The sequence below is a fragment of the Callospermophilus lateralis genome, unplaced genomic scaffold (assembly GCF_048772815.1).
Source record: "Callospermophilus lateralis isolate mCalLat2 unplaced genomic scaffold, mCalLat2.hap1 Scaffold_127, whole genome shotgun sequence".
In the NCBI taxonomy this organism is placed as follows: domain Eukaryota; kingdom Metazoa; phylum Chordata; class Mammalia; order Rodentia; family Sciuridae; genus Callospermophilus; species Callospermophilus lateralis.
In genome coordinates this window covers 1,017,012-1,161,190 of record NW_027512450.1, presented here as the reverse complement: position 1 = coordinate 1,161,190, position 144,179 = coordinate 1,017,012, and the positions used below count along the sequence as shown (strand labels likewise).

Below are 144,179 nucleotides of genomic sequence, written 5' to 3'. Positions count from 1 at the left end.
AACAGGCATTACATCTTCAATGAGTCCTGTTCTTTGCACACCAGGGTCACCTTATTGTCCATTTAATGGTCAGAAAAACAGTGTTACAGTGAGTATCCTTTTTAGTAGTAGGACTAAAGTGTTTTGGACTCACATGTTCAGATACTGAAAAGGCTCAGGGAAGTCCACTTGAAAGCTGGTCATTCGATACAGGTGCTGGAGAGGAAAACAAGCTACTCTCATTTGGCAACTTTGAGACAGTGATACAGCTCTGGCCATGTAAGTGTAAATAACAACAGGTCTAATCATGCATGGTGGCCTATGGGCTTGGAACTTGCATGCTTACAAAACCAGTGATGACTTGTGCATCTTCTCCTTCGAACCTCATATGTGACTCATCAACAAGTCAAGTGCTAACGTGGGAGGAAAACAATGTTGGGATGACCTTTTGGTACATCAAGCCATGAACTCGTTGTCTTAACATCAACAATATAATTCACGTTCATGATTTACATCCATTTCAGAGAGTCATATCCATCCTTCTCTTGGCTATATATTTATAAGGACCAGCCAGCTTCCTTAGATGTTTTCAAGCCCAAGAAAAGTCCAAAAAAAAAAAAAAAAAACATCTGAAAGAAGAGTTTCAAGAATTTTCAACAAATACTAGTCTAGAAATGCTGACCTGAAAACCAACTGACGTTTTCAATACCCTCTTTTTGGGAACATTTTCTGTGCCGTGCTTCTCAAAAATGACTTGTCATAACTGATTTGTGCCCATGTTAGCAACTCTTCTGAAATTACTGAAAGTAGACTAATGTGAGAGTTTCTCTTTAGAGATAATTCAAATTACTTGCGTAGGAAGTGGCAGCAGGTCTGGGGATGTTGTAGCTCACTGGCAGTGACCTTGCCTAGCTTGGGGCTGGCCTGCCATGGATTTTCACCGCAAACTCTTGCAAAAAAAAAAAAAAGGGACAGAAGGGAGAAAAAAAGTTGGAAGGGAGGGAGGCAAAGTTGGAGGGATGGAGGGAGGTAGAAAAGAAGGAAGAAGAAAAGGAGAAAAACCAGGAAGGGAGGAAGGAAGCAAGGAAGGAGGAAATAGGGAGAGTACAAGGGCAGGGAAAGGACTGAGTCACTAAAACTAAAGGCCAAAAAAAAAAAAATAAAATAAAATAAAATAAAACAAAAGGCAAGCGACACAAAGACCAATATAGGCCTTGAAAGCTGTTTGAACAGTTTAGACAGCTTTAGAATTTGAGTGACATCAAACTGAATGTTATGATGACTGGATGGAATCTTCCTACTAAGCCCCGCCTTGGCCTGGCCGAAACCAAATCAAGGGGTGTGTGGCATGGGGAGGAATTCTCTCTGGCTGGAGTGGGAGGGACCTAAACCTGTGGCACTTGAGGATGCACTGGGTAGGGAAGGGGACAAGACTCCCCTGATGGGCAGTTGAGCACAACAAGGCTCCTGGGAGCCCTTGATCATGGCTCCCACCAACATACGCCCACCACCTGCCATACGCACACACCCTGAAGGGGATCGCAGTGGTCTGCTCCGTTGCCTGGTGCAGGTTGGAGTTCCTGACCAAACACCTGAGTGTCCACAGCCTGCGTTGGCCTGCCTGGGCAGGCTGTGGTTGTGGTGGCAAGATCCAAAGCCGTCTTGGTGTGATGGAGGAGCCAAGAGCTGCCTCTCAGCCATACTAGTGGGTGGTTCTGGAAGAAGCACCAACGGTTGTGGCAGCATTGTCCGAAGACATGAAGCCAGGCCATCTTCCTTATGGCTTTCCTTGGGAGTTGGTGATGTGTACAGCTCTTAGATTTTTGGCTGTTCTCTTACTTTTCTGGAGATGTTTTCAGTCGGTTAGTAGCAGGCTTTACGTGGGAAGAGAAAAAAAGCTGGCTGTAAATCTTGCGGGACTTATTGAAAAAAAGTGTGGACTTCTTGAAAAAGTGAGCCTTGTTGAAAAAGAACATGAAGGCTTAGCCTCATCTTTAAAGGACTGCAGGTTTGAGAAGGGTTCAAGGGAAGCACAACATCTGGAGGCAACCTACGAAAAGCTGCATTGGTCCGAATCCAGCCATGGCGTTGAAATGCTCTTTCTAGAAGAAGAGCTCAAAGCACAGAAGGCTAAACATGGTCAACAGGATGAAATGAGGGCGCATCTATCAAGAAGGATACAGTCTCTCCAAGGTGAATCTGAAACACTCAGATCACAAATAGCTGAAGCTAAAACAAGCTGGAGACTCTTTCAAGTGAATGAGGAAGAACTGAAGCTGGCAATCAAAGGGGTGCCTTGTTTCCAGTTGACCCAAGGAGTCAGTTCATGAGAAGAGGACCTTTTTTTTTCCTCCACCTCTCCGAGGAAACTTGTATGGGAACCTGGAGATTATTTTCCACCTGGCCCGCCACCCACTCCATTTCCAATGCGAAGTGTCTATGCAGGGAGAGGGTTTTCCTCTCAATCTTCCCCCAAGAGCTGGAATTCAGCCCTCTACACCCGCATTCTGAAAGTACAAGTGATTTCCCTGAAGGGTTCCTTCCACTTGCAAATGAGCCTGTTACTCAACATCCAGAACCAATCAAGAAACGTCATACTGTTGCTCTCTCTTCAAATGTAATTTGACTTTTCTCTCATTTTTAGTTTTTAAGTAACTGCTTTTACTTCAGTAATTGACTATACTTTGGCTCCAATTGAAGCTCAATGAAACTATAATTCTTAAGATAGTATTTTGTAAATAAAGATGGTTTACATAGGAAGCTTATGAGTAAATTATTCCTATTTTGTTTTATTCAAGAGTACAGCATTTAATCTGATGAACTCACTATTACATAAACAAGAATGGGAGTTCTAGGTACTTGTGATCTAGCTGATGGAAATATATTTGAAACTCCCAACAAAGAAGTGTATTTAGCATGACTGTAGCAAATGTGAAGTGACTTTAGGCTTAATGAAAAATTGTCACTGATTTTCAGACTGGTTGGGCATATCAGCTAGTTTTTCCATTTCAGAATAACTAGAGCATGGGAGGACTATAGGAGGGAACACAACTAAACATGTCACGGAAATAGGAGACCTCAACTACAAAGAAAAATGTAGACCTCTTTTTTATATTTGTTGCTGAGAACATTACATAGCTCTTGAGATATCATATTTCCCACATTAGATTCAAGTGAGTTATGAACTCCCATTGTTACCCCATATACAGATTGCACAATCACATTGTTTACACATCCACATTTTTAAAAAATGCCATATTAGTAACTGTTCTATTCTGCTACCTTTTCTATCCTCTACTCTCCCCCCTCTCCTGCCCTCCCATCTTCTCTCTCTTTCCCAGCTGCTGTAATTTAACGTTTGGGAATTGGAAACCACACTTTAAACTCACTCTGCTCCCCATTTTCCCTTCTGTCAAATTACTCAACATCTTCTTCTATTTCTCCTCCTCCTTCTCCTCTTCCTCCTCCTCCTTATACCTTTAATTCATTCATCATACACTCATGCATTGCTTCATTCATTCACATTCATTCAACACATATGGTGTTTTGGATCCTACTCAGGACCTTTGAAAGTGCGAAGCCAGCACTCTAGTGCTGAGCCAAAACCCCAGCACCTGTCTTTTTGATTTTATGACTGTTTATATGAAATTCAGAATTGCATTCTGCCATGGTTCACGGTTATGTGGATTGACCTAGTCCTTGTTTTCTCAGAGACATTTGGAAAATATATATGAATTATTAGGAGATTGAAATGAAGAAAAAAAGTGGAAATTCCCCAATTTCTTATTCTTAGATTCCATACTCTGACGCTGCAAACTTACTATAAAAACTTTTAAACTCTTACTCCCCATTTCTATATCATTGCCAACAAGTGAACATTCACTGCCCTACAACAAACCAGAGAACGCACATTGAACAATGTTTCCCCAGTAGAGACCAAGGCACAATTCTTATTAAAAGAATACCTTAGTCATGAATTAATAGTGAAAGCTTTATTTGAGTGTTAAATGTGCTCTAATTATGTGTTTGTGTTTGTTGATGTGTGTGTGTGTGAGGGGGGGTGTGTGTTTGTGTGTAAAACATGCACTGAGGTGTAAAATAAATGCAGGATTGCAACGGCCTTCTGCAAAAATAAGAAGCAGCTTTATCACATTTGAAGCCCAGGGAAGAATCCGCCTGATACTTGACCTACAATTAATTGAAATGTGAAAAATTCAGGCCTAAAAAAACAAACAAAACAAACAGAATAAATCTAATCAGTCTGTCTCACCTGATTAGATGTCCCCTGCCATGGGCTGTGTAAAATACATGGAGGATCCCGCACTGATTGTTATCTAGAATGACTTCTGCCTGAACTACTATTGGAGAATAGTTGCTGATGTACTGTGGTTCTTATACCAGTAAACTGGAATGAAGGTAACTTCAGGCTGCAAAGGAATCAATTGATTTTACTAACTGGTTTTTGGAAAACACTGCCATGAAAAATTATCAATATGTTCATAAAGGCATCTACATGTCTCTCCACAGGGGTTTTACTTAATGCGGGAGGCTGGGAGGTCTGGATATAACTTAACTGTCCATTAGTAGGTAGAACAATATAATGGGAATCACAGTGCACATACCAATTTGAACTCAACCTAGGTAACATGGATTCATCTCTGTGTTATAGGCCTGCTTCTGAAAAACACAATGTAGTGCTCCAAAAGCAGAACGATACTTTCAGAATACCATGTTATGTTTGTAAATAGAGAGACAGATAGATATACAGAAATCAAAAATCTGAAAACGGTCTGGAAGTGTACATGTCAATAACTTACAATGTCAGTAGTGGGGGATTAATAGCAGACCAAGAAGACTGTATCTGCATGCGAAATGGTTCAATTTTTAAAGAGTTTTTTAAATGACAATGGACAAAATATTCAAAGGGTTACAGTAAGTGTTGAGGAGTGACTTGGTAAAAGGAGCACAGAGGTGAGAAAGGATTAAGTAGAGTTCAATAGAATCAGGTATAATATCTGTACACAGGACTCCATGAACAGGAGCAAAGGGGAAACTTAAAGAAATCATAAGGACTAAGGGGAGATCAGGATTAGGGGGGCTTGTAGGAAGAGCTGGAAAAAAACAAAGCATGCAATGGGCAGAAAATGTGGAAGAAAAGGCCTCACAGGTGGTAAACTGATCCATCTCTCCCTGGTAGTTCAACTGTATGAATAACAGAGAGGCCGGCTAAGTGGGAAAGTACTTGGAAACTCTGTTCATACAGACAACAGAAAGTGCCACCAGAGTGAAAAAAGTAAACCTAGTAAGGCAGCTTAGCCCCTTCCCCTTGGTGTTTTATGCCACCTATATTTCTTGCTGTGCCTCTGTTCATATACACTGATACGTGTTAGGTCCAAAGGCAGTGACAAACATTGTTACATGTATTGAGGAATCCTCCAAGTTCCACAAAGCACAGCCATTTTACTTAGTGTTCTCAATACCTTCTTTTCGACTCTCATCTCGTTTGAAGAAACACTTTCAGAGGAAAGAAGTTCTCCCTAAGCCACATGTGTCCTTAAGTAAACTATGAATTAAGTGGTATTTCAAGGTGTTTGGGCTGATTCCTCCACATGGCCCGTGAAACCTAGAAAAGTGTCATTCACCAACAGGCATTACATCTTCAATGAGTCCTGTTCTTTGCACACCAGGGTCACCTTATTGTCCATTTAATGGTCAGAAAAACAGTGTTACAGTGAGTATCCTTTTTAGTAGTAGGACTAAAGTGTTTTGGACTCGCATGTTCAGATACTGAAAAGGCTCAGGGAAGTCCACTTGAAAGCTGGTCATTCGATACAGGTGCTGGAGAGGAAAACAAGCTACTCTCATTTGGCAACTTTGAGACAGTGATACAGCTCTGGCCATGTAAGTGTAAATAACAACAGGTCTAATCATGCATGGTGGCCTATGGGCTTGGAACTTGCATGCTTACAAAACCAGTGATGACTTGTGCATCTTCTCCTTCGAACCTCATATGTGACTCATCAACAAGTCAAGTGCTAACGTGGGAGGAAAACAATGTTGGGATGACCTTTTGGTACATCAAGCCATGAACTCGTTGTCTTAACATCAACAATATAATTCACGTTCATGATTTACATCCATTTCAGAGAGTCATATCCATCCTTCTCTTGGCTATATATTTATAAGGACCAGCCAGTTTCCTTAGATGTTTTCAAGCCCAAGAAAAGTCCAAAAAAAAAAAAAAACATCTGAAAGAAGAGTTTCAAGAATTTTCAACAAATACTAGTCTAGAAATGCTGACCTGAAAACCAACTGACGTTTTCAATACCCTCTTTTTGGGAACATTTTCTGTGCCGTGCTTCTCAAAAATGACTTGTCATAACTGATTTGTGCCCATGTTAGCAACTCTTCTGAAATTACTGAAAGTAGACTAATGTGAGAGTTTCTCTTTAGAGATAATTCAAATTACTTGCGTAGGAAGTGGCAGCAGGTCTGGGGATGTTGTAGCTCACTGGCAGTGACCTTGCCTAGCTTGGGGCTGGCCTGCCATGGATTTTCACCGCAAACTCTTGCAAAAAAAAAAAAAGGGACAGAAGGGAGAGAAAAAGTTGGAAGGGAGGGAGGCAAAGTTGGAGGGATGGAGGGAGGTAGAAAAGAAGGAAGAAGAAAAGGAGAAAAACCAGGAAGGGAGGAAGGAAGCAAGGAAGGAGGAAATAGGGAGAGTACAAGGGCAGGGAAAGGACTGAGTCACTAAAACTAAAGGCCAAATAAACAAAAATAAAATAAAATAAAATAAAACAAAAGGCAAGCGACACAAAGACCAATATAGGCCTTGAAAGCTGTTTGAACAGTTTAGACAGCTTTAGAATTTGAGTGACATCAAACTGAATGTTATGATGACTGGATGGAATCTTCCTACTAAGCCCCGCCTTGGCCTGGCCGAAACCAAATCAAGGGGTGTGTGGCATGGGGAGGAATTCTCTCTGGCTGGAGTGGGAGGGACCTAAACCTGTGGCACTTGAGGATGCACTGGGTAGGGAAGGGGACAAGACTCCCCTGATGGGCAGTTGAGCACAACAAGGCTCCTGGGAGCCCTTGATCATGGCTCCCACCAACATACGCCCACCACCTGCCATACGCACACACCCTGAAGGGGATCGCAGTGGTCTGCTCCGTTGCCTGGTGCAGGTTGGAGTTCCTGACCAAACACCTGAGTGTCCACAGCCTGCGTTGGCCTGCCTGGGCAGGCTGTGGTTGTGGTGGCAAGATCCAAAGCCGTCTTGGTGTGATGGAGGAGCCAAGAGCTGCCTCTCAGCCATACTAGTGGGTGGTTCTGGAAGAAGCACCAACGGTTGTGGCAGCATTGTCCGAAGACATGAAGCCAGGCCATCTTTCTTATGGCTTTCCTTGGGAGTTGGTGATGTGTACAGCTCTTAGATTTTTGGCTGTTCTCTTACTTTTCTGGAGATGTTTTCAGTCGGTTAGTAGCAGGCTTTACGTGAGAAGAGAAAAAAAGCTGGCTGTAAATCTTGCGGGACTTATTGAAAAAAAGTGTGGACTTCTTGAAAAAGTGAGCCTTGTTGAAAAAGAACATGAAGGCTTAGCCTCATCTTTAAAGGACTGCAGGTTTGAGAAGGGTTCAAGGGAAGCACAACATCTGGAGGCAACCTACGAAAAGCTGCATTGGTCCGAATCCAGCCATGGCGTTGAAATGCTCTCTCTAGAAGAAGAGCTCAAAGCACAGAAGGCTAAACATGGTCAACAGGATGAAATGAGGGCGCATCTATCAAGAAGGATACAGTCTCTCCAAGGTGAATCTGAAACACTCAGATCACAAATAGCTGAAGCTAAAACAAGCTGGAGACTCTTTCAAGTGAATGAGGAAGAACTGAAGCTGGCAATCAAAGGGGTGCCTTGTTTCCAGTTGACCCAAGGAGTCAGTTCATGAGAAGAGGACCTTTTTTTTTCCTCCACCTCTCCGAGGAAACTTGTATGGGAACCTGGAGATTATTTTCCACCTGGCCCGCCACCCACTCCATTTCCAATGCGAAGTGTCTATGCAGGGAGAGGGTTTTCCTCTCAATCTTCCCCCAAGAGCTGGAATTCAGCCCTCTACACCCGCATTCTGAAAGTACAAGTGATTTCCCTGAAGGGTTCCTTCCACTTGCAAATGAGCCTGTTACTCAACATCCAGAACCAATCAAGAAACGTCATACTGTTGCTCTCTCTTCAAATGTAATTTGACTTTTCTCTCATTTTTAGTTTTTAAGTAACTGCTTTTACTTCAGTAATTGACTATACTTTGGCTCCAATTGAAGCTCAATGAAACTATAATTCTTAAGATAGTATTTTGTAAATAAAGATGGTTTACATAGGAAGCTTATGAGTAAATTATTCCTATTTTGTTTTATTCAAGAGTACAGCATTTAATCTGATGAACTCACTATTACATAAACAAGAATGGGAGTTCTAGGTACTTGTGATCTAGCTGATGGAAATATATTTGAAACTCCCAACAAAGAAGTGTATTTAGTATGACTGTAGCAAATGTGAAGTGACTTTAGGCTTAATGAAAAATTGTCACTGATTTTCAGACTGGTTGGGCATATCAGCTAGTTTTTCCATATCAGAATAACTAGAGCATGGGAGGACTATAGGAGGGAACACAACTAAACATGTCACGGAAATAGGAGACCTCAACTACAAAGAAAAATGAAGACCTCTTTTTTATATTCGTTGCTGAGAACATTACATAGCTCTTGAGATATCATATTTCCCACATTAGATTCAAGTGAGTTATGAACTCCCATTGTTACCCCATATACAGATTGCACAATCACATTGTTTACACATCCACATTTTTAAAAAATGCCATATTAGTAACTGTTCTATTCTGCTACCTTTTCTATCCTCTACTCTCCCCCCTCTCCTGCCCTCCCATCTTCTCTCTCTTTCCCAGCTGCTGTAATTTAACGTTTGGGAATTGGAAACCACACTTTAAACTCACTCTGCTCCCCATTTTCCCTTCTGTCAAATTACTCAACATCTTCTTCTATTTCTCCTCCTCCTTCTCCTCTTCCTCCTCCTCCTTATACCTTTAATTCATTCATCATACACTCATGCATTGCTTCATTCATTCACATTCATTCAACACATATGGTGTTTTGGATCCTACTCAGGACCTTTGAAAGTGCGAAGCCAGCACTCTAGTGCTGAGCCAAAACCCCAGCACCTGTCTTTTTGATTTTATGACTGTTTATATGAAATTCAGAATTGCATTCTGCCATGGTTCACGGTTATGTGGATTGACCTAGTCCTTGTTTTCTCAGAGACATTTGGAAAATATATATGAATTATTAGGAGATTGAAATGAAGAAAAAAAGTGGAAATTCCCCAATTTCTTATTCTTAGATTCCATACTCTGACGCTGCCTACCTACTATAAAAACTTTTAAACTCTTACTCCCCATTTCTATATCATTGCCAACAAGTGAACATTCACTGCCCTACAACAAACCAGAGAACGCACATTGAACAATGTTTCCCCAGTAGAGACCAAGGCACAATTCTTATTAAAAGAATACCTTAGTCATGAATTAATAGTGAAAGCTTTATTTGAGTGTTAAATGTGCTCTAATTATGTGTTTGTGTTTGTTGATGTGTGTGTGTGTGAGGGGGGGTGTGTGTTTGTGTGTAAAACATGCACTGAGGTGTAAAATAAATGCAGGATTGCAACGGCCTTCTTAAAAATAAGAAGCAGCTTTATCACATTTGAAGCCCAGGGAAGAATCCGCCTGATACTTGACCTACAATTAATTGAAATGTGAAAAATTCAGGCCTAAAAAAACAAAGAAAACAAACAGAATAAATCTAATCAGTCTGTCTCACCTGATTAGATGTCCCCTGCCATGGGCTGTGTAAAATACATGGAGGATCCCGCACTGGTTGTTATCTAGAATGACTTCTGCATGAACTACTATTGGAGAATAGTTGCTGATGTACTGTGGTTCTTATACCAGTAAACTGGAATGAAGGTAACTTCAGGCTGCAAAGGAATCAATTGATTTTACTAACTGGTTTTTGGAAAACACTGCCATGAAAAATTATCAATATGTTCATAAAGGCATCTACATGTCTCTCCACAGGGGTTTTACTTAATGCGGGAGGCTGGGAGGTCTGGATATAACTTAACTGTCCATTAGTAGGTAGAACAATATAATGGGAATCACAGTGCACATACCAATTTGAACTCAACCTAGGTAACATGGATTCATCTCTGTGTTATAGGCCTGCTTCTGAAAAACACAATGTAGTGCTCCAAAAGCAGAACGATACTTTCAGAATACCATGTTATGTTTGTAAATAGAGAGACAGATAGATATACAGAAATCAAAAATCTGAAAACGGTCTGGAAGTGTACATGTCAATAACTTACAATGTCAGTAGTGGGGGATTAATAGCAGACCAAGAAGACTGTATCTGCATGCGAAATGGTTCAATTTTTAAAGAGTTTTTTAAATGACAATGGACAAAATATTCAAAGGGTTACAGTAAGTGTTGAGGAGTGACTTGGTAAAAGGAGCACAGAGGTGAGAAAGGATTAAGTAGAGTTCAATAGAATCAGGTATAATATCTGTACACAGGACTCCATGAACAGGAGCAAAGGGGAAACTTAAAGAAATCATAAGGACTAAGGGGAGATCAGGATTAGGGGGGCTTGTAGGAAGAGCTGGAAAAAACCAAAGCATCCAATGGGGAGAAAATGTGGAAGAAAAGGCCTCACAGGTGGTAAACTGATCCATCTCTCCCTGGTAGTTCAACTGTATGAATAACAGAGAGGCCGGCTAAGTGGGAAAGTACTTGGAAACTCTGTTCATACAGACAACAGAAAGTGCCACCAGAGTGAAAAAAGTAAACCTAGTAAGGCAGCTTAGCCCCTTCCCCTTGGTGTTTTATGCCACCTATATTTCTTGCTGTGCCTCTGTTCATATACACTGATACGTGTTAGGTCCAAAGGCAGTGACAAACATTGTTACATGTATTGAGGAATCCTCCCAGTTCCACAAAGCACAGCCATTTTACTTAGTGTTCTCAATACCTTCTTTTCGACTCTCATCTCGTTTGAAGAAACACTTTCAGAGGAAAGAAGTTCTCCCTAAGCCACATGTGTCCTTAAGTAAACTATGATTTAAGTGGCATTTCAAGGTGTTTGGGCTGATTCCTCCACATGGCCCGTGAAACCTAGAAAAGTGTCATTCACCAACAGGCATTACATCTTCAATGAGTCCTGTTCTTTGCACACCAGGGTCACCTTATTGTCCATTTAATGGTCAGAAAAACAGTGTTACAGTGAGTATCCTTTTTAGTAGTAGGACTAAAGTGTTTTGGACTCACATGTTCAGATACTGAAAAGGCTCAGGGAAGTCCACTTGAAAGCTGGTCATTCGATACAGGTGCTGGAGAGGAAAACAAGCTACTCTCATTTGGCAACTTTGAGACAGTGATACAGCTCTGGCCATGTAAGTGTAAATAACAACAGGTCTAATCATGCATGGTGGCCTATGGGCTTGGAACTTGCATGCTTACAAAACCAGTGATGACTTGTGCATCTTCTCCTTCGAACCTCATATGTGACTCATCAACAAGTCAAGTGCTAACGTGGGAGGAAAACAATGTTGGGATGACCTTTTGGTACATCAAGCCATGAACTCGTTGTCTTAACATCAACAATATAATTCACGTTCATGATTTACATCCATTTCAGAGAGTCATATCCATCCTTCTCTTGGCTATATATTTATAAGGACCAGCCAGCTTCCTTAGATGTTTTCAAGCCCAAGAAAAGTCCAAAAAAAAAAAAAAAACATCTGAAAGAAGAGTTTCAAGAATTTTCAACAAATACTAGTCTAGAAATGCTGACCTGAAAACCAACTGACGTTTTCAATACCCTCTTTTTGGGAACATTTTCTGTGCCGTGCTTCTCAAAAATGACTTGTCATAACTGATTTGTGCCCATGTTAGCAACTCTTCTGAAATTACTGAAAGTAGACTAATGTGAGAGTTTCTCTTTAGAGATAATTCAAATTACTTGCGTAGGAAGTGGCAGCAGGTCTGGGGATGTTGTAGCTCACTGGCAGTGACCTTGCCTAGCTTGGGGCTGGCCTGCCATGGATTTTCACCGCAAACTCTTGCAAAAAAAAAAAAAAGGGACAGAAGGGAGAAAAAAAGTTGGAAGGGAGGGAGGCAAAGTTGGAGGGATGGAGGGAGGTAGAAAAGAAGGAAGAAGAAAAGGAGAAAAACCAGGAAGGGAGGAAGGAAGCAAGGAAGGAGGAAATAGGGAGAGTACAAGGGCAGGGAAAGGACTGAGTCACTAAAACTAAAGGCCAAAAAAAAAAAAATAAAATAAAATAAAATAAAACAAAAGGCAAGCGACACAAAGACCAATATAGGCCTTGAAAGCTGTTTGAACAGTTTAGACAGCTTTAGAATTTGAGTGACATCAAACTGAATGTTATGATGACTGGATGGAATCTTCCTACTAAGCCCCGCCTTGGCCTGGCCGAAACCAAATCAAGGGGTGTGTGGCATGGGGAGGAATTCTCTCTGGCTGGAGTGGGAGGGACCTAAACCTGTGGCACTTGAGGATGCACTGGGTAGGGAAGGGGACAAGACTCCCCTGATGGGCAGTTGAGCACAACAAGGCTCCTGGGAGCCCTTGATCATGGCTCCCACCAACATACGCCCACCACCTGCCATACGCACACACCCTGAAGGCTATCGCAGTGGTCTGCTCCGTTGCCTGGTGCAGGTTGGAGTTCCTGACCAAACACCTGAGTGTCCACAGCCTGCGTTGGCCTGCCTGGGCAGGCTGTGGTTGTGGTGGCAAGATCCAAAGCCGTCTTGGTGTGATGGAGGAGCCAAGAGCTGCCTCTCAGCCATACTAGTGGGTGGTTCTGGAAGAAGCACCAACGGTTGTGGCAGCATTGTCCGAAGACATGAAGCCAGGCCATCTTCCTTATGGCTTTCCTTGGGAGTTGGTGATGTGTACAGCTCTTAGATTTTTGGCTGTTCTCTTACTTTTCTGGAGATGTTTTCAGTCGGTTAGTAGCAGGCTTTACGTGGGAAGAGAAAAAAAGCTGGCTGTAAATCTTGCGGGACTTATTGAAAAAAAGTGTGGACTTCTTGAAAAAGTGAGCCTTGTTGAAAAAGAACATGAAGGCTTAGCCTCATCTTTAAAGGACTGCAGGTTTGAGAAGGGTTCAAGGGAAGCACAACATCTGGAGGCAACCTACGAAAAGCTGCATTGGTCCGAATCCAGCCATGGCGTTGAAATGCTCTCTCTAGAAGAAGAGCTCAAAGCACAGAAGGCTAAACATGGTCAACAGGATGAAATGAGGGCGCATCTATCAAGAAGGATACAGTCTCTCCAAGGTGAATCTGAAACACTCAGATCACAAATAGCTGAAGCTAAAACAAGCTGGAGACTCTTTCAAGTGAATGAGGAAGAACTGAAGCTGGCAATCAAAGGGGTGCCTTGTTTCCAGTTGACCCAAGGAGTCAGTTCATGAGAAGAGGACCTTTTTTTTTCCTCCACCTCTCCGAGGAAACTTGTATGGGAACCTGGAGATTATTTTCCACCTGGCCCGCCACCCACTCCATTTCCAATGCGAAGTGTCTATGCAGGGAGAGGGTTTTCCTCTCAATCTTCCCCCAAGAGCTGGAATTCAGCCCTCTACACCCGCATTCTGAAAGTACAAGTGATTTCCCTGAAGGGTTCCTTCCACTTGCAAATGAGCCTGTTACTCAACATCCAGAACCAATCAAGAAACGTCATACTGTTGCTCTCTCTTCAAATGTAATTTGACTTTTCTCTCATTTTTAGTTTTTAAGTAACTGCTTTTACTTCAGTAATTGACTATACTTTGGCTCCAATTGAAGCTCAATGAAACTATAATTCTTAAGATAGTATTTTGTAAATAAAGATGGTTTACATAGGAAGCTTATGAGTAAATTATTCCTATTTTGTTTTATTCAAGAGTACAGCATTTAATCTGATGAACTCACTATTACATAAACAAGAATGGGAGTTCTAGGTACTTGTGATCTAGCTGATGGAAATATATTTGAAACTCCCAACAAAGAAGTGTATTTAGCATGACTGTAGCAAATGTGAAGTGACTTTAGGCTTAATGAAAAATTGTCACTGATTTTCAGACTGGTTGGGCATATCAGCTAGTTTTTCCATTTCAGAATAACTAGAGCATGGGAGGACTATAGGAGGGAACACAACTAAACATGTCACGGAAATAGGAGACCTCAACTACAAAGAAAAATGTAGACCTCTTTTTTATATTTGTTGCTGAGAACATTACATAGCTCTTGAGATATCATATTTCCCACATTAGATTCAAGTGAGTTATGAATTCCCATTGTTACCCCATATACAGATTGCACAATCACATTGTTTACACATCCACATTTTTAAAAAATGCCATATTAGTAACTGTTCTATTCTGCTACCTTTTCTATCCTCTACTCTCCCCCCTCTCCTGCCCTCCCATCTTCTCTCTCTTTCCCAGCTGCTGTAATTTAACGTTTGGGAATTGGAAACCACACTTTAAACTCACTCTGCTCCCCATTTTCCCTTCTGTCAAATTACTCAACATCTTCTTCTATTTCTCCTCCTCCTTCTCCTCTTCCTCCTCCTCCTTATACCTTTAATTCATTCATCATACACTCATGCATTGCTTCATTCATTCACATTCATTCAACACATATGGTGTTTTGGATCCTACTCAGGACCTTTGAAAGTGCGAAGCCAGCACTCTAGTGCTGAGCCAAAACCCCAGCACCTGTCTTTTTGATTTTATGACTGTTTATATGAAATTCAGAATTGCATTCTGCCATGGTTCACGGTTATGTGGATTGACCTAGTCCTTGTTTTCTCAGAGACATTTGGAAAATATATATGAATTATTAGGAGATTGAAATGAAGAAAAAAAGTGGAAATTCCCCAATTTCTTATTCTTAGATTCCATACTCTGACGCTGCAAACTTACTATAAAAACTTTTAAACTCTTACTCCCCATTTCTATATCATTGCCAACAAGTGAACATTCACTGCCCTACAACAAACCAGAGAACGCACATTGAACAATGTTTCCCCAGTAGAGACCAAGGCACAATTCTTATTAAAAGAATACCTTAGTCATGAATTAATAGTGAAAGCTTTATTTGAGTGTTAAATGTGCTCTAATTATGTGTTTGTGTTTGTTGATGTGTGTGTGTGTGAGGGGGGGTGTGTGTTTGTGTGTAAAACATGCACTGAGGTGTAAAATAAATGCAGGATTGCAACGGCCTTCTGCAAAAATAAGAAGCAGCTTTATCACATTTGAAGCCCAGGGAAGAATCCGCCTGATACTTGACCTACAATTAATTGAAATGTGAAAAATTCAGGCCTAAAAAAACAAAGAAAACAAACAGAATAAATCTAATCAGTCTGTCTCACCTGATTAGATGTCCCCTGCCATGGGCTGTGTAAAATACATGGAGGATCCCGCACTGATTGTTATCTAGAATGACTTCTGCCTGAACTACTATTGGAGAATAGTTGCTGATGTACTGTGGTTCTTATACCAGTAAACTGGAATGAAGGTAACTTCAGGCTGCAAAGGAATCAATTGATTTTACTAACTGGTTTTTGGAAAACACTGCCATGAAAAATTATCAATATGTTCATAAAGGCATCTACATGTCTCTCCACAGGGGTTTTACTTAATGCGGGAGGCTGGGAGGTCTGGATATAACTTAACTGTCCATTAGTAGGTAGAACAATATAATGGGAATCACAGTGCACATACCAATTTGAACTCAACCTAGGTAACATGGATTCATCTCTGTGTTATAGGCCTGCTTCTGAAAAACACAATGTAGTGCTCCAAAAGCAGAACGATACTTTCAGAATACCATGTTATGTTTGTAAATAGAGAGACAGATAGATATACAGAAATCAAAAATCTGAAAACGGTCTGGAAGTGTACATGTCAATAACTTACAATGTCAGTAGTGGGGGATTAATAGCAGACCAAGAAGACTGTATCTGCATGCGAAATGGTTCAATTTTTAAAGAGTTTTTTAAATGACAATGGACAAAATATTCAAAGGGTTACAGTAAGTGTTGAGGAGTGACTTGGTAAAAGGAGCACAGAGGTGAGAAAGGATTAAGTAGAGTTCAATAGAATCAGGTATAATATCTGTACACAGGACTCCATGAACAGGAGCAAAGGGGAAACTTAAAGAAATCATAAGGACTAAGGGGAGATCAGGATTAGGGGGGCTTGTAGGAAGAGCTGGAAAAAACCAAAGCATCCAATGGGGAGAAAATGTGGAAGAAAAGGCCTCACAGGTGGTAAACTGATCCATCTCTCCCTGGTAGTTCAACTGTATGAATAACAGAGAGGCCGGCTAAGTGGGAAAGTACTTGGAAACTCTGTTCATACAGACAACAGAAAGTGCCACCAGAGTGAAAAAAGTAAACCTAGTAAGGCAGCTTAGCCCCTTCCCCTTGGTGTTTTATGCCACCTATATTTCTTGCTGTGCCTCTGTTCATATACACTGATACGTGTTAGGTCCAAAGGCAGTGACAAACATTGTTACATGTATTGAGGAATCCTCCCAGTTCCACAAAGCACAGCCATTTTACTTAGTGTTCTCAATACCTTCTTTTCGACTCTCATCTCGTTTGAAGAAACACTTTCAGAGGAAAGAAGTTCTCCCTAAGCCACATGTGTCCTTAAGTAAACTATGATTTAAGTGGTATTTCAAGGTGTTTGGGCTGATTCCTCCACATGGCCCGTGAAACCTAGAAAAGTGTCATTCACCAACAGGCATTACATCTTCAATGAGTCCTGTTCTTTGCACACCAGGGTCACCTTATTGTCCATTTAATGGTCAGAAAAACAGTGTTACAGTGAGTATCCTTTTTAGTAGTAGGACTAAAGTGTTTTGGACTCACATGTTCAGATACTGAAAAGGCTCAGGGAAGTCCACTTGAAAGCTGGTCATTCGATACAGGTGCTGGAGAGGAAAACAAGCTACTCTCATTTGGCAACTTTGAGACAGTGATACAGCTCTGGCCATGTAAGTGTAAATAACAACAGGTCTAATCATGCATGGTGGCCTATGGGCTTGGAACTTGCATGCTTACAAAACCAGTGATGACTTGTGCATCTTCTCCTTCGAACCTCATATGTGACTCATCAACAAGTCAAGTGCTAACGTGGGAGGAAAACAATGTTGGGATGACCTTTTGGTACATCAAGCCATGAACTCGTTGTCTTAACATCAACAATATAATTCACGTTCATGATTTACATCCATTTCAGAGAGTCATATCCATCCTTCTCTTGGCTATATATTTATAAGGACCAGCCAGCTTCCTTAGATGTTTTCAAGCCCAAGAAAAGTCCAAAAAAAAAAAAAAAACATCTGAAAGAAGAGTTTCAAGAATTTTCAACAAATACTAGTCTAGAAATGCTGACCTGAAAACCAACTGACGTTTTCAATACCCTCTTTTTGGGAACATTTTCTGTGCCGTGCTTCTCAAAAATGACTTGTCATAACTGATTTGTGCCCATGTTAGCAACTCTTCTGAAATTACTGAAAGTAGACTAATGTGAGAGTTTCTCTTTAGAGATAATTCAAATTACTTGCGTAGGAAGTGGCAGCAGGTCTGGGGATGTTGTAGCTCACTGGCAGTGACCTTGCCTAGCTTGGGGCTGGCCTGCCATGGATTTTCACCGCAAACTCTTGCAAAAAAAAAAAAAAGGGACAGAAGGGAGAAAAAAAGTTGGAAGGGAGGGAGGCAAAGTTGGAGGGATGGAGGGAGGTAGAAAAGAAGGAAGAAGAAAAGGAGAAAAACCAGGAAGGGAGGAAGGAAGCAAGGAAGGAGGAAATAGGGAGAGTACAAGGGCAGGGAAAGGACTGAGTCACTAAAACTAAAGGCCAAAAAAAAAAAAATAAAATAAAATAAAATAAAACAAAAGGCAAGCGACACAAAGACCAATATAGGCCTTGAAAGCTGTTTGAACAGTTTAGACAGCTTTAGAATTTGAGTGACATCAAACTGAATGTTATGATGACTGGATGGAATCTTCCTACTAAGCCCCGCCTTGGCCTGGCCGAAACCAAATCAAGGGGTGTGTGGCATGGGGAGGAATTCTCTCTGGCTGGAGTGGGAGGGACCTAAACCTGTGGCACTTGAGGATGCACTGGGTAGGGAAGGGGACAAGACTCCCCTGATGGGCAGTTGAGCACAACAAGGCTCCTGGGAGCCCTTGATCATGGCTCCCACCAACATACGCCCACCACCTGCCATACGCACACACCCTGAAGGGGATCGCAGTGGTCTGCTCCGTTGCCTGGTGCAGGTTGGAGTTCCTGACCAAACACCTGAGTGTCCACAGCCTGCGTTGGCCTGCCTGGGCAGGCTGTGGTTGTGGTGGCAAGATCCAAAGCCGTCTTGGTGTGATGGAGGAGCCAAGAGCTGCCTCTCAGCCATACTAGTGGGTGGTTCTGGAAGAAGCACCAACGGTTGTGGCAGCATTGTCTGAAGACATGAAGCCAGGCCATCTTCCTTATGGCTTTCCTTGGGAGTTGGTGATGTGTACAGCTCTTAGATTTTTGGCTGTTCTCTTACTTTTCTGGAGATGTTTTCAGTCGGTTAGTAGCAGGCTTTACGTGGGAAGAGAAAAAAAGCTGGCTGTAAATCTTGCGGGACTTATTGAAAAAAAGTGTGGACTTCTTGAAAAAGTGAGCCTTGTTGAAAAAGAACATGAAGGCTTAGCCTCATCTTTAAAGGACTGCAGGTTTGAGAAGGGTTCAAGGGAAGCACAACATCTGGAGGCAACCTACGAAAAGCTGCATTGGTCCGAATCCAGCCATGGCGTTGAAATGCTCTCTCTAGAAGAAGAGCTCAAAGCACAGAAGGCTAAACATGGTCAACAGGATGAAATGAGGGCGCATCTATCAAGAAGGATACAGTCTCTCCAAGGTGAATCTGAAACACTCAGATCACAAATAGCTGAAGCTAAAACAAGCTGGAGACTCTTTCAAGTGAATGAGGAAGAACTGAAGCTGGCAATCAAAGGGGTGCCTTGTTTCCAGTTGACCCAAGGAGTCAGTTCATGAGAAGAGGACCTTTTTTTTTCCTCCACCTCTCCGAGGAAACTTGTATGGGAACCTGGAGATTATTTTCCACCTGGCCCGCCACCCACTCCATTTCCAATGCGAAGTGTCTATGCAGGGAGAGGGTTTTCCTCTCAATCTTCCCCCAAGAGCTGGAATTCAGCCCTCTACACCCGCATTCTGAAAGTACAAGTGATTTCCCTGAAGGGTTCCTTCCACTTGCAAATGAGCCTGTTACTCAACATCCAGAACCAATCAAGAAACGTCATACTGTTGCTCTCTCTTCAAATGTAATTTGACTTTTCTCTCATTTTTAGTTTTTAAGTAACTGCTTTTACTTCAGTAATTGACTATACTTTGGCTCCAATTGAAGCTCAATGAAACTATAATTCTTAAGATAGTATTTTGTAAATAAAGATGGTTTACATAGGAAGCTTATGAGTAAATTATTCCTATTTTGTTTTATTCAAGAGTACAGCATTTAATCTGATGAACTCACTATTACATAAACAAGAATGGGAGTTCTAGGTACTTGTGATCTAGCTGATGGAAATATATTTGAAACTCCCAACAAAGAAGTGTATTTAGCATGACTGTAGCAAATGTGAAGTGACTTTAGGCTTAATGAAAAATTGTCACTGATTTTCAGACTGGTTGGGCATATCAGCTAGTTTTTCCATTTCAGAATAACTAGAGCATGGGAGGACTATAGGAGGGAACACAACTAAACATGTCACGGAAATAGGAGACCTCAACTACAAAGAAAAATGTAGACCTCTTTTTTATATTTGTTGCTGAGAACATTACATAGCTCTTGAGATATCATATTTCCCACATTAGATTCAAGTGAGTTATGAATTCCCATTGTTACCCCATATACAGATTGCACAATCACATTGTTTACACATCCACATTTTTAAAAAATGCCATATTAGTAACTGTTCTATTCTGCTACCTTTTCTATCCTCTACTCTCCCCCCTCTCCTGCCCTCCCATCTTCTCTCTCTTTCCCAGCTGCTGTAATTTAACGTTTGGGAATTGGAAACCACACTTTAAACTCACTCTGCTCCCCATTTTCCCTTCTGTCAAATTACTCAACATCTTCTTCTATTTCTCCTCCTCCTTCTCCTCTTCCTCCTCCTCCTTATACCTTTAATTCATTCATCATACACTCATGCATTGCTTCATTCATTCACATTCATTCAACACATATGGTGTTTTGGATCCTACTCAGGACCTTTGAAAGTGCGAAGCCAGCACTCTAGTGCTGAGCCAAAACCCCAGCACCTGTCTTTTTGATTTTATGACTGTTTATATGAAATTCAGAATTGCATTCTGCCATGGTTCACGGTTATGTGGATTGACCTAGTCCTTGTTTTCTCAGAGACATTTGGAAAATATATATGAATTATTAGGAGATTGAAATGAAGAAAAAAAGTGGAAATTCCCCAATTTCTTATTCTTAGATTCCATACTCTGACGCTGCAAACTTACTATAAAAACTTTTAAACTCTTACTCCCCATTTCTATATCATTGCCAACAAGTGAACATTCACTGCCCTACAACAAACCAGAGAACGCACATTGAACAATGTTTCCCCAGTAGAGACCAAGGCACAATTCTTATTAAAAGAATACCTTAGTCATGAATTAATAGTGAAAGCTTTATTTGAGTGTTAAATGTGCTCTAATTATGTGTTTGTGTTTGTTGATGTGTGTGTGTGTGAGGGGGGGTGTGTGTTTGTGTGAAAAACATGCACTGAGGTGTAAAATAAATGCAGGATTGCAACGGCCTTCTGCAAAAATAAGAAGCAGCTTTATCACATTTGAAGCCCAGGGAAGAATCCGCCTGATACTTGACCTACAATTAATTGAAATGTGAAAAATTCAGGCCTAAAAAAACAAACAAAACAAACAGAATAAATCTAATCAGTCTGTCTCACCTGATTAGATGTCCCCTGCCATGGGCTGTGTAAAATACATGGAGGATCCCGCACTGATTGTTATCTAGAATGACTTCTGCCTGAACTACTATTGGAGAATAGTTGCTGATGTACTGTGGTTCTTATACCAGTAAACTGGAATGAAGGTAACTTCAGGCTGCAAAGGAATCAATTGATTTTACTAACTGGTTTTTGGAAAACACTGCCATGAAAAATTATCAATATGTTCATAAAGGCATCTACATGTCTCTCCACAGGGGTTTTACTTAATGCGGGAGGCTGGGAGGTCTGGATATAACTTAACTGTCCATTAGTAGGTAGAACAATATAATGGGAATCACAGTGCACATACCAATTTGAACTCAACCTAGGTAACATGGATTCATCTCTGTGTTATAGGCCTGCTTCTGAAAAACACAATGTAGTGCTCCAAAAGCAGAACGATACTTTCAGAATACCATGTTATGTTTGTAAATAGAGAGACAGATAGATATACAGAAATCAAAAATCTGAAAACGGTCTGGAAGTGTACATGTCAATAACTTACAATGTCAGTAGTGGGGGATTAATAGCAGACCAAGAAGACTGTATCTGCATGCGAAATGGTTCAATTTTTAAAGAGTTTTTTAAATGACAATGGACAAAATATTCAAAGGGTTACAGTAAGTGTTGAGGAGTGACTTGGTAAAAGGAGCACAGAGGTGAGAAAGGATTAAGTAGAGTTCAATAGAATCAGGTATAATATCTGTACACAGGACTCCATGAACAGGAGCAAAGGGGAAACTTAAAGAAATCATAAGGACTAAGGGGAGATCAGGATTAGGGGGGCTTGTAGGAAGAGCTGGAAAAAACCAAAGCATCCAATGGGGAGAAAATGTGGAAGAAAAGGCCTCACAGGTGGTAAACTGATCCATCTCTCCCTGGTAGTTCAACTGTATGAATAACAGAGAGGCCGGCTAAGTGGGAAAGTACTTGGAAACTCTGTTCATACAGACAACAGAAAGTGCCACCAGAGTGAAAAAAGTAAACCTAGTAAGGCAGCTTAGCCCCTTCCCCTTGGTGTTTTATGCCACCTATATTTCTTGCTGTGCCTCTGTTCATATACACTGATACGTGTTAGGTCCAAAGGCAGTGACAAACATTGTTACATGTATTGAGGAATCCTCCCAGTTCCACAAAGCACAGCCATTTTACTTAGTGTTCTCAATACCTTCTTTTCGACTCTCATCTCGTTTGAAGAAACACTTTCAGAGGAAAGAAGTTCTCCCTAAGCCACATGTGTCCTTAAGTAAACTATGATTTAAGTGGTATTTCAAGGTGTTTGGGCTGATTCCTCCACATGGCCCGTGAAACCTAGAAAAGTGTCATTCACCAACAGGCATTACATCTTCAATGAGTCCTGTTCTTTGCACACCAGGGTCACCTTATTGTCCATTTAATGGTCAGAAAAACAGTGTTACAGTGAGTATCCTTTTTAGTAGTAGGACTAAAGTGTTTTGGACTCACATGTTCAGATACTGAAAAGGCTCAGGGAAGTCCACTTGAAAGCTGGTCATCCGATACAGGTGCTGGAGAGGAAAACAAGCTACTCTCATTTGGCAACTTTGAGACAGTGATACAGCTCTGGCCATGTAAGTGTAAATAACAACAGGTCTAATCATGCATGGTGGCCTATGGGCTTGGAACTTGCATGCTTACAAAACCAGTGATGACTTGTGCATCTTCTCCTTCGAACCTCATATGTGACTCATCAACAAGTCAAGTGCTAACGTGGGAGGAAAACAATGTTGGGATGACCTTTTGGTACATCAAGCCATGAACTCGTTGTCTTAACATCAACAATATAATTCACGTTCATGATTTACATCCATTTCAGAGAGTCATATCCATCCTTCTCTTGGCTATATATTTATAAGGACCAGCCAGCTTCCTTAGATGTTTTCAAGCCCAAGAAAAGTCCAAAAAAAAAAAAAAACATCTGAAAGAAGAGTTTCAAGAATTTTCAACAAATACTAGTCTAGAAATGCTGACCTGAAAACCAACTGACGTTTTCAATACCCTCTTTTTGGGAACATTTTCTGTGCCGTGCTTCTCAAAAATGACTTGTCATAACTGATTTGTGCCCATGTTAGCAACTCTTCTGAAATTACTGAAAGTAGACTAATGTGAGAGTTTCTCTTTAGAGATAATTCAAATTACTTGCGTAGGAAGTGGCAGCAGGTCTGGGGATGTTGTAGCTCACTGGCAGTGACCTTGCCTAGCTTGGGGCTGGCCTGCCATGGATTTTCACCGCAAACTCTTGCAAAAAAAAAAAAAGGGACAGAAGGGAGAAAAAAAGTTGGAAGGGAGGGAGGCAAAGTTGGAGGGATGGAGGGAGGTAGAAAAGAAGGAAGAAGAAAAGGAGAAAAACCAGGAAGGGAGGAAGGAAGCAAGGAAGGAGGAAATAGGGAGAGTACAAGGGCAGGGAAAGGACTGAGTCACTAAAACTAAAGGCCAAAAAAAAAAAATAAAATAAAATAAAATAAAACAAAAGGCAAGCGACACAAAGACCAATATAGGCCTTGAAAGCTGTTTGAACAGTTTAGACAGCTTTAGAATTTGAGTGACATCAAACTGAATGTTATGATGACTGGATGGAATCTTCCTACTAAGCCCCGCCTTGGCCTGGCCGAAACCAAATCAAGGGGTGTGTGGCATGGGGAGGAATTCTCTCTGGCTGGAGTGGGAGGGACCTAAACCTGTGGCACTTGAGGATGCACTGGGTAGGGAAGGGGACAAGACTCCCCTGATGGGCAGTTGAGCACAACAAGGCTCCTGGGAGCCCTTGATCATGGCTCCCACCAACATACGCCCACCACCTGCCATACGCACACACCCTGAAGGGGATCGCAGTGGTCTGCTCCGTTGCCTGGTGCAGGTTGGAGTTCCTGACCAAACACCTGAGTGTCCACAGCCTGCGTTGGCCTGCCTGGGCAGGCTGTGGTTGTGGTGGCAAGATCCAAAGCCGTCTTGGTGTGATGGAGGAGCCAAGAGCTGCCTCTCAGCCATACTAGTGGGTGGTTCTGGAAGAAGCACCAACGGTTGTGGCAGCATTGTCCGAAGACATGAAGCCAGGCCATCTTCCTTATGGCTTTCCTTGGGAGTTGGTGATGTGTACAGCTCTTAGATTTTTGGCTGTTCTCTTACTTTTCTGGAGATGTTTTCAGTCGGTTAGTAGCAGGCTTTACGTGGGAAGAGAAAAAAAGCTGGCTGTAAATCTTGCGGGACTTATTGAAAAAAAGTGTGGACTTCTTGAAAAAGTGAGCCTTGTTGAAAAAGAACATGAAGGCTTAGCCTCATCTTTAAAGGACTGCAGGTTTGAGAAGGGTTCAAGGGAAGCACAACATCTGGAGGCAACCTACGAAAAGCTGCATTGGTCCGAATCCAGCCATGGCGTTGAAATGCTCTCTCTAGAAGAAGAGCTCAAAGCACAGAAGGCTAAACATGGTCAACAGGATGAAATGAGGGCGCATCTATCAAGAAGGATACAGTCTCTCCAAGGTGAATCTGAAACACTCAGATCACAAATAGCTGAAGCTAAAACAAGCTGGAGACTCTTTCAAGTGAATGAGGAAGAACTGAAGCTGGCAATCAAAGGGGTGCCTTGTTTCCAGTTGACCCAAGGAGTCAGTTCATGAGAAGAGGACCTTTTTTTTTCCTCCACCTCTCCGAGGAAACTTGTATGGGAACCTGGAGATTATTTTCCACCTGGCCCGCCACCCACTCCATTTCCAATGCGAAGTGTCTATGCAGGGAGAGGGTTTTCCTCTCAATCTTCCCCCAAGAGCTGGAATTCAGCCCTCTACACCCGCATTCTGAAAGTACAAGTGATTTCCCTGAAGGGTTCCTTCCACTTGCAAATGAGCCTGTTACTCAACATCCAGAACCAATCAAGAAACGTCATACTGTTGCTCTCTCTTCAAATGTAATTTGACTTTTCTCTCATTTTTAGTTTTTAAGTAACTGCTTTTACTTCAGTAATTGACTATACTTTGGCTCCAATTGAAGCTCAATGAAACTATAATTCTTAAGATAGTATTTTGTAAATAAAGATGGTTTACATAGGAAGCTTATGAGTAAATTATTCCTATTTTGTTTTATTCAAGAGTACAGCATTTAATCTGATGAACTCACTATTACATAAACAAGAATGGGAGTTCTAGGTACTTGTGATCTAGCTGATGGAAATATATTTGAAACTCCCAACAAAGAAGTGTATTTAGCATGACTGTAGCAAATGTGAAGTGACTTTAGGCTTAATGAAAAATTGTCACTGATTTTCAGACTGGTTGGGCATATCAGCTAGTTTTTCCATTTCAGAATAACTAGAGCATGGGAGGACTATAGGAGGGAACACAACTAAACATGTCACGGAAATAGGAGACCTCAACTACAAAGAAAAATGAAGACCTCTTTTTTATATTTGTTGCTGAGAACATTACATAGCTCTTGAGATATCATATTTCCCACATTAGATTCAAGTGAGTTATGAACTCCCATTGTTACCCCATATACAGATTGCACAATCACATTGTTTACACATCCACATTTTTAAAAAATGCCATATTAGTAACTGTTCTATTCTGCTACCTTTTCTATCCTCTACTCTCCCCCCTCTCCTGCCCTCCCATCTTCTCTCTCTTTCCCAGCTGCTGTAATTTAACGTTTGGGAATTGGAAACCACACTTTAAACTCACTCTGCTCCCCATTTTCCCTTCTGTCAAATTACTCAACATCTTCTTCTATTTCTCCTCCTCCTTCTCCTCTTCCTCCTCCTCCTTATACCTTTAATTCATTCATCATACACTCATGCATTGCTTCATTCATTCACATTCATTCAACACATATGGTGTTTTGGATCCTACTCAGGACCTTTGAAAGTGCGAAGCCAGCACTCTAGTGCTGAGCCAAAACCCCAGCACCTGTCTTTTTGATTTTATGACTGTTTATATGAAATTCAGAATTGCATTCTGCCATGGTTCACGGTTATGTGGATTGACCTAGTCCTTGTTTTCTCAGAGACATTTGGAAAATATATATGAATTATTAGGAGATTGAAATGAAGAAAAAAAGTGGAAATTCCCCAATTTCTTATTCTTAGATTCCATACTCTGACGCTGCCTACCTACTATAAAAACTTTTAAACTCTTACTCCCCATTTCTATATCATTGCCAACAAGTGAACATTCACTGCCCTACAACAAACCAGAGAACGCACATTGAACAATGTTTCCCCAGTAGAGACCAAGGCACAATTCTTATTAAAAGAATACCTTAGTCATGAATTAATAGTGAAAGCTTTATTTGAGTGTTAAATGTGCTCTAATTATGTGTTTGTGTTTGTTGATGTGTGTGTGTGTGAGGGGGGGTGTGTGTTTGTGTGTAAAACATGCACTGAGGTGTAAAATAAATGCAGGATTGCAACGGCCTTCTTAAAAATAAGAAGCAGCTTTATCACATTTGAAGCTCAGGGAAGAATCCGCCTGATACTTGACCTACAATTAATTGAAATGTGAAAAATTCAGGCCTAAAAAAACAAAGAAAACAAACAGAATAAATCTAATCAGTCTGTCTCACCTGATTAGATGTCCCCTGCCATGGGCTGTGTAAAATACATGGAGGATCCCGCACTGGTTGTTATCTAGAATGACTTCTGCATGAACTACTATTGGAGAATAGTTGCTGATGTACTGTGGTTCTTATACCAGTAAACTGGAATTAAGGTAACTTCAGGCTGCAAAGGAATCAATTGATTTTACTAACTGGTTTTTGGAAAACACTGCCATGAAAAATTATCAATATGTTCATAAAGGCATCTACATGTCTCTCCACAGGGGTTTTACTTAATGCGGGAGGCTGGGAGGTCTGGATATAACTTAACTGTCCATTAGTAGGTAGAACAATATAATGGGAATCACAGTGCACATACCAATTTGAACTCAACCTAGGTAACATGGATTCATCTCTGTGTTATAGGCCTGCTTCTGAAAAACACAATGTAGTGCTCCAAAAGCAGAACGATACTTTCAGAATACCATGTTATGTTTGTAAATAGAGAGACAGATAGATATACAGAAATCAAAAATCTGAAAACGGTCTGGAAGTGTACATGTCAATAACTTACAATGTCAGTAGTGGGGGATTAATAGCAGACGAAGAAGACTGTATCTGCATGCGAAATGGTTCAATTTTTAAAGAGTTTTTTAAATGACAATGGACAAAATATTCAAAGGGTTACAGTAAGTGTTGAGGAGTGACTTGGTAAAAGGAGCACAGAGGTGAGAAAGGATTAAGTAGAGTTCAATAGAATCAGGTATAATATCTGTACACAGGACTCCATGAACAGGAGCAAAGGGGAAACTTAAAGAAATCATAAGGACTAAGGGGAGATCAGGATTAGGGGGGCTTGTAGGAAGAGCTGGAAAAAAACAAAGCATGCAATGGGCAGAAAATGTGGAAGAAAAGGCCTCACAGGTGGTAAACTGATCCATCTCTCCCTGGTAGTTCAACTGTATGAATAACAGAGAGGCCGGCTAAGTGGGAAAGTACTTGGAAACTCTGTTCATACAGACAACAGAAAGTGCCACCAGAGTGAAAAAAGTAAACCTAGTAAGGCAGCTTAGCCCCTTCCCCTTGGTGTTTTATGCCACCTATATTTCTTGCTGTGCCTCTGTTCATATACACTGATACGTGTTAGGTCCAAAGGCAGTGACAAACATTGTTACATGTATTGAGGAATCCTCCCAGTTCCACAAAGCACAGCCATTTTACTTAGTGTTCTCAATACCTTCTTTTCGACTCTCATCTCGTTTGAAGAAACACTTTCAGAGGAAAGAAGTTCTCCCTAAGCCACATGTGTCCTTAAGTAAACTATGAATTAAGTGGTATTTCAAGGTGTTTGGGCTGATTCCTCCACATGGCCCGTGAAACCTAGAAAACTGTCATTCACCAACAGGCATTACATCTTCAATGAGTCCTGTTCTTTGCACACCAGGGTCACCTTATTGTCCATTTAATGGTCAGAAAAACAGTGTTACAGTGAGTATCCTTTTTAGTAGTAGGACTAAAGTGTTTTGGACTCGCATGTTCAGATACTGAAAAGGCTCAGGGAAGTCCACTTGAAAGCTGGTCATTCGATACAGGTGCTGGAGAGGAAAACAAGCTACTCTCATTTGGCAACTTTGAGACAGTGATACAGCTCTGGCCATGTAAGTGTAAATAACAACAGGTCTAATCATGCATGGTGGCCTATGGGCTTGGAACTTGCATGCTTACAAAACCAGTGATGACTTGTGCATCTTCTCCTTCGAACCTCATATGTGACTCATCAACAAGTCAAGTGCTAACTTGGGAGGAAAACAATGTTGGGATGACCTTTTGGTACATCAAGCCATGAACTCGTTGTCTTAACATCAACAATATAATTCACGTTCATGATTTACATCCATTTCAGAGAGTCATATCCATCCTTCTCTTGGCTATATATTTATAAGGACCAGCCAGCTTCCTTAGATGTTTTCAAGCCCAAGAAAAGTCCAAAAAAAAAAAAAATCTGAAAGAAGAGTTTCAAGAATTTTCAACAAATACTAGTCTAGAAATGCTGACCTGAAAACCAACTGACTTTTTCAATACCCTCTTTTTGGGAACATTTTCTGTGCCGTGCTTCTCAAAAATGACTTGTCATAACTGATTTGTGCCCATGTTAGCAACTCTTCTGAAATTACTGAAAGTAGACTAATGTGAGAGTTTCTCTTTAGAGATATTTCAAATTACTTGTGTAGGAAGTGGCAGCAGGTCTGGGGATGTTGTAGCTCACTGGCAGTGACCTTGCCTAGCTTGGGGCTGGCCTGCCATGGATTTTCACCGCAAACTCTTGCAAAAAAAAAAAAGGGACAGAAGGGAGAGAAAAAGTTGGAAGGGAGGGAGGCAAAGTTGGAGGAATGGAGGGAGGTAGAAAAGAAGGAAGAAGAAAAGGAGAAAAACCAGGAAGGGAGGAAGGAAGCAAGGAAGGAGGAAATAGGGAGAGTACAAGGGCAGGGAAAGGACTGAGTCACTAAAACTAAAGGCCAAAAAAAATAAAATAAAATAAAATAAAATAAAATAAAATAAAATAAAACAAAAGGCAAGCGACACAAAGACCAATATAGGCCTTGAAAGCTGTTTGAACAGTTTAGACAGCTTTAGAATTTGAGTGACATCAAACTGAATGTTATGATGACTGTATGGAATCTTCCTACTAAGCCCCGCCTTGGCCTGGCCTAAACCAAATCAAGGGGTGTGTGGCATGGGGAGGAATTCTCCCTGGCTGGAGTGGGAGGGACCTAAACCTGTGGCACTTGAGGATGCACTGGGTAGGGAAGGGGACAAGACTCCCCTGATGGGCAGTTGAGCACAACAAGGCTCCTGGGAGCTCTTGATCATGGCTCCCACCAACATACGCCCACCACCTGCCATACGCACACACCCTGAAGGGGATCGCAGTGGTCTGCTCCGTTGCCTGGTGCAGGTTGGAGTTCCTGACCAAACACCTGAGTGTCCACAGCCTGCGTTGGCCTGCCTGGGCAGGCTGTGGTTGTGGTGGCAAGAGCCAAAGCCGTCTTGGTGTGATGGAGGAGCCAAGAGCTGCCTCTCAGCCATACTAGTGGGTGGTTCTGGAAGAAGCACCAACGGTTGTGGCAGCATTGTCCGAAGACATGAAGCCAGGCCATCTTCCTTATGGCTTTCCTTGGGAGTTGGTGATGTGTACAGCTCTTAGATTTTTGGCTGTTCTCTTACTTTTCTGGAGATGTTTTCAGTCGGTTAGTAGCAGGCTTTACGTGGGAAGAGAAAAAAAGCTGGCTGTAAATCTTGCGGGACTTATTGAAAAAAAGTGTGGACTTCTTGAAAAAGTGAGCCTTGTTGAAAAAGAACATGAAGGCTTAGCCTCATCTTTAAAGGACTGCAGGTTTGAGAAGGGTTCAAGGGAAGCACAACATCTGGAGGCAACCTACGAAAAGCTGCATTGGTCCGAATCCAGCCATGGCGTTGAAATGCTCTCTCTAGAAGAAGAGCTCAAAGCACAGAAGGCTAAACATGGTCAACAGGATGAAATGAGGGCGCATCTATCAAGAAGGATACAGTCTCTCCAAGGTGAATCTGAAACACTCAGATCACAAATAGCTGAAGCTAAAACAAGCTGGAGACTCTTTCAAGTGAATGAGGAAGAACTGAAGCTGGCAATCAAAGGGGTGCCTTGTTTCCAGTTGACCCAAGGAGTCAGTTCATGAGAAGAGGACCTTTTTTTTTCCTCCACCTCTCCGAGGAAACTTGTATGGGAACCTGGAGATTATTTTCCACCTGGCCCGCCACCCACTCCATTTCCAATGCGAAGTGTCTATGCAGGGAGAGGGTTTTCCTCTCAATCTTCCCCCAAGAGCTGGAATTCAGCCCTCTACACCCGCATTCTGAAAGTACAAGTGATTTCCCTGAAGGGTTCCTTCCACTTGCAAATGAGCCTGTTACTCAACATCCAGAACCAATCAAGAAACGTCATACTGTTGCTCTCTCTTCAAATGTAATTTGACTTTTCTCTCATTTTTAGTTTTTAAGTAACTGCTTTTACTTCAGTAATTGACTATACTTTGGCTCCAATTGAAGCTCAATGAAACTATAATTCTTAAGATAGTATTTTGTAAATAAAGATGGTTTACATAGGAAGCTTATGAGTAAATTATTCCTATTTTGTTTTATTCAAGAGTACAGCATTTAATCTGATGAACTCACTATTACATAAACAAGAATGGGAGTTCTAGGTACTTGTGATCTAGCTGATGGAAATATATTTGAAACTCCCAACAAAGAAGTGTATTTAGCATGACTGTAGCAAATGTGAAGTGACTTTAGGCTTAATGAAAAATTGTCACTGATTTTCAGACTGGTTGGGCATATCAGCTAGTTTTTCCATTTCAGAATAACTAGAGCATGGGAGGACTATAGGAGGGAACACAACTAAACATGTCACGGAAATAGGAGACCTCAACTACAAAGAAAAATGAAGACCTCTTTTTTATATTTGTTGCTGAGAACATTACATAGCTCTTGAGATATCATATTTCCCACATTAGATTCAAGTGAGTTATGAACTCCCATTGTTACCCCATATACAGATTGCACAATCACATTGTTTACACATCCACATTTTTAAAAAATGCCATATTAGTAACTGTTCTATTCTGCTACCTTTTCTATCCTCTACTCTCCCCCCTCTCCTGCCCTCCCATCTTCTCTCTCTTTCCCAGCTGCTGTAATTTAACGTTTGGGAATTGGAAACCACACTTTAAACTCACTCTGCTCCCCATTTTCCCTTCTGTCAAATTACTCAACATCTTCTTCTATTTCTCCTCCTCCTTCTCCTCTTCCTCCTCCTCCTTATACCTTTAATTCATTCATCATACACTCATGCATTGCTTCATTCATTCACATTCATTCAACACATATGGTGTTTTGGATCCTACTCAGGACCTTTGAAAGTGCGAAGCCAGCACTCTAGTGCTGAGCCAAAACCCCAGCACCTGTCTTTTTGATTTTATGACTGTTTATATGAAATTCAGAATTGCATTCTGCCATGGTTCACGGTTATGTGGATTGACCTAGTCCTTGTTTTCTCAGAGACATTTGGAAAATATATATGAATTATTAGGAGATTGAAATGAAGAAAAAAAGTGGAAATTCCCCAATTTCTTATTCTTAGATTCCATACTCTGACGCTGCAAACTTACTATAAAAACTTTTAAACTCTTACTCCCCATTTCTATATCATTGCCAACAAGTGAACATTCACTGCCCTACAACAAACCAGAGAACGCACATTGAACAATGTTTCCCCAGTAGAGACCAAGGCACAATTCTTATTAAAAGAATACCTTAGTCATGAATTAATAGTGAAAGCTTTATTTGAGTGTTAAATGTGCTCTAATTATGTGTTTGTGTTTGTTGATGTGTGTGTGTGTGAGGGGGGGTGTGTGTTTGTGTGAAAAACATGCACTGAGGTGTAAAATAAATGCAGGATTGCAACGGCCTTCTGCAAAAATAAGAAGCAGCTTTATCACATTTGAAGCCCAGGGAAGAATCCGCCTGATACTTGACCTACAATTAATTGAAATGTGAAAAATTCAGGCCTAAAAAAACAAACAAAACAAACAGAATAAATCTAATCAGTCTGTCTCACCTGATTAGATGTCCCCTGCCATGGGCTGTGTAAAATACATGGAGGATCCCGCACTGATTGTTATCTAGAATGACTTCTGCCTGAACTACTATTGGAGAATAGTTGCTGATGTACTGTGGTTCTTATACCAGTAAACTGGAATGAAGGTAACTTCAGGCTGCAAAGGAATCAATTGATTTTACTAACTGGTTTTTGGAAAACACTGCCATGAAAAATTATCAATATGTTCATAAAGGCATCTACATGTCTCTCCACAGGGGTTTTACTTAATGCGGGAGGCTGGGAGGTCTGGATATAACTTAACTGTCCATTAGTAGGTAGAACAATATAATGGGAATCACAGTGCACATACCAATTTGAACTCAACCTAGGTAACATGGATTCATCTCTGTGTTATAGGCCTGCTTCTGAAAAACACAATGTAGTGCTCCAAAAGCAGAACGATACTTTCAGAATACCATGTTATGTTTGTAAATAGAGAGACAGATAGATATACAGAAATCAAAAATCTGAAAACGGTCTGGAAGTGTACATGTCAATAACTTACAATGTCAGTAGTGGGGGATTAATAGCAGACCAAGAAGACTGTATCTGCATGCGAAATGGTTCAATTTTTAAAGAGTTTTTTAAATGACAATGGACAAAATATTCAAAGGGTTACAGTAAGTGTTGAGGAGTGACTTGGTAAAAGGAGCACAGAGGTGAGAAAGGATTAAGTAGAGTTCAATAGAATCAGGTATAATATCTGTACACAGGACTCCATGAACAGGAGCAAAGGGGAAACTTAAAGAAATCATAAGGACTAAGGGGAGATCAGGATTAGGGGGGCTTGTAGGAAGAGCTGGAAAAAACCAAAGCATCCAATGGGGAGAAAATGTGGAAGAAAAGGCCTCACAGGTGGTAAACTGATCCATCTCTCCCTGGTAGTTCAACTGTATGAATAACAGAGAGGCCGGCTAAGTGGGAAAGTACTTGGAAACTCTGTTCATACAGACAACAGAAAGTGCCACCAGAGTGAAAAAAGTAAACCTAGTAAGGCAGCTTAGCCCCTTCCCCTTGGTGTTTTATGCCACCTATATTTCTTGCTGTGCCTCTGTTCATATACACTGATACGTGTTAGGTCCAAAGGCAGTGACAAACATTGTTACATGTATTGAGGAATCCTCCCAGTTCCACAAAGCACAGCCATTTTACTTAGTGTTCTCAATACCTTCTTTTCGACTCTCATCTCGTTTGAAGAAACACTTTCAGAGGAAAGAAGTTCTCCCTAAGCCACATGTGTCCTTAAGTAAACTATGATTTAAGTGGTATTTCAAGGTGTTTGGGCTGATTCCTCCACATGGCCCGTGAAACCTAGAAAAGTGTCATTCACCAACAGGCATTACATCTTCAATGAGTCCTGTTCTTTGCACACCAGGGTCACCTTATTGTCCATTTAATGGTCAGAAAAACAGTGTTACAGTGAGTATCCTTTTTAGTAGTAGGACTAAAGTGTTTTGGACTCACATGTTCAGATACTGAAAAGGCTCAGGGAAGTCCACTTGAAAGCTGGTCATTCGATACAGGTGCTGGAGAGGAAAACAAGCTACTCTCATTTGGCAACTTTGAGACAGTGATACAGCTCTGGCCATGTAAGTGTAAATAACAACAGGTCTAATCATGCATGGTGGCCTATGGGCTTGGAACTTGCATGCTTACAAAACCAGTGATGACTTGTGCATCTTCTCCTTCGAACCTCATATGTGACTCATCAACAAGTCAAGTGCTAACGTGGGAGGAAAACAATGTTGGGATGACCTTTTGGTACATCAAGCCATGAACTCGTTGTCTTAACATCAACAATATAATTCACGTTCATGATTTACATCCATTTCAGAGAGTCATATCCATCCTTCTCTTGGCTATATATTTATAAGGACCAGCCAGCTTCCTTAGATGTTTTCAAGCCCAAGAAAAGTCCAAAAAAAAAAAAAAAACATCTGAAAGAAGAGTTTCAAGAATTTTCAACAAATACTAGTCTAGAAATGCTGACCTGAAAACCAACTGACGTTTTCAATACCCTCTTTTTGGGAACATTTTCTGTGCCGTGCTTCTCAAAAATGACTTGTCATAACTGATTTGTGCCCATGTTAGCAACTCTTCTGAAATTACTGAAAGTAGACTAATGTGAGAGTTTCTCTTTAGAGATAATTCAAATTACTTGCGTAGGAAGTGGCAGCAGGTCTGGGGATGTTGTAGCTCACTGGCAGTGACCTTGCCTAGCTTGGGGCTGGCCTGCCATGGATTTTCACCGCAAACTCTTGCAAAAAAAAAAAAAAGGGACAGAAGGGAGAAAAAAAGTTGGAAGGGAGGGAGGCAAAGTTGGAGGGATGGAGGGAGGTAGAAAAGAAGGAAGAAGAAAAGGAGAAAAACCAGGAAGGGAGGAAGGAAGCAAGGAAGGAGGAAATAGGGAGAGTACAAGGGCAGGGAAAGGACTGAGTCACTAAAACTAAAGGCCAAAAAAAAAAAAATAAAATAAAATAAAATAAAACAAAAGGCAAGCGACACAAAGACCAATATAGGCCTTGAAAGCTGTTTGAACAGTTTAGACAGCTTTAGAATTTGAGTGACATCAAACTGAATGTTATGATGACTGGATGGAATCTTCCTACTAAGCCCCGCCTTGGCCTGGCCGAAACCAAATCAAGGGGTGTGTGGCATGGGGAGGAATTCTCTCTGGCTGGAGTGGGAGGGACCTAAACCTGTGGCACTTGAGGATGCACTGGGTAGGGAAGGGGACAAGACTCCCCTGATGGGCAGTTGAGCACAACAAGGCTCCTGGGAGCCCTTGATCATGGCTCCCACCAACATACGCCCACCACCTGCCATACGCACACACCCTGAAGGGGATCGCAGTGGTCTGCTCCGTTGCCTGGTGCAGGTTGGAGTTCCTGACCAAACACCTGAGTGTCCACAGCCTGCGTTGGCCTGCCTGGGCAGGCTGTGGTTGTGGTGGCAAGATCCAAAGCCGTCTTGGTGTGATGGAGGAGCCAAGAGCTGCCTCTCAGCCATACTAGTGGGTGGTTCTGGAAGAAGCACCAACGGTTGTGGCAGCATTGTCCGAAGACATGAAGCCAGGCCATCTTCCTTATGGCTTTCCTTGGGAGTTGGTGATGTGTACAGCTCTTAGATTTTTGGCTGTTCTCTTACTTTTCTGGAGATGTTTTCAGTCGGTTAGTAGCAGGCTTTACGTGGGAAGAGAAAAAAAGCTGGCTGTAAATCTTGCGGGACTTATTGAAAAAAAGTGTGGACTTCTTGAAAAAGTGAGCCTTGTTGAAAAAGAACATGAAGGCTTAGCCTCATCTTTAAAGGACTGCAGGTTTGAGAAGGGTTCAAGGGAAGCACAACATCTGGAGGCAACCTACGAAAAGCTGCATTGGTCCGAATCCAGCCATGGCGTTGAAATGCTCTTTCTAGAAGAAGAGCTCAAAGCACAGAAGGCTAAACATGGTCAACAGGATGAAATGAGGGCGCATCTATCAAGAAGGATACAGTCTCTCCAAGGTGAATCTGAAACACTCAGATCACAAATAGCTGAAGCTAAAACAAGCTGGAGACTCTTTCAAGTGAATGAGGAAGAACTGAAGCTGGCAATCAAAGGGGTGCCTTGTTTCCAGTTGACCCAAGGAGTCAGTTCATGAGAAGAGGACCTTTTTTTTTCCTCCACCTCTCCGAGGAAACTTGTATGGGAACCTGGAGATTATTTTCCACCTGGCCCGCCACCCACTCCATTTCCAATGCGAAGTGTCTATGCAGGGAGAGGGTTTTCCTCTCAATCTTCCCCCAAGAGCTGGAATTCAGCCCTCTACACCCGCATTCTGAAAGTACAAGTGATTTCCCTGAAGGGTTCCTTCCACTTGCAAATGAGCCTGTTACTCAACATCCAGAACCAATCAAGAAACGTCATACTGTTGCTCTCTCTTCAAATGTAATTTGACTTTTCTCTCATTTTTAGTTTTTAAGTAACTGCTTTTACTTCAGTAATTGACTATACTTTGGCTCCAATTGAAGCTCAATGAAACTATAATTCTTAAGATAGTATTTTGTAAATAAAGATGGTTTACATAGGAAGCTTATGAGTAAATTATTCCTATTTTGTTTTATTCAAGAGTACAGCATTTAATCTGATGAACTCACTATTACATAAACAAGAATGGGAGTTCTAGGTACTTGTGATCTAGCTGATGGAAATATATTTGAAACTCCCAACAAAGAAGTGTATTTAGCATGACTGTAGCAAATGTGAAGTGACTTTAGGCTTAATGAAAAATTGTCACTGATTTTCAGACTGGTTGGGCATATCAGCTAGTTTTTCCATTTCAGAATAACTAGAGCATGGGAGGACTATAGGAGGGAACACAACTAAACATGTCACGGAAATAGGAGACCTCAACTACAAAGAAAAATGTAGACCTCTTTTTTATATTTGTTGCTGAGAACATTACATAGCTCTTGAGATATCATATTTCCCACATTAGATTCAAGTGAGTTATGAACTCCCATTGTTACCCCATATACAGATTGCACAATCACATTGTTTACACATCCACATTTTTAAAAAATGCCATATTAGTAACTGTTCTATTCTGCTACCTTTTCTATCCTCTACTCTCCCCCCTCTCCTGCCCTCCCATCTTCTCTCTCTTTCCCAGCTGCTGTAATTTAACGTTTGGGAATTGGAAACCACACTTTAAACTCACTCTGCTCCCCATTTTCCCTTCTGTCAAATTACTCAACATCTTCTTCTATTTCTCCTCCTCCTTCTCCTCTTCCTCCTCCTCCTTATACCTTTAATTCATTCATCATACACTCATGCATTGCTTCATTCATTCACATTCATTCAACACATATGGTGTTTTGGATCCTACTCAGGACCTTTGAAAGTGCGAAGCCAGCACTCTAGTGCTGAGCCAAAACCCCAGCACCTGTCTTTTTGATTTTATGACTGTTTATATGAAATTCAGAATTGCATTCTGCCATGGTTCACGGTTATGTGGATTGACCTAGTCCTTGTTTTCTCAGAGACATTTGGAAAATATATATGAATTATTAGGAGATTGAAATGAAGAAAAAAAGTGGAAATTCCCCAATTTCTTATTCTTAGATTCCATACTCTGACGCTGCAAACTTACTATAAAAACTTTTAAACTCTTACTCCCCATTTCTATATCATTGCCAACAAGTGAACATTCACTGCCCTACAACAAACCAGAGAACGCACATTGAACAATGTTTCCCCAGTAGAGACCAAGGCACAATTCTTATTAAAAGAATACCTTAGTCATGAATTAATAGTGAAAGCTTTATTTGAGTGTTAAATGTGCTCTAATTATGTGTTTGTGTTTGTTGATGTGTGTGTGTGTGAGGGGGGGTGTGTGTTTGTGTGTAAAACATGCACTGAGGTGTAAAATAAATGCAGGATTGCAACGGCCTTCTGCAAAAATAAGAAGCAGCTTTATCACATTTGAAGCCCAGGGAAGAATCCGCCTGATACTTGACCTACAATTAATTGAAATGTGAAAAATTCAGGCCTAAAAAAACAAACAAAACAAACAGAATAAATCTAATCAGTCTGTCTCACCTGATTAGATGTCCCCTGCCATGGGCTGTGTAAAATACATGGAGGATCCCGCACTGATTGTTATCTAGAATGACTTCTGCCTGAACTACTATTGGAGAATAGTTGCTGATGTACTGTGGTTCTTATACCAGTAAACTGGAATGAAGGTAACTTCAGGCTGCAAAGGAATCAATTGATTTTACTAACTGGTTTTTGGAAAACACTGCCATGAAAAATTATCAATATGTTCATAAAGGCATCTACATGTCTCTCCACAGGGGTTTTACTTAATGCGGGAGGCTGGGAGGTCTGGATATAACTTAACTGTCCATTAGTAGGTAGAACAATATAATGGGAATCACAGTGCACATACCAATTTGAACTCAACCTAGGTAACATGGATTCATCTCTGTGTTATAGGCCTGCTTCTGAAAAACACAATGTAGTGCTCCAAAAGCAGAACGATACTTTCAGAATACCATGTTATGTTTGTAAATAGAGAGACAGATAGATATACAGAAATCAAAAATCTGAAAACGGTCTGGAAGTGTACATGTCAATAACTTACAATGTCAGTAGTGGGGGATTAATAGCAGACCAAGAAGACTGTATCTGCATGCGAAATGGTTCAATTTTTAAAGAGTTTTTTAAATGACAATGGACAAAATATTCAAAGGGTTACAGTAAGTGTTGAGGAGTGACTTGGTAAAAGGAGCACAGAGGTGAGAAAGGATTAAGTAGAGTTCAATAGAATCAGGTATAATATCTGTACACAGGACTCCATGAACAGGAGCAAAGGGGAAACTTAAAGAAATCATAAGGACTAAGGGGAGATCAGGATTAGGGGGGCTTGTAGGAAGAGCTGGAAAAAACCAAAGCATCCAATGGGGAGAAAATGTGGAAGAAAAGGCCTCACAGGTGGTAAACTGATCCATCTCTCCCTGGTAGTTCAACTGTATGAATAACAGAGAGGCCGGCTAAGTGGGAAAGTACTTGGAAACTCTGTTCATACAGACAACAGAAAGTGCCACCAGAGTGAAAAAAGTAAACCTAGTAAGGCAGCTTAGCCCCTTCCCCTTGGTGTTTTATGCCACCTATATTTCTTGCTGTGCCTCTGTTCATATACACTGATACGTGTTAGGTCCAAAGGCAGTGACAAACATTGTTACATGTATTGAGGAATCCTCCCAGTTCCACAAAGCACAGCCATTTTACTTAGTGTTCTCAATACCTTCTTTTCGACTCTCATCTCGTTTGAAGAAACACTTTCAGAGGAAAGAAGTTCTCCCTAAGCCACATGTGTCCTTAAGTAAACTATGATTTAAGTGGCATTTCAAGGTGTTTGGGCTGATTCCTCCACATGGCCCGTGAAACCTAGAAAAGTGTCATTCACCAACAGGCATTACATCTTCAATGAGTCCTGTTCTTTGCACACCAGGGTCACCTTATTGTCCATTTAATGGTCAGAAAAACAGTGTTACAGTGAGTATCCTTTTTAGTAGTAGGACTAAAGTGTTTTGGACTCACATGTTCAGATACTGAAAAGGCTCAGGGAAGTCCACTTGAAAGCTGGTCATTCGATACAGGTGCTGGAGAGGAAAACAAGCTACTCTCATTTGGCAACTTTGAGACAGTGATACAGCTCTGGCCATGTAAGTGTAAATAACAACAGGTCTAATCATGCATGGTGGCCTATGGGCTTGGAACTTGCATGCTTACAAAACCAGTGATGACTTGTGCATCTTCTCCTTCGAACCTCATATGTGACTCATCAACAAGTCAAGTGCTAACGTGGGAGGAAAACAATGTTGGGATGACCTTTTGGTACATCAAGCCATGAACTCGTTGTCTTAACATCAACAATATAATTCACGTTCATGATTTACATCCATTTCAGAGAGTCATATCCATCCTTCTCTTGGCTATATATTTATAAGGACCAGCCAGCTTCCTTAGATGTTTTCAAGCCCAAGAAAAGTCCAAAAAAAAAAAAAAAAACATCTGAAAGAAGAGTTTCAAGAATTTTCAACAAATACTAGTCTAGAAATGCTGACCTGAAAACCAACTGACGTTTTCAATACCCTCTTTTTGGGAACATTTTCTGTGCCGTGCTTCTCAAAAATGACTTGTCATAACTGATTTGTGCCCATGTTAGCAACTCTTCTGAAATTACTGAAAGTAGACTAATGTGAGAGTTTCTCTTTAGAGATAATTCAAATTACTTGCGTAGGAAGTGGCAGCAGGTCTGGGGATGTTGTAGCTCACTGGCAGTGACCTTGCCTAGCTTGGGGCTGGCCTGCCATGGATTTTCACCGCAAACTCTTGCAAAAAAAAAAAAAAGGGACAGAAGGGAGAAAAAAAGTTGGAAGGGAGGGAGGCAAAGTTGGAGGGATGGAGGGAGGTAGAAAAGAAGGAAGAAGAAAAGGAGAAAAACCAGGAAGGGAGGAAGGAAGCAAGGAAGGAGGAAATAGGGAGAGTACAAGGGCAGGGAAAGGACTGAGTCACTAAAACTAAAGGCCAAAAAAAAATAAAATAAAATAAAATAAAATAAAACAAAAGGCAAGCGACACAAAGACCAATATAGGCCTTGAAAGCTGTTTGAACAGTTTAGACAGCTTTAGAATTTGAGTGACATCAAACTGAATGTTATGATGACTGGATGGAATCTTCCTACTAAGCCCCGCCTTGGCCTGGCCGAAACCAAATCAAGGGGTGTGTGGCATGGGGAGGAATTCTCTCTGGCTGGAGTGGGAGGGACCTAAACCTGTGGCACTTGAGGATGCACTGGGTAGGGAAGGGGACAAGACTCCCCTGATGGACAGTTGAGCACAACAAGGCTCCTGGGAGCCCTTGATCATGGCTCCCACCAACATACGCCCACCACCTGCCATACGCACACACCCTGAAGGGGATCGCAGTGGTCTGCTCCGTTGCCTGGTGCAGGTTGGAGTTCCTGACCAAACACCTGAGTGTCCACAGCCTGCGTTGGCCTGCCTGGGCAGGCTGTGGTTGTGGTGGCAAGATCCAAAGCCGTCTTGGTGTGATGGAGGAGCCAAGAGCTGCCTCTCAGCCATACTAGTGGGTGGTTCTGGAAGAAGCACCAACGGTTGTGGCAGCATTGTCCGAAGACATGAAGCCAGGCCATCTTCCTTATGGCTTTCCTTGGGAGTTGGTGATGTGTACAGCTCTTAGATTTTTGGCTGTTCTCTTACTTTTCTGGAGATGTTTTCAGTCGGTTAGTAGCAGGCTTTACGTGGGAAGAGAAAAAAAGCTGGCTGTAAATCTTGCGGGACTTATTGAAAAAAAGTGTGGACTTCTTGAAAAAGTGAGCCTTGTTGAAAAAGAACATGAAGGCTTAGCCTCATCTTTAAAGGACTGCAGGTTTGAGAAGGGTTCAAGGGAAGCACAACATCTGGAGGCAACCTACGAAAAGCTGCATTGGTCCGAATCCAGCCATGGCGTTGAAATGCTCTCTCTTGAAGAAGAGCTCAAAGCACAGAAGGCTAAACATGGTCAACAGGATGAAATGAGGGCGCATCTATCAAGAAGGATACAGTCTCTCCAAGGTGAATCTGAAACACTCAGATCACAAATAGCTGAAGCTAAAACAAGCTGGAGACTCTTTCAAGTGAATGAGGAAGAACTGAAGCTGGCAATCAAAGGGGTGCCTTGTTTCCAGTTGACCCAAGGAGTCAGTTCATGAGAAGAGGACCTTTTTTTTTCCTCCACCTCTCCGAGGAAACTTGTATGGGAACCTGGAGATTATTTTCCACCTGGCCCGCCACCCACTCCATTTCCAATGCGAAGTGTCTATGCAGGGAGAGGGTTTTCCTCTCAATCTTCCCCCAAGAGCTGGAATTCAGCCCTCTACACCCGCATTCTGAAAGTACAAGTGATTTCCCTGAAGGGTTCCTTCCACTTGCAAATGAGCCTGTTACTCAACATCCAGAACCAATCAAGAAACGTCATACTGTTGCTCTCTCTTCAAATGTAATTTGACTTTTCTCTCATTTTTAGTTTTTAAGTAACTGCTTTTACTTCAGTAATTGACTATACTTTGGCTCCAATTGAAGCTCAATGAAACTATAATTCTTAAGATAGTATTTTGTAAATAAAGATGGTTTACATAGGAAGCTTATGAGTAAATTATTCCTATTTTGTTTTATTCAAGAGTACAGCATTTAATCTGATGAACTCACTATTACATAAACAAGAATGGGAGTTCTAGGTACTTGTGATCTAGCTGATGGAAATATATTTGAAACTCCCAACAAAGAAGTGTATTTAGCATGACTGTAGCAAATGTGAAGTGACTTTAGGCTTAATGAAAAATTGTCACTGATTTTCAGACTGGTTGGGCATATCAGCTAGTTTTTCCATTTCAGAATAACTAGAGCATGGGAGGACTATAGGAGGGAACACAACTAAACATGTCACGGAAATAGGAGACCTCAACTACAAAGAAAAATGAAGACCTCTTTTTTATATTTGTTGCTGAGAACATTACATAGCTCTTGAGATATCATATTTCCCACATTAGATTCAAGTGAGTTATGAACTCCCATTGTTACCCCATATACAGATTGCACAATCACATTGTTTACACATCCACATTTTTAAAAAATGCCATATTAGTAACTGTTCTATTCTGCTACCTTTTCTATCCTCTACTCTCCCCCCTCTCCTGCCCTCCCATCTTCTCTCTCTTTCCCAGCTGCTGTAATTTAACGTTTGGGAATTGGAAACCACACTTTAAACTCACTCTGCTCCCCATTTTCCCTTCTGTCAAATTACTCAACATCTTCTTCTATTTCTCCTCCTCCTTCTCCTCTTCCTCCTCCTCCTTATACCTTTAATTCATTCATCATACACTCATGCATTGCTTCATTCATTCACATTCATTCAACACATATGGTGTTTTGGATCCTACTCAGGACCTTTGAAAGTGCGAAGCCAGCACTCTAGTGCTGAGCCAAAACCCCAGCACCTGTCTTTTTGATTTTATGACTGTTTATATGAAATTCAGAATTGCATTCTGCCATGGTTCACGGTTATGTGGATTGACCTAGTCCTTGTTTTCTCAGAGACATTTGGAAAATATATATGAATTATTAGGAGATTGAAATGAAGAAAAAAAGTGGAAATTCCCCAATTTCTTATTCTTAGATTCCATACTCTGACGCTGCAAACTTACTATAAAAACTTTTAAACTCTTACTCCCCATTTCTATATCATTGCCAACAAGTGAACATTCACTGCCCTACAACAAACCAGAGAACGCACATTGAACAATGTTTCCCCAGTAGAGACCAAGGCACAATTCTTATTAAAAGAATACCTTAGTCATGAATTAATAGTGAAAGCTTTATTTGAGTGTTAAATGTGCTCTAATTATGTGTTTGTGTTTGTTGATGTGTGTGTGTGTGAGGGGGGGTGTGTGTTTGTGTGTAAAACATGCACTGAGGTGTAAAATAAATGCAGGATTGCAACGGCCTTCTGCAAAAATAAGAAGCAGCTTTATCACATTTGAAGCCCAGGGAAGAATCCGCCTGATACTTGACCTACAATTAATTGAAATGTGAAAAATTCAGGCCTAAAAAAACAAACAAAACAAACAGAATAAATCTAATCAGTCTGTCTCACCTGATTAGATGTCCCCTGCCATGGGCTGTGTAAAATACATGGAGGATCCCGCACTGATTGTTATCTAGAATGACTTCTGCCTGAACTACTATTGGAGAATAGTTGCTGATGTACTGTGGTTCTTATACCAGTAAACTGGAATGAAGGTAACTTCAGGCTGCAAAGGAATCAATTGATTTTACTAACTGGTTTTTGGAAAACACTGCCATGAAAAATTATCAATATGTTCATAAAGGCATCTACATGTCTCTCCACAGGGGTTTTACTTAATGCGGGAGGCTGGGAGGTCTGGATATAACTTAACTGTCCATTAGTAGGTAGAACAATATAATGGGAATCACAGTGCACATACCAATTTGAACTCAACCTAGGTAACATGGATTCATCTCTGTGTTATAGGCCTGCTTCTGAAAAACACAATGTAGTGCTCCAAAAGCAGAACGATACTTTCAGAATACCATGTTATGTTTGTAAATAGAGAGACAGATAGATATACAGAAATCAAAAATCTGAAAACGGTCTGGAAGTGTACATGTCAATAACTTACAATGTCAGTAGTGGGGGATTAATAGCAGACCAAGAAGACTGTATCTGCATGCGAAATGGTTCAATTTTTAAAGAGTTTTTTAAATGACAATGGACAAAATATTCAAAGGGTTACAGTAAGTGTTGAGGAGTGACTTGGTAAAAGGAGCACAGAGGTGAGAAAGGATTAAGTAGAGTTCAATAGAATCAGGTATAATATCTGTACACAGGACTCCATGAACAGGAGCAAAGGGGAAACTTAAAGAAATCATAAGGACTAAGGGGAGATCAGGATTAGGGGGGCTTGTAGGAAGAGCTGGAAAAAACCAAAGCATCCAATGGGGAGAAAATGTGGAAGAAAAGGCCTCACAGGTGGTAAACTGATCCATCTCTCCCTGGTAGTTCAACTGTATGAATAACAGAGAGGCCGGCTAAGTGGGAAAGTACTTGGAAACTCTGTTCATACAGACAACAGAAAGTGCCACCAGAGTGAAAAAAGTAAACCTAGTAAGGCAGCTTAGCCCCTTCCCCTTGGTGTTTTATGCCACCTATATTTCTTGCTGTGCCTCTGTTCATATACACTGATACGTGTTAGGTCCAAAGGCAGTGACAAACATTCTTACATGTATTGAGGAATCCTCCCAGTTCCACAAAGCACAGCCATTTTACTTAGTGTTCTCAATACCTTCTTTTCGACTCTCATCTCGTTTGAAGAAACACTTTCAGAGGAAAGAAGTTCTCCCTAAGCCACATGTGTCCTTAAGTAAACTATGATTTAAGTGGTATTTCAAGGTGTTTGGGCTGATTCCTCCACATGGCCCGTGAAACCTAGAAAAGTGTCATTCACCAACAGGCATTACATCTTCAATGAGTCCTGTTCTTTGCACACCAGGGTCACCTTATTGTCCATTTAATGGTCAGAAAAACAGTGTTACAGTGAGTATCCTTTTTAGTAGTAGGACTAAAGTGTTTTGGACTCACATGTTCAGATACTGAAAAGGCTCAGGGAAGTCCACTTGAAAGCTGGTCATTCGATACAGGTGCTGGAGAGGAAAACAAGCTACTCTCATTTGGCAACTTTGAGACAGTGATACAGCTCTGGCCATGTAAGTGTAAATAACAACAGGTCTAATCATGCATGGTGGCCTATGGGCTTGGAACTTGCATGCTTACAAAACCAGTGATGACTTGTGCATCTTCTCCTTCGAACCTCATATGTGACTCATCAACAAGTCAAGTGCTAACGTGGGAGGAAAACAATGTTGGGATGACCTTTTGGTACATCAAGCCATGAACTCGTTGTCTTAACATCAACAATATAATTCACGTTCATGATTTACATCCATTTCAGAGAGTCATATCCATCCTTCTCTTGGCTATATATTTATAAGGACCAGCCAGCTTCCTTAGATGTTTTCAAGCCCAAGAAAAGTCCAAAAAAAAAAAAAAAAAACATCTGAAAGAAGAGTTTCAAGAATTTTCAACAAATACTAGTCTAGAAATGCTGACCTGAAAACCAACTGACGTTTTCAATACCCTCTTTTTGGGAACATTTTCTGTGCCGTGCTTCTCAAAAATGACTTGTCATAACTGATTTGTGCCCATGTTAGCAACTCTTCTGAAATTACTGAAAGTAGACTAATGTGAGAGTTTCTCTTTAGAGATAATTCAAATTACTTGCGTAGGAAGTGGCAGCAGGTCTGGGGATGTTGTAGCTCACTGGCAGTGACCTTGCCTAGCTTGGGGCTGGCCTGCCATGGATTTTCACCGCAAACTCTTGCAAAAAAAAAAAAAGGGACAGAAGGGAGAAAAAAAGTTGGAAGGGAGGGAGGCAAAGTTGGAGGGATGGAGGGAGGTAGAAAAGAAGGAAGAAGAAAAGGAGAAAAACCAGGAAGGGAGGAAGGAAGCAAGGAAGGAGGAAATAGGGAGAGTACAAGGGCAGGGAAAGGACTGAGTCACTAAAACTAAAGGCCAAAAAAAAAAAAATAAAATAAAATAAAATAAAACAAAAGGCAAGCGACACAAAGACCAATATAGGCCTTGAAAGCTGTTTGAACAGTTTAGACAGCTTTAGAATTTGAGTGACATCAAACTGAATGTTATGATGACTGGATGGAATCTTCCTACTAAGCCCCGCCTTGGCCTGGCCGAAACCAAATCAAGGGGTGTGTGGCATGGGGAGGAATTCTCTCTGGCTGGAGTGGGAGGGACCTAAACCTGTGGCACTTGAGGATGCACTGGGTAGGGAAGGGGACAAGACTCCCCTGATGGGCAGTTGAGCACAACAAGGCTCCTGGGAGCCCTTGATCATGGCTCCCACCAACATACGCCCACCACCTGCCATACGCACACACCCTGAAGGGGATCGCAGTGGTCTGCTCCGTTGCCTGGTGCAGGTTGGAGTTCCTGACCAAACACCTGAGTGTCCACAGCCTGCGTTGGCCTGCCTGGGCAGGCTGTGGTTGTGGTGGCAAGATCCAAAGCCGTCTTGGTGTGATGGAGGAGCCAAGAGCTGCCTCTCAGCCATACTAGTGGGTGGTTCTGGAAGAAGCACCAACGGTTGTGGCAGCATTGTCCGAAGACATGAAGCCAGGCCATCTTCCTTATGGCTTTCCTTGGGAGTTGGTGATGTGTACAGCTCTTAGATTTTTGGCTGTTCTCTTACTTTTCTGGAGATGTTTTCAGTCGGTTAGTAGCAGGCTTTACGTGGGAAGAGAAAAAAAGCTGGCTGTAAATCTTGCGGGACTTATTGAAAAAAAGTGTGGACTTCTTGAAAAAGTGAGCCTTGTTGAAAAAGAACATGAAGGCTTAGCCTCATCTTTAAAGGACTGCAGGTTTGAGAAGGGTTCAAGGGAAGCACAACATCTGGAGGCAACCTACGAAAAGCTGCATTGGTCCGAATCCAGCCATGGCGTTGAAATGCTCTTTCTAGAAGAAGAGCTCAAAGCACAGAAGGCTAAACATGGTCAACAGGATGAAATGAGGGCGCATCTATCAAGAAGGATACAGTCTCTCCAAGGTGAATCTGAAACACTCAGATCACAAATAGCTGAAGCTAAAACAAGCTGGAGACTCTTTCAAGTGAATGAGGAAGAACTGAAGCTGGCAATCAAAGGGGTGCCTTGTTTCCAGTTGACCCAAGGAGTCAGTTCATGAGAAGAGGACCTTTTTTTTTCCTCCACCTCTCCGAGGAAACTTGTATGGGAACCTGGAGATTATTTTCCACCTGGCCCGCCACCCACTCCATTTCCAATGCGAAGTGTCTATGCAGGGAGAGGGTTTTCCTCTCAATCTTCCCCCAAGAGCTGGAATTCAGCCCTCTACACCCGCATTCTGAAAGTACAAGTGATTTCCCTGAAGGGTTCCTTCCACTTGCAAATGAGCCTGTTACTCAACATCCAGAACCAATCAAGAAACGTCATACTGTTGCTCTCTCTTCAAATGTAATTTGACTTTTCTCTCATTTTTAGTTTTTAAGTAACTGCTTTTACTTCAGTAATTGACTATACTTTGGCTCCAATTGAAGCTCAATGAAACTATAATTCTTAAGATAGTATTTTGTAAATAAAGATGGTTTACATAGGAAGCTTATGAGTAAATTATTCCTATTTTGTTTTATTCAAGAGTACAGCATTTAATCTGATGAACTCACTATTACATAAACAAGAATGGGAGTTCTAGGTACTTGTGATCTAGCTGATGGAAATATATTTGAAACTCCCAACAAAGAAGTGTATTTAGCATGACTGTAGCAAATGTGAAGTGACTTTAGGCTTAATGAAAAATTGTCACTGATTTTCAGACTGGTTGGGCATATCAGCTAGTTTTTCCATTTCAGAATAACTAGAGCATGGGAGGACTATAGGAGGGAACACAACTAAACATGTCACGGAAATAGGAGACCTCAACTACAAAGAAAAATGTAGACCTCTTTTTTATATTTGTTGCTGAGAACATTACATAGCTCTTGAGATATCATATTTCCCACATTAGATTCAAGTGAGTTATGAATTCCCATTGTTACCCCATATACAGATTGCACAATCACATTGTTTACACATCCACATTTTTAAAAAATGCCATATTAGTAACTGTTCTATTCTGCTACCTTTTCTATCCTCTACTCTCCCCCCTCTCCTGCCCTCCCATCTTCTCTCTCTTTCCCAGCTGCTGTAATTTAACGTTTGGGAATTGGAAACCACACTTTAAACTCACTCTGCTCCCCATTTTCCCTTCTGTCAAATTACTCAACATCTTCTTCTATTTCTCCTCCTCCTTCTCCTCTTCCTCCTCCTCCTTATACCTTTAATTCATTCATCATACACTCATGCATTGCTTCATTCATTCACATTCATTCAACACATATGGTGTTTTGGATCCTACTCAGGACCTTTGAAAGTGCGAAGCCAGCACTCTAGTGCTGAGCCAAAACCCCAGCACCTGTCTTTTTGATTTTATGACTGTTTATATGAAATTCAGAATTGCATTCTGCCATGGTTCACGGTTATGTGGATTGACCTAGTCCTTGTTTTCTCAGAGACATTTGGAAAATATATATGAATTATTAGGAGATTGAAATGAAGAAAAAAAGTGGAAATTCCCCAATTTCTTATTCTTAGATTCCATACTCTGACGCTGCCTACCTACTATAAAAACTTTTAAACTCTTACTCCCCATTTCTATATCATTGCCAACAAGTGAACATTCACTGCCCTACAACAAACCAGAGAACGCACATTGAACAATGTTTCCCCAGTAGAGACCAAGGCACAATTCTTATTAAAAGAATACCTTAGTCATGAATTAATAGTGAAAGCTTTATTTGAGTGTTAAATGTGCTCTAATTATGTGTTTGTGTTTGTTGATGTGTGTGTGTGTGAGGGGGGGTGTGTGTTTGTGTGAAAAACATGCACTGAGGTGTAAAATAAATGCAGGATTGCAACGGCCTTCTGCAAAAATAAGAAGCAGCTTTATCACATTTGAAGCCCAGGGAAGAATCCGCCTGATACTTGACCTACAATTAATTGAAATGTGAAAAATTCAGGCCTAAAAAAACAAAGAAAACAAACAGAATAAATCTAATCAGTCTGTCTCACCTGATTAGATGTCCCCTGCCATGGGCTGTGTAAAATACATGGAGGATCCCGCACTGATTGTTATCTAGAATGACTTCTGCCTGAACTACTATTGGAGAATAGTTGCTGATGTACTGTGGTTCTTATACCAGTAAACTGGAATGAAGGTAACTTCAGGCTGCAAAGGAATCAATTGATTTTACTAACTGGTTTTTGGAAAACACTGCCATGAAAAATTATCAATATGTTCATAAAGGCATCCACATGTCTCTCCACAGGGGTTTTACTTAATGGGGGACGTGGGGAGGTCTGGATATAACTTAACTGTCCATTAGCAGGTAGAACAATATAATGGGAATCACAGTGCACGTACCAATTTGAACTCAACCTAGGTAACATGGATTCATCTCTGTGTTATAGGCCTGCTTCTGAAAAACACAATGTAGTGCTCCAAAAGCAGAACGATACTTTCAGAATACCATGTTATGTTTGTAAATAGAGAGACAGATAGATATACAGAAATCAAAAATCTGAAAACGGTCTGGAAGTGTACATGTCAATAACTTACAATGTCAGTAGTGGGGGATTAATAGCAGACCAAGAAGACTGTATCTGCATGCGAAATGGTTCAATTTTTAAAGAGTTTTTTAAATGACAATGGACAAAATATTCAAAGGGTTACAGTAAGTGTTGAGGAGTGACTTGGTAAAAGGAGCACAGAGGTGAGAAAGGATTAAGTAGAGTTCAATAGAATCAGGTATAATATCTGTACACAGGACTCCATGAACAGGAGCAAAGGGGAAACTTAAAGAAATCATAAGGACTAAGGGGAGATCAGGATTAGGGGGGCTTGTAGGAAGAGCTGGAAAAAACCAAAGCATCCAATGGGGAGAAAATGTGGAAGAAAAGGCCTCACAGGTGGTAAACTGATCCATCTCTCCCTGGTAGTTCAACTGTATGAATAACAGAGAGGCCGGCTAAGTGGGAAAGTACTTGGAAACTCTGTTCATACAGACAACAGAAAGTGCCACCAGAGTGAAAAAAGTAAACCTAGTAAGGCAGCTTAGCCCCTTCCCCTTGGTGTTTTATGCCACCTATATTTCTTGCTGTGCCTCTGTTCATATACACTGATACGTGTTAGGTCCAAAGGCAGTGACAAACATTGTTACATGTATTGAGGAATCCTCCCAGTTCCACAAAGCACAGCCATTTTACTTAGTGTTCTCAATACCTTCTTTTCGACTCTCATCTCGTTTGAAGAAACACTTTCAGAGGAAAGAAGTTCTCCCTAAGCCACATGTGTCCTTAAGTAAACTATGATTTAAGTGGCATTTCAAGGTGTTTGGGCTGATTCCTCCACATGGCCCGTGAAACCTAGAAAAGTGTCATTCACCAACAGGCATTACATCTTCAATGAGTCCTGTTCTTTGCACACCAGGGTCACCTTATTGTCCATTTAATGGTCAGAAAAACAGTGTTACAGTGAGTATCCTTTTTAGTAGTAGGACTAAAGTGTTTTGGACTCACATGTTCAGATACTGAAAAGGCTCAGGGAAGTCCACTTGAAAGCTGGTCATCCGATACAGGTGCTGGAGAGGAAAACAAGCTACTCTCATTTGGCAACTTTGAGACAGTGATACAGCTCTGGCCATGTAAGTGTAAATAACAACAGGTCTAATCATGCATGGTGGCCTATGGGCTTGGAACTTGCATGCTTACAAAACCAGTGATGACTTGTGCATCTTCTCCTTCGAACCTCATATGTGACTCATCAACAAGTCAAGTGCTAACGTGGGAGGAAAACAATGTTGGGATGACCTTTTGGTACATCAAGCCATGAACTCGTTGTCTTAACATCAACAATATAATTCACGTTCATGATTTACATCCATTTCAGAGAGTCATATCCATCCTTCTCTTGGCTATATATTTATAAGGACCAGCCAGCTTCCTTAGATGTTTTCAAGCCCAAGAAAAGTCCAAAAAAAAAAAAAAAACATCTGAAAGAAGAGTTTCAAGAATTTTCAACAAATACTAGTCTAGAAATGCTGACCTGAAAACCAACTGACGTTTTCAATACCCTCTTTTTGGGAACATTTTCTGTGCCGTGCTTCTCAAAAATGACTTGTCATAACTGATTTGTGCCCATGTTAGCAACTCTTCTGAAATTACTGAAAGTAGACTAATGTGAGAGTTTCTCTTTAGAGATAATTCAAATTACTTGCGTAGGAAGTGGCAGCAGGTCTGGGGATGTTGTAGCTCACTGGCAGTGACCTTGCCTAGCTTGGGGCTGGCCTGCCATGGATTTTCACCGCAAACTCTTGCAAAAAAAAAAAAAAGGGACAGAAGGGAGAAAAAAAGTTGGAAGGGAGGGAGGCAAAGTTGGAGGGATGGAGGGAGGTAGAAAAGAAGGAAGAAGAAAAGGAGAAAAACCAGGAAGGGAGGAAGGAAGCAAGGAAGGAGGAAATAGGGAGAGTACAAGGGCAGGGAAAGGACTGAGTCACTAAAACTAAAGGCCAAAAAAAAATAAAATAAAATAAAATAAAACAAAAGGCAAGCGACACAAAGACCAATATAGGCCTTGAAAGCTGTTTGAACAGTTTAGACAGCTTTAGAATTTGAGTGACATCAAACTGAATGTTATGATGACTGGATGGAATCTTCCTACTAAGCCCCGCCTTGGCCTGGCCGAAACCAAATCAAGGGGTGTGTGGCATGGGGAGGAATTCTCTCTGGCTGGAGTGGGAGGGACCTAAACCTGTGGCACTTGAGGATGCACTGGGTAGGGAAGGGGACAAGACTCCCCTGATGGGCAGTTGAGCACAACAAGGCTCCTGGGAGCCCTTGATCATGGCTCCCACCAACATACGCCCACCACCTGCCATACGCACACACCCTGAAGGGGATCGCAGTGGTCTGCTCCGTTGCCTGGTGCAGGTTGGAGTTCCTGACCAAACACCTGAGTGTCCACAGCCTGCGTTGGCCTGCCTGGGCAGGCTGTGGTTGTGGTGGCAAGATCCAAAGCCGTCTTGGTGTGATGGAGGAGCCAAGAGCTGCCTCTCAGCCATACTAGTGGGTGGTTCTGGAAGAAGCACCAACGGTTGTGGCAGCATTGTCCGAAGACATGAAGCCAGGCCATCTTCCTTATGGCTTTCCTTGGGAGTTGGTGATGTGTACAGCTCTTAGATTTTTGGCTGTTCTCTTACTTTTCTGGAGATGTTTTCAGTCGGTTAGTAGCAGGCTTTACGTGGGAAGAGAAAAAAAGCTGGCTGTAAATCTTGCGGGACTTATTGAAAAAAAGTGTGGACTTCTTGAAAAAGTGAGCCTTGTTGAAAAAGAACATGAAGGCTTAGCCTCATCTTTAAAGGACTGCAGGTTTGAGAAGGGTTCAAGGGAAGCACAACATCTGGAGGCAACCTACGAAAAGCTGCATTGGTCCGAATCCAGCCATGGCGTTGAAATGCTCTCTCTTGAAGAAGAGCTCAAAGCACAGAAGGCTAAACATGGTCAACAGGATGAAATGAGGGCGCATCTATCAAGAAGGATACAGTCTCTCCAAGGTGAATCTGAAACACTCAGATCACAAATAGCTGAAGCTAAAACAAGCTGGAGACTCTTTCAAGTGAATGAGGAAGAACTGAAGCTGGCAATCAAAGGGGTGCCTTGTTTCCAGTTGACCCAAGGAGTCAGTTCATGAGAAGAGGACCTTTTTTTTTCCTCCACCTCTCCGAGGAAACTTGTATGGGAACCTGGAGATTATTTTCCACCTGGCCCGCCACCCACTCCATTTCCAATGCGAAGTGTCTATGCAGGGAGAGGGTTTTCCTCTCAATCTTCCCCCAAGAGCTGGAATTCAGCCCTCTACACCCGCATTCTGAAAGTACAAGTGATTTCCCTGAAGGGTTCCTTCCACTTGCAAATGAGCCTGTTACTCAACATCCAGAACCAATCAAGAAACGTCATACTGTTGCTCTCTCTTCAAATGTAATTTGACTTTTCTCTCATTTTTAGTTTTTAAGTAACTGCTTTTACTTCAGTAATTGACTATACTTTGGCTCCAATTGAAGCTCAATGAAACTATAATTCTTAAGATAGTATTTTGTAAATAAAGATGGTTTACATAGGAAGCTTATGAGTAAATTATTCCTATTTTGTTTTATTCAAGAGTACAGCATTTAATCTGATGAACTCACTATTACATAAACAAGAATGGGAGTTCTAGGTACTTGTGATCTAGCTGATGGAAATATATTTGAAACTCCCAACAAAGAAGTGTATTTAGCATGACTGTAGCAAATGTGAAGTGACTTTAGGCTTAATGAAAAATTGTCACTGATTTTCAGACTGGTTGGGCATATCAGCTAGTTTTTCCATTTCAGAATAACTAGAGCATGGGAGGACTATAGGAGGGAACACAACTAAACATGTCACGGAAATAGGAGACCTCAACTACAAAGAAAAATGTAGACCTCTTTTTTATATTTGTTGCTGAGAACATTACATAGCTCTTGAGATATCATATTTCCCACATTAGATTCAAGTGAGTTATGAACTCCCATTGTTACCCCATATACAGATTGCACAATCACATTGTTTACACATCCACATTTTTAAAAAATGCCATATTAGTAACTGTTCTATTCTGCTACCTTTTCTATCCTCTACTCTCCCCCCTCTCCTGCCCTCCCATCTTCTCTCTCTTTCCCAGCTGCTGTAATTTAACGTTTGGGAATTGGAAACCACACTTTAAACTCACTCTGCTCCCCATTTTCCCTTCTGTCAAATTACTCAACATCTTCTTCTATTTCTCCTCCTCCTTCTCCTCTTCCTCCTCCTCCTTATACCTTTAATTCATTCATCATACACTCATGCATTGCTTCATTCATTCACATTCATTCAACACATATGGTGTTTTGGATCCTACTCAGGACCTTTGAAAGTGCGAAGCCAGCACTCTAGTGCTGAGCCAAAACCCCAGCACCTGTCTTTTTGATTTTATGACTGTTTATATGAAATTCAGAATTGCATTCTGCCATGGTTCACGGTTATGTGGATTGACCTAGTCCTTGTTTTCTCAGAGACATTTGGAAAATATATATGAATTATTAGGAGATTGAAATGAAGAAAAAAAGTGGAAATTCCCCAATTTCTTATTCTTAGATTCCATACTCTGACGCTGCCTACCTACTATAAAAACTTTTAAACTCTTACTCCCCATTTCTATATCATTGCCAACAAGTGAACATTCACTGCCCTACAACAAACCAGAGAACGCACATTGAACAATGTTTCCCCAGTAGAGACCAAGGCACAATTCTTATTAAAAGAATACCTTAGTCATGAATTAATAGTGAAAGCTTTATTTGAGTGTTAAATGTGCTCTAATTATGTGTTTGTGTTTGTTGATGTGTGTGTGTGTGAGGGGGGTGTGTGTTTGTGTGTAAAACATGCACTGAGGTGTAAAATAAATGCAGGATTGCAACGGCCTTCTTAAAAATAAGAAGCAGCTTTATCACATTTGAAGCCCAGGGAAGAATCCGCCTGATACTTGACCTACAATTAATTGAAATGTGAAAAATTCAGGCCTAAAAAAACAAAGAAAACAAACAGAATAAATCTAATCAGTCTGTCTCACCTGATTAGATGTCCCCTGCCATGGGCTGTGTAAAATACATGGAGGATCCCGCACTGATTGTTATCTAGAATGACTTCTGCCTGAAATACTATTGGAGAATAGTTGCTGATGTACTGTGGTTCTTATACCAGTAAACTGGAATGAAGGTAACTTCAGGCTGCAAAGGAATCAATTGATTTTACTAACTGGTTTTTGGAAAACACTGCCATGAAAAATTATCAATATGTTCATAAAGGCATCCACATGTCTCTCCACAGGGGTTTTACTTAATGGGGGACGTGGGGAGGTCTGGATATAACTTAACTGTCCATTAGTAGGTAGAACAATATAATGGGAATCACAGTGCACGTACCAATTTGAACTCAACCTAGGTAACATGGATTCATCTCTGTGTTATAGGCCTGCTTCTGAAAAACACAATGTAGTGCTCCAAAAGCAGAACGATACTTTCAGAATACCATGTTATGTTTGTAAATAGAGACAGATAGATATACAGAAATCAAAAATCTGAAAACGGTCTGGAAGTGTACATTTCAATAACTTCAATAACTTACACTTATGCCTTAACACAGAGGAATTCTTTCTTCAGGGACAGAGACTGTGACTTTCACCTGCACTGCTGTGTGGGCAGCACAGAGCCTGGCACATGGGAGATGGATGCTCCGTAAACAGTTAAGGAGGGAGGTTGATTGAGTCTTTGAATGTTCCTCTACCCTGTCAGATTTGGGAACTACCATCTGCCGGGGTAAGTGGGAGCCCTCTGCCACCTAAATTTCATTTTATTTGTTTGTTTTGGTACCAGGGATTAAACCCAGGGGTGCTTAACCACTGAGTCACATCACCAGTCCTTTTTATTTTTTACTTAGAGACAGGGTCTTGCTAAGTTGCTGAGGCTGGCTTTGAATTTACAATCAGCCTCAGCCTCCAGAGCTGCTGGGATTCTAGTCTTGCCCCACCATGCCAGTCCACCCAGGAGTTTCAGAGTGGCCTTTCCTGATCCTAGGGGAAATTGGATCCTTCTCCCTGACACTGTAACTGAGAAATGTGGGCGGAGGACTCAGTGCTGTCCTACTTCTGCGGCTTGGGCATGGGGTTTGGAACACAATAGATCTTGGCACAAATCCCAGTTCTGAGAACTTAATTGAATTGCTTCACCCTCTGGACCTCAATTCCTCTCCTCTGTGCGTAGGGCATGATGATAGTTCCAATGTTCCTACAAAGTTGCAAGGTGGAAAGATCCAGCACAGTTCTGGACTCACAGGAGACTGTCATTCAATGGGAATCCCTCTCCCCCTTCAGCTCTTTCTTACTCTGATCCAGCTGAAGCTCTTTGGGGAGGGGAAATGCCACATGGCTCTGTGGTAGCAGCACAGAGCTCTAAATCATAGGCCAGAAGGGCACAGCGGTTAAGAGCCCCAGCCTCAGGGCCAGGTTACTTGGGTTCCCATCTCAGCTTACTAGCCGTGTGATCTGAACTTCAGTTTCTATCTGTAGTGTAGTCATGATGATGCCAGCCTTGATCTTCTAAGAATTTATAAATGAAAATGTGGAAAGCACCCGTTGGGGGTGAAGGTCAGTGGTAGAGCGTGCTAGGACTGCATGAGGCCCTGGGTTCCATCCCCAGCACCAAAATAAATCAGAGCTCCCGATAGATAGGAAGCTCTCAAGAAACCAGAATGCAAGCCAGCTCTTGTTTTGAAGAAGTCTCCTGCTAGACTTGGTCTGGTCAGCCTCGTAGCTGCCCCGTGACAGGACCTGCCACCATGACTTGAGTTCTGCAAGGACTAGAATCTCTGGATTACCATTCCTTGCTGACCCTCACTCCACTCCTGGCCTGGAGGTGAGGAGAAAACTGACTGCAGAGGTGGCTCAGTGTACTGGGTACCATGGTTTAAATAAGCCTCCAATGTTCTGGAAATCTCATCTCCAGAAATCTTGATAATGGTAATTAGAGGTGGAGATCAATAGATGGAGATCCCTTGCCTTGCAATGATTAGAATTAGATGAGGTCACAAGGGTGGGGCCCCAAGAATGGCAGTAGTGGCTTTATTAAAAGAGGAACAGAGACCAGAGTTAGCCTGCTTGCTCTGCCTTACTGTGTAAGGCACTCCGCCATATTCTCCTGCAGCAGGAGGCCCTCATCAGATGCCGGTGCCAGGCTCTTGGACTATAAGAAATAAATTTATTTTTCTTATAAATTACCCAGTCGGTGGCACTCAGTTGCAGCAATAGAAAATGGACCAGGACAGTGGACTGTGAGGTCAGGCTCAAACTAGGTCTGAATCTGTTCCACCTCTTCCTGGCTCCTTTACCCTCCAGATCCCAGTTTCCCACTAGGAAGGACAATGTCCCTCTCACAGAGCTGATTTGAGAATTACAGAGGATCCCACATGCAAAGCTCTGACAAAGGAGCCAGGCCCCGGAGTGGAAGCTCAGGGGAGAGTGGTTCCCTGCCCCGCCTTCTGGGATGGTGCTCTGCCCCTTCCTGGCTCTGGCACTGCCCACTGTGTTCAAAAGTGGCTGCTGCAGCTGTCATTTCTGAAAATATATTCCCTGGCTGCTTTCTGTCTTTTCATCCAAGTCTTTCCCAAATCCTTCAACAATCTCAAATTGGGGGTTTCAAAACACACATACACACACACACAAAAAAAAAAAAAAAAAAACACCCCTCAAACTCTGACCTCTGTGTGCCACCAAGTTGGCAAATGTCCCAGAGGATCTTTCCACTAGTCACTGAGTTAGACATTCTGTTCCCTCGGTCAAATTCACTCATATCTGACAAGATCAATAAGGGAAACAAGCAGCAATGATCAAAAGGGCCCACACTGGCTCTGGAGGCAGCTCTCACAGCAGGATCTCACACCACACAAAAGTGCATGCAGGGGGTGTTTTATAAAAGCTCCTCTACTCAGAGGCAGCCCTCATGCCCAGAGACACTGAAAAATATGGTTCCCATGACAACGTGCTGCAAATGTTCTATATAAATGAGTCTGTGTGCTCCTGTGTGTGTACATAGCCACACAGAGAGGAACGGAAATAAACTCTTGGCATGATTTTTTCCTTTTCCAAACACAAAATAACTTGCAAGGATTGATGGCTGTAAGGAAGAACAAAGCTTTTTGAACCAACATTTTTCCAATGGACTGGCTCCCAGGGATTTCCAACCGTTTTAATGTGGGTCTGTTTTGGTTCCTGCACCTGAAATATAGTAGATTGTCAATAAATGATTGTTGAAGGAATGAATAAATGATGGATAAATGGAAGAAAAGAAAAGAAAAGGAAGGAGGGAGGGAAAAGAAAAGCCTGGAATATCAGGGCTGGAAAGGCTCCTACTAAGAATCGAATCCCATCTTACTCCCTGTGTCTCTGTTGGAGAAACTGAGGCTCAGAAAAGAAGGATTCTTCCTTTCTTCTGCCCCAACAGAATTATTGGCAGAGGATAGTAGCATAGACCCAGGCCTAGAAATTCATTAAATACTTAATAAATATGAGTTAAATTTCTATAATAATACACATGTATTGAACAATTATTATCTGTCAGCCCTGCATTAACTACATGCAGACAGTATCTCATTTAAAATTTGCACCCACGCAAGGGATAGGTTAAAATTCCCATTGAATCCAGGGGTGGTGGTGCATGCCTATAATCCCAGCAGCTCAGGAGGCTGAGGCAAAGTACCAGGAGTTCAAAGCCAAAAGCCAATCTTAGCAACTTAGCAGACTCTTTATCTAAATAAAATACAAAGGGGCTGGGGATGTGGCTCAATAGTAAAAGTGCCCTTGGGTCCAATCCCTGGTACCAAAAAAAAAAAAAAAAAAAAAAGCTCGTTTAACAGAGATGGAAACTGTTTATCCGAGAGGTGACATCACTTTACCTAAGTTATAGAGTCAGTATGCGGTTGAAGGAAGGGGGAAATTAAACTCAGGACACTCAGATACCAAGATTTGAGCCTCTCTGTTCAGGACCTCTCTCTAATTCCACTGCCAAGGATAATTAGCTGCCTTCTTGCAGAAGTTGAGGGCTCCAGGGGTAAAATAACTCGCCTAAGACAGGAAGCTGAAGAGGAAGGACTTGAACTCATATTTTCGAATATGTAGTCCAGGATTCCCTCCAGTTTCCTTCCTGCTTTTGAGAGTCAGCCATCTAATTGAGCAAAGGAAGGGGACCCCCTCTGGCTGTCTTTGCCTCCCAGGACTCAGTTCCCCCAAGGACTCTGCTGATTCTAAGCGTCTCTTTGGGTTCTTGCGCCGCCTAGTGGTAATATCTTAAAACTGCATCAGACCTAACTCCAATGAACCAGCCCAAGCCCTCTTGGGAACCAGGTGTTTGCCCTAGTTCTCTGGAATAAAATAGAACTGGTGCTTAGGTCCAAGTTTAGGCTTCTTGCTGCCCTGGACGTGCCACATTCCCCTTTTCTCCTCAGCTTCCTGACTGGCCTCCCTGACTCTATTCCAGACCTCCTCCAGTCTGTTCTCTGCATAACCAGCCAGCTTTAAAAACCCAAAATGGACCATGTTATTCACTCCATTCCCTGCTTATACTCCCCATAGTGGTTTTTTTTTTTTTTTTTGGTGGTGGTGCTGGGGATTGAACTCACTGCCTAGTGCATGCAAGGCAAGCACTCTACCAACCAGCTATATCCTCAGCCCCTATACTCTCTCTAGTGTCCATTTTCTGAGGATGAAGTCCATCCTCTTATGGCCTGCAGGACACAGTCAACGGTCCCCACCTCTCTCTCTCCCTGCCTCCACCCTGTCTCTCCCTGATCTTTAGCCTCACTTGTCTTCTTCCAATTGCTTGTGTCTGTCGGAGCCACTTCCTAAGTCAGCCTTTACACACACAGCACCACACCTAGCCAATTCCCTACCCTGTACGTGGAAAATTCTTAAGTTCCTGCTTGTGAAGCTGAAAGATGACTGCCTCAGAGATGCACTGTTTTGAACCTAGGCCTGACCCTTGCTAGGCAAGTACTCTACCCTGAGCTGCACCCCCAGCCCAAGAACGCACGTTTGTATTCCCCTGCAATGCCACTCCCAGAGTGCTCTTTGGACTTGCAGTTACTTGTGCAATGACTGCCTTTATTGTAGTTAACAAAAACCCCATCTCACTCAATGGGGCACTCCCAGCATCAGGCACAATTCCTAGACATGTAGCTTCTCAATATTTGTTAATGAATGAATGGATTAAAATGAAGAAAAGGAAAAACCTGATAATTAGTAAGCTCTATATGCCACAAAGTACTCTAAATTATGTGTGTGTGTGTGTGTATGTGTGTATATGCATGTGCACAACTGGGGAATGAACCCAGTGGTGCTCTACCACTGACCTGCATCCCCAGAACTCCCCCTTTTTTTTTGAGTCAGGGTCTCTAAGTTTCCCAGGCTGGTTTTGAACAAGTGATCCTCTGCCTCAGCCTCCTGAGTCACTGGGATTACAGGCACAAGCCACTGTGTCGAAAGAAAAGACCTTATAACCATTACCTCACATGAGCTATGACATGGCCATTATTAGCTTCATCTTACAGGTGCAGAAACAGACTCTGAAAATTTAAACTGGTGGGGCATAGTGACATGTTCCTGTAGTTCTAGCCACTCAGAGAATTGAGGCAGGAGGATCATTTGAGCCTGACCAGGCACTGTGGCGCACGCCTGTATTCACAGTAATTTGGGAAGTTGAGGCAGGAGGATTGCAAGTTCAAAGCCAGTCTCAGCAATTTATTGAGGCCTTAAGCAATTTAGCGAGACCTTGTCTCAACATAAAACATAAAAAAGGTTGGGGACATGACTCAGTGGTTAAGCGCCCCTTGGTTCAATCCCAACCCTGGTACGAAAACAAACCAACAAACAACAACAACAAAAATCCATAATGCATCCATTGCTGGGCATGGTGGATCATGCATGTAATCCCAGTGTCATGAGAGGCTGAGATAGGAGGATCAAAAGTTTAAAGCCAGCCTCAGAAATTTAACAGGTCCCTAAGCCACTTAGCAAGACCCTGTCTCAAAATTAAAAAATGAAAAAAGGGCTGGGGACGTTGCTCAGTGGTTAAGTGCTCCTGGGTTCAATTCCTAGTACTTAACAAAATAAATAAATAAAAACAAAAACCTTACTATAAGGCTATTAAAAAAAAGAATGCATACAAAAACTAGTGACATCTGAATAATGTCTGTATTCTGCTTAAAAGTATTATACTGGTACAGTTTTTTGAGTTGATTATATCCAGTTTTGACATTGGCTATATTTATGCAGGATAGGTGAAGGGTACATAGGAATCTTTATGCAAGTTTCTGCAACTTCCTGTGAGTCTATGATTATTTTATTTTTTTAAATTTGTTTATTGGTGCATTATAATCATACATAATAGTGGGATTCATTGTTACACATTCATACATGCACACCATAATTATTTTAAAATAAGGATTATATAAAATGAAAGCATTTTTCTGTATCCTGATTGTGGTTACATGATTCTATACACATCTCAAAACTCATTAAACTATACATACAAAAAGTCAATATTATCATACATAAATTTTTAAAAATGTGGTCAAACAAAGACTTCTTCAGATTAACAAAAGCTGAGAGAATTCATTACTACCAGAACTGTACTATATGAAATCTTCTTTTAAAAAAATTTTTAATTGTAGATGGACACAATACCTTTGTTTTATTTATTTTTATGTGGTGCTGAGGATTGAACCCAGTGCCTTACTCAAGCAAGCGCTCTACCGCTGAGCCACAACCCCAGCCCCTATATGAAATCTTTTTTTTTTTTTTAAAGAGAGAGTGAGAGAGAGAGAGAAAGAATTTTAATATTTATTTTTTAGTTCTCGGCAGACACAACATCTTCGTTTGTATGTGGTGCTGAGGATCAAACCTGGGCCACACGCATGCCAGGTGAGCACGCTACCGCTTGAGCCACATCCCCAGCCCCCTATATGAGATCTTAAAGGAAGTTCTTCAGGTGAAGGAATGATAGTCAACAGGCCCTTGTATCTACCGCAACAATGATTCACAGAAATGGCTAAAATGAAGCAAATCTAAAAGACAAGTTTAATTTTCTTTTTAAACTGGGCATGGGTGACATGCACCTGGAATTCCATCAAATGGGGAGGCTCAGGTGGGAAGGCTGCAAGTTTGAGACCAGCCTGAGCAACTTAGCAAGACCCTGTCTCAAAATCAAAAATGAAAATGGCTGGGAATGTGGGTCAGTGGTAGAGTGTCCCTGGGTTCAATCCCCAGTACCCAATTCTAAAAATAAAATGAAAATAAAGTAAATGTATTATTATTGGTTCATGGCCTTGGACATACTAGTTAATCATTCTACCACTGAGCTCTATCCTTAGCCCCTTTTTTTTTGCTTTTAGAATTTTATTTTGAGGGCTGAGGTTGTAGCTCAGTGGTAGAGCGCTTGCCTTGCACGCATGAGGCCCTGGGTTCGATCCTCAGCACCGTATAAAATGAATAAATAAAAAAAAATAAATAAAATAAATAAAAAATAAATAAATAAATAAATAAAATATTCAAAAAAATATTTTGAGATATGGTCCTACTAAGTTCCCTAAGCCTACCTTGAATGTGTGGTCCTTCTTCCTCAGCCTCCTGAGTAGCTGGGATTACAGGTGTGCTCCAACCATGGCCAACTCAAACAAAAACAATTTTTTGTTTGTTTGTTTGTTTTTGGTACTGGCAATAAAGCCGACGAAGAGACCCAGAGGCTGAGCGTTGAATGGTGGCTTGATCATAAAAGACGGACTCCCCGACCAGGCCAGGTTGGAGGACCCACCTTCCAGACCTGGGATGAATACATTTGTTAAAGGAGTCCCAGCAGCTTCCCGGAGCCCTGGCTCTTCTCTGTAGTTCAGAATTTACAGGGGGAATTCCTGGATTTACGTGGAGCTGTGATCCCTAAAGCTAGTAAGACTGTGGAATCATGGGCTGGCAGGGGTCAAGCAGTAGCCCTTGACTTGCCAAAGATGAGGAACACACAGAGACTGTAAAAGACAGCATAGGTGAGGCTGAGATCAGAATGGTTGGCCTTCAGAGCCCCAGCACTGGCCGGCTGGCTGCAGCATCCCCAGAGAAGACAGTCGGCCAACTTCTTACTTGACCTGTATGGGCAGGAGAGTTCTAGGCCGAGTGAACACAGGTCTAACTTGACTCGCCAGAACGGGGAGCCATGGCCTCTGAGTCATTCCCAGGCTGGGGCCAGTTACAGACTCAGAGACCCAGCAGCCCCCGAAGGAAGGAGAGGGTAGGTCCCCCAGGAAGGACTCTGCTATGTTGCCCGACACTTACACCCTTTATCTTTCTCTTGGTTTCTCCCCAGGGACCTAGGACTGTGTATTGGGGAAAAGGAAACCATCAGACTCCCCAGGGGCTTCTGGAAGCCAGCTCTGAACTAACCCTCAAAGCCACTGTGCTCCACCACCCGTGCCAGGGCCGTGGAGGTCAGGTGACAATGACTGTGCTCCTCTGCTGGCCAGCCCAGCGGGTGCTCGGATCCACCTGTGGTGATTTCCCTAGTTCTGGAATGCGTGTGGAAGGGATGGACGCGCCACTGGCACAATCCCGGCCATGGTTTTCTGACCTGAGACATAGAACGGTCATTTCCTTCCAGGTGATAGGAAAGGCCAAGTGGAAGCAACTAGAACACCTCTATCTTAAAAAAATTCACAAACCAAAAGCACACTGCATTTTCAGAGGGATTTCAGAGGTCACTGTCACCATCAGGACTTGAAAGACACAGGAGTGGTGATTCCCACCACATTCCAACCCGTCTGTTTGGTCTGTGCAGAAGGTTCAGGGGGATGAGTGTGGGTTATTATAAGGTTAGTGACTCTATTGCAGCCACCATCTAGATACGGTGTCAATACCTGGTCCCACGGTCCCAAACCATCATGTGACACACTCACACCCATCGTAAGCCACCATGTGACATGCTCACCTCCATCCCACACCATCAAGTGACACACTCCAATCCCCAATTCTGGCATGCAGCTACTGATCTGGAACTTGCCTTCCTTCCCCTTCCCTGTCCATCACGGCCATCACAAGTGACTTTCTTAAATCTAAAAAGGAGAGCAAGACACCTTCACTGTCCTGCCTCAGGAGTGTATCAACTCTCTAGTCCAACGTTCCAATTTAGTTCACAGAGATCTCTATGACCTTCCTCTTCCACAAGATACCACACTGCCCCATTACATGGATGTTGTCACGCTGAAGTGGTGATTATCCTACACTCGGTGATCCAGGTGCATGTGAGGGGTGGGAGGAATAAATCCAGCTGGAATTCAGAGCCTTCTACCTCAGCAAAATATCTAGGGGTCCAGCAGTGTGGGTATGCTGAGATACCCTTCTACAGTTGCTCCATCTGGTACCCCTGCGTCCAAGAAAGCAATCTGGTACCTATTGGGCACCTCTGCACTTGAAAGATATCGTATTCTTCATTTGGATGTGTTGCTCTGACCCACTTACTGGGTGATCAAAAAAAAAACAAAAAACAAAAAAAACCTGCTATTTAAAAAAAAAATTTGGTACCAGGGATTGAACCTAGGGGTACTCTACCACTGAGCCACATCTCCAGCCCTTTTAATTTATTTTGAGACAGAGTCTTCCTAAATTACTAAGGCCGGCCATGAACTTGTGATGCTTCTGCCTCAGCCACTTGAGTAACTGGAATTACATGTGTGTGCCACAGGCCCTGTGGAAAAACTGCTAGTTTTTCTTTTTTTTTTTTTTTTTTTGGTACCAGGGATTAAACTCAGGGGCACTCAACCACTGGGCCACATCCCCAGCCCTATTTCATATATTTTTTTAAAGAGAGAGTGGAGAGAGAGAGAGAAAGTGAGAGAGAATTTTTTAATATTTATTTTCTTAGTTTTTCGGCAGGCACAACATCTTTGTTTGTATGTGGTGCTGAGGATCAAACCTGGGCCGCACGCATGCCAGGAGAGCGCGCTACCACTTGAGCCACATCCCCAGCCCCATATTTCATATTTTATTTACAGACAAGGTCTCACTGAGTGGCTTAGTGTCTTGCTTTTGCTGAGGTTGGCTTTGAACTCACAATCCTCCTGCCTCAGCCTCCCATGATACTGGGATTAAAGGTGTGCACCCCTGTGCCTGGCCAAACTTATATGTCACTTTTTCTATATAGCAGGAAGAGAATGTAGAATATTGGCAACTTTGAGGGCATATAAATGATTATTTGGGTAATGAATAGTTCCAGAATTGTGTGTGTGTGTGTGTGTGTGTGTGTGTGTGTGTGTGTGTGTACGCATGCTGGTGATGGAACCCAGTAGGTCTGACCACTGGGCTACATCCTCTTTAGAATCTGAATGAGCCCCAGGAACACTATCTTGGAAGGGACATCTGTCCAGGGGCAGTGACCTCCAGCCTACTTTCCTGAGATAGATAAGGGCATTTCAAGGTGGGGGTGGACAAGAACCCAATCCCTTTTGCAGCCTCCTCTTCACATAGATCAGGGAACTCCGGGGGCTCCTGGTGCTTGGGTGGGCAGAAGCCACCAGCTTTCTCCTAGGTCATGAGCCTGACATGCCAAAAACACCACCGTGTCTTGGAGGCGCCCTTCTCTGAGCCCAGCAAGCCCCAGAGGTAAGCCCTCCTGCAGGACTGCTTCTGTGACTCTTGCAGAAAGCCACACCTCATCCTGGGGGCGGATGTCACATCTGAGATGTGACCTGGCCATCAGCTGTCCTGGGTGACAGGTGTGCTGTTGGTGGCTTCTTTTCCTTCTGTTCAGAGGCTGACACAGCTGATATGACATCTGACACTAGAGCCCTGCGTCTTGCTGAGGTGGACATTAGGGTCTTGATGTTGCCTAATGCAGACTGGAGAGCAGCCAGGGGGCTCTGCACCCTCCAGGTGCTTTAAGCAGAGGAGCACCCCACAGAGGAAACCCATGACCTCCACAAGAGGCTTTGCAGAGATCCAGGACAGCCCTGAAACCCAATGGTCTTCCTCTTCGCTCAACCCTTTGCAATCTCCCTCTGCAAGCTTTGGTTTGACCGACCTCTAGACTCATGCATCCAGCCACCACTCATCGATCCACTCTCAACCATGCAGACTGCCTCAAGTAGTCATTTGCCTACACTCATAAAAATCAGTTTGTCTCCTTGTGTTTTAGAATTAAAATGTGGCAACTCCCTGGATCCTGAATTTGACCTTAATATAAACTACAATTTGGGACCACAGGTTCCTCCAGCAGGACACTCAAGAGAACACGGCATTCTGATTTTGAGGATGCTGATCACTTGGTTCACAATTTACATTTGTTGAAAAAAATCTGCAAGTTTGTGCATTCCCATTACCACTTAATATGAGTGTTAAGTTCAGGTTTACTCCATTCCGTGTACCCTATTGACCCAAAGGGGAATCCCTCTCTCACAATGGCGACAATTTATTTTGTTGTTTACAGGAACTGGGATTTACCACCTCAACTGCATTTTCTCCGAAGCTTCACTCTCCACCAAATCCACTCCAGTCAAAATAGCCATCAGCAGTTATGCAGTAAGTGAGGGCAGAGGCAAGACCTGAACCCAGGACTTCTGAACCCAGGACTTCTGACTCCAGAGCCCTTGTGCTGATTCCCTAGAACATTTCATTTCTTTTTTCCTTTTGGAGACATACTGAGGACTAAATCTTGGGGTGCTACATTAAGCCACATCCCCAATCCTTTTTACTTTTTATATTTTTGAGACAGGGGCTCACCAAGTTGCTGAGGTTAGCCTCGAACTTGCGAGGAACTGCCTCAGCCTTCTGAGTGGCTGGGATTACAGGCGTGTGCTGCATCAGACTAGAGCACTTCTAAAAGTGAGAAGATGTGCTTCCTGCCATGGAGAGGCCCATCTGTGTCCCATCTCACTCTGATTAGTCAATGACATAACCTTCTGCTGGACAACTATGTATAACCAAAGACAGATTGGCGCTGCCATCCTGGCTCCCACTACCTCACGCCAGCCCTGCGATCCTTCATTTTTCACAGAGCCAGCAGCCGATCCCAGGCCAGGCCCGGCCCCAGGCACTGCCCAGTGTGTCCCTTCCCAAGCAGGTCCCAATAGAATGAACGGGCAGATGTTCACTACTTGCTGAGAGCCATTAGCCACTTGGTATGACAATTTCCTTGCCAGCATACCCCATGTTGCTTAGTGGAAGGACTCGTGGAAATAGGACTTGCCTTAGACATTTTGCAGTGACATTGCATGTAAGGTGACCTTGCTCAAGGACCAGGGCGGATCCAGGTTTAGGGCAGATCAGGGTTTTAGGCTCTCCTCGGATTTAGGGCGTTCCTGGTTTAGGACAATCCGGGTTTAGGGCGGTTCCAGGTTTAAGAGTATTCCTGCTGGGAATAGGGTGTATCCTGCTGCCTGAGTTCCCCTTGTGTTCTCCCCGGATTCAGAGAGTTTTGGGGAGGCAGAGAACGTGGATTTCCCCAGAACGTGTTTGGAGAGGGCCAGTGTGAGTTCGGGAATAAAGAATTGCTGTTTGAATCTACAAAGCTGTGAGTGGCTCATGATTTTGTGCCCAGCCAGACTGCGGCAACTACTGGAAAACACGAAAACAGCAGACAGATGTAGCTCCAAGGTGGAGCACACATTTGGCACAAGACTCTGGGGTCATTCCAGCCCCCCAAGTTTAAAAATAAATAAAAGCAGAAGAGAGCAAATGCCAAGGAGCTTGCATTGTTCAGCCTGGAAATGGAAACAAGGACCCCTGGGGTGTGGCCTAGGGGCAGAGCTCCCACCCAGCAGGCATGAGGCCATGGATCTGAGCCCCAGCCCTTCAAAAGGAAAGGAAAGGAACATTGACACAAGACAAATTAGAATAGAACCAGCAAATAACAGAGGGGGGCTCTGGGCTGCAGGTGTAGCTCAGGTGCAGATCTGCCTTTTTTTTTTTTTTTTTTTGCAGGAGGCTAGGATCCATCTCCAGCACCTCCCCCTGCTGGGCCACAAGGTGGTGCAGGTTGAGTCTGAGTATTTCTAACCATTGGAAGTGAGTGGCTGAATTTCCTGGGGGAGGGAGGGACTGGCCACCAATAATCAGCAATGAGCTGGCATTCTGTAAGAGCACCCTTAGCCTTGGGTGGCAAGGCAGCAGGGTCCCTGGGCCCAGTGTTAAAGTCCACCTGGAGTGGGAGCAGGGCCCTGGACTCTGCACTACCCTGGGCTTCTTCAAAGAAATTGACTACAGATGTGTACTGGGGTGTTCCCAGCCTTGGAGAGGATGGAGAATCAGGCTCCTGATGATCTGGTGAACCGGTGAGCTCCTAGCCTGTGCCAAGTACTTTCCATACAGTTTTCAAATCTCCATGCCAGACTGGACCAACTGGTCATTCTTCGCTCAGAGACACTGTTGCTCACAAGAGAAGCCATGTGCCCAGTGAGACCCAGACTAAGAGCTCTGGGTGGGATGGGCAGGAAAATTTTCAGCGGTCCCCTGGTATCCACAGGATATTTTTTTTTTCTTTTTGGTACTGGGGATTGAACCCAGGGAGTCTCTACCACTGAGCCACATCCCCAGCCCTTTTGCTTTTATTGGGAGACTGGGTCTGACTAATTGCTGAGGCTGTCCTTGAACTTGAGATACTCCTGTGTCGGCCTCCTGGGTCACTGGGATCACAGGCGTGTGCCACCACACTCAGCCCTCCTTTTATCTTTTAATTTTGAGCCTGGTATAAGGGATTGAGCCGGGCACTTTACCACTGCACTACAGCCCTGCTCGAGGAATACAATATGCAGGAGGATGTCAACCTGGGCCCTGGGGAGGAGCCTAACACACCTGGCAGGCTGTGCTTCCTGCCCCTTGGGAGCCACTGTCATGTAGGAAGCTCAGCCCTCCTGAGACCACCAGGTTGAGAAGGAGGCCCTGGTGGGCAACAGGCCATATACAGAAGAGGACCGGAGGGTGCTGGTTCATTTCTCCACTCAGGAAGTGTTTCCTCTATCTTACCCTAATTCCTATATATGAGCAAGGTTGTCTCTGGCTTCTGGTCTATTCCAGTTTGATACCTGTTCCTAACCTACAGCAGCTCTCACTTACCATTGCTTTATAAATATTTACATATGGAATATAGCTCCTTCATTGTTTCAATGTTTTTTCAGAATTGTCCTGATTGTGCTTTTTCCCTTTCATGTGAATCAGCTCGTCAAATTCTATGCAAAATTACCTGGGGATTTTGGCTGAGAGTACGCTGAAATCATACATTAATTTGGGGACAGCTGGACTTTTACACTGGACTTTTCCGCCCACCGTCAGGGTGCTCAAGGGCATTCTCTGACGGCCTTTGGTAAAGTTTCCAGTTTTCTCTTCTGAGGTTTTCCAAGTTCTGGTTGGGCTCTACAGTGGACCAAATTCTTTACAAGTTTAAAGTCTGTCCTAACCCCCTGCTCCCTCACCCTTTCAAAGGCCTCTGCAGGCCCTTCTGCTTACACGATTGTTACAGATTGCTTACTTTTTCCAGCTGTTCCCAAGTTACAACCTGTGTGTTTCCACATGTGTTGGGTGAAGTCTGAAGGCCAGACTGGGGTTTCCAGTCCTGCTTGGGAGGGGAACAAGGTTGGGCAAGGATCTAGGAGGATGGGGGCGGGCAAGGGCACTGGGACCCCGGCCTGGGGAGGAAGAAGCCTGTTCTTCGTCCCTGGGAGGTGGCCTGTCTGGAGGGAGGGCATCTGCAGGCCCAAGGCTGGGGAAAGGGTGGCTAAAAGCTAGGTCTCCCTTCTTGGGAAAAGGGTGGGCAGCAGCCAGCTCCTCCATCCTGTGCCTTCATGCATGTGTGTGTGTGTGCGTGTGTGTGTGTATGCGCATGCATGTTCTGCACATGTGGCATCCCTGGGGCTTTCTGTTTCTAGTGGCTTCTCACGTTTTCCAATCGAGTGGCCTGGGTTCAGAACCCAGCTCAGCCACTTCCTGCCTGCAACCCAGTGTCCCCGAATGACACTTCCTCTGAGCATCAGGGCTGAGAAATTCTCTGTCCCACAAACTGTGAGCTTCAGGGGAGGCGGGGTGAGAACTCTTGCCCATGGCTGCACTCCAATAGGCACATGACTCATGGAGGGTCTAAACAGAATTCATGCATCCATCCTGCTGGGGAGGGGTGTGCCCTCTGGGCAGAGAACATTCCAGCCTGAAGGACAAAAGGGACCCAGAGCCTCAGTGGGAAAGGGCTTGGCCTGTTTGGGCTCCAGAAAGAAGCTGGAGGCCTGGGGTGTGGCTCAGTGGTGGTGCTTGCAGCTTGAGGCCTGGTTAATCCCTGGCACTGCCCCAGACAAAGCAAACAGGACACAACAGGGTCAAACACAAGAGGTGGGAGCCAGTGACAGGCTCTTCTCCTTAAACAGGCTGCTCTCCTGAGGACAAGAGCTGGAGGGGAGGGGGCTCTCCCAGCTGCCCGGGGGAGAGACACTGGGGCCTATGGGGCTCGCAGGCCCCTTCGCACCTCGTGGGGACAGTCTGAGCTCAAGCATCTGAGCTCTGGCATCCTTACTGTCGCCCATATCTGATGGTTACCAAGACAGTAGAAGAGAGTACATTGTAGGTCTTATAGCCAGAGAAACAGAGTCCAAGAGAAATGACCTACTCCTATTAAAGACAGGTAGAGTCAGGCCGGGCTTGGTGACCCACACCCGTAACCCCAGAGACTTGGGAGGCCAACACCTCAATCCGTCCTGTAGGCCACCATGTTTGTGGTACTTAGTTACAACAGCCCTAGTAAACTAATACCCTCTGGAAGGAGAGGAAAGCCTGTGTGAGCCTCCCCATGCAGACCTGAAGCGTCCTAGAGAAGGTGATGGTGAGTGGGGCACTGAAGGGTGGTAGGAGTTCACCAGGTGGGGAAGTCAGAACATTCCAGGCAGCGGGAAGTACATATGTAAAAGCCAGGGGAGGCTGTTTTTTGGACCTCTTTGAATTTCCTGCCTGCCCTGCCCAAGTATCTGAGATCCAGAAGCTCTTTGGCTCTGAGATAATGGAAACATGACGTTGACCAGGGAGCCCCTTGGGCCCAGGCCATGAGACACATCACTCTCACAGGTAGGGGGCACACACAAGCCTGCCCACGAAGCCCGGCTGGCTAGGTGGGGGTTGGCTAGGTGGGCGCAGGCAGGAGGAAGCCCCAGCTGTTCCTCAGGTTCCAAAGCCTCTTCTTAGTGAGGCTAGGGTGGGCCATTCTGGGCTGGCTGGGGCTTTCTTGTGGTTCCAAAGGATGCACAGCACCCTGGAAGGACAGGTGTGTGTGTGAGTGTGTGTGTGTGTGTGTGTGTTCCTGACTCAGCCCAGCCTTGCAGTGAGGGGGTAAATCAGTGGGGCTTCTTTTGTCCACAGGTTATTTAGGAAAAAAAAAGAAAACATAATAAATATAACAATCCTTCCCTCAAAAAAAAAGTGTTTTAAATGCATTTTTCCCTGAAGATTTCCAGTGTACTCCACAATGTTTAAAAAATAGTTTCCCCAAAAATAGATCTTAAAGCATTTGACACAGTGGTAATTGTGGTCTATGTGGTGCTAGATGTGGGCGAGGGGGCTGTGTCCCCCGGCCCTTGTCGCTGTGGGGCCCAGGCCTGGTGAGCCACCAGCCCGATACCCCAATGCCCACTGGAGCTGGTGCTCGCTGGGACGCCGGTCTGCACAGGGGAGCAACTCGGGTATGCAGAGGACCCCCACCTGGCCCAGTGCCAGCTGCAAACCCTCCAGTTCGGGGAAGGGGCCCTGGGCGGCCAAGGGGTTGGAAGAAGGGGCAGACTTGGCAGCCTCCCCTGGGGGCTCATCCTCAGCCCCTTCCTCTCTTCCGTCTTGGCTCTTTGTGATGAGGGTTCATGGGTGACCCAAGGGGGCAGTGGAAGTGTTCTGAGAACTCTTTGGAATTGGAGAGGGAGCCGATGACCCTGAAGCGAGAGGGGCTGTGGGAGTCGGTGATGAGGCCTTCGTGAGAGCTCTTGGGGGTTCGGACAGAGCACCAGACCTTTGAGGGACAAGGGGGAGAAGCTGGGGTCACTGTGGGGCCCTGAGGCCGCCAGACTGGTCCCACCACTGCAGGGGTGGAATGAGCCCTCGCCTGGTGCTCACACCCCAAGGACTCAGGAAGGCCCATGGGTGGGTCGGAGGGGAGGCTGGAGTGCGCCTATGCCCCTGTCTGACGCAGGTGTCACCAAGCTGTGTCTCTTCAGCCAGAGCCGGGTCTCTGTCTGATACCAACGTACCAGGCTGGGATTCTGCCTAAACTCCACTTTACAAATTTTGGATTTAGTCCAGATTTCATATTTTCTGGGTAGGACACTCTCTCGAGAGGCAGCTCTGGGAATCAACTGAAGGCCAACTCAAGTGCCAACCTGGTGGGTCTTGATTTCTTTCTCCCCCGGTTCTGGGGACTGAATCCAGGGCTGCTTTCTCACTGAGCTACATCCCCAGCCCTTTCCATTTTCTATTTTGAGACAGAGTCTTGTTAAGTTGCTGAGGCTGAGCTCGAACTGGTGATCCTCCTGTCTCAGCTTCCCAAGGAGCTGGGATAATAGGCATGCATTACCGTGTCTGGCTATGTTAAAAAGTTTCTAGAACCCCAGAACCAGGAGGGGCCTTCTCCACCACATACAGGATACTAGTATTCTTTCTTGGCCCTTCCTTGAATCTCTCTAATGACAGGAAGCTCACCTCCTCACAGGCTAATGACCTGAAGACGGTCTGATGAGTTAGGGAGCTGGTGATTGGAGGGGACCTTACCTGTTCCCCTAATGAACTCACCTGTGCAAACCCCAGGAAGAGCTGGTCATTGGTGAGACCCAGTGTGGGCAAGGTCTGCTCCTCCCTGTTCTTCTTTACCCAGTTCTGGTAAGCCTGGGAGGAGAGAAGGCCAGAGGTTGAGGGCAGCCAGGACACAGGGGCGAGGGGCTAGTGTGCAGGCCGAGGCTGGTTTCTGGGTTCTGGGCCTTGGCTCAGCCTGGAGGATCCCTCCTCTTTCTCTGCTCCCTCCCTAAAGGGGAGTGCAATGGACCCCATGGCCTAAAACGCCACACAATGCTGATGGCTCTCCAATGTGCACTTTGGCACCAGCCTCTTCCCTGATCTGGATATTCAACTGCCTTAGCTGGACACCCAAGGTCACATCCAACTCAGCATGGCACAGAAGGAAGAAGTCATTTACATGAACCCTCACCAAACCTGCCACCATAGGATGGCACCACCACCCTCCTAGTTACTCAGGCTCAGAGTTCCCCCCAACTCTTCCAGCCAAGCCAAACACCCCAAAACTGACCCTCCTCACCCTTCCCCCTCTAGCCTGGGTAACCTCACAACAGCTTCCAACGGGTCTCCCTAATTCAGAGGAACCGAGGACACAAGCCTGGTCCCCTCCTCATGTGGCAACTCGAGCGAACCGTCTAGGGCGAGTGTTGGCAGACCTCCTCTGTGAGGGCCGGAGTAGATGTTCCAGCTTTGGGGCAACCGGTCCCTGTTGAACTATCCTCCTCTGCGCTCAGAGTGCAAAAGTAGCCACAGGCAACCTGTGGATACAGTGTGGCCAGGTTCCCCAAACCTACAGGGACAGGCTGGGGCTGGATTTGCCCATGGGCTGCCGGCTTGCAGACCTGCCTTAAAGAAGGAATTAGATCATATCTCCTGTTTGACCCTGTAGTGGTTCTCACTGTCGCCAGAATAGAACCAAGCTCCTTTCTCAGTGACAGAGGCCCTTGCTCCTGACTCCTTCCACTACCCCCTGCCTCTGGCCCTTGGTGAGTCGCCAGGCTGCCTCTCAGGCCGGGACCTGTGTCTGAGTCACTTGGTTTCACCTCCGGCCACCTGAGGGTGCAGGTCAGGGGCTCAGAGCCAAGCCAATGGGCTCAGATGGTAGCGACTTACTCCAGACTAGGATCGGAACCCAGAACTGGCTCTGTGCTCAGTGTCCTCCTGGGCCCTGCTGCCCTACCTGGCAGTGGGTTCCCCCACAAAGGCAAGAAGGGGCCGGCTCTGCAGGTGGACCCTGCCCTGGCTCTCTCCTGGGACTCTCAAGCAGGTGGTCTCCAAGCAGAAGGCCTTGGGCACTCGGCTCAGGTGCTGCGTCCACAGTCAGTGCTCACGTCCTCCCCACCCCCACCGACAGACGAGGAAGCCGAGGCACAGCACTCCTGCAGCTTGCCAGGCGTTTCTATGCTGACCTACTGATGAGGCATCTGGACAGATGTGGACCTGGACAGGTACACAGGGGGAGCAGACCCACCCGATAGGCCACCTTGAGGCCCCCGTTGTCTGCGATGTTCTCCCCGAGGGTGTGGCGGCCGTTCACCGGCTCCCCGTTCACGCTGTAGCTGCTGTACTGCTCCACCATGCACTCCGTCTGCTGTTTGAAGGCCTCCACCAAGGAGTTCTTCCACCAGGGCCGGAGGTTCCCATCCTTGCCATACTCCCGCCCTGTGGTCAGAGCGCAGGAGTGGCACTATCGCTCTTCTTCCCTCCCAGTGGGAAGTCGGTTCCCCTGTCTGACCCCACCCTCCAGCCTGTACAGGGACAGGATGACCATCAGAGGGCCAGAGGACGGGCCAGACCGAGTGGGAGAGGGTGGGGAAAAGTGGCCAGGCAGGCGGCCATGTGGCTGTACAAAGGTTTGAGGCGCAGGGTGGATCTCCACTGGCCAAGGGCCTCGGATCCCAAGGAATGGAGTCCAGCAAGGGGCCAGTGGAGTTGGCAGAATCAGGAGCACATAACAGGCCTGGTTTCCAGGGTCTCTGCCACTTCCTTCTTGTCCCTGAGCAGGGGGCAGTTGAGGAAGACCCTGGACACTAGCTGCTGAGGAGGGTGTGACTTCCACGTCTCTGACTCCTGACTCCTACTGAGCACCGAGCACCCAGCACCCTGCAGAAAGTGCTCACTATAGCCTTCACACAATCCTCCCCACCCCCACCTGGACCTGTTGCACCCATTTTGCAGATAAGGAGACGGAGGCTTGGAGAATGATGTGACTTGCCGAGGTGAGAGCATTTGGCAAGCGGCCGAGCCAGGGTTTAGACTCTGGTCCTTCTCTGCAAAGCTAAGTCCCAGGGAGCAGAGGCAGTGGGGCTAAGAAGCTGATGGGCTCTGTCTGGAGGGACCCCAAGGAACCTGTACCTTGATCATCAAAAGCGTGAGTCAGCTCATGGCCCACGACGACACCAATGCCACCAAAGTTTAAGACCCTGGAGGGAGACACAAAGTGAGAGCAAGGCCTCTGGCTCCTGCCCTGCCATGTGGCCCTCACTTGTTGGGCCTGAGATGTAGCAGGGGCTCTGTGGGACACAGCCCTGGAGACAGTGGGAGGCTGGGCAGTCTAAGGGAGCCAGCTGTGCCCTGTGGGTGACATGCACGTGCTGGACACTCTAGAGGATCACTGTCCCCTCCCACAGACTAGCAGTTAAGCTTTAAAGAAAACAAAGCCTGGGAATGGGCCAGTGCCTCTTCCCAAGCTCCACACAGTCATCCCGGGAGTCCAGCTTCTAGGACAGCGCCCTCACCCCGCCAACTCCCTGGCTGCAACTGCTCTAAGCCACCGTCACAGCAGTATTTCCCACATGGGGCTCTTGACTGCATGACTGTGCCACGTTTCCCGATTGCAGGAGCTTTTGGCCCCAGAGACCCTTGGAGGGAAGGCAGGGGACAGGGGCTGCTGCGCTCTGCACCCACGACGCTGCAATCCTAGGCCACCTGGGCCACCAGGGCACAGATGGCTCAGTGAGATGGCTGTCAGGGTCAGCTGCAGACACAGGGCTGGCTGAGGGGCAGGGGACCCGTCGGGGCACCAGCACCAGAGATGGCCTACTTGGGCGAGGAGCGGGTGTAGAAGGGCGCCTGCAGGATCCCAGCCGGAAACATGATCTCGTTCTTGGTGGGCGAGTAGTAAGCGTTCACCATGGGCGGGGTCATGCTCCACCTGCAAGCAACAGGTGCGTGAGAGCCCAGGCGGTGGGCGGAGCGGAACTCCAGTGGGTACTCCTTGACCCCAGGACCAGGTCAGCACAAGGACATCAGGCAGCACTGTTTCTGAGGGGGAAGCTAGAAAACACCTGAATACCTATAAATCAGTGATGTCACCTCAGAGGGTGCCACACCGAGACGCTCACAGACAGCAAGAGGGACCATCAGATATTGAACTGAGGTTATTTTTGAGGCTTGAAATGTGTCTAGCAGCCGTTCTAAGGTGTGGTCTAAAGTGACAGTCCCCAAGATCCTCTGGTTTATGATGTCAAAACTATTTTCATTATAACATTGAGACACTCTGTCTCTGCCACATGTTGAGATCTGCATCATGGTACAAAAGCAACCTTGAATGACACTGCTGCTGCCTGGGCAGGGGGCCGGGCAAGTCCTAGTGGCCACCTGCTCCTTTCCTAGCAGGTGCTCCAACCAAAACAAGCCAGCGGGTCATTTTCGTTGACAACACCCAGGAAAAAGTAGCCTAATCATTAATTCCATTAAATCTCGACCCCCAAGTACCAGTCTTTTCAATATCCTGTGTGACCAATGGGGAATACCCACGTGGTGCTTCAGGTCTCTCTCATCCTCTTCGGATGACCGACCAGCCATGGAATTTTGGACTTGGGCAACAAGGCAGACATGTTCTTGAAAATGAAAAAGGAAGCTTAGCACCTCAGGGGAACTAATTCACATTTTGTCATTTATTACCAATGATAAAAATCTGAGGTTTCAAGAAAAATGAAGTTTCAAAGAAATATTAAAATTTTGGAAAACTTGTATTGACCATCATGAATTTGATAGCTTCCCAGTACTTTAAGATTTTTCTCAGGAGGTCAACTATGATGTTAACTAATGTGGTTTTTTTTTTTTGGCTGCAGTATATGAGAGCGGAAAATCTGTAAATCTTAGTGGAACCACAATTTTTTTTCTTTTCTGTTTTTTTTTTTTTTTTTTTTGTACTGGGGAATGAACCCAGGGGTGTGTAACCACTGAGCCCCATCCCCAGCCCTTTTTTATATAGTATTTAGTGACAGGGTCTTGCTGAGTTGCTTAGGGTCTTGCTAAATTGCTGAGGCTGGCTTTGAACTCATGATCCTCCTGCCTCAGCCTCCTCAGCTGCTGCGATTGCAGGCGTGTGCTACCATGCCTGGCAAAACACTATTTTCCAAAGGACCAATGCATGAGCCATTATGTAAAAAATTATGTAAAAAAATCCAAAAAGTGCAAGACAGATCAATGATTTTAGTGTACAGGGTATGAAAAGTTCATGAATAAGTTTTCAGATTTTTCATATTATATTTTTTTGGGGGGAGGGCAAGGAGGTTAATGGGGATTGAACTCAGGGGCACTTGACTACTAAGCCCCAGCCCCAGCCCTATATTGTATGTATTTAGAGACAGGGTCTCACTGAGTTGCTTAGTACCTCACTTTTGCTGAGGCTGGCTTTGAACTTCTGCCCATGCCTCCTGAGCTACTGGGATTATAGGTGTGCACCACCACGACTGGTTCAGATTTTCCATAATGCATTAATCTTTCCTTCCTTGGGGACTGAACCCAGGGGTGTTCTATCACTGGGCTTCATCCCTTGCCCTTATTTTTTACTTTGCTAAATTGCCGAGGATGGCCTTGAACTTTGGCTCCTTCTGCCTCAGCCACCTGGGTAGCTTGGGTTGCAGATGAATACTGCTGTGTCTGGCTAGAAGACAAGTTTAAGTGAAAACTTTTAATCTAAAACTTAAGAAGCCAGGTAAATTGGCAGTAGTGTCTGTGCCATATTCTGAAGGTGAAGGTCCACCTACCTTCTTGTTTGTTAGGGGGACCCTCATTGACAATGGAAAACTTGGAGGAAAAAGATGTTTGAACCTCCATTGCCCACAAGAGGGCGCCAGAGGCAAAGAGGACTTGTTCTGACTTGGTAAGATTTATCCTGTTTCAGGAGTGGAGGGACTAGTACCGGGCTGACTACATCTAACTTTCCTGGGGAGACCATTTTAAAAAGAAGGGTCGTTCTCCAGATTATTCTGACTTAAGATCTGGGGTAGAAGTTAGGCTATGGCTAGGTGCAGTGGTGCACAACTGTAATCCCAGCAAATTTGGGAGGTAGAGGCAGGAGGATCACATGTTCAAGGCCAGCTTCAGCAACCTAGTGAGGCTCTCAGCAACTTAGTCAAACCCTGTCTCAAGATAAAAAATTAAAAAGGGCTGGGAATTTAGCCCAGTGATAAAGCACTCCTGGGTTCAATCCTCAGGAACTCCCTACCCCCTGCTGCAAAAGCCCCCGCAACCAAAAACTAAAACAAAAAAACGTCAGGAGGCAACCCCCACACCCCCCCCCTCACATTTTTGGCAGTGCTGGGGAGGGAACCCAGGGTCTCAAGTACTAGGCATGTACTCTACCGCGGAGCTACACCCTCATCCTTGGAGACTATTTTTGAAACTGCTCTCCAGGGGACACTGATGCACAGTGGGATTTGCAGTGTGTTAAGTGCTGGGTCATCAGCGCCCATCTAGAACCTTTCCCAGCCCTCAGTGGGACAGTGGGAGAAACCACTGCTCCTGTTTGTGAGGAGTTATGGGACACTCACCCATACGGAGGGCCTCCTGTCAGGGCCTGGCTCTCCCCAGTTCCCACACTGGATTGCTTCAATGACCCAAGAACCAGTTCCCTTCCCTGCTACTTCGAAGATAATGAAATGAAGGCTCTGAATGCTGAGACCATGAAGCTGGGATGTGGTGCCAGGCCCCCTCGGCCTCAGAGGCCAGGTTCACTCTGCCAACAGGCTGGGCACTGCGGCACCCAGACTGGGGCCAGGATGGGCTCTACTTTGGCTTTTTTTGCAGAGGATTCTGGGGATTGAACTCAGAGGCACTGGACCACTGGGCCACATCCCCAATCCTCTTTTGTATTTTATTTAGAAACAGGGTCTCACTGAGTTGCTTAGTGTCTCGCCGTTGCTGAGGCTGTCTTTGACCTTGCGATCCCCTTGCCTCAGCCTCTTGAGCTGCTGGGATTACAGGCATGTGCCACCACACCCAGAGGCTTTTGGTTTCTTAATTTGAAAAGAGGGCCTCTGTGACAGTCACACCTGGCACCTGACAGTGGGTGAGGAAGGCAAGCTCAGTGGGGTGCATCCCTATGGTGGGGAACCAAGGCCTTCCTGGCCGGGCCTGGGGGACTCACTGGTCTCTGTTGGGGGCTTTCCTGAGCTGGTCAGCGGTGACCCTCCATGAGAAGTTGAAAAATCGCATGGCGTTCTCGAAGTAGAGGTCTGGAACTGCCGTGTACTGAGGAAAGAAGCAGAGACACAGATGGGAGCAACCCCAGAGGAAAGTCAGAAACTCAGACCCCACGAGGTGAAGGGATGGGTAGGCAGGCCCAGGGCCAGAGTGTGGGCTCAGAGCTGCAGGCTCTGCCCCTCTGAGGCTTCTAACCTGCTGGGCCCAGCAACAACTGTCTTCTTCAGGCACCTGACAGTGTCACAGTGCTGCAGGATGCCCCATCAGTGGTTCCCTTGAGCAAGAAGTATCTCCATCACTGTCCTACAGGACTGTGATGATGGGTGTGTTCTCCGTGTGTTTTCCACCTACACTGGCCAATATGGTAGACTCTGGTGACAGGTGGCTACTGAGCATCTCAAATGTGCTAGTGTAATTAAATTTTAATTAACTTAAGTTTTGATTAATTAAATAGCCCCCCATGGCTGGTAGCTAACAAATTGGACAGCACAGATTTAATGAACTACACTGGAATCTGGCTCTGAAATGTCAGGGGACAGGCGTTATCACACCCCCCACCCCTGGGCCCGGCCTCTCAGCTCCTACCAGGTGCAAAGCCCTCCCTCAGGTCCACTCCAGATCTTTATGGCATACCCAAGGGCTGTGGTAAAACACTGGGCCCTCAGGGGCAGGCCCCTGTCTGTGGGCCCTGCCTGAGCTGTCTCCAGGAGACTCTGGGTCTTGCATCAGGATGACCCTGGGGTGTCTGAAAGTATTCTCAAGAAACATGGCTGCGGAATGAGTCTCCTATTCTCAGAAGTAATTTTAATAGTCTTAGGTTTTAAATAGAACCATGATGAGAGGTTATTATGATTTCAAAAATGCCTGAATTTCACTCATGAGAAGATAGCAAACTATCATTTGGGGCAAAATCACAACCCACTTAAAGGGGTGATGTGCCGAAGGTTCTGGCAGCAGGGAGGCAGTAATCCCCCTCCGACTCAGTGGAGCTTCACTGTGCATTTGGGATGGCTGCCTCCTCTTTCCCATCCCCATCTCAAGGTCAAAATTTGAGTTCCAAGTTTTCTCTGAGGAGGTTGGGGTACGACCCTGAAGACAGGTGGCCGTTCTGGGGCAGGAGCGGGGGTGTGAGGGGCTTCACTTTCTCCCCCCACCACCGTGGTGTTTTAGGGCTACGATGCTGGCCAGCTGACCCCAGCCCTGTGGGCTCTGGGCTCAGGGTCAGGTACTGCACCTTTTAGGATCTGCTTCCCCAAGTCTTTTATTTTTTTTTAAATTTCTTAGTTGTAGATGGACACAATATCTTTATTTATTTATTTATTTAATGTGGTTCTGAGGATTGAACCCAGGGCCTCATGTGTGTGAGGCAAGCGCTTTGCCACTGAGCCAACCTCAGCCCCGCTACCTCCCCCCACCCCATTTTATGCAGTGCTTGGGTTGAACCCAGTTGGAGTCATGATGCGAGGCCAGTGCTCTCCCGCTGAGCTAATCCCCTGATCGCTGTCATGATGCCAGGTCAGCCTCCCTGCCTCCAGAAGCCCTGGGCGCCCCGCCCACCTTGGACCCTCCCCAAGTGGGCACTTGGGATAGCAGGGCGTAAGCCACTCATGTCGTTGAACAATTTGTCCAGTTCCTTGGGGTCCATAATGAAGTTGGGGTAGCCTATCATGTTGTAGATGGCGTCCGCCTGGATGGGAGGGACACAGAGGACTGAGCACCCGCGATGCTGACCAGCTGGCCCCAGCTTTGTGGCCTCTGGGCTCAGGGTCATGCCAAGGGGCGGGGGATCAGGCTCCTCCCCACTTAGGGCTTTCACATCTTTTTGGAAACATTCCCCCCTTGCCTAAGTTATCTTTTTTTTAATATTTATTTTTTAGTTATAGGTGGACACAGTATCTTTTTTTTTTTTTTTTTTTTACTTTTATGTGGTGCTGAGGATCGAACCCAGTGCCTCACATAGGCTAGGCGAGCGCTCTACGGCTGAGCCACCACCCCAGCCCCCAGTTAATCTTTTGGGTTTCTGATTAAATGTTGCTTCCCCAAGGGAAGCTGCTATGGTCCAAATGTGTCCCCAAAGTTCAAGTGTTGGAACCTTTGGGAGGTGATGAGGTTCTGAGATTCTGAGGCTCTGTCCCCTACTGCTGGGGGACTGGGAGCTGTGGAGGGAGCAAGCACCACAGTGGCTTGGTCCACCTCTCTTGTGCGTGCTCTCCTGCCTGTCCACCTTCAGCCAAGAGATGTGTGACACTGGACTTCAGGCTGTCCCCCCAGCCTGCTAGACTGGTCACAAGGCAGGACAGCATCCATGCGTGCCCAGGGGACAGGCTGGCCTCTCCTAGCCCTGCTCTCTCTCTGTTGCTCTTGCCCGGTGCAGGAAGCCTGGGTGGCCCGAGCTCCCGGGCGGCCTCACCTTCTCCTTGGCTGATTTCCGGGTGTCCTCATCCATCCACTTCAGCATGCTCAGGCTCTCCTCAAAGGCCTTCTTGATCTCCAGGATTATCTTGCTGGCCTGAGGAGACAGATGTTGCACCCTCAGCTCTGGGCACTGGCCCCCTGGATGCAACCAGTGCCCCAGGCAGGATGACACTGGACCCGAGGTCAAACTGAGGTTGGCTCAAGGCCTCGGGTTCTGCAGAGTGGGCTAAGAGGGTGGCCATGGCTGTGCTTCCAGACCATGTTCCTAACATGGACAGACATCCCTCGAGACGAGACGGGCCTTCCATGCACTGGTCTCTGTGGCCGAATGAGCTTGGACGTGCCTTGGGGAAGCGGAAAGGTCTGCAGGAGGACTTTTCGGAGCCTTTAGAGTGGTAGAGTGCTCTTTTGGAGCCGTCCAGAAGACATGGCCTCTCCCAGGCTGATGGGATCCTTTTTGATGGAATAGAGCTTTAACACCCAGAGAACTTGATCTGAGAGGCACTCAGAAAGGTCTCAGGGCACAAATGGCAGCTGTTGAGGGTGACGATGCAGGGCAGACCCGGGGGCCAAAGATAGAAGATGGAAGATTCTAGGGAAGGGGAAGGCAAGAGCCATGGGGCTGGGGCCAGACAGACCTGGACTCAGATTCTGCCTCAACAGATTAAAAAAACAAAACAAAACAAACAAACAAACAAACAAAATATATATATATATATATATATATATATATATATATATATATATATATTAGTTGTAGTTGGACACAATACTTTTATTTTACTTATTTTTATGTGGTGCTGAGGATTGAACCCAGGGCCTCGCATGTGCTAGGCGAGGGCTCTACCGCTGAGCCACCACCCCAGCCCCTGCCTCAGCAGACTGGAAGTGCAATGCTGCCCCTTGACTACAGATACTAGTTATGCAAACAATACCATTAGTGATAAACTATCGCTGCCATTGACTGTAGCTTATTTTGGGCCAGGTGTTCTTTATGTGTAGCATCTCATTTTGTTATGGCCAGGCTGTGTGGGCAATGACCACACAGATTCCATTTTGCCCTGAGACCCCACATCATGTAAGAAAATCTTCTCCCGTGGGAAAGCCCCGTCTCTGCACCCATCAGTGAGCGGTTGCCTAGCACGGCATGTTAGGCGACACAGATGGCAATTCTTATACAACGTAAAAGTGTCCCCTCTTCAGTTCCCATTTTTCTTCGACAAGCTACCCTGTCAGAGGTGTAGATGTTAGTAGCCATTCTTTAACTTGTTCTCAACTAGGGACGTTTTGGCCCACCCTCTTTAGTGCTTATGATTTTAGATCTTATGATGTTTGCTTATGGATCTGAATCATAGCAACAGCCACTTATATGTTAATATGGTTTTGGACTACAAAAGGTGTGCTCGAACCCTGGGAGGGGTCGAAGGGTGTGGACTAGCAGCCTGGCCCTTGGCCCGCCAGCTGGTGGATCCAGACATCAACTGGTGAATAAAGGTTCCATCTCTTGCTTTAAGATCGACTTGGTGGTTTATTGCTGTCTCACCTTAACACCCCTCTGCAGAAGGGACAGCCCCACTTTCATGTCCCAGGTGAGGGGAGAACACCGCTCAAGTCACCCAGCCAAGTGACAGAGCCAGAATCTGAGCTGGGGGCTGGCTGTCTCCCTAGCACTCAGCCATGATGATCCTCTACCTGCTTGAATAATTCTGTCACCCTCAGAGTAAGAAAAATGTCACTTCCAGGTCAACATTACCTGGTGGGGTCCTTCGCAGACCCAGGAGGTGGAGATGGCTGTGGTAGCCTCATGGGGTCACTGGGAAGATCAAATTAAATAACACAAACAACTGGCCTGGCCTCAACCACGGAAGTCATTTAGCAAGTCACGCCCTGCAGCCTGAGGAAACGGCCTCTGAGTTAAAGAAGGCCCCGGGATCCTGTGGCCTGGAGCAGGAAAGGACCAGGGCAGAGCAGAGTGTGGGCTGTCAGGCTGGGGTGGGGGGCGCCCAGTAGATGCGATGCCCACTCTGTCCACAGGGGAGGTACTTACTATGTTCTTCCTGTCCTCGGCGAAGGTCGCTTTGACAAACATGGGGCCCAGGGCAAAGCCCAGGTTGTTTTCCGTGTCACTCACGCAAAACTTCCAGTGAGGAAGGCAGGTCTGGAAAACACGAGCGCAGAGGGTCACTGGGCACAGTCCTCCTTCTCCCAAGGCCTGCCTGGGAGGTGGCGCCATCGGGGGCCTGTGCTTCCCCCCAGAACTCCAGGGAGACAGACCTCTTCTGACCGCAGAAGTTACTTTAGGCCACCGACACCCCTCATGGCCACCACCTACTGTCTCCTGAGTGCCAGTCTCCATGATTGGCACTTCACGAAGGTCTGCCACTGAGCACCCCTAGCGGGCAGGGATGAGCCACTGGATAGACGGGAAGCAGAAATTTAGTAAGGGCAGTCACTGGTCCAGCAGGTGACAGTAGGTGACAGGGGTGCCACAGGGATGGGAACTCTGACATGCCTGGCCCTCCATCCAGGGCTCCCGCCAACTCCACCTGGTCCTGCTTCCTGGAGGACACAAGGAATCTTGGAGGCGCAGAACCTCGGGAAGCTGCCCATCCACCTGAGCAATGGGAACCTTCCTAGAAGGCCAGGGGCCCAGCCCCATTTACAGCCTCCTAGAGACAGAAGGCCACAGTGACATCGCAAAACTTCAATGTCGGCTTTTTTTTTTTTTTAATGTGCTAAGGATGCCAGGCAGTGCCTCACCACTGAGCCGCACGCCCACCCCAACCCCAGCTCTTTCCTTATATTTTATTTTGAGACAGGGTCTCTCAATGCTCACTGCGCAGACTGGCCTTGAATTTGCAATGCTCCTGCCTCAGCCTCCCCAGCAGCTTGGACCACAGGTGTGTCACTGCACGGGGCTTAAATTGGTTCTTCCTCAGTCTCACCCACAAGCAGTGCTAGCCCACAGGATGCCTCAGTATGAACCAGAAATGGTCTTGGGCTGCAGCTCCCCAGATAAAGAGCTGATAAAGAGCACTGGGAGGGTTTCAGCCCACTGGCCCCCTGCCTGGCCATCCCCCCATGGAGAGTGTGAATGACCAGGTGTGATGACCCTGCTTATGGAAACCGGTCCAGCTGCAGGGTCCTCTTAACCCTGAGGAACAGGCGTGACAACCAGCTTGGGGCAGCCTGCTTTACACCAGCCCTACTGCGAACAACCCAAATGCACATCGGCAGACAGATGAATAAACAAAATGTGGTGTTTTTCTACAGCGACATACCACTTGGCAGCACGGAGGAACCAGCTACTCAGAGATGCCACAACATGATGAATTCCACAGACTCACTGAGCCAGGCAGCCAGGCAGGCAGCGTAGGACTCAGCTGCCCATCTGCAGCACCTCGGGGAGACGCAGGGAGGGGCCCGAGGGCATGCCGGGTAACTGGGCCATGGAAACCTTCTCTGTCCTGACTGGGCTGGTGGTCACACACACGACTTCATTGTCACAAATCAACCAACTGTATCCTTCACCCACATTCTATGCATATGTGTGTGCATATTGTTTTTAAGCGCCAGGGGTTGAACCCAGGGCTTCACACATGCTAGGCGGGCTTTCTTTCTTTTTTTCTTAATGGGGTGCTACGGATGGAACCCAGGGCCACCCTAGCATCACACTAAACTGGTCTATGTCTCAAATTTTTATTTTGAGACAGGGTCTCCCTGGAATTACAGAGTGTGCCACCATGGCCAGGTATATTGAATACTCTATTGTATGTAAATTATGACTTAAATTTTTTTTTTCTAGTCAAGAAGGAAGGGAAGGCCATTCTAGTCTAAGTGTAGCCCCTGGATTCTGCTTAGCTGTCGCAACCTGTGTCCGTTTCCAATGGCTGCTTTCTGCTCCCCTCTCCCTCCTGCCCGCTGCCCTGCCAGTCATTGGGCAGCCCACAGCTGGACACAGACTTGGCCTGGATATGCTGAGGCCGAGCACATAGTGGGTCACAGCTAGGGAGCCTCCAACTTTGAGGATGGGCAGAGGCTCTGACGGCTGGATCACGGGCAGATTCTTACTCATCTTCTGCCCGCGTCTCTGGAGAAGCCCATTCACTTTACACACATGCATTTGTCCCCTGAGTGACTCCCCTGCTCGGGGACTGTGCCAGTTCTCAGGAATTAGAGCTGAATCAAACGCAGGCCTGCCCTTGAGGACTCTGTGGAAATGCCCAGAACATCCAGCAGGAGACAGAGGTGCAGTAATGATGTTAACAGCCGTGACAGCACTGAGCGCCTGAGTGCCCAGGGTGTGTAGGCCCCACGCCTAGAATGCTCCAGGGAGACTAAGGGAGAGAAATGAAGCACAGAGAGGTTAAGTCACTGGCCCAAAAGGAGCACTCAGGGAGCAAGTGGCTGTGGTGGGCTTGAGCCCAGAGAGTCTGGCTCCAGTGACTTCCCGCAAAAAGGCCACTCTGACTGGCTACGACAAAGGTTTTGGAATGAGGAGAAAACTCTTTGAAAAAAGAAAGGGTCAGGCAGCATTCATCTGACATGGGGGCCACCTCCAGGCAGAAAAGGAGGGGCCAAGAGGCCCCTGAAGAGGCTGTGCGACTTGTAACTTCTTCACTGTAACCGGAGGAGCCCAGCAGGGAGTGGAGAGGGGTCCCTCCTCCCAACAAGAACTGTAGACTGTAGGCAGGTAGCACGAGGACAGCCGGCCAGGCACCCAGCAGAAGCTTCCACCTTTGGAACCGACTTTACGGCCTGAGGAAAAGGAGCCCAGGGATCAGTCACCCCTTTTCACAGATGGGAAGACCGAGTCCCTGGCCCATTTAAGTGACCTGCCCAAGGCTGTGTGATAAGAAGCAGAACCTCCCATTCAAATCTCTGCCCAGCCTCCCCTGCTCTGCAGCCGGGGCACACCCAGCCATTCTCTGAGCCTTTGGTACATGAGGGAGGTCAGCCCTGGCACCTCCCAGGCAGGCAGGGCTCCTGGGCACAGACCCACCCCACCCATCTTGGTATTCCCACACTGGGCTTGGGGCCTGGCCCATGTGACAGTGCAGGAGTAACTGTTTGCTGGATGCATAAAAGAGAGGTGACGGCCTCATTCTTGGCATCAGAATTCCTACGGGAGGCAAGCTTCCCCAGCGGGAAGGAGGGAGGCCTGGGGCCTCCTACAGAAGGACCCGCAGAGGTTTGGGGGCACTCAAGATGGGTGGAGCTTACTGGGTCTGGGGCCTGGGACTCCTGCCCCGAAGAGAACCTGAGGCCTGGATCTGGACTGGGGTTCCCCCGACTACAAACAGGGAGGATAATAATCAGGGAACCCTCGTGAGCAGGTGTTTGATGTGTTTGATGCTTCTGAGGAAGAAGTCCCCACCTTTAGAGTCACAGTTACATAAGGAGAGTGCTGACATCTCCACAGCTGGAGTGTCAGAACAGAGACTACCTTCTCTGCAAACCAGCTGAGTTGCTAAGATTCCTCTTTGTGCTTGGCTTAACCACCTCCTTCCAGAAGCCTCTAAGCCACCTAAGTCCCCATCAGTGTTCCCATGACCCCAAATGGACCCTTCAGTGGCCTCTTCATTCTCCTCCTAGACTCAGCCCTCGTAAGTGCCACAGCCCTGAGGGTACAGTGGTCTTTCCAGCCCCCAACCCAGGGCAGAGCACACAGTAGGTGCTCAGCATGAACCTGGGAATCACTGTCACAGCTCACCTTCTTGGTCCCGTACATGACTTCCATGAACTTCTCATCGGCGTCCTAAAAGCGCTGGTCGAGGAAGGAGCTTGTTTTCCGCACCAGGTTCCAGATCATGTAGTTGTTCAGCAGGCTGGGGTGAGAGGACCGCTGGCTCAGAAATGCCCGGGGCTCCCGAACAGCCTCACCCCAGCCTCCTTCCTAGCCTATCTGGGTGCTCGGCTGGCGGCTGCCTTCCAAGCACATGGAATGTAACTCTCCGAGGAACGCCTGGCGCTCCACCTAGAACCCCCCAGTGTCCAGTGCAATCACTTGCATACCAGCAGTGCTCAACACATGCTGCTGCTTAGCTGCTTTGTGTCTGAACCTGTGAAGCTGCTGCCTAGAGACTTGCCTGGTGGTGTATGCTACAGTGGGGAGGAGGCTGCCATTCCCTGCTGAAGGCCAGACAGGAAGTAGAGGCCTTAGAGCAGCAGGGGCAGGAAAGGAAGCTCTGGCCACCAGGTTTCCATGAATGACCGTTCCCATGTCCCCCACCCACAGGGCACAGGAACCTATCTGTGGCTGAGTCATGTTTGCAAAGATGTTACCTTAGTACAAAGATGTTCACTATATTGAACATCTAACCTCAACCGGAATCACCCTAAAAGCCTGACTACGGGGAGAGTGTGGCAAATATTGTATGAACAGTTGACGGAATACTATGCAACTATAAAAATGATCCTCACAGAGGGTTTGGGATGGCACTGGGAAATATTCATAATGAAAGTCAAGGCAAGGCTTGGAGCGGTGGCACATGCCTGTAATCCCAGTAGCTCAGGAGGCTAAGGCAGGAGGATAGTGAGTTCAAAGCCAGCCTCAACAACAGCAAGGCCCTAAGCAACTCAGTGAGACCCTGTCTCTAAATAAAATACAAAAAGTTTGGGGATACGGCTCGGTGGTTAAGTGCCCCTGGGTTCAATCATCAGTACTCCTACTACTAAAATAAAAATGAAAAGTCAAGGGAAAAGTAGATTATCCATCTAGTCACGTTAATGAGAAAGAAGAGCTATGGATTGGAAACCTCCCTTCCCTAACACCTTCTCTCCCTGATATGCACACACACAAACACCCCCCAAAATGACCAAGAGTAATATTTTGAATAATTTTACATTTTTCCTATTTTTCTGTAATTTTCAACATTTTTATAAGCCTTTGAAATAAAAAAATAAAATAAAATAAAAAACCCGTAAGTATTAACCAAAAATTATGGGTGGTATTGGCGGAGTCCTGTTCCATGACAGGCACGGTGTTAAAACATGAATCATTTTGAATCCCCTGCTTGGTAGGTGCTATCTGATCCCCATCTTATGGGTGACAGTATGACCCCGACAAAGGACAAGGGACATGCCACAGCTACACAGCTGGCTGAGGGCAGCAGGATTTGAAGCTGCCCAGGGGACCAGCACCCTCTGCTGCCTCTCAGGGAAGCTCACCAGGGTGCAGCACCCTGCGTCCGGCCGCCCTGCTGCCTCCTGCCCCTCCTGCCCAACAGGGCTGCCGGCCTCACCATCTGTCCGTGGCGTTGATGAGCGCGGAGGCCTGCTCCAGGTAGTCCTTGTCATAGACCACGATGGGCTCGGACGCGTTGATCTCCACGGGGTGGAAGATGGCGTTGAGGAAGGGCAGCCAGTTGATGGCCGGTGCCAAGGTCTGCGAGGGAAGGGGACAGCGTGAGGCTGGAGGGTGGCTTCTCCTCAGCCCCGTCTTTGGGTGTCCCTCAGAAGGTGTCATTGTGCCTCTCCCTGGGACCATGGTGCTGATGGAGCTCCAGGCAGAGGCAGCGTCCCCAGGAGCCAGAGGCAAACCTCATCTGAAGCGGAACCAGGGTGGGAGGAGAGGCTGCAGCAGCAGCAGGCACAGCAGCCGCCACCGTCACCACGCCCTTCCCATGTGGCATGTGCCACTGCCCAACTGACCAAGCAGTGGCCACAATTATCCCCATTTACAGAGGAAGAATGGAGCCTCAGACCCCTAACAGTTAAGAATCAGGAGCTGGACTGGGCTCCTGGTCTAGCTTCCTTGCTTATAAGCTGTGCAACCTTTAATAAGTTAATGTGCCCATCTGTGCCTCAGCACCTCATATGAAAAACAGGGATCATCATGACAATGAGTCCCGTGTATCTGGTAACTGGGAGGGTCACACACAGAAGCCAGCACTGTCCCACTCAACAAGAGTATCAGCAGCAGCAGTCTGCTGCAGAGGATCCAACATTCAGGAAGGCCAGCATTGCGGGGGTAAATTGTGGTCCACAAGTGAGGCTGCCGAGTGGGGAGCTGGGACAGCAAAGTTGGTGATGACTGCAACAAGAAGGGAGAGGCCTGCAGCTCAGCCCTGCACACACCAGGCCCCCGGCTATTTGCACTTGTTTGTTTTGGGGAGTTATTGGGGTCTGAACTCAGGGCCACTTTACCACTGAGCCACACCCCCAGCCCTTTTTATTTTGAGGCAGCTAAGTTGCTTGGGGCCTCACTAAGTTGCTGAGGCTGGCCTTGAACTCTTGATTCTCCTGCCTCAGCCTCCTAAGCTTCTGGGATTATAGGCATGCACCAGCATGCGCCAGCTCTGTTTTTTTTTTTTTTAAGTATTTTTTGAGTTGTGGGTGGACAGGATGCCTTTGTTTTTATTTATGTATCTTTATGTGGTGCTGAGGATTGAACCCAGTGCCTCACCCACATTAGGAGAGCGCTCCACCACTGAACCACAACCTCAGCCCCAGCAGCTCTGTTTTAAGGTGACCCAAAAAAGACCCTGTACCCAAGGGCTTTCCAAAGAGAGACTTGGCTTTTCATAACTGTCAGCTCCCAACAGATCTCGCTTTCCCTTTGGCACCCCAAGGTGCCCTGCGCAGAGGTTTCTCCCCCAACACCTCCACGTCACGGCCAGCATCTCCTGCAGCAGCAGCCTCCAGCCATGCGAGCTATCCCTCTTGAGGTTGCAGATTTTTGTTATAAAGTCCTACAACATTTTAAAAATAAATTGTGGTAAAATATCTTGCACATTTATAATCCCAGAAACCCAGGAGGCTGAGGCAGGAGGATCTCGAATTCAAGGCCAGCCTCAGCAACCTAGTGGGACCCTGTCTCAAAATGAAAAATAAAAAGGCCTGGGGATGTGGCTCACCCAGCTGCAGATGACTTTTGCAAGACTTGAACTCTGTGCTTTCCACTTCCTACCCCCACCTGTCTCTGTGAGCCTGACGCCGGCCCAAGTGGCCCAACTTACGTGCAAACACATAGGATTCGGGCTTCAATGCTGGCATGTGTCCCTTGGTGTCACCTCCTCAAGCAGAGCTGCACAATGTGTCTGCTCTGGCCCTGTATTCCCCACACGCTCAGTTATTTTTAGTGTGCAGTTTTACAGAACATGAGGCTTTGGGCTGCATATCTCGTCTTTTAGCAAAGACGCCTCTATATGTCAGTCACTTGGATGGGCACCTGACTTAGCTAGCAATCCCAGAAATTACGATCATCGCTTAAGACCCACCAAAAGTGACCCTGGGCCTGGCAGATTTCAAACCCCATTCTCTATTCTCTTGAAAGGGTGAAATGTAAGACAAAAACGGGAAGTGAGAAATGCATTCCCTTCATACAGGAAAACCGTACCCATAAAGCCACCTAAGATCCACCCCGCCTGCTGGGACAGGCAGTCAGCCACAAGACCCCCAATTCACAGAGGCTGAGTTTGCTGATCAGGGAAGGTGACTTTCCTGAGGTTATATGGCTTACTGTGGGTGTATTTGGCGGGGTGCTGGGGATTGATCTCAGGGCCTTGAGCAGGTAAGCACAGGCTTTACCACTGGGCTCCACCCCAAGGCCATTGTTCCTGGGTTTGTTTGTTTATTTATTCATTTATTTTTATTTATTATTATTTCTTACATACATGACAAGGTTTATTTATTTTTATTTTTTAATTTTTTTTGGTTGTAGATGGACATAATACCTTCATCTATTTATATGTGGTGCTGAGACTTGAACCCAGTGCCTCACACGTGCAAGGCAAGCGCTCCACCACTGAGCCACAACCCCAGCCCCTGCTCCTGGGTTTAAGTGGACATCGTATCTATTGGGGAACAAAGATCTCAAAGGACAAATGAGGCTGGGGATGGAGCGGGGGCAGCTCCCAAAGGCGGTATTGTGCTGGTACAAGTCATAGACCAGGTCTCAGTAGGGGGCTGATTGGCATCATCCCTGGGTGAATGTTCCCACCAACACTGATGGCAAACCCCCACAGGGCTGGGAAGAGAAGCACACAGTGGGCCCTGAGCCAGCAAGCGCCAGCACAGCCCTGTCGCCCAGCTGTGACATGAGCTGGTGACATGAGCTGGGCATTAGGAGGCCTAGATCAGAGTCCCCAGCAGGAACCAGCTCTGGGCACTGTCTATCCTTTTCCTAAGATGGGGTCAGCGACCCTGCCCCCAGAGCTGACTGCCGTAGGCCTCTCTGCCTGGCCTCCCCTGTGGCCCAGAGCCTCCCCTCTCCCTAGCAGGAGACTCTCAGGCCAATCTCTACATTTCTGTGGCCACAGAATTCAGAGGTGTGTGATGAGACCTTCAAACTGGGTCCAACAATCAGGGTCACCTGACTGCATGGCCTGGGGCAAAGACCTGGGAAAGTGGGTTAGTTTCCTGAATGTCACCAGTTACAGGGCTCACGAGAGCTTCATGAACTGAGGTGGCGGATCCTGGCACAGGGTGAAGCATCAGGTGGGGAAAGCCCAGGATCTGCTGCATCTGGGGCCAGGTGGCGCCCTCACCCCCGGGGCCCAGAAGCCTCCCCGCTGGACCATGTAGTTCGGGTATCCGGTCAGCCCTGGGACTCAACACTCCCAAACTGCTGTCCACTAGGCCAGGGTGGAGCAGGGCTGGCTGTAGTCCTTTGTCTGGGGCCAGAGGGACACACACTTCACCCAGGAAACCCAGTGGAAGCACGACTTCTGGAATGAAGCCTACGAGGCCCTGCACACACCAAGGTCCCCGCGGGGCAGGTGTACACTCAGCTTCCCCAGCCCCTCCCCACCGGGCCCCAGCGTCCTGCTTCTCTCGCCCACAGCACTAGGCAGGGAGACTGGGATTGTTTCTTAGTGTCCCCACTAGACCAGAAGCACAGGAAAGCAGGGCCCAAGGTGGCTCCTGATACATCTGTCAGATGGAGGAGGAAAAAAGGGCAGGAACTTCCTCCTCGAAGGAAGAAGGAATGGATGGGTGAGGAGCGGGGAGAAGACTGGCCAGTGGAACCCAGTGCAGGCGCAGGGTCCGCCCCAGCAGAACAGCAAGGGCCACCAGGTGCTCCTGCCTGAGGGCAAGGAACTGGGAGATACGTGGAACCACTCTGCTCATTCCTCGGAGACCAACAGGGCCCAGGACAAGCGGGTCAGCAACAGCACACGGGCCAGAAAGAAGGAAGCAGTAGAAAGTCCACCCCAGGCCCTGGAGGCCTGAGCAGCCACCAGGGGGCAGCCTCGGCAAGGCTGACCTTCAGAGGGGACAGCAGGTCTCTGGTGACTCACACAGTTTCACAGAAAGTGCAGGTCTGACTCCCCGTTACGCTTCTGGATATTGCCTAGGTACATGGTCAAGAGCTGAGCCAAGCCTGAGTCCAAGGGCCAGCACCCCTGCCCTCAGGAGCCTCCGGGACCTGACCATGTCTCTCCATCTCCTGTTCAGCAAAGGGAGAAGCAACGTAGGAATCCACACCCCACCTTTACTTAGTGCTCTGTGCTGGATGACTGGGAATGCCCCTGTCCGTGTGAGCCTTACATCACAACCATGGAGCTGCTAGGGAAACGCTGTCACACGAAGCAGCCCGGCGAGGGAAGAAGCCTGGCTCTGGAGTCCCTTTGCACTCTGTGGTCACTAGCAGGTAATCTTACTTGTCTGAGCCCCAGTTTATCTGTAACCTGGGCATAAACACCTCCTCCCAAGGGTGGCTTTATGGTCATGATGAAGTTGGTATGACCCCTCCCCCCAAGAGCCCTGTCCGACTCCAGTGGCCCTGCACCTGCAGTAGCCGGTGCACAGGGTACCTGCAGCTCGGCGGCCGTCACTTTGTGGTAAATGAGCTCCTCGTCCCGACGCTTCTCCTGGGGAATGGTGATATTGGCCAGCGCCGTCTCAAAGTCCAGGATCTGCTGCATCTGGGGCCGGATGGCGTCCTCATCCCCGCCGCCCAGCAGCTTCCCAAGCTGGACCATGTAGTTCAGGTATCCAGTCAGCACCTGTAGGGCCCAGCACCCCCAAACTGTCTGTCAGTGGCTGTCACCTGCCACCCAGTGGGCCAGGTGAGGCCGGCCCAGCTGCGGCCCTGTGCATGGGACCCAGGAAACATGCTGGAAAATAGCTCTGGGGAGGATTCTGGCGCTGTGTGTCTTCACTGGTGTCCGTGGCGCTCCTGGTAAAGCCCACCGCCTCTGCACACACACAGGTCCCTGAGGCTGGCCCCTGCTGCTCTGGCCCTGCCTTCAGGGCTCGTCCTCAGCCATCTTCCTGTTCTGGAAATGCACCTTTTCTCAACCACCCTCTGCCACCACGTCCCTAGAGCTGAATCAAGTCCTTTCTCGGCTCCCTCTGCCCTGATCACAATGTATACAGTTGGCATCTAGTTGGGTGGTCCGTTAAGTAATGTCTCCCTCTCCTACTGGACCTCAAGCCCCGTGGACAGGTGAGTGAACCTCAGTGGGCCGGGCAGGGGAAGGGAGAGCTGTGAGCGGTTGGAGGTGATCTGGTTGTGGCTCTGGATCTCGCCACTTACTGGCTGTGTGACCTTGAAGAGGTCACTTCTGTGTCTGAGACTTATTTCTTCCTCTGTATAGGGCAAGGTAAAATGAATATCCATTTGACAGATGAAGAAAATGATGTTCAGAGAAGCTGAGTGACTTTGGGGTGACTGGGAGGGTTAGAGGTGAGGTATATATAAGGTCTGAGACCCTCAAATGGTGGGGGCTGCTACTGCCACCTCTCTACAATGGGGACAAATGACACCTAACCCCTGCCCTTTGTGCCCACAGTGCCTGCATATGAACTAGCAAGCCTGGGGGCATCCCTCCCCTGCCTGGGCTGCCTGTTGCCCATCAGGAAAGTGATACCCCTGTGTTCCCCCAGCTTCTAAGACCTGCCCAGGTATGCTGTGGAGGACACGGTGGGAGAACCACCGCAAAGACGCACTCACCTTCTTGTTTTCAGTCTTGTTCAGGCAGTAATCTCTGGAGGGCAGGCCCAGGCCAGACTGGTCCACCTAAAGAGGGAGGCAGAGTGAGAGGAAGGCCCTGCTTGTGTGTCTCCTGCGGCCTCTGCCTGCCCCAGGACTTCTCACACCAGGCACCGAGGACCAGCTCATGTTCCAGCAGGAGCACAAGCTGGTAGCCGAAGTCACAGATGGGATCACTCAGTGATAAGACAGACACGTTCCTGCCCACCCCTGGGGTCAGCTGCAGGGACCTGGGCCTTTCTGAGGGCTGGACAGAGCCTCCTTCCTCTTTAAACACCCCTTGGCTTCAGCAATGCACCCTACTTCTCTAAACCCTTCCCAAGTGGCGAGGAGCCAACACAGGTGACTTAACCTTAACCCAAGTTACTTAACCTTTCTGATCCCCAGGTTCCTTGCCCAGAAAGTTAGGGAGATAATACCTAACCTTCAGAGCTGGAATGAGGATTCAAGAGGACGGTGTCAGTACAGGGTTTCCTGAGAGTGGGGCAGGCAGAGGAGGGTCAATTCCTGATGGCTACCATTGGAACCTTCTGGCTATACCTTGACGCACCTTGGGTAGCTGCTATTATATAGTTCATTAGGGTGAAAAGGGAAGTGTAGCTCAGTGAGGTTGAGCCTCTTGCTAAGGTCACACAGTGAGTGTGTGGCACAGTTGGGGGCTGAGAACTAAGCCTTTATGACCCCTAATCTGGGGGCTCTCCTGGGTGTGCTGTTCCTCAGCCTTGGGCAGGCTCTGGTGGGAGAGATGGACCAAAAGCATTCCAAGCAGCACCACAGAGCCAGAGGCTAAGGGAGGGGACAAAAAGGTGGCTACAGCTGTGCACAGAAGTTGATATCACTCGTCACTTCTGAGGCCCACGATGAGCTGCCCACCAAGATGGGTAGTCTGCCCTCTCATAGTCTCTTGCCTATAAAAATCTCACTGTTTGGGGCTGCCAGAAATAACCCCGGCTTAGAAACCAGAGCCTGCTGCCTCGGCCCAGGGCAGGTCTCCCTCCACCCCAGGAGGCCACACCCTTTCCTTGGCCCAGGCCTGCTCACCTGGATCACATTGCTGTTGGAGTTCTTAGAGTCTGCACTGACGTAGACAGAGAAGAAGGGTGAGGTTCAGTAGTGGGCAGTGACCACCTGCAGGGTGTCCTGGAAGTTGTCCTTGGACCAGGGACTTGTGATATTCCAGCCTCCGAGCTGGGAGAAGGCAGAGCAGAATAGGGAGGGGAAGGTGGTAAGGAGACTGTATGCAAATTCTGGTCCCGCAGCTGACTTGCTCTGTGACCCTGGAGCAGTCATCTGACCTCTGGGAGCGTCCAGGGCAAATTAAAGGGCTTCTGACCTGTGACCTGGAGACCCACGGAGGGAGCAAAGACTCATCCTTGACAACTGAGCTGTGAATCCCAGAGACTTTGCCCCATGTGCTGTTCATTTGTTGGACAATCAATCACACAAACGTGATTACTATTAAGACATAAATCCAATTGTGACTACGGGAAATAAGGCTCTGTATTTTTAAAAAGGCTGATAAGCTATGGTCTACCTTGGTCTCTCTCCAAGTTGGAATTTAAAAAAAAATCTCTTTGGTCCTCCAGGATTGGCACACACTGGCACATGGGGCCTGTGCCAGAGAGGAGGGACTGGGAGAGTCCCCATGCCTGCAGCAATACCTTCCGCGAACTGAGATAGGATGGCAAGCCCTTGAGCAAGCAAGGGGTGGCCAGAAAAGCCACAGCCATCTCCGTCTGTGCCAGGCAGCCTGGCCCAGAGGGAAGATTTCTCCTGGGCTCAGGAGCAAGGTGAGGCCTCCAGCCAGCAGGTCTGGCTCTGTTGCTGGCCTAAGACTCCCTGTGGGTTTCTCTGGAACAACACACACCTCTTGCACACTCACACCCACCTCCTGAAGAAAATGAAGTGGCAATCCAGAGGAAGAGATTCCCAGTGAATACTGTCCCCAAGACCCACGCAGATGCACTGAGACACTTAGATGTCCTCAACAGATGCTGACACACAACCCCACACATTACAACAGACAGTCCCCCCACGCACAGACGTGCATGTACATGCAGTGGCAGACAGACAGGCTGTATGTTCCAGCTGGGTGTGGAGGCTGGAGGTGTGGGGGTGGCTGAGCACCAGTGGGCCTGAGAGCTGCAGCCAGAGGGGCTGGCAGGAGGCACGGCAGGAGGAGGAGGAGAGAGTGTGTCCCAGGGACTCACCTTCTCAATCAGCTCCATCAGGGGCTTGGCCCTGAGCTCCTCGATCCTGGTTTCATCCATACATGCGCAGTAGTATACTTGGGCCTTCCTCTTCACTCTTTTCTAGAAGGATAAGAGATAGCAGATATTGAATAAGCCCCCATTTACCTGCTGGGGATCCCCAGGCAAGTTTCTTTTGGAGCCTCGGTGCTCCTCACTGTGAAGCCGTCAGGGCAGCTGCTGTCAGGCAGGAGCAGCCAGCCCCAGTGGGTATGAGTGCCCCCATCCTAGCTGGGTGCAGATCAGGAGGGCATGCCCTGTCTCTGCCCATCTGCTGATTGGGCCTGAGGACCTGTCCCTGGCATGGCAGCCCAGGCCCACCCAGCAGGACAGTTGGCATCCCTGCCAGCCAACACGGGGCAGGAATTCCCCTGCCTGGTGCTGGGACAGAGCCATGTCTTGGCTTTCAGATCCCAGCTGACCTTCCTTGTGAGAAACACTGGGGTTGAGTGAAGCCTGAAAGGCCTCATTCACTGTGAATTGACTTTCGGCTTCCTCCTCGGGGGGCCAGGTGCAGTCAACAGACCTGCAGATGACTCCAAGGGCTCTTTTCCCCATCCCTCCCCAGCTCAGGCAAGCAGCACCTCATCCTCTTTGGTTCTCAGACCCCCACCCACCCACCCACCCAGAGACTCCCTTCCCATCCTCCCTTTCCTTAGCCCCTGGTCCAGAGCCGCCTGCTAAAGGCCACCCTCCTGTGTGAGCACAGCACAGAAGGTCCCCATCTGTACCTGGTGAGTTTGAGTACTCAGGTCCCCAGGACCTACTATGTGCTGGGGTTTCTGGGCCTGCATGTCTGTCTCAGAGCTCCACTCCAGACCATGCCAGATTCTTGGCCCCTGCGTTCATCTGGCCACTTGTCCTTCTCTCAGATTAGTTGTTCTCTGACCTTAAACCTCTTCCTTTGCTTTCTCCCAAGATCTCTCCAAACCCACCTCCTCCACAGGCACCTTTCTCGTGGGGCTCTATCAACCCACCCATCCATCCATCCATCCATGGGACGCAGATCAAAGGGCTGCTCTGTGCCAGGTACTGTGGGTACTCTGGGACCAGACAATAATGTCTTCAACCCCAGGAGGCTTCGGCATGGGACCCAGCTAAAACTCCACTTGCTTCCATCCTTTCTCAGACTATTTTTTTTTTACCCAGAGCCTCTCCTATGATACTCCTTCCAGAACATTCTCAGCACTCTGGGCACAAAATTAAGACCTGCTCTCTATGCCCAAAGAGCTTACGGTCTAGCGGGGACATAGATGTGCGAAGGAAGGAATACAGTACACAAAAGTGCTTTAACACTGCAGAGGCTCTGGAACACATAGAAGCACCCCGCTCTGCCTGGGGGTGGGGGGGCCTCCAGAGGAGGTTCTATTGGAGCTGGGTCTCAAAGAGAAACAAAGGCGGTCTCCAGGTAGAAACAAGGGGAAAGGGCACTGGGTGGAGGGAGTGGACAGCGTGGGGCCAAGGAAGGAAGCAGGAAGGGCCTGCTGCTGGAAGAAAAGGAAAGAGTGTGGCATTTGCTGGGTGCCAAGGGCATGAGTCACTTCCTGGCCAGTCTCTAATCAGCTTATCCAGTCCTCACCCCAGAAGGCTCCCTGTCCCTCCATTCTGGCATAAATAGCACCATGGTTATCATTGGTCAGAGGGCATCAAGCCCAGTCTAGCTGAGGTCTGGAAGGTAGCCCCGGAAAGGGGATGGGCATGCGGGGGGCTGGACTGAAGGCAGATCAGAGCCAGAAGGCCCTGAGCGAGAGACGGAGGTTGGGGGCTTGAACAGGGAGGGGCAAACCCTGCCCTGGAGACCAAGGGCTGCCACTGGGCTCTGGAGACACCTGTGTGAGGCTTCCTGGGGACAAAGGAGGGAAAGTGGGCGGAGCTAGGGTTGCTGCCACACCTCAGACTCAGGAACCAGAGCATGGGGGGGCAGGGGGGAGTCCCTCACCCCAGGGGCCTCAGCTCTGTGGTAATACTTCTCCCTTCCCAGCAGCTAGGCTCTTGGAAGGACAAGCAGGAGAACTGTCATCATTTGCCAGGCCCAGAAGCTGCGCCTCACCATCCACATCTGGCTCCAGTCATGACCCTGAATGCCAGGGCCACTGTTAGGGGAGGTGCTCTGTGCACAGCTAGAGGGCCTGGCATCTCCCTCCTCCAGAGCCCAAGGCCACCCAGATAAGAGGCCCATGGAAGGCTCACCAGGAACAGCCTGGCTGTGCTATCACAGCACATTCTGAGTTCCAGCTTGAGGCTGCTTGGCCCTTCCTTCCCTAGCACCTGGAGGTCAAGGACACCACCTTCAAGCATGGCCTCCCTCTCTCCTTTGTTGAGAGGCTCCCCAACCAAGCTCAAAGTTCCTCAAGCAACCTGGGGTCCTGCTCACTGACTTTCCCACAGCTGTGTGTTTTTGGCGTTTGGTGGCTGCCAGGCTGGGTATGGACATGCATGGACCCGTCCGCGGAAGCTGGCAGCCCAGTGGTGAACAGATGGCAACTAAAGTCACAAGAGTGTTTGATTCCACACAGGGGAGTGTGAAGAGAAGGTGCCGGAAGCCATGAGAGGATGGTGGGAGAGGCCTGGGAAGGCGGCCAGAGGAAGCCCTGCTTGGGCAGGAGGAGGCTGACGTGGAGCAGGAGTGGGGCTGCGTGGGCTGCCTCGCCCCACATTGTGTCTTAGTCATCCCTGTGTCCCCAGAACCTGAAAAGGCACAAAGTAGGCCTTCAGCAACATGTGCTCAAAGAAGAGAGCTCAGTGTCCGTGTTTAACAAGGCAGGATGTCACCTCAGGGGAGGAGGGTGAGGGGCTGGTGCCACCCAGGATTTGCATGGAGAGGAAATGCAGGTGTGTGCTGTGCTACGCCCCCTCCAGGGGTACCACACCTGGACCCTGCTTCCAGCTCTGGCTGGGGCAGGAGCCCTGGTGGAAGTTCAAGTGCCTCTTCCCACCTCTGCTTCCTGGAGACCCCGGGATTCTCCCACCTCCTCTCCTTCCTCACTCAAGGGCTCCAGGGACAAGTGCTGAAGCAAGATGGCCAGGTGAAGGCCACTGGAGTAGATCAGATGGGCCAAGATGGGGGCATGGGCCAGCAGAGGAGGGGTGAGAGTGTCAGGAATGGTGCCAGGCTTCCTCAGCCTGGGCAAGAAGCTGCCTTTACCAGGATATGGAGCCCAGGGAACCAGTGGCAAGTGAAGAGTGTCAGTCTGAAGTTCAGGTTCAGACACTTGGGGATCTCTACCAGACCCCCGAGTGGACCTCTGCCCTGGGCCTCAGCCACTGACTCCACTGACTCGTGCGACCTCCAGTAAGTTACCCAACCTCTCACCTATAAATTGGGTATGGTACTAGTAAGAGCCGCAGTGGGAACTGTTAGGATGAGATGTACACACATGGCCACACCCACACAGGGGTGGCCGGTCCCCAGAGAGGCCTAAGTGGCCTGAGTCCAAATTCCAGCAAGCCCAAGCCGCTGTGGGCTCTGCCCTCCGAGGCAGGTGCCTCCCCTCCCCTCCCTGGGCCTAACCTTCTCCCAGTCTCTGAAATGCGAGGATGATGCTGAATCCCCATGGGGTGTCCATGAGATCTCGGTGCAGGGCCTGGCCTGCAGCAGGCACCAGGAATGGCAATGACACATGGTATCCTTATTTTTTTTTTTCTCCTGCAGAACAAGTCGCCTTCTTTATCAGCTCCCCCTTTCCCCAGCAGGATGGGGCTCCGGAGGCCTGTGACTGTTGGAACTGAGTCTGTGGTTTTTATCTAAAACAAACACAGGTCCTGCCCTGATGGCCAAGTGGGGGCCCCACACGTCCCTGGCCAGGCAGTCCTGCTGCAGCCAGGGAGACCATGGAATTCCCAGCTCCCCCCCTCCCTGTCCCACAGCCCCCGGGGTCACCGCCCTGCCCCCCTGGGTCACCGCTCTGCCTGCCTGGGCTCGCGCAGGCTCCTGAGGAGTGATGTGGGAAAGGGCGTTCCAATAAAAACTCCCAGAGGAAGAAGTGGCCCGATTAAATGGGATGCTGTCTTTCCTCTCCGGGACTTTGGGGAAGTGACTGGGGAAGTTCCTGGAACTCAGGGCCCCAAGAAGGAAGTATCCAGGCAGTTGGAAACTCTGTGGTCTGGTCTCAGGTTGCCAAACAATTTCTATGCCCTTGGGACCCCAGAGTGACCCCATCCTCAGAATGTGCCCTGCACAGAGCCAGCATTTCAGAGGCACAGCCTGTCCACAGAGGGCAGGAAGATGAAACAGCAAATGTGGGAAACATAAAAAAAAAAACAAAACCATGAGCGATGACACAGGGTGACCTGATTCATTGCCAGATCAGTGACGTGGACACATCTCATGCTGCTGGAGTAGCGTGCATGTGTATATTTTGTTTGAGATAGAAGGAAGGAGGCTGTAAACTTTTCCTTATGGTCCTGGTAATGCTTGAATTGTTACAAGCTTGCATTACGTTTTTTTGTTATGATTTATGATATATATATACATATATATATATATACATATACATATATACATATATATACATATACATATATATATATATATATATGATATTGTAGAGTAAACCTGGCAGCACCATGATGCACGTGTAGCTCAAGCCCTAAGAAGCCCTTGGAAAACACAATAGAGGCAGTGGGTCGATGGGGTCTTGAAGGGCTGGGTGCCCCCAGCGACACTCAGGGCCTGTCTAGAGGCTGGAATATCTGATCCAAGCACAGTGGGAAAGCCTCAGGCAAGGGCCAGGCTAAGGAGTGAGGGGCCTGTCTCTTGGCTTCCCCGATGATGTGAGGCCACACTTTTATTTTTTTTTGGTACCTGGGACTGAACCCAGGGTCGCTTAACCACTGAGCCTCATCCGCAGCCCGTTTTCTTTTTCATTTCGAGACAAGGTCTCACTAAGTCGCTTAGGGCCTTGCTAAGGTGCTGAGGCTGGACTTGAACTTGTGAACCTCCTGCTTTGGTTTCCCAAGTGGCTGGGATTACAGGCCTGCGCCCCTGTACCTGGTGAGGCCACACTCTTGTCTCCCTTAAGTCCACAAGGTAGTGCTTGTATGTCTCTTGGGAGAGTGGCAGAGTGCAGTGAGGCGCCTGTGTTCTGAACAGCTGAGGTCGCTCCCTCCAGCCAGCAGGCTGCAAGGAGGACACCCACAATCCTAGTTCAGCCCACCTGTTCCAGGTCTCTGGATTTCCTGAGGGCCTGGGATGAATTCACCCATGAAAGAAATGCACAGCTTACCCAAGCTCACTTGGCACATGGATGGTAATTGCTGTCCTCTGGACCAGTGGACGCCGTCCTTGCCGGCACTGCAAATATCCTTTTCCTCTGTCCATCTAGAAAGAAATCTGCTCTGGGTGACCTCAGAGGAACCTGAGCACTCTCGTTCCAGTGTCCACCCAGGTATCGAGGCCCACAGGTGAGGGGCTGTTGTACACTAATCCCCAGGAGTAACCCTGATGGGGATGGGACCCCAGGATGTGCCTTCCAAGCCTCTGGTCAGTGTGATGCGAAGGTGACCCCAGTACTGAGTCAGGCCTAGGCCAGGGCTTGGCTGGCCTGCAAAGCTAGACCAAGCAGCCACTGCAGATGGGAGCCGTGAGGCCAGAGGCGCTGCCCAGCCAATCTCTTGAGCAGCGACACTCAGGGCCTGTCTATGGGAATCTGACTTCAGGAAAGCCAGGAAACAAAGGACAGAAGTTTTGAGGCCCCATAGCTGATCCCAGCTCCACCTTTTCCTGGGAAATACATTTCTTTTGTCTTTGTGAGTCTCATCTGTAAAATGGGAATATACTGGTGCCTACTTGAATGCACCACAGGAATAAAATGAAGTAACCCAAGAGCCTCGGTGGCGCGGAAGTGCCTGTACTGCCTGCTCTGGAACCAGGTCCGCGTCAGTGCTTCCCTGAGAAATAAAATAAGCAGTGATCCTTTCCCTTAGAGTATCCTTATTAACCATGTGAGTTAGATGCCACTTTACAGGTGGAGAGCTGAGGCCTGAGAGGCTGGTGGCTCTCTGCAGTCACACAGCTTGTCAGGATGAAGTCAGGATGAAGGTGGGGTGGAACCCACCCCACCAAGAAGGGCGCCTATGCCCTGCTGAGCCCTCGGTGGGTGCCAGGCCCTGTGCGTGGCCCTCTGAACCACACGTGCCAGTCAGTGTCACAGCAGCCTCACTCTCGGTGGCACTGGCTCCTCCATTTCACAGAGACTGGAGCTCCGGTGGAGAGAAGCAGGTCACTTGGCAGTGGCCAAGCTTATGCCAAGGCCACCAGACTTCGCAGCTCTCTGGTCTGCCTCCTGATACCATCAGCCCCTGGCCCTGGGGTCAAGGGTTTGATCGCCTGGTGCTGGCTGTTCTGTGCCCGGCTCAGAGCAGCTTTCCATGTCCAATGGGACTCTCAGGGACATGGTGATGTAAGGCTACAGCCCAGGCCTGGAGGCCACTCCTCATGAGCCCTGCCAATGTACAGGGAACAGGACAGGATGGATCCAGTCTTGGCACAGGTCTAAGGTCCTCCCAGTAAGAATCAGCTCCAGGCCAGTGGGAGGCCAGCCCCCTTGACCACAAAGCAAAAGGACTGGTTCTGGGCCTAATTGTCCATCTTTCTTCCTCCCCCCCTTGATGCTCTCTGCCCCCAGAGCACGAGCCCCCCTCCATTATCTCACATTTCTGAGCCTCAGTTTCCTCATCTATAAAATGGGAACGATAATCCCTAAGTCCCAGGATGCTAATGAGAATTAAAGAGGCAGTGGATATAAACAGCCTAAAACATAATAGACACTCAAAAGATGCCAGTGTCCTTCCCACTCTCCTCCAGCCCTCAGTGTTCTGTGCTCCCTTCAACGCAGTGACAAGGGAGCTATGTCTGTCCCTCATACCTGAGGAGAGGGCATGGGACAGGGGAAAGGGCACATGACCAGGAATCAGGCCAACTATGAGCCTATCTTGAGGACCTCTCTGAACCTCAGTTTTTTCATCTATCAAATGAGGTGAATGATACCTCCCCAGCTCCCACCCTACAGGATAAAATGGGATGACAGTTCAAAAGCATTCTGTGAACCATACAGTCCTGTGCGGGGATTAATGTGAGGAATGAGAGTACTACCACTGCAAAGAGCAACCATCATGTGCAGACTGAGAAGAGCTCTTTATACATATTTTCCCATTGAATTTTACAACTTGGAGGAGCGCAGTTGCCAGTGTGTCAATGAACAACCAGGCTCCAGGACTGGCCCAGACCCCTCAGTGAGAGTTGGCACTGAACCCAGCTCCTGCGGCTACCGCAGGGGGCCAGCCCACCTTGCTACATGTCTGGACACCCGCAGCTTCGTTATGGTCCTGCCAAGGCCCCGGCTGTGTCACTGGGCTCTAGGGAAGGGACTGTCCTGAGTTGTAGCCTTGAAACCACAGACATATTTGTCACTTGAGCTTCCAGATCTGAAACAAAAGGCAGCACCCCCTTTGGAAGACACCTTTGGTGGCCTCAGATGGCCAGGGGCCATCTCAGGCTGGGGCTTGGCCGTTTGGGCCTGCAGAATTCCTTTACTCTCAGTTCGCGTACCACCCTGCTCCATCCCTGGGGGACCAGCAGGAGGCTGTCACTGCACTGGGTGCTGAGGGACATCCCACCCAGGAACTGCCCGGGTCAAGGAGAAAGGACAGGTAGGTTTACCTGGTGGCAGCTGTGCCCCAGCATGAGGCACGAGCGAGTCAAGGACTCCTTCACCACCTTCACCAAGAGCCCCAGCTGCCTTGATTTCATAATTGTCAAATTAGAATCATTTCCTGTCTCGTAAGGAGATGACTGTCCTTTTGAGAAGATTTGTCCCCTCTCAGGTAGCTTCTTCCATTTTACCTATATTGGGTGACTTGAGTGGTTTTCAAAAAGTTAATGAGTATTGTCAAACCCAAGGTCTGTCCAGCATGGTTGCATGGATTGTTTTTTTCATAATCTGGCCCTTCCCAGCATTTAGGGTCCCAGGACAGGGGACAGCAGGGGGCAGCAGGAAAAGGTCCCTACTGCCAAGGGGTTTGAGTCAGGACTGGGGTGCAGCCTGGCGCTGGAATTCCCTCTGGGTTCCGTGGGGCTGATGGGAATTCAACAAACATGAACCAGAAATATAGCTGCACACAAGGCAGGCGGGGGATTGGAATCTGAGGATGAAACCATCAACCCCAAAGTCAAAAGTACTTTGGAGAGTCTGTGAGGTCACGGAAGACCCCTGCCTACGTGGACAACTTAACTCTCCGATAAGCTGTTACAACTTTCGTTGGGCCGTAGCCTTAAAGTCTGATGTGGTATGTCCAGCCTTGACTCCATTTGCTCACAGCTTTCAAAACTCAGTCAATGCTAGCCAAGGACGATGCTGCATCCTGAAGCCACAACATAAACTGACCACAGCTACCAGCTCCTGTGTACCTGGTATAAGTCACACACGGGCTGACGCATCACAGTGTGTTCTGTAGTGCTCAAAGCTCTGCAGTTTGGGCTGAGCGCAATGGTGCCTGATTGTAATCTCAGCTCCTTTGGAGGCTGAGGCAGGAGGATTGCAAATTTGAAGCCACCCTGGCCAATGTTGCAAGTACCCTGTTTCAAAACTTTGACAAAGCACCTGCCTAACATATGCAAGGCCCTGAGTTTGATTCCCAGCACCTCTACGGTTTGGATGTTATTAGTGCTGTTTCACAAAGAAACTGAGACTAGAGATGAATAACTCACACAGCAGGGCCCCACAGCAAGTGACAGGGCAATGCCCCTCCTCTGACCAGGCCTAGCTGGCAGGTGCAGTAGGTGGCGCCCCCTGCAGCCCATTCCTTAGTGTCCGCATTGGTGCTTACCCAGCAGGTACTTGATGATGGCTTGATTGTGTTCCCAGAGGTTGCTGAAGGTCCCCCAGCGTGAGTGGCCATCAGGCACAGGGTTGGCCTTGATCCAGCCCCCACAGGCATAGCTGAAGAAGTCCTGGCAGGGGTCCACCGTGGGGTCCATGGAGTTCAAGATGGAGCTGGTCACCGAAACGCAGGCCTCGCTCAGGCACACTGGGGGTGTTCCTGGAGGGGTAAGGGAAAAAAGTCAGTGATGGGCAGGGAAGAGGGTTGGGGAGGGCAGTGCAGGTGGCCTAGGGCCCCAGCACACGAGCTCCACCCTTGCCCTGACCGAACAGATTTGGAACTGGATGGTCACTAGACCCCAAACAAGAAAGGGTTCTAGTAGCTTCATGATCTTCTGCTTTGTAAAATAAGACTTCTGCCCGTTGCCTAAAGTCCCTTCTGTGGCTTAAAAGTACCTGGAGCCCAGGTGCTTTTTTCTCCTTCTAGGGATTGAATCCAGGAACTCATCACCCCGGGGCTACATCCCCAGCCTTTTTTACTTTGAGACAGTTTTGCTAAACTGAGGGTGACTTCAAATGTCCTATCCTTTTACCTCAGCCTCCGACGTAATCTGGGATTACAGGCGGGCACCAGCACACCCAGGGGTGGTTTTCTCTTAATCAACCCTTCCCTCCACAAAGATTCTCTGACTTCTTATTATTCCCCTATGCTCAACACACTTATCCACTCACTCACGCACTCATCTACTCCACAAAATCAATACTGGGGCCCTCTGCGGAGTTCAGAGTGTGTGTGAGGCGGGGAGACAGGAGGCTGTCCTTCACTTCAGGAGCCGACCCTTCTGCTGGGGACACACGTGTTACAAAAGCAAAGTCAAAACACCAGGAGAAACTGCCACTTATTTACAAAACTAAACTGAACCTTGACTAGGAGCCAACTGGGTGATGTGGACATATGGTACCAGGACTCAGGGACAGGGAAAGGACTGGGAGAAGCCATTCCCTCACCAGGCAGGAGAGCTGGTTGTCCCAATTGAGGGTGGGGGGCAGTGGCTGAACAACCCTAAACCAAAACAATAAATAAATAAACAGAAACAACCTGAGAGGCTGGTTTGCCAAAGGCGTGAGCAAAGGCCGGACCCTGCCTCAAAGCTGTCTGATGAGCTCTCGCAAGGGACCAACCTGGCAGGTCCCCAGAGGCTCCTTGAGGCCACAGGACGAATGAACCTGCCCACCTCATGGCCTTCCCACAGGAGCCACCCAGGCCACAGGGGGGACTGCTTCCTGAACAGGCTGGGCACCAGGACCACCACCCACGTTCACGGTCTTCCAACCCTCGCTCCAGCGTCAGATATGGGTGGAATATCCCTGAGGAAATTGAGGCTCTGAGAGAGCGACCAGATCAAGTTCATCCAGCCACACGGGAGAGCTGAGAGCCAACGCTGCCCTGTCCTGGCCCAGCAGCCCCAAGGTCGTGTTTTCCTGCTGTCCATCTCCTCTTTGGTGGCCACAGCAGGGGCTGGAGTGGCCTGACGGGCAGGATTGTTTCCTTCACCACACAGGGAGGCAGTGAGGCTGGGTAGATTTGGAGACTGGTAGATCTGGGTTCAAATCTCAACTTTCCGCTTCTGCCTGTGCGGTCTGGTGCAGAGACCTCCTTTAAGAGCCTGGATTGGGGGCGCAGCTCGGCAGTATGCACTCTGCCACCGAAGGCCCTGGGTTCAACCCCCAGCACTGCCAAAGAAAACCAAAAACAAAACCTCTGAGCCTCAGTTTTTCCAGGGTCCATTTCACTGTGACGACAGGAAGACCTCCCATGATCCCATCACACAGGGTACATCAGACAGGTCTGAGATTCCAGACTAATCTCTAGAGAGGAGGAAAGACACAGCCTTCAGCTCACTCAGAAACAATACCAGCAGGGCTGGGGGTCTTGAACAGGTCCCCCAGGGTCTTATCCCCCTCAGCTGACAAACACCAAGTCCTTCAGGTGGATGAAGGGCTCAGAGGAGTCACACAACAGCAAGAAAATCAGGGTGACTTAATTTTGAGATTAGGCAGTAATTTAAAATGACAGAGCTACTGTGCGTGAACCCAGAGCATCTCTTCTACGGCAGGACTGAAGCTGCCATTTTCAATATTTCCGAATGAGGTCCTCATGAGTTTCAGAGTTGCATGTCCCCGTGCCCAGCCACAGCGACGACAGGACTCTTTATGGGGGAAGGCGGAGGAGAACTTGTGTGTGGCTTGACAAGGCCTATTCACTATTATGATAAAACTTCATATTTGGGAAAGAAAAAGAATACCTATTGTTGTTACAACCAAACTACAGGAAGTAAAGCTTGGTATGATCCTGGCTGGTGGAAAGACCCAGAAGGCAGAGTGCTGAGGGGCTCAGGGTTGAAGACAAAAGCAGAAACCAGCACCTAGAGTCGGCCCTGCAGGTGGCATCTTCAGCGGGCGCCTCCTCTGCAGACACTGCCCTGGGTTCCTGGCTGGGTCCGGGGAGTGACTGTTGGGTTATCTAACTATTCTAGGGTTGACGATCTTTAAACAAATAGTCTTGGCCAAGCAGGTGCTTAATGTAAATTTGGTTAGTTAATTAATGGTTTCCCACCCTGCTCATCCAAGGCTTCCGTTCCTTAGGGAAACCTTTCCAGACTCTCTTCCCCTCTGGGTCCCTTGCCGTCTGGGTGTTTGCCATCTCAGTGTGGGCTGCACTGGGTCACGACCGTATCTCCCTGTCCACCTCCTGCACTAGAATATGAGCTTCAGGGTGGGTCTGCTATCTCCCTTGCTCCTCTATGTCCTCTTCTTGTCACTGTGCTTGGCATCCGGCAGCTCTTCAATACATGTCTGTGGAACGAACAAGTGACTGAATGAAAGTGCCTTGCCCAGCGCCTGTCACCACCTGCAGCAGGGCTCATATTTCTTCCCTTTAGGATGTGTGGTCAGCTGAGAAGCAGGAACCAGACCCACGTCAAAAGCATTCATCTGGATAGTGCCATCAAAGATGCTTTGAAATATTTCCTGGGAGAACTTATTGTTTGTTTGGCGGCTGCTGTTTGCAAAGCATCTGAGAGTTTCTGGGAGGGAGGGCATAGCAGGAGGGTGGACGGGAATGCACTTCACTGGCCAGACATCACTCACTGGCGGGTCTTGTAGAATCACCAGAGGATCTGCCTTGACTGGCCTGATGTTTGCGCATTCGTGGCCAATGTCAGCACCTACTGCTGTGTAACGAGGTTACTGTCAACATCCGAGGTGGCCACTGCTTTCTCAGGTGGCCCAGGGTCACTGATCCTCTGCCAGGCTCATTCCTCTCCTGGGTCCAGGCCAGGGAAAATCTGAGGCCCTGAGAGCCACGAACTCAAGGCCGAAGCAGGATACTTCCGTGTGGGCCCCACTTGGCAGAAGTGTTTTGGGTTTGATTGCTAGGAGCTGACCCTGGGGGTTCCCTTTTGGTTCCCAGTGAAGAAACTTCCTGGGCAGGAACTCCTAGGGATGGTCGAAGGCAACACTGGCTGCTGAATCTGCCCACTCCCCGTGTCCTGGGCCATGAGCTGAGCAACGGGGCTGGCCAGCTCCACACTGACTTGCCAGTTGTTCTGGACTGACTTCGGTGAGGACAAGGTAAGGTGGCAGCTTCAGGGTGAGGAAGATCTGCTTGTGCCCTGTTGACAGAGAGGTGTATGCACACACTCGCAACTCACACCTGCACAGTCAGGTACACACGCACACTCGGCAGAGAAACGCTGTCCCCAGCTTAATCCTCCTACTCTGTGGTTCACTCCAACTTCCAGTTCCTAGGCCAACATGATGGAGATTAGGTGCAGGATCTCTAAGAAAATTTCGTCTATTCAATTTACTGCTTGCACAGTTAAGATATGCAGGCACGATGCCAGGCACATATGGTTAAAAGTCTGGAGATTAGTAATTAATGAATCAAATAGGCATTAAGCACCTGCTGGGCCAAGCACATTTGGTAAAAAGCCCATAAACCATTAAAGAGTTAAATAATCAAGTGATTATTTCTTAAGTATTACACAGGTCCTTAGCTCAGTGCCTGTACACAGATTAAGCACCCGTCATGTTTATGGAATGAATGAATGATATGGGTCTCATACAAGAGGGATGTAGGGGTGACTCAGATGAAGTCTCTGCCCTCTCCTCAGGCCCCCAAGGGCCCTCCCCACCCCAGCCCAACATGGCAACCCTCACAGGTCAGCAACTTCACAGTGGCAAAGGCTCAACACAGCCATGAGCTCTCTGGTGGAGTGAGTGACCAAGTTGGTGGATGGAACCCCTGGGGCTGCTCACCAGGTGGACCAGCAGAAAGCAGGATGTGGGGGTACAGGAGAGTGGGACCCTGGCTTTGGTTATAACCTGAATCTACCCTATTGGGTTGCATAAGGGCTGAGCAATGAGGCACTGACTGGATCTACACAGCTGGACATGAGATCCAGCCTCGGACCCCTGACCGCAGGACCTGAGAGGCCCCATGGCATCACCATGTGGGATGGAACAGACACACCCACTTACAGAGCGGTGCGAAGGCCTTGAGTCACAGAGCTGAGCTCCTCTGGGGTCCTGGTGTGCTCCGGAGTGCATCCTGATTACAAAGCAGGTGGGCAGGGCCTGGGCCTCAGAGCCCTCAGGAACCCGCAGCCTGTGCAAACTTCTCCACTCAACCTGCCACTCGACCCCCACTGACTGCGTAAGCTTGGCCAAGTTACTTGGTCTATGCCCATTTCCTCATATGGAAAAGGACCCAAAGCAAGCACGCCTTGCAGGGGTGCTCCGAGGAGGACAGGAGGCAACAGCCTTAAATGACAGGCGTTTGGCCCACGGGTGGTGTACAGTAAACAGAAGCCTTTGTTGCTAGTCTGTTGGGACTGAGGACAGCAGGCAGTGGCAGCCTGTCTAACCATCCCACGTCCTAACAACAGCAGTGCCCAGAACTGAGCTGAGGAAGTCCTCTCAGGCACCAGGTACATCCTCAGAGCCATCTCCAAATTGGGCACTGCTTACCCATTTAAAGTAGAGAAGACGAAGGCTCTGGGAAGTGACGTGGCCTGTCCAGGTCACACAGTTGAGAACGTGCCAGTCCTTCTGGTTCCAAGAAGTCCTTCTGCCTTCCCTTTGAATTCCAAACCTGTAGATTTCAAAGATTTCAAAGCAAACGAGAAGCATGTATTTTTTGCATTAATTTCCACCAAACCTACCCAGTCATCTACAGTGAACCTAACCAGAGCTGTGTGCTGAGAGCTATTCCACACCCTGCCCCAGTCTCTGGGGCCTCTTTCCAAAGGACTTGAAAGCCCCCTTTGTTTTCCAACACAAGTTCTGCCTTCAAGGTTGTGAAAAGGAGTGAAGAAAAACTGAGAGCCTCCAGGACAAAAGAACTTTGTGTCTGGGATATTCTTCCTTCCTTAAGACTAATCAGTTTGCTGAAAGGTTCAGGTACAAGTTCCAGAACTGTCTCAAAGCCACGGCGAGTTTGCACAACTTTCAGTCTCCCTATCCTGAAAAAAATTCTTCTTTCCTGTACATTTATTCTGACTGGCCAAGGTTTTAATTGAAGCTCTACTAGGAGCCACGCACTGAAGTAATGAGTGCACACAGAGCAATTGGCATCCCAGTTGTCCATCCCCAAATTCCCTCTGTGGGCAAAAGAATTCCTTTCCCTGTGAGTTCTGAGGGAGCTGCCCTGCCATGTGACTCAGGTCAGCCAGTTAACACACTTGCTCTGGCCACAGTCACTGGGCCCAGTGATTCCAGGATCCACACGGGGCCACCAGAAGACTCTTAGCCCAGAGCTGAGGAGTCTCTCCTACTGGAATCTCTCTGAAGAGAGGATGACTTTGGTCATCAGTGGCCACCTGCCTGTCTGCAAGAGACCAAGTGAGCCCTGACCTAGAAGGCCCCGAGACAGTAGACCTACCCTAACCTGAAGCCAAAATCAGACCCGCTCCTAAGATTTGACATCAGCCCACTTTTTTCTCTTAAGCTAGTTGGAACAGCGTGCTCCCATCTGAAGCCCCAGCTGCCTCAGTCTACAAGCCTGACTGTCTCAGATGGAGCTTTGGCTCCTGTCTCCTTCGGGGCACATCCCATATGCTGAAAAACAGCTGATTCCTCAGAGACACCCTAGTTACAGGGACAAACTCCAGACCTTGGTACCTAAACCTGTCTTCCCAACAGACTCCCCTTATCAAACCACCCAAATGCTCTGTTCTCCTGATTCTGCTGACTGAGATGTGGTCTAACCAGAGAGAGGCCACCATGTGCTGGTTTGCTTGGGGCTGTCCTGGTTGATAAATTGAAAACTTCCTGTGTCCCAGACAATTGGGATGGGTGGTCACCCCGTCTAGCAATCAACTCTAGCAAGCAGATCTCCCTTTACAAGGCAGTATACTCATGCAGCTTAAAGGCTCAACTCTCACAGCAGATGCACATGTTTTTCTATTAAATAATTAACTGTTAATTCTTTGGCCCATTGTTCACTACCTCAATGACCACAGTAAATGAGAGCAATCTTGTGATCTCATCTTCAGTTGGATCTGGCCTGTGTCTGGATGACACCCGGTGCTTGATGGATACATGGCTTCCGTCTTGGAGCGAAAGGCCTTCCCTCGCTTGGTGCCATTGTTACGGAACACTGCTATATGACTCTGCTTCTCCATGGCTGTTTCTCAAGGACCTAATGAATGAGATGTCTGGACAGAGAATGGCAGGTCAGCTCACGCTCCCTGCCTCGACTCCAATTCTGCACAGGGCCTGACTTTTAATGGGCATCAGGAAGGTGCAGTTCACCGTACAGTGACATCACGGCCAAGGGTTCCTGTGAACCAACAGAGGCTTTGTATTAGGACCACCCTGCGGCCTGCGCAGTCCCAGGCCACCCTGACACCCACCTCCGTGAACTCTGAGGGCAAATGCTGGAGTACAAACACAGCACTGACGCCTCACATGAGGGCCAGCGTCAGAAGCTGCTTGTCAACAGAAAACCACACGCTTCATAACCAGATGGCCTTGGAGACGTCTGTGAGGACCCTGAGGGGCTGCAGGTTCTGCCTTTGAGAACCGTCAGAGAAAGTCTGCTCTTATCACGTGTGTGTCACAAATGCTCCCGTGTACTGGTGACATGCTAATTCTTAGGAAGTGGTGGGGCCTCTACTCAGCACAGCATCTCAGCTCCCAGCCCGCCATCCAGCAAGGAGGCCCAGAATCCAGCCGGAGGGCTGTAATTATTCCCCTGCTTCCTTTCTGCACTGGAAGGTAATTACCCTGCTAATGACAGATATTTGCAACACATTAATGACCTACAATATCACAACTCAGCTCCTCTCATGAAGCCCTAACATGCACTTACTGTTTGTTGTGACTCCCCTTTCCTCATCAACCACAGGCGAGACTGCAGTTTAGAATGGTCCCATTCATTTAGCAAAGCAAACCTTCACTATGCCTCTGCCATACGTCAATTATTGGTCCAGGGAACAGGGACATAAAAGTGAACAATGTGTGAAGCCCTGTCCTCTGGTTGGCAGATGAATTGGTCTACTCATACTGCCATCTTCAAATTAGCCATCACACAGAGCTCTGGCTCTGAGGTCCCCCTACCTGGCCGGCCAGGAATCCTAACTTGGCCACTTAAATGCAGTAGGCCCCAACTTGAGCCTTGGTTTCTCCCTCTGTCGGTATGGAAGCAATGATCATTTTTCCCTGAGGATGTTGGTTGTGTTTACAACTGGGTCTGGCACATAGGGTGAGCTCAGAGTTTGTACTCCATAAACATTACTTATCAAAATATTTAAAGCAGTGTAATTCAGTTAGCCCTGGCAAAATGTGGAAATGTGGATGGTTTATGAATTTTCTCAAGTTTCACAAAATTCCAGGGAATTCTGCAACTAATTCCAGTTAACTTCTGTCATATTTTCTACAACTTCAAACACCCAGAACAGAATTATACAGAACTTGAAGAAAAAGGAGACCCATAACATTAAAGTCCTTCACAGGAGTCCAATGCTGCCCCTCTGGGGTGTTTGGAAATGTCTGGAATCATTTTTGACTGTCCCTACTGGGAGTGGGGGTGTCCCTGCCTCCACTGGGTAGAAGCCAGGGATGCTTGTTGGACATTCCACAGTCACATCCTACAGTGCACAGGAAAACTGCCACCATGCTAAACAGCCTGGCCTAAATGTCCAGGAGGCCAAGGTTGTATAATCCTGGCCTAAGGCAAAGTCAACTAGCACAGAGCCGCCCTGTGGCTTGAGATGTTTACAATATGGAATCCCAGAAGCCTGGATGGAAGAGCTATCCTCAGCTATTAAATCAACATCTACTGAACAGGATTTGCAATTAAATTTAAGGTTCCTGGTTTGCTAGCTAGGAGATTTTGCCTCCGCTACCAATTTCAGTTCTTTCTGAAGACACCAGTCAATTAAATGCAGTTCAGTGTCAGGGGAATGGAGAGCCCTGCCTGAAGATGACTCATTGCAAGGTGACAGCCACCTCCTTAAAAATCAATTACTGAACTTAAAGGACAAGCACCTGATAGAATTTAGTGAAAGAGGAGGTACCAGCCTCAGAGATGTCACCAAATTGTGCCACACTGCAACATGCAATATTTATAAGATGCCTGTGAGGAACCAGGAAGACAGCACATTTGTCCCTTTCTGGTTAATAATACAGGAAAATACTTGAAAAATTTAGGAGAAATTTTAATTGAGAGTTGTTGAAATAAAAAGTTAGATTCTTAAATGTATGATTTAACACTGTAAGATTCATTCTACTATAGCAGCAAATTAACTGAGGATTAATGTAATTTTCTCAAGGTGATGAAGTTATGTGCATCATTTCTTTACCTTAAAGAATTAATGCACCTAACAGAGTAAGTTTTATGAAAGATAAATGTGGCAGTCACTAAGACTATAACAAAGAGAAAACCTGACATTATCTATTTAAGATCAACCAAATAGAATTTCTCCGCTTCGAGAGGATGGAGGAAATATCTTATTTTTTTTCCGTGTTCTTTTCTCGATTTTCCTCGCAAAGAAAAAAAGAAATAGAAATAGAACCTCAAACTCTGGCAAAATAGAAGGCATTTATAATCCCTAAATTACACTACATGAATATCTGAGATCAAATGGAAGAATCCTGGATGACTCCAGAGGAGAAGGAATGCAAACCTCTAAGCAGCACATGGAGAAGCAAGCCACCTAAACTTTAGAAAAGCTCAGAACTTACATTTCAAGGTGTCTTTCGAAGGTGACCTGGGACTGAAACAGGGGATTGCTTTCTAATGCATGTCAGAAAACAATTAGAGCCCTACATCCTTACCCTCACTCCACAAAGAATTTAAATTCTTTTTTTAATCTTTCTAATAAAAAGCAAACCAAAGAGCCTCTGGATTTGTGTCTACTAGGCACAGGGGAAGGCAGGGAATCTGTGAAGGTCTCAGGGGTTATCAGCAAAATGAGAGTAAAATGCACCAGCTCCCTCTCTCAATTCAGCTAGAAAACTATGCAGTCATGCTTATAACAAAAATAAACAAACAAACAAACAAACAAAACTATGACAGAGGATAGAAGAAAACGTCAGATAAACTGTTCTTCACGTCTCCAGAAAGAACATCTTGCCTGCCTAAAACAAGAACAGAGAAAGAAAAAGCAATAAACAAGAAGGGGTCTTGGAAATTAGGATTGGAAAGGTTAAAATTTGTAAAAGCCATAAAGAGAAAATTGGAAAAATCTCACAAAAAGATAAGCACAGAAATAGACAATAGGAAAGAAAGAAAAGCAGTGAGAAAAAAAAATCAAGAAGAATCTTGGGGGGGGGGAATGTGCCAAATAAAAAACTATAAGATCATTCCCATATCTGAAAGATTTAAGTCTCCAAAATGCTAACAAAAGAACACAGCATGTCATTATGAAACTTCAAAATATTAGAAATAAAGAGGAGATTTTAAAAGCTACCAAAGAAGAAATAAGTAGCAAAGCAAATGCATATAAAAATAAAGAGGAATAAAGATGGTACCAGAATTCCCAACAGCAGCATCTGAAGCTGCAAGATTAGAGAGACCAGGCCTTCAAAATTCTGAATTCTCAAAAAGATTTTTCACCCTAGAATTTTATGCTCAGCAAAACCAATCAGTTGTGATAGTAAAATAGATTCATGCACCACTTCCATGAAGCTACTCAAGGATGCACTCCACAAAAATAAGGCAGAAAACAAGAAAGAGGAATCAATGGGATCCAGAAATCAAGAGCTTCAACATAGGAGAGTTCTCAGAATGATGGTGAAGGAAGTCCCAAGGCAGTAGCTATCTATGCAGAAGACCCAAGAGGAATCTGCTCAGAATGCAGCAGGCAAGGGCTCCTCGGGGGATGTCTACAGAAACATAAAAAATAAAAGCAGAACTAAAAATTATTCAACAGTTTTGACCTTGTAGAAAATTATATTGCCAGGTGTTTACAGGACCCAGTCATTATAAAGGTATGGAGAGATTTTTTTAAAAAAATTGAGGTAGTCCTAGGAAAACAAAATGTCTAGAAATACGAAATGACTTTTTCTAGGCTCAAAAGTATGATACTTCTTGATTAAGTTAAAAAAGTCATATTTATACTATTATAATAATAAATACCTTGAATGTGGATCAACTCAAATACTAAGATAGAATTTGATTGGCAGCATTAAAGAGGGGCAAGAGAATGATTAAAAAATGAACTGACAGCCTCATTCTGCATGGTAAGAATCCAAAAGACATAGTCAAAAATTCACAAATGATTACATGGCACTCTGCTCATATTATTTCAAAATAAAGATTAAATTTCCCAAAGAAATAAAAAGTTTAAAGAAGTTGTCCCATCCATAGAGCTTAAGGACTGTCACTGATGGTATGGAATGGGGAGCGCATTGGACAGGAACCCAGTTTTTTGTTATAATTATTTCAACAATTGGATTTTCTACTTTCTAACAAAACGGTTAAACATACTTTTTAACTTCAAAAAGCAAAACGAAGGGATATGTAGCTATCCAGAGTGGCAGGCAGGAAGGCTTTTGTTTTTCTTTGATGTTCCAGGTGTCTACAGAGAACCTACTGTGTGCTAGGCATTACTCAAGGTGTTTTGCTGTATTGTCTGTACAGAAAATGGTACATTCCCAAATCCTCTGCTTCAGTGAAGCCATTGGTCTGCACTGTTCCTGTCTCATTTTCATGAGAAGCAATGCAAAAATATCTGGAAGCAAATTAAAAAGTCATATCCAAGTGAATGTAACTATTTAGCAGTTCTAAGATAATTGACTTACAGCTGTTCCTCTGCAGATGTAGCCCAGGGCTATCCAGACAAAATAAAATGTTGCTTATTTTAAAATATTTTTGAGAAAAAAAAATTAGAAGCAATGGCTGAAACTTTACAGGTTACTGACAAGCTACCACTTTGGGGGATGGTGGTAGGGTTACTTAAAAAAGTTAGATGTGACATCTGATTAGTACAGTTGAGTAACTAATCTGCCATCAAATGGCCATAATGCCATCTGAATTGTCTGCCTTCCATAAATCTCTGTGATAAACCTATAAAACTGACCAGGTACAAATCAGTTGATCCTTCTGCAAATTAGCAAAACACCTTGTCCCAATTCAGACCTCAATCATCAGTCAAGTCAGATAAAAAGAAATACTTACAGGTTTTATAGATGTTTTTTAAACCTCAAAACAATTATATTAATTATTTCCTTGCATTGGCCCAGAAAACCAGTATAGAACGAGAGCTTGAAATTAAAAATGCTGAAAAACGAAATCTATTAAATACACCATAAACCATTTGTTAATTGTTTTATAAAAGGAAACATAAGGACAGAAATATACTAATTGAAAAAAAAAAAACTAAAGAATATTTTTACATCAACATTCTAACTCAATTCAACTAAAATCAGAGAAACACTTTGCCCATTAAGATTGGATAACTGTGGGATAAGTTGAATTCTCAGAACAAATCATCAATGGTTCACTTCCCAGCAATTCATGGAAAGAAAGGCCAGGCTCCCTGCACTCCAGGGAGGCGGCTCCACATGGAATGCCCCTTGCCGTCCATGCTGTCCCAGTTCAAGTCCTGGTTCAACAGTTCACGTCTGAGTGTCTCCCATTGCATTTACCTGTCCCTAAACTAGGGTCAGCAATGGAATCTACATGATAGAATCGTTGGGCTGGAGATACCAATCACAGGTAAAAACTTCTCACAGTCCTGGCACGAATAAGCACCCAAGAAATGGAAGCCCTTGTGGGTACAGGCATGATTCATCTTTTCTGAGGTCCACTTCTACTGTGGCCTGGGGTGACATTCATTTGATGACAAATCAGTTTCCTTCTATTACTAGGTGAATTTAGTCCATTGACAGATATTCACTAAGTCATCAATTTTTCTTGTCTATTTTTATTGTTGCTTTTAGCTTTTGGTTTTTTAAAATACATAATTATATTATATATTATGTATAAATAATATATAGATATTTTAGCTTTTATTTTATTTTAGCAATTGACATGTTTTCTTTGCTCGATGTGCAAATTGCCTCTGGAAATTTTAAAGGTTTAATCTTTTAGTGGTTGATTTAGTAGCCATGCCTTTTATGTAGCATAGTTATTTCTGTATTTTTTTTAGAAACTTTCTTTTAACTTCTTACTACAGACAGTGAAATCGTGATTTCTACTTCCTGTAGCCTCTTCCTTTACCCCCTTCATCATCTCACCTCATTTATTACATTATTCTTACATTCATTTTATATACTTTTTAATTTTAATTGACTGGTTTTTAATTTAATTATGATATATGTATAATGTAGTAATTATACATCTATTTATGGGGTCCAGAGTGACATGTTAGTATCTATATACAATGTACAAGGATCAGATCATGGTAATTGGCAAATCTAAAACTTCACATACCGTTTCTTTGTACCAGGAGCGTTAAAATCCTCTCAAGAAGCTATTTTGAAATAATCAATTAATTGGTGAAAACCACAGGCATCTTTCAGTGCTACAGATCATCAGAAGTGATTCTCCCATTCGACAGCACACCTGCACCCGTTCACCATCCTCGCTCCATCTCTCTCTTCCCCACTCCCTTGCCAGCCTCTGGTAACCACTATTCTACTCTCTACTTCTTCAACCTCAACTTTTTAGCTTCCAAGACCATGCAGTATGTGTCCGTGGAATTTTCTTCGAGTGGTTTCACAGTGCCAGGCCTTACATTTAAGCTTTTGAGCCTTTTCAGTTGATTTTTGTACATGGTAAAAGATAAAGGTCTACTTACTGTCTTCTGTATATGCATATCCCACTTTCCCAGCACCACTTATTAAAGAGGCTTTCCTTCAGTATTTGTCTATTTGAAATGAATGCCTGATTCATTTCACTTAACACACATCCTCCAGTTCTATCCATGTTTCTGGAAACAACATCCTTTTATGGCTGAATAATATTCCACTGAGTATATACCACACTTCTTTATCCATTCACCTGTAGATGGTCACTCAGGTTGATTCCATCTCCTTGGCTGTGATAAACAGTGCCACAATAAGCAGGAGAGCGCAAATATCTCTTAGACGTGCTGACTTCGGTGCCTTCGGCATGCACATCCAGCAGTAAGACCGCTAGGTCATGTGGTTGTTTTTGGAGGAATCTCCATGCTACTTTCCTTAACAACTGCACCAATTTACATTCCTGCCAACAGCGATGAGAACTCCCCTTCTCTGCAAGCTCACCAGCATCTGTTAATGCTCACCTTTTTGAATAACAACCCCTCTAACTGAGGTGAGATAGTATCTCTTTGCAGTTTTGACTTGCATTTCCCTGTTGATTAGTGATGCTGACTGAGCATGTTTCATGTATGGTGCTGGTCATTTATGTCTCTTCTTTGGAGAAATAGCTATTGAGGCCATTCACTCCATTTTTAATTGGGTTATTTGTTTTTTTGTGGGGGTTGTTTGTTGTTTTTGTTTTTGTTTTGCTATTGAGTTACTTGAGATCCTTATATATTCTGGAAATCAATCCTGTTTGGGATGAATAGTTTGCAATTGTTTTCTCCCATTCTGCAGATGAACTCTTCCCTCTTGATGGATCCCTGTACAGAAGATTTTTAGTTTGATATAAACCCATTTGTCAATTTTTGCTTTTGTTGCCTATGCTATTGGGGGTCATAGCCCAAAACATCTCTGCCCAGACTAATGTCCTTAAATATTTCCCCTTCCTTCTAGTGGTGTCACGGTGCCAGGCCTCACATTTAAGCTCTTGAGCCTTTTGGGTTGATTTTTGTATATGGTAAAAGATAGAGGTCTACTTTCTTTCTTCTGTATATGCATATCCCGCTTTCCCAGCACCACTTACTAAAGAGGCTTTCCTTCAATACATACATTCTTGCTGTTTCAAAAATCAGTTGGTTATAAATATGTGAAGCTAGAGGGACTGCATTCCATCCCAGGGGTCTTGGTGTTGAGTCTCAGCTCTGCACTTAGTGGCTGTGGAAGAGGGCGGCTCCTCAGCCTCTGACTTGGGCTTCCGCATCTCTAAAGCAGGGCTTTCCCTCTGGGGATATTGAAGGCTATACGAAGTACTAATTTCAAGACATTCAGTGACATACTAAAGAAAAACTCCCGTGGTAAGCAGAATAGGGGCTACGCCTGGGCCAGGTACCTGTGGTTCCTTCACAGTCCATGACCACAGGTCAAGGCTCCGGGCTCTGGGCCCTTGAACCTCCACTGTAAGAAACAAGAGCAGCACACTGTCATCATTTCGGTAAACACACATTTTTAGTTTTCTGGGGCAGTCCAATTTTAAGCATTTGGTGCTGCTATTTTCATAAAAATCCAAATATCAAAAATTCCAGGGTTTTGGCACCCAAACTGTCTCCTAAGACTGTTGCTTGAAGCCAGATGTAGAACAAAGGCCCTTTATCAGAAAAGATGCAACATTCCCAGACTCAAAAACGACAACCGCCGCTTTGCCTCCGCAGCCCTGCCCCTACTAGCCCCTCAGAAGGACTTGCTGAGTCACAGCGAGATCTGTGCAGGCAGAAACCAAAAGGAGGCTGAGCTTAGAGACTCAGGAAGGTAGAAGGTCCGGGCAGGCTTTAGGGTCCAGGACTTGGTGGAGGGTCCAGCGTCGGCAGGCACAGGACCTGCAGGGGCAAAGCTGAGAAAATGACTCCAGGTTCTTCCCACCAGATGAGGCATGGTCGCCACTTTGGCCAGGGGGCCCCAGGTACAGCCGGGCCGAGTGTGGGCTGTGCCCAGGCACATGAACTCCAACCGCAGGATAAAACTCTGTTGGTTCCCTATTCTAAAGCTGAGTTCCTGTCGTCAGGAACAGAAGGCACCCAGGAAGCCACAGGCATGGGCTACATTCAAGGCTTACCCTTCATTTCAGGTGAAAAGAGATCAGAGTGCTGAAATTGGGTCCCAACACCAGCATCCAGGTGTTCTGGAGATGTCCCTTAAAGGACCAGAGAGAAGCCATGCTGATACCAGGGTGGAGGGAGAGAGAGGTTCTATTATATCCAGACAGTTCAGGAAAAAGGAACAACGTGAGGCCAAACTGAGCGTTCTCTAACACTCAAGATGGGGGCCACCAAGTGTCCGACATGGCAGCCAGACCATCACAGAGACAACGGGAGGTGTGAATGTGGTGCCACCTTCCATCTCGGGACTCTAAGCACTGGCCCCTCCCTCCCAGCTCTGGTCCAAGCACCAGCTTTCTTACATTCTCAGCTGTAGGCAGGAACCTAGGGATACCTGCCCCGGGCACTTGTTCAGGGTTCCTTTGCTCCTGGGTTGGGTTCTCCCAACCATAACCTTGAAGACTTACAAGGGAGATAGAAACCAGCCCTTCAAAACAGCCAAGGCAGGAAGCTCAGAAATCTCCAGCTAAGGAAGCCCCAGCACCCTGGCAGTTGTGAGACACCTCACTGAGCAGGGGGCGCTACCTCCGAACCCCCTGCCTTAGAGTACAAGCATGGAAAGTGGGTCCTCAGAGGATGCTCTGGGAAGGGAACAGGTGAAGAGCTGCCATTAGACAACCCATCTAACTACCGGGCTACCTCTGCACAGTGACTGCAAGCAATTCAGAGGCAATTGTCAACATGCTCTCCTGGAGACTCGGAATGTCAATTTCCAATCTGCGGCTTCCAGAGCAGGAGAGCCCACTGATGCTTTCTACATGAGATCAAGCCTCCTCTCAGGACTGAGTATAGACGGTCCTGTGCACACTGGAAGAGTAATCAGAGGGAGAGGACAGCCTTCACTTTCCGCCTGCCTGACTCTCTCCTGAAATTCCTGGAAAATCTATCTTGTCCTGGTGTCCTCTCTGAGCTTATATTATTAAATTAACACAAGTAAAAGTCTACTTGGAAAAAAAGGAAGCTGTAAGCTGAGCTAGGAAGATTCTTTCAAAGTCCTCTGCTTAAAATGAGGGCAGAAGAGGGAGGTGCTTCTGCTACACCTTGGCAGATGCTTTCCAGTAAAAGGTCACAGTCTGCAATATCTTGCACCACAAAAACCAAGTACATGGAGAAAACCAGGTAATAGCCAGATCTTCCAAAAATCCACGCAGCTCCATAATCAGAAGACTCAAAAACAATCAATTCTAACAATATTAGCACAGTTTAGACAGGTAGAATGCAGCAATCATGATAGGATTCGGCTTTAGAGAAGCAAACAAACAGCACAGGCAGGTGAGGGAAGGGGCAGAAGGCAGAGTGGAGCTGCTGAGCTGCAGGGACAAGGACAATGCTTACAAAGGATCAGAACACAAGGCAGCACATGGCCACTCTGGGTCAGAGGAACAGGAGGTGAGAGGATCCTGAAGGACCTTGTTCCCTGCAGACTCTGCACTCGCCCAGGCTAGTGCACTCCACGCTCAGGGGCTGGGACTTGATCCCACCAACATTACTGCACACTGGGCCTTCTGGCCGATTCCACCAACCATGAATCAAAACCTTTCCAAATCAGGATTTGTGTTTGTGCTGAACACATACATGTTTCTTATCATTACTCCTTAAAAAATGCAGAATAACAACCATGGAGCCTGCATTTACACTGTATTGGGTATTGCAAGTCATCTAGAGAGGATTTAAAATATATGGGAGGATATGGTGGGTTGCATGCAAACACAGCCGTTATTTAAGGGACTTGAGTAGCTATGGATTTTGGAATCCAAAGAGTGGGGGGCTGGAACCAAACCCCCACAACATCAAACGATAGCTATAGTAGCAAAAATCACACATGAACCAATGCTACTTGTGTGTGTCATGATGACATCATTCCTGCGTCTGCCAATCACATAGAAGAAAGTGTGTCAATGACAGCAGACCCTCCTTCAGGACAGCTCCACTGTCGCTATGGAACCCATATGCATGGCAGCAACTGTCCCAAAGCCCGTGTGAAGCACGTGTGCAGACACTGCATGGACACTGTGCAGGAGGACCCAAGAAAGCAGGATGCACATGATTGGCAAGGGGCTCATCACCTGGCCAGGGGACAGATGAGTACATCTACATGTGCTCCCTGTCAGAAAAGAGAGGAACACAGACAAGCCATCATTCCAGATGTTGTAGCTGGAACACCCCAGCTGCCACCGTGGGAAGCAGCTTTATGGCACTGGCTGGGCAACAAATGGAGGTTTCAAGCTGCTGGGATTCATAATCTACCCCTCCTGGGAAATCCTAGCTGAGTCACTTGAGCACCCTGTCCCTCCTGTTGAAAAATAAATGAAGCCACATATGCAAGGTACTGAGCACAGTGTGGACACCTCTCAGGGCCCTCCTGTCACTGATCAAAGCCTCTGGAAGGTGGGCAGTCAGCAGGAGCTTTCTGTGCCTGGCCAGAGGAGGCACTCTGCAAGGTCCCCTGAGAGTATGAACAAGGCCTCGGAGGGACAAATCTCCTTCTTTACTCCTCTTTGTCCTCACACTACCAGGACAGAGTCAGAGGTGGGACTCGTGCTTTCCTGATGGTGACACTGAGTCTCCAAGGAGGTGGGCATCTCACTAAAGCCACTCAGCTAACTGGAGCCTCCCAGCCTGTGCCTCTGTGTGCTTCAGCCTGGACTGTGGCCACTGTGTGCCCAGAGAGCCCTGAGCCCATGCAGGGCTTCACTCAACATGCTCACGTCCCACGAGCGCTACAGAATATGTATTTAAAATACGACTTCTAATTCTGACACGTTGCTGTTTCTCGCACTTAAAATCCCATTAGCTTGACACGCCTACAAAATACTCATATGTGAGACAAGATGTAGTTATTTTTAAGTTGCATTTGAAACCGTGATGTGTGGGGAGAAGTATTTTTGGATTGACTTTAATTGTGCACCTGTGGCAGCGGAATCACGAAGCTTATGGAGCTGACGGGGAGGTACAAACCCCAGTGGGGGCCCGACCTAGTCTACTTGCTGTGGGGGTTGGAATCGAGCCTGCTGCTGGCCCATCTCCACACTCTGGGGCCAACACCAGGTAGCACAGGTGGTGTCCAGAGGCTGAGGGATGGGTGGCCTCACCCTGGCCATTAAAGCAGCACATTCACACTCTAAGAGCAGGTCTCAAGATGTTCTTGTGAGGGGACATCAGGGCAAAGAATCTACCACTGAAGAGAAAAATCCCCATAAAGACAAATGTGACTTCCATCCACCCTGACGGAGGGCAGGGGAGTGGGCTCTGCTGACTCACTCATGGTGGGGAGCCTGGTTGCTCCCTGCACTCTATCTCTCATGGGTAAAGGACAAAGGAGGAGGTAAGATGGCCAGGAAGTGAGCACAGGACACATCCACCAGGGGCCTGCTGCACAGCCCAGTGAGGCAGGCCATGAGCACTCTGTCCACGTCAGCCAGTTCTCTGGCCACATTCTCTGTGTGCTTCAGGGAATATTTTGGGGCATCCGGGGAGAGAGGAGCTGAAGACCAGGCCCCTCTCATGGAGGATGGCTCAGATAACACCATAAAGAAACATTCAGAGACAGGTACACACACAGAGACCGAGAGGGCTCGGGCACCCAGGGACTAACTGGGGGTTTGTTCAAAGAACAGCTGGGAGCCACCAGGCGTGTTCAGCAGAGGAACGAGGTAACCCAGCAAATGCTTCAGAATTGTTGTCCCTGCTCAATCAACCCTGTGGACACTCAGGAGGCTCATTTTTCTGATGAGGCAACTGAGGCTCAGAGACATGAGGTGATCATCCCAAGACAAGCTCAAACATAGCATGTCTGACCCCGGCACTCTTGCTGCTATGCTCTGCCCATCTAGCCTGCTGGTGGACAGTCCTTCCAGGTCAGCACCCCACCTTCTCACTCCAGGCCCTACAAGTTTAGGGTCAACAGGGCCTTGCCATTGATGGCAGACAGCATGAATAAATATAGGCTCCTTTATTTAAAGGATAACTTCATTTGTAGAGAAAGCATCGAAGGCATCAGATGAGCCCCCCTTGTCGATGCACAAAACAGCCCCACGCTCCCATGTGGATCTAACCCCTTGGGTCTGACTCTGGTTCCCCTTTGGAGGCCCCCAGGGGCCTGGGGCACTCAGGGATTGACAGCAGGAACTTCTGGTCAAACTCCTTTCAGAGTTCCTGTGTAAAATACAGGAGTTTTTTGTTGTTGTTGTTTTTATTTTTATTTTATTCATTTTTTTCTGAAGTTTCCAGTTGTATAAAACCAAATGTTTCTTCACAGTTTTTTTTAAAGGAGTATTTCTAAACCAATCTGGATGGGCTCAAGTCTTAGAAAACCCTGAGCCCCTGCACTCCCTGGGAAGGGGCCTCTGGCACAGCACACTTAAAATGACCGCAGGGTTCCACACTGCCACTTAGAAGTCACTAGCCTGAGTGTAGCACGGTTGGAAGGACCTGAGCAAGATGGCACTTGTGCATAAGGCTTTGGAACCTGCATCCGCTTTACAGAGTGGATGGGGAAAAAGAAATGAAATGTGGAACAGGAGAGAGCAACACAGGGCAGGACAGATCAGACGTTTCATTGAGAAGAACTGACCAGCGGGAGCCAGGGTCGGGGAACGGCACCCGAGAGAGGTGGGCAAAATCGTGTCCCCCAAGAGACCCATGTCCCGTGCACATGTCAGGCTACATGGCAAGGAGGAATGGAGACTACAGATAGGATCTGGGTTGCAGAAGGGGAGGGAGAGGGTCCTGGAGCATCTGGACAGGCCCAGCATAATCGACAAGGTCCTCAAAAGTGAATAGAAGAGAGAAGCAGAGAGACAGCTGCTCCCAAGGTCTCGGCCCGCCCTGCAGGCTCCCAAGAAAGAAAGGCCGCAAATCAGGAGCAGGTCGGCCTCGGGGTGCTGGGACAGGGAAGGAAACACATGCTCCAAAGCCTCCAGAAGGAACCAGCCCACCCACACCTTGACCTCACCCAGTGAGACCTCCAACTGCCACACTGTGAGGGAATACATGTGGGCTGACTTAAGAGGCCAAAAGAGTTGTTGGAGCAGGGACAGCAGGGATCAGCGGGGATTTCTACTGTGAGAGGCAAAGAGGTTCCATGCAGAGAAACCCACCTGAGGAAAGGTGTGGAGTCAAGAACCATGTGGTGTGTAGAGTGTGTGGAGCCATCACTTGAGAGGGACACTTGACAGTATGGAGGGCCAAGGTCACAGTGGCCCTGGAGCCTCAGGGAAGAAAGAAAGGCGGGATGCACCCATCCCCAGAAAGCACTAAGGATTCGACCTTGAGGGACCTTTGAGGTCACTGAACAGCCTGGAGGAGGTGGGCACAGTGGAGATGAGAAGAGAATAAGATTGGCAGGGAGCCAAGGAGGAGCAGGGCCACGACCTCTCTGTCCCACGCCTCAGCCACAAGCAGGTCCCTAGGCCTGTTTCGCTTTGATCCAGCTCCTCCCAGACAGAGGGCCTGTGGAGGGACAAGCTCAAGAGGGAGGCAGACCCACCTGGTCTAGGTGCCAGGGACCTTACTTCTACCAAAGGCCATCTTTGAAGAAGACACGCCCTCTCTGCATCTCAGCGTGCTCTCTGCACAGTGAGATTTACGCAGCGATGCCACATTTGTCGTGAGAGCCCGGACCAACAGATTTTAAATGCCATGCATGGCATCCAACCCGAGCTCAGTGAACCCTGGCCGCATCTGTACCTGGATGTTGAGTCTCCCTCGATGCGCTCCCAGGCCGTAGCGCTTCACAGTGGAGGCATGGAGCTGGAAGTCTGTGATCTTTAGGGTCTCCAGACCAAGAGGCGGGCAACCTGGAAGAGCAAGGCGCATTATAAACAAGGCCAGCTGCTGCAAGAAACCTTCCTGGTTTTCTAAAGGTGGTCATGTGCTTTTCCTTTCCCTCTGAGCCCTGGCCTCCGGCACACGTGTTTCTAGACAGATAGGGTCACCGTGACTGTCAGTGCTCTCGTCTCTTGCTGCCACCTGCTTTCTGGTGCTTCGGCCCTGGTATTCCTTCTCTGTAGCTGTCCCTGCTGCTGTCTGAGCCTGTTCCCAATTAAGGGCCCTTCCACAAGGTGACTCAGTCAGGCAGCAGCACTGGGTAACAATTTCAGAAGGATCCCATGGTTGAGCTCTGCAAATTAATCAGAAGTTGTTGATTTTGCTTCAGTAACTCTGGCCTCCGCATTGTGCATGCTAATGAAGAGGACGCCAAACTAGAAAGACTCTATTGTTGTCTGTTCTGACAACTTTGAAAACAGCTACTAGTTCACTTTGCCCCTGGAATAAAACGCCAGTGCTTAGGCAGACCCTGGGGATTCCAAATTCAGCCCATCATCCCAACACATGGGAGTACAAACAGCAGCCGGGGCTGAGCCATAGGCCTCCCCCATTGGAGCTGTCATTCTTACCTATAGAGCACTGGGTGGCCGTCATCTTGCCAGGCTCTCCAGCCCCCTGAGACCAGCAGGTCTTTTCCAATGGGACTCCTCCTGGATATACAGATGCCCCACATCCCCTGGACTGCCCTGAGATCCCAGGGCACTTCCTGCCCAGTTGTGACACACACAACTGCTTGCACCTGGTGTGCTCACCTGCAGACCTGCCACTGTGCTGGAATCCAAGTCTCCAGTGGCACCTCCACCTTAGCACCTGACTTGGCGAAGCCCACAAAACTCCCAACTAGGAGTGAACCAACCCATCCCTACCAGAAGTTAGACAGCTCCAAACGTAATAGGGTAAATGCAAATAGTCATGTGGGTCACCACTGAGAAGGTGTCCCAGGATCCCAGGGCCCCCAGGAGATGTGGGGCACCTGAACATCCCGGATGACTCCCCTCAGGGAAAAGCCTGCTGGTCTCAGGGGGCTGCAGGACTGGCAAGCGGACAGCCAGCAGGCCTTCTGTAGGCACTTGACGGCCAGGACCCAAGACACCACCAGGCCTTCCTTGAGTTCTCAGAAAAGGAAACCAAGGCCCTGAGAGCTGAGGCTGGTCACCAGAGACAAGCCTGCTGACCTCAGAGCTCCGGCTGACACATGATGCCACTCGGCTCCCTGGCCCTGCTGACACCCACTGGGAGGAGGCATCCTGGACCAGGAACTGTTCATTTGCCATCTGCACTGTGCATGGGAGGCAGAGGCACAGGGTCCTGCCATGATGAGGAGCAGGAGCTCGCAGGTGAGGTGTGGCTGTCCACCTACTGGGCACTGCAAGAAGACAGGGAAGCTTCCGGTGAGCACTAGTGCTCTAAAGAGGTTCTCTGAAAGTATCCTGCAGCAAGGGGGGGATGGAATGGGGGAGATGTGAGTGGGGCAACACGTGAACGGGGGTCCTGCCATGTGCCTGGAGAGAGGCATATAGGAAGTGAAGGGGCCACGGGATGGGGCCACACAGCAAATGGGAGCCATGCAGTGAGCCAGAGAGAGGCTGTGCAATAAGGGATGACCATGCAGCAAGTACCCAGAACCACCAGAGGCTGATATGCACTACCAGGAGGGGCACAAACTTCAGGTGAGAGCTGGTGGAAGGAAGTGGGTCCTTGGAGGCATGTCCTTGGGGATTATGTCTGACCCCTGATTCTTCCTCCCTCTTTTCTTCCAAGCAGCCAGGAGGAAAGCCTCCTCCACACACCCTCCCACCCAGATGCCCTGCCTTGCCTCAGGCCCAGACACAGCAAAGCCAAAGATGGGCTGCACTCTGGACCCCAGGCCCCAGACACAGTGGGTGACAGCTGCTAACAGCACAGCTGCAAAGCCTGCTTCTCTGGAGCAAGAGCAGCCTCGCCAAATCCACAGCAAGGATGAATGGCTCCAAGGACACCTCCATGTCTCAGAACCAGAAATCCAGGAGGACAGGGGAGACCAACGGCATCCCCAGCTGGTCCTCCTGTGACTCCTGGAGAGGACAAAGTGCAGTCATCAAACCAACAAGACTCCTCGTTGGCAGTTCCTGCATCGAAGGCTTGAAAACAAATGAATTAGAATCTGGGCTCCATTACCAACAAACTACCCGTCCACAATCAAGACAATTAAGGGCATTTTAAACATATGAGTACTCGGAAAATGACCCTCCCATCATAAGCATAGACCTTCCTGAGATAGTGTGCTGGGATAACGTGCCAGGGACAAGAAGATAAACCCTGGGGACAGCAAGAAGTGAGGACCCTGCCAGCCAAAGGACTCCAAACACAACACAGAATTGGAACAAGAACTTAGAATTCCTTTAGTTTAAATTCTCAAAGAAACATCTGTCCTTGGCCAAGGTCATGCCAATCACAACACCGTCTTTCAACAAGGAGGCCTTTCCTTCAACCTTCAGGACACAAAGCGGAGGAAGACAGGTGCATTAATGATCAAGCAGAATGAAGGAGGAAAAAAGGGGTTTCAAGGCAATTTAAACATCTATAAGCAGAAAGCAAAAGACAAATCTTGGATGAACTATAAAATATTTCTATTATTATGTCAAGCCATGAGAGAATTGTTGTGCTTAAAGAATGCTTGAAATAAATGGGAGTCTCATTCACAGCAATTCAGCCCTCGTCAGTGTTCTGCTAAGCTCCCAGCCAGGCTGAGGGAGAGCCCCTTCCCTGGCACCAGGACCCGGCTCCCCAGCGGATCTGGGCCAGCAGTGCCATCCACTTCCTCAGGCAAGCTCCCCCACCATCTAGAAAAACAAGAAGTCATGTATTTTACCATCAAATTACGTTTCCATTGCTTCTAGGAAGAAAAAGGCTCTAATCCTGAGAAGCATGTGGGTGAGCAGAAAGGTGTGAACAAACATTTCAGGAATATATTATTTAAGATCTGAGATGTGTCACAATTTGGAGAAAGGAGAGTGACAGTCATCAAGGATGAACATACTTTCTCTTAAAGCAAGCGGGGCTGTCTCCCAACACCTCTATTGAGTAGGGTGCCTGCTGTCTCCCAGCCCTGGGCTCTGTTCCTTGGGAGGTGAAGATGGGCCCCTGCCTCACCCCACCCTGTTCACCCCATGCTTCATTAGGTCTGTCCCTTGCTAGCACCCTCTGCACTGCAGACACTTTGCAGTGGTCCCTACTACCACCTAAATCACCCCATGGGTACATCAGTCCTTGAGCCAACTGCGTGTGTGCATCATCTTTAATACCAAAGAGGTCTTTGTGACCCATAAGCTACAGGGCACAGTCAGAACATGGCATGTGAGTCCTGAATCAGGGGCACCAGTCCCAACACTCCACTCCCAATATCCCAACTCTGCTAGGGTATACACAGGTTGGAGGGAAAGCTATTATATGAAGGTTGAGTCATAAGAAATAGCTGAAAGGGTGGTGATTTGGAGGCCATTAGGAATGTGCAAACAACCTCCAGGCCCTCTGGAAGTTTTTTCACTAATTCATAAGAATAAATCTTCATAATTACCATAAGACATGGGCATATCATTCCATTCCCCACAGGAACAAATGGAAACTCAGGGAGACTAAACTGAGCTTAGCAGCTACTAAGTGTTTGAGTTAGAACCTGAAAATCAAGTGCAACGCGGATCCCATATAGCCTTATGCCTTCTGTTTGACTTGAAAACTCCAAACTATACTACAAATGCTAATTGCTTGTTGTTGTTGGGTCACACCAGGAAAAGCGCACTGGAGCTAAGACAATTGTCACCAAATTGGCAGAGGGGACCTCAGGGTCCTTGTCCTTGTGGCCTGCGGTGGCTGCCTGCTGGAAATGGAACTGGGAATTTCTAGGGGCAAGGGACAGGCGCCTAGTTATAATTCCCAGCCCTCCTGAACATTTTGCTTCCATTGTTGCCTATAAGTGGAAGAACTGTGATTTATGGAATGCCTTCCTTCCCCTTTCTGAACTTGACATTCCCTTTGACAAATGAGGTACAAGAAGGCAGCTTCCTGGTGCGTGGGACGTCCTTTGAGTGGCTCCTGCCCGACAGACACCACTGACTCCAGCAGGGCATAGGCCTCTCAGGGTGTTGGGAAATCTCTGAGCTGGTCTTTGTTTAATGTTAATGGAAACACAGGAATGTAAAAGGAAATTTTATCACCAGAAGGTGACTTAGGAAAAGTCCTCAAGATGTTGGGGGAGGCAAGAAATACTTAAATAAAGAAAAAGCACTAATCATAAAACCTTTATGATTTTTTAAATTTAAAATTCACATTTTAAATTTAAGAACATCTTTTATTTAAAAGACGCCATTGCTGGAGCGATAAGATAAGCCGAGGAGTGGGAGAAGATACTTGCAATGCACATATCCAACAAGGAACTCATATCTGCAGCATTTTTAGGGAAAGCAAATAAACAGAAAACCCTCCTATAAATGAGTAAATGAGCAAAAGACCTGGATGAGTAGTCACAAAAGAAGTCAGCCTGATGGCAAGCCATCAAGAAAATACCAATTAAGACCACTGTGGCATAGCAGTACACAGCTCTAGTACACAGCTCTCAGTACAAATAAAATCTTAAAAACTGATAATGCCAAAGGTGGGCCTCTAAAGAAAAGAAGCAACTGGATTCTCATTCACTGCTGGTAGGAGTGTTAACTGGTCTAATCAATCAGAAAAAAATTTCTAGCAATACTAACTAAAGGTAATACTCACACCCTAGGACCCAGCAATTCCACTGAATGCATTCACACATGCACCTGAAGGCGGGCACAAGAATGACCCTGACCTCACCACGTGTAATAGCCCGACACTGAAAACAACCCCAATGTCCATCAATATGAAAATGAATGACAAGGTCAGTCTTGCAAGAGAATACTGTAAATCAATGCGCCACAGTAGGGCGAATCTCCAAAACACAAAGCTGAGCAAAAGGAGTCTGGTTCAAGAGTTTATGATGAAAACTGCCAAGTTCACCCAGGCAGGTCATCTCTAATTGTGGGGATCTCTGAGGAGAAGCTGGGGAGTGCCAAGCTGGGGCAGCGGGAGACCCCAGAGGTATTGCTGGTTCCTCCTCCTTCTAAGCCATAGTTTAATGGCTCATTCACACAGTGTGCAAGTGGAGTCTACGACAATTCATTTCTACGACGATTCCTTATGATTTCTATAATCTTCTGTATACATGTTACATTTCAACAAATTTTAAAAAGGCCTCAGCTTTTCCTAACTCAAACACCATACTGATTACAGACTAAACCCATTTTTCCAATTCAGAAGGCATAAAAGAGAATTATGTTGAATGTTAAAAAAAGGCTATTTCAAAAGTTACATACTTATGATTCCATATATCTAATTGTCTAAGAACAAAAAAATTATAGAGAAGAAAACAGATAAGTGGTTGCAGGAGTTAGGAACAGGGTGAGGGACATGCGGCTACCAAGCAGCAGCACAAGGGTGCTTTGGTGGGACAGTGGTCTTTCCACAAACCTGCACAGGTCTGCACTCAGGCACACCGGCACACGCACAGCTGATGAAGTCAGATCATGCTCCATGGCTTGTACCAACGCCAATGTCTCAATTGTGTTATTGTACCACAGTTGTGCAAAATGTCAGTGCTAAAGGGGGAGAGTGAAGGCTGTACGCGATTCTTCTCCCCAAAATCTTTTTGCAAATTCCCGTGGTTCTGTAATTATTTCAGGAGGACAAAAATTTGCATTTTTTAAAGAGAATTTAAAAGGAAAAACTCTCTTACACTATGTTCAAGACTATTTAATATATCTCATAAAACCACTGGTTGTTCACAGACTTTGGGGAATTCTCATTTAAAATTTTGCAACCTCCCCCAAACTTGCCCAAAAACACATGAAAAAATAAAATAGGAAAGTCTCCCGACAGGGCTTCAACCTAATGCCAGATGTGCATTCACATGACAATCTGTCATAAAAATTTAGAAACAAAAAAGGAAGCTTAAAAAAAAGAAATCAGCCAGGCACAGTGGCGCACACCTGTAATCCCAAAGGCTGGGGCAGTGAAGACAAAAGGATTGGGAGTTCAAAGCCAGCCTCAGCAACAGAAAGGCGCTAAGCAACTTAGTGAGACCCTGTCTTTAAATAAAATACAAAATCGGTCAGGGGATGTGGCTCAGTGGTGCCCCTAAATTCAATCCCTGTTACCCACACCCCAAATATCTAAAATAAAACAATGATGTCAAGCAATCTAAGTAAATTTTCAAGAATGAGTGAAATAATTATTATTATTTTTAAAAGGAGTATTATCTTTAAGGACAGACTACAAAGATTAAGGTGAAATCCTAAAAGTGACGAGAAGAACTCTGCTTTCAATATGGTCCAGAAAGCTCCTAAAAATAGCTTCAATAAATCCTGGAGGGCAGGGAGGGGGAGAGGGAGGGAAGGAGGGAAGGAGGGAGAAAGAGAGGAACACAGTTAATCCTCAGTATATATGGGGTACCAGGATGAATGAGTTGCTCTTTTTAATAGGTCTTAGAGACCAGAACAGGTGAGTTTCCCATTCCAAAAGCTTTGTCCAGCAGGCAAGCATCCATAACCTCAAGCTATTACAATTACAACAGGAAACCCATTATCTTCCTGGCCTGAAGAAAAAGAGGACCCAGCCAGGACAGCCACAATCACCAAAAAGTCAGGACAGAATTCCAAAAGGAAAAAGACACCCCCACCAAAAAAAGCCAAATTTCTGGTATATATTTTCCCCAGTCTTTAAGCCCACATTAAAGGACAGGCCCAAGCCAGTTTGCAGCTGAGGACAGACAAACAGACAGAGATCTGAGCAGGTGCTATCCTCAGCCAAGTTAGAATTTGAGTTTAACAAAATTAAAGGCTCACTAAAACAAAGAAATAAAAAAAACCCTTGAAAACAACCTTTGAAAGAAACCAAAATTTCCACAAATAACACTGATAATATTTAAAATTCCTTGGTAAAAAATGTGATTCAATCTCAAGGGAAAAGATAGTCAACAGAGAGTAAGTTCAAAATGATAGGTTAAGATTTTTAAACAAGGACATAAAAACAGATACTATAAATGTGCTCAATGAGGAAAGGACACAGGAAGGTAATGAATGAAAAAAACAGTAATCTAAAAGAAAACAAAAACATTTTTTAAACAGCAAATTAAATATCTAAAATAAAATTTCCTAGAAGAGACACAACAGGGAAAAGAATAAGTGAATTTGATGACAGATGAACAGAAATTATTCAACTGAAGAAAAGATTAAAATAACCAGGGCTTCAGAGACCTAAGGGGAAGATATTAAAAAGCTAGCCATAGATAGTAATGACAGAACAGAGAAAACAGAGTAGGAAAAATATTTTCATAATGACCCCCCAGAAAATTTACAAATGTGACAAACTTGCCCATTAAAGACTCTACTCAGTCCAACTCATACAGGTCAAATACAAAGAAAACCAAACACAGGCATATCATAATCAAATTGCTGACAACCAAAATTAAAGAGAAAACTCAAAAATTACTAGGAAGGGATATATTTCATAGAGAGGAACAATTCAAATTACTGTAGACTTGTTTTCAGAAACTGTGGATGCTAACAGATGTGGCAAAACCATCCTTAAAGTGCTTGGAGATCGGGTTGGGCATGGACAGAAGAACAGGGAGAGCAAAAGTATCCTTCAAGAATAAAGGTGAAATAATGACAATTTCAAGTAAAAGAATACTTAAGAATTCATTCCCAACTAACTTCAGTACAAAAAACACTAAAAGAAGTTCTTCAGGCTGACAGAAAATGTTATCGGAGGGAAACCTGGATCTTGAGTAAGGAAAAAAAAAACATCAATAAGTAAAAAGACTTTCTCCTTTTAATGTCTTTAAAACACAGCTGTTTAAAGGGAAAATAACATTATTTCATAGGAGTCACAATGCTTTTAAATATAATACACAAGGCAATAACAGCATGGAGATGAGCAACTGGACCCATAAGGTAAACAGACACGTAGGTCAAAAGATTTCTGCATTTTATGTGAAGTTGTACAATATTAACTCTCAATAGTCTATGAAAAGTTAATGATGTATTTTAAAATCTAAAGAAGCTAACCAAAACAAAAGACAGAGGCATTGTTAAAAAGTCAGTAAAAAACCTAAAATGGAGTCCAAAGAAAATCCAAATGTCAGAAAAAGGATGGAAATATAGTCAAACAAAATACACTTACATGAAACAAACAGAAAACAAATAAATTAGAAAGACCTAAATCCAGTCACACAAATAAAATATTCCATTTTTATCTAGAAGGAAGACAGAAAAGCAATCAAACATATTCCTCCTTTCAGTAAGAGTACACCTCATTGCTCTGTGAGCTCATAAAGTTCTTGCTGCTGTTCTTCTTGAACAAGGCAATTATATTTGGGTTTGGTGGTTAGAAAAAAAGGTGAAAATATTACAATTGCACTTACACATTAAACAAAAAAAGATACAATGCTATACCAGTGTGAAAACTGCATACAAAGGGTTTTTGTTTGTTTGTTTGTTTTTATAATACCCATTACGACCATAAGTCAGTACCAATAAAGCAGTTTCTGTATAACTATCAAGTACATTTTAGTGAATTTTTGCTGATTACCTAACACAATTTGCTATTTAAAAACAGCTATGTGAGCAATCTCTATTCTTAACTTAATTCCACAAACAATTCTATTCATTTCCCGTAATGAGGCCCATGTACTCCCTGTGTTCAAGTCTTAGACCATTAATTCCTATAATGGCAACACACTCTGCCTCTCCAGAGAAACTCTGTAAAAATATTCCTTTCATATTTTTCCTACATTTAAAAAAAATTCTTCCTTATATACACTTTGAATTACTAATCATTTATTTCTGGATTCATAAAATAAAATTCTACATTCACCATTTCCATTTTTGACCATTTACATACTGGTTAATTAATTTTCTGCTACCCAGCCTCTTCCTAGATTATACCAGCAAAACCCAGTGTCAGACACAAAGCACATTCTCAGTGGATATTTGTCCACAGGATAAATATTTCCGGTTACCAAAAGCATCATATATATATATATATATATATAATATATATATTTATATATATATAAAATAAAGGCTATGCTCTTGTTCTTCATTTCTTACGTTTCTATAGCAGAGGTCAGCAAACTTTTGCTGTAAAGGACCACACAGCAAATATTTTAGGCAATCAGAATTCAATTGCTCTCCATACCAACTCCTCAATTCTACTACTATACCACAAAAGCAACCATAGACAATATGTAAACAAGTAGGAGTGGCAGTGTTCAATAAGTTTTATTTATGAAAATAGACAATGAACCATGGGCTATATTTCCCCCATCCCTGCACTAAGACATCAAACCTTATGAACCACTTGGCCTCCCTCAGATTTAAACTTTGGGTCTCTCTTTTGTATACTTTCACTTCTGTTTCCAAAAAAAACCTTAAAAACTGAAAGCACCTGCCTTTCATTATGTGCTCTGATTTTATGTTGTAACCCCTGAATGGCTCGTTTAGTTTTGTGATTTTGTCCTCTATGGATAATAAATTTCCAAATGCACATTCCCAGTTTTAAATTCAATTCTGCATTTTGGATCCTGAGCCTCCAAATTTCTACTGAAAGCATTTATTTTTAGTAATTTGCCATCACTTAAAATACACAATATCTAAAGCCAAATTCATCAAATAACTTTCATTTATTCCTCCTATGCCTATGGACAATATCAATCCTTATTAATATTTCTAACACCACAAGTAGTACTATAATCATCCAAGTCAACCAGATTTGTAAACTAGCAGCATCTTTGATTCCCCTTTGCTTCTTTCTCCACCATCCTTATAATTATTTTTTTTTCTTATATCTCCTGAGTTACTTTTTACATTGGGCTTTTGTGACATATCTATTTAACTCCTGAGCAAGAGTCACTCTTAATCATCCTAAAACACAATTTCATAATACATCACCTGCTTATAATGTAATCTTCCTAAAATACTTCTCCAAAAACCCATTACTCCCAGATTTAAGAGGTAAATGAGCATTTTCAGTACTTCACTGTCAACAGAATCTCAAATTCTTCAATCTGAAAAGGAATGTTTATTCTAATCTGTTCCACAAGTGTTTATTGTAAACAGTGTTTCTAACCCTAAAAAAAATATATTAATTTTCTTACAATGGCACATGTTAGTGTCATCATCTAGCGAGGATTATAGGCACTAGGGTCAGAGATGCACAAGAATCACAGACCTTGCATTCAAGGAGTGAACTCTGGTGCCTTACCATTCAAACACTCTTGGTTACATCCAACTGTAATCACAAGGCAGATTAATACTCCTACATGGTTTCAGTCAAATATTTTATGGTTCTTTAGTGTTTCTACCTTTTGTCCATTTAATCAAATCTCACTAATACAATGCTCACCTTCAATTCCATATTTTTTGTACAACTTGCTCAGCTTCCCTAACCTTACTAACTTCACCTTAATACTAGTATCGTATTTATAAATCTGTGTCATACGGAATGGAAGTTACATTGTTTCTTGAATCAACACCAAATAATATGTCGCCTCAAATTAAGAATAAAGACCACACTTTCAGCTCTTAAACTGTTATCACCTATAATACTGAACGCATAAAAGCAGCAATAAAAAAGTTTTTATGTACACAATGACACTGCTACTCAATATAAAAACTTGTTTCCTAGTAGCGGATTTAAACTTTTACTTAACCTACTTACATTCATTCCAGTCCTGATAAACAGCTTGATTTTGCAAGGCAGCCTTTATAAAGGAAACAACTGATGACCAAGAATCAGAACAAAAATAAACAAACCAAAAGGCACTCAGCTGAACCCCTGACATTAGCACAGTGCTCTATGGAATAAATTAAAGCACTCATGCATATGTATTATTGTAACTTGTAAGCAAAAATTGCTGCTGTGAACAGATTTCTAAATTTTGAACTTAGTCTAAACCTTAAAAAAAGTAAAGTATTTTAAGAATGTTCACACTTTAGAAGTCAATAATTTTATCAATAAGCTATCCCAAAATTCATTTTATTTTAGAATAAGTTAAAATTAGTTGGAAAATTTGGCCATTATCTATGTAAATAAAGCCTCAACAATAAATTTACCAAACTATTAATCAAAGCAGAAACTAAACTCTGCATAAATTAACAGAAAGCAAAACTTTACAACACATTTTCTACATTTACAACATGAAATTAAAAATTACTAGATACATGGAGAAATAAAAATATAACCGTTAGGAATAAAGCATGCCATACAAACATACAGAGATGACACCAATGTTGACATAAGAAGAAAAGAATTTTAAAAGAGTTATAAATATTCAAACACTATAAGCAAAATATGGTTACAAAATAAATGAACAGAAACTCACTGTACAGCAAACTATTTAAAAATGGGATTCTAGAATCAAAAAATACAATACTTGAAAATTTCACTGAGTAAGCTTAACAATGGACTAGAACAGAAAATATGATAAGTGAAACTGAACACATCTCAATAAAAAGTTTTCAGTAGGAAAGAAGAAAATACTGCAAAACATGAATAGACCATCAGCTAAAAGGTCCAAAACATGGAGTATCAGAAGTAGATGGGAGTGAATAAACTGTCAAAACTTTCTCCAAAATCAGTGAAAAACATCAACTTGCAGATCTAATTTGCTGAAAAATCTCTATGCGGAACCATAAAGCAAATCTCACCAATTTGCACAATTGTCAAAATGCTAAACTACTTGTGTAAAAAAAGAAATCCTAAATTTCATCAGAAAGAAAAAAGACAATTTACAGTAAGGGGAAAATGATACCAAGAAACACTACTTCTCATCAGAAATAACGAAGGCTAGAAGGTAATAGGATGACAGACACCCTTAAAGGGAGAGGAGGAAAAACAAAAGTCATCTCAGAATCACAGACCATAAATGTAAACTGCAACATATACCAACTGAAGATTTTAGACTGAAGGAAAATGATATGAGATGAAATTTGGATTCACACAAAGAAAAGAAAAATACGAACAGCAAATATGTGAGTAAGGATAAAAGACTATTTCCTTTCATCTTTAAAATGCATGTGATTGTTTAAATTGAAAATCATAAAATCCTTTTGAAAACTTTATGGTATTTTTAGGACAAAGAACATAAAAGAGTTAATGGAACAATACCTGTTTAGATTCTTAATTTTATAATAATGACATAATATAAACACCAAGTACACTGTGATAAGAGTATATATTATAATCCCTATCAAAATCCCTGAAAATAAAGCAAGTATAACTAAAAATCCATTAGAAGGATTAAAACTGAATACAAAAAACTATTTGATTAATCAAAAAGAACAGAGGTACCAAAATATTACTATGATGGAACTAAATATAACACACCAATGAGTACAAAATGTTAGACTGTAGAGCAACTAGAACTCTCATATATTTGGAAAATTCTTTGGCACTTTTTCAGGAAGTTAAACATACTTCTACAATTTGACCTAGAAATTCTACTCACAGTATTTACCCAGAAGAAATGAACACAAACAGAATTACACAGAACTATTTATAGAGCTTTGTTCAAAATAGTCAAATCCATGAAATAATCTTAATGCCTAGAGATACCTAAATGGATAAATAAATGGTTTATCAGCACAATGCAATACTACCATTTAGCTACAAAAAGAAAAACTACTAACAAACACAACTTAGTGGGTCTTTTCGATAAAAGAAACCAGACACAAAAGATATCCTGTATCATTCTACTTTTATAACATTGTAGAAGTGGCAAAACCAATCTAAATATGATTTAGATAGCAAAACCATCAAATCAGTGGTTGCTTGGGATGGGTAGGAACTGGCTGGAAAGGGACATGAAAGATTTTTCTTTTTTAATATTTTTCAGTTGTTGATAGGCCTATATTTATTTATATGTGCCTGGGCTTTTTCACCCCAGAGATGGAGGATCCTCTTACCAGATGGAGTTCTTGACCTTGTGTTGCAGCGCGTTGGCCTCTGTCCCTGGCAGCCCGGGCTCAAGGGCTGGCAGAGCCACCCCCGAGTTGGGGGCGCTGGGGGGAAGCTGCTGATGGGCATCAGGCTGCTGTGGTGGCGGCTGTTGTTGTTCCTCTGCCATCGCTGCTGGAGGGGTGGGGGAGAGGAAAGGAGGGAAGATGGCGGCGCCGGGAAGGGTGAGGGAAGAGACGGGGAGGGGAGGAGAAGGGGGGAGGGGGGAGGGGTGGAGGGGGGAGGGGGTGGAGGGGGGAGGGGTGGAGGGGTGGCGGGGGTGGAGGGGGGAGGGGTGGAGGGGGAGGGGGGAGGGGGAGGGGGAGGGGAGGGGAGGGGGAGGGGAGGGGAGGGGGAGGGGGAGGGGGAGGAAAGAGACTGGGAGGGGAGGACGAAAGGGGGGGAGGGGTGGAGGAGGAGGAAGGAAGCTGGATAAGCTAGGCCTATACCCCAGGGCTCCAGTAAGTCGCTTTCGCCTGCCGCCTGGGGGACATCACCGGGGAGACCAAGCGGCTCCTCACAGCCGGGCGCTTCACCGCGGCAGAGGCATGGCGGCGCCCCTCAGCCCCCCCGCTGCCTTCTCCCGTCAGCGGCTGGGGCTGGGGGGTGAGGAGGGGGACGTCTGAAGCCGAGGTGTTGGGGCAGGCTCCCGCCAGATCCGAGGAGAACTGCCGCTCGGAGACTTGGCGGCCCGGCCTTCCTTCCTTGTCCCCGGGGCTTTCTACTTCGAGGTCCCCACGCTGCTGTAGCCCCAAGCTCCGCTCCACGCCACGCCCCACGTCACCGCCGCCGCCGCTCGCTCCCGGCCCCGCCCCCGCCGCTGCCCAGCCAGCCCCGGAGCGGCCCAGCGCGCGCAGCCGCACTGCGGCCCAGCGCGCGCAGCCGCACTGCGGCCCAGCGCGCGCAGCCGCACTGCGGCCCAGCGCAGACTGCACTACACCTACCGCTGGGCTGGGGGGCGTGTGGACTAGTGTGTGCGGTGCATGGGGCAGGGGTCCGGGAGGGGGGCACACGGGCGCGGAGCACGCGGCTGCGGACGGTGGGCGCGGGCCGGTGGGCCTGGGGACCGCACCTCCGGGGGGCCGTAGCGGTGGAGGGGAGCAGGAAAACTTGGGGGAGGTGCTGGCAAGAGAAAGAACTTGCGTGAGGAGGAGAAACCAAATTGAATAATATTTAGCGTGGATTCTTTTTTTTTTTTTTTTTTTTTTGATATCTTCAAATCAAGTAAAGTGAAATTGGTCAATATCCCCGCAAGAATGTAAAAATACATTCTTGGATAACCAATGTAGTAATTAGCCTCAGAGAAGTTCAGATACTATATCCATGAAAATAATCAAAAGTGATATTAAAACTTAAAAACTTGATTTTTAAAAATTATTATTTTTTAATTGTAGTTGGACAGAATACCTTTATTATATTTATTTTTATGTGGTGCTGACGATGGAATCCAGGGCTTTGCATGTGCTAGGCAAGCACTCTACCACTGAGCCACAACCCCAGCCCCCCAAAAAACTTGATTTTTGATATGAAAAATTGAGAAGGTATGTATCAGCAATAGATTCTCTTTGAAAGGATGACTGTCAGATGAACTTCGACAAAATAAATAATGAATTCAAGATGTATGAAGAGGGGCTGGAGTTGTAGCTCAGGGGTAGAGCACTTGCCTAGCATGTGTGAGGCACTGAGTTCAGTTCTCAGCACCACTTGTAAATAAGCAAAGGTCTATCAACAACTAAAAAACATTTTTTTAAAAAGTATTTAGATATGAAGTTCAAGAATCAGTGGAGAAAGTATTTAACTTGTTGTCTGGATATGGCATATGTTTAAAATTATTAACATAAAATTAAAATCTAGATTAGTTATTGGTAAACTTTTTCTGTAAAGGGACAGATAGTTAATAACTGGTTTTGTAGCCCGTACAGTCTTTTGTTACAACTTCAACTCCGCTGCTGTTGTGTGAAAGCAGCCATAGATAAGGTGTAAATGAATGGCATGCCTGTGTTTTAATAAAATTTTATTTGCTAAAAGAAGGAGCAGGAGGACAACTCCTGTTCTACATAATTGCAACGTAAGAATGACAGGGATAAGCCATGTTGAACAGATAGGAGGGAAGTTCTAAAACCATGATACACACTCACATACACAATCAGTTTGCAAGAAAAAAATTCAAATCATCAGTAATTATACAACAAATGGATGAAATTTCTTCAATAGAAAGAACCCAAAATTTGGTGAAACAACATCTATTATAAATTATTTAGAAGCACATCTAAGAAGGAAGTTGAAAATAAAAGAACATGCAAAAATAAATCAGGCAACTACTACTAAAAAGAAACATGATAACCATGCTGGACAAGAAAGAATTTGATGTGAAAGGATTCAACAAGATAATTCCTATTTGGGAATAATACCATTCCATAAGAAGCTTTGCTAATAATGAACCTTCATAAATCTCACATTATAACATCAAAAGTCACAAATATAACTTCTAAGTAAAAGCTGGTAAAAATGTAAGTAGAAAAGAAAAATGCACAGCCATTTTGGAAGACTTTAATACATATCTCAGAAAGTAACAGATTAGGGAGAAAAAAATTAAGGGTAGAGAGACTTTGAATAACACAATAATGAAATGATAGTATAAAGGACTTTGTACACAATAAAGAGTGAATGCACAATTTCTTCAAACACACATGAAACATTAACTAGTTGCTAAAAACACAAATAAATTGTTAATGAATTCCCAGATAAGAAATCATGTTTGATCATACTGTAATAAATTTTGAAATCAATAAACAAATTAGTAAAAATTATAACCTTAGAGATAGAAGCCACTTCTTTAAATAACTTTATTAAAAAGAAATTTGACATGCTCTTATTTAGAAATGAAAATTCCTAAAAAGTGTTGGACATGACTATGCAAACCAGAATTATGCTAAGTGATCTACATAAATTGTCTTTTTATTTTCACAATAATCTTGAGAGTTTAATTCCATTATCGTCTCATTTCACAGATGAGATTGAAACAAAGCTTTGTTAAATAAGCTGCCCCAGGGCACACAGTCCATAAATAACAGAGTTGGTATTTATACCTAGATAGTGTGATCCAGAGCCAGTACACTGAACCACTACAACAAGAATGACGGTGAAAACAACACAAATTAAAATCCACAATACTCAGAAGAAATGGCTAACCAGGAACGCAAAAAAATATAAGGGAAAAGAAAGGAAGTGTATTACTAAAGAAAAACCCAGAAATAAATGGGGGAGGGGTGGGTTGCAGAAAAAAAGCTGAAAAGTTTACTCTTTGAAAAGAACCAAAATGTTAAAAGTCTGGAATGTAGTGGGGGTGGGGAGAAAGAATATCAGCATTAGAAATTACAGTATGGAGTAGTTTTCTTTTTTTTTTTTTTTAATGGTTATAAGGATTTAACCCAGGGGTACTCTCCACCTCTGAGCTACATCCTCAGCTTGTTTTTTAAATTTGTTTCGAGACAGGGTCTCACTAAGTTACTGAGACTGGCCTTGAACTTGCAATTCTCCTGCCTCAGCCTCTGGAGTTACTGGGATTCCAGGTGTGCACCACTTCTCCAAGGTGAATATGAAGTTTAAGCTAGTAAATTTTTAAAAATATATTAAAATATTTTTTATAAAATATAAATCATTAAAATTGAGAAAATAGATCCAACAGGAAATATCCACTTTAAAATAACAAACAATGATGTAAAACACATGGAATATTTTGAAAAGGTTATCAAAAATCAATCTATAAAAGGGCCCTGTCTTAGTCCATTCAGGTTGCCATAACAAAATGTCTTAGACTGTGTAACATACAAACAACAAAAGTGTTATTGCTCACAGTTCTGGAGCCTGGGAAATCCAAGATCAAAGCACCAATATTCAGAGTTTAGCTAAGGTTTCTGTGCTTCATTAATGCCTCCTTCTAGTTGTGTCCTCCTGTGGTGGAAGGGACAAATAAGTACCCTCAGGCCTCTTTTGTAAGAGCACTTATCACATTAATGAGTGCTTTGCCCTCATGGCTTAACCACCTCCCTGAAAGCCCCACTTCATAATAGCATTGCACTGGGGATTCAGTTTCAACTGTGTTGAGGGTTCAGGGGAGACACAAACATTCAGACTATAGCCAGTCATCAAACACAAATGATTATAAAAGTAGGGAACAAGTAATTCCTAGGCTATATTAATTAACACAAAATATGCAAAAATAGAAAGCTTGCTGATTCACTTATGTGGGTGCTGACATGGCCTGGCTATTAAAATTTTATAAGGAAAACACACTCATTCATGAACACAGATATAGAAATTCTAAGTATTAGCAAAATGAACACAGATTTTTTTAACTTGATTTAAAATTTTTTTATTAGTACATTGTACTTATACATAATAGTAGGGTTCA

The 144,179-nt window shown here is 45.7% G+C and overlaps 1 protein-coding gene across 1 annotated transcript; it reads right to left on the bottom strand.

Moving 5' to 3' along the window:
• Positions 1-71,617: 71,617 nt before the first annotated feature.
• Positions 71,618-139,895, bottom strand: LOC143640160 (endothelin-converting enzyme 1-like). Its single transcript, XM_077108063.1, is given in 19 exon segments — positions 71,618-71,809; positions 72,586-72,678; positions 74,057-74,247; positions 74,941-75,008; positions 75,629-75,739; positions 78,965-79,068; positions 80,630-80,707; positions 81,431-81,529; positions 83,483-83,593; positions 87,149-87,263; positions 88,680-88,822; positions 93,195-93,386; positions 94,337-94,402; positions 95,417-95,563; positions 96,586-96,680; positions 104,656-104,682; positions 105,451-105,663; positions 126,581-126,690; positions 139,735-139,895. Coding segments are annotated over 19 exon segments (2,316 nt in total).
• Positions 139,896-144,179: the final 4,284 nt, after the last annotated feature.